This window comes from Trematomus bernacchii, unplaced genomic scaffold (genome assembly GCF_902827165.1).
Source record: "Trematomus bernacchii unplaced genomic scaffold, fTreBer1.1, whole genome shotgun sequence".
NCBI classification, from domain to species: Eukaryota; Metazoa; Chordata; class Actinopteri; order Perciformes; family Nototheniidae; genus Trematomus; species Trematomus bernacchii.
In genome coordinates, this window is record NW_022987656.1 from 7,757,101 (window position 1) to 7,901,279 (window position 144,179).

Sequence of the window (144,179 nt, forward strand, 5' to 3'; positions counted from 1 at the left end):
TAAAGTAAAACGTACATTATTGAATTGAATTGGAGTAGTATAAAGAGTCAGTAGTGATACACGTACAGTACTCATCCTGTCTTGATCTGTCTGTTCCTGCAGCTGAAGAGAGACAGGGAGCAGAAGGGCAGGAAGGCCAGAGCCAACGCAGAAGAGGAGAGCGGTGAGTTCGATGACCTGGTGTCCGCGCTGCGCTCTGGAGAAGTGTTCGATCGGGATATGTCCAAAATGAACCGCAGGAAGCAGCGGACACAGAACGTGTTGGAGAGCAGCCGGGAGAGAGTAGTGACAAGACTAAACCAGTGACCAACTTCATCTTTAAAGCTGTCAGGAAGTACACAAACATACTGAAACACTGCTGTCTATGGAACATAATCAATGTATGTAAATGTAGGCTTTTTTAAATAGTATTGGGCTACTTTTCCAATTTCCAGAATCAGGAGTCCTTTATTCCTCCTGAAGTGGGGAAGTGTACACTGTTAGAGCAAAGGGGACAATGCAAAGGCAAACATATACTTTCATATTAAACAAAAAAGCAAGCACATGTTAATACAATCATATCAATAAGAACACATCCATGTTAAAAACATTGTAGCAGAATTATAAAAAAGTTATTCAACACATAAACATGATGAGGTAGCAACGAGTAAAAGCATTAATAAATTGTAAAAAGTGTATATTGCACATGGCACAGTTATCTCTACATTTTGAGTGTTTTTATGTTATATTCAAAAGAGAAAGAGAATAGTAAGATATTTAAGTTGTATTATACCCCTTGTATATTTGCCCAAGTTTGCACACATCTGCTTTATTTGTGAATTAGAATTGGGAGGGATGAAACCCTCTTTAATGATCACACATGCAGAGCACACAGCACACACAGTGAAATGTGTTCTCTGCATTTAACCCATCCTACCAGGAGTCTAGTAGTAGGAGCAGTGGGCAGCTATTGTACAGCGCCCGGGGAGCAATGGGAGTGCCTTGCTCAAGGGCACCACGGCAGGGCAGGAGGTGAACTGGGACCCTTCGGCTCACAGTCCAAGCCCCTACTGACTGAGCCACTGCCGGAGTTCCATTAGTAATGCAAATTAACGGAGGAGGCTGTGGCTCAGTGGAGAGTGTGCTGGACTTCAAATCAGGGGGTAGCAAGTTCGAGTCCCACTGCAGTCAGCATGTCGTTGTGTCCCTGGGCAAGACACTTCACCCCAAATTGCTCCTGTGGGGATTGTCCACAGTACTGAATGTATGTAAGTCGCTTTGGATAAAAGCGTCTAACAAATGACATGTAATAATAATAATAATAATAACATGTAATAATAATCTGTTCTTAATATAAGATTTTAAACTGTTATCATTTAAGTGTTTTTCATCAGCTGTTACACACTACTCCATCATTTCTTTTAAACAACGCTTTGTAAAAATGTATACAACTATATCCTGCAATAGCTGCATTTAATAAGTTGATGTTTTGATTTTTATTCAATCATTTTGTTACCTTGGTTGGTGATTGGCTAATGGTTACACAAGCCAACATTTTTTTATGACATCACAAAGTGGCCAAAATCTGATCAGCTCATTTTCAGACAGCTTTCTATATAAATGGATCAGGACATTTAAAAGTGAGTGAATCTTTTTTCCTGAAACTTTCAGAATCTCTTTACACAGAGGGGACACATATTTATGTATAAAAGACATGAAAAAGTGGATTTTGCATAATAGGTGACCTTTAAAAAAATGTATTATCAACATTCTAATCCCAACACATGTTACATTGCATTTCAGAAAGATATCATAATAAAGTTGGAATATTGTCAGACTTATATTATAATTTAGTCAGAATATTGTAAGATGTATGTCATAATATTGTAATAATATCTTCAGAATTGTATACTTAGGTCAAAAATATTTTCAGACTTATGTCATAATGGTGTAAGACGGTTGTAAGATTGATGTCATAATGATACCTTGGCAGAACAGAACAAAGCATGGAGGTGAAAGCTGATCTCTTTTTATTTAAATGGGAAAGCCCAATACAAATATTCAGTCACTTACACCGATTAATTATTGTGAAGAATCATTTTGATTTAAATATTGATCAATTAATTGTGATTCTACTTTTGGCCATTGTCTTGCAGGATAAGAACACATGTAGCCTAGTTGCTTTTCAAACATAGCAAAATTGCAAGGAAATGTTAATTGAAATTGACACTTTTAAACATCATGGAAAGGTTTGGATATTTGAGAAGATGTGTATATTGCAATATTATAAGACCTAAACTACAGTTAAATGTTACTTGTAAAGCCCCTCCCCCGCTTACCATGACTTTTCAACACAGACCCCCCCCCCCACATAACAAATCCTATTTTAAAGTATGTTTGCTGCAAAATAATGCCAATAATGCTAATGCAATAAGAAAAAGCCAACAAAGGTTAATAATCACAACGGGGTCTGTGCCAGTGTAAGAAGCCAAGTGTGTGTGTGTGTGTGTGTGTGTGTGTGTGTGTGTGTGTGTGTGTGTGTGTGTGTGTGTGTGTGTGTGTGTGTGTGTGTGTGTGTGTATTGCGTGTGTGTAATATTAGCTATGGAAACATTGTTTGTCGCCCCTTGTGGAGGCTCTCGTGCTCGCAGAAACAAAACAAAGCTGCATTCAAGAGCCCGCCTCAGCAGGGCGGCTTGATGAGAAGACCTCTAGCTCGTAATAAAATGAATATTTTGCATCGCATGTCACAGGCTTGAGGAGACATCCGTTCGGTAGTCTTAAATCGGTCCAGTCACGGTGTACAGGGTGGGAAATGCTCCCTATTGTTCCGTTTCCCCCCCTCTGTGCGGGGACGTTACCCAGCGCCACAGATGTTTCATTAGGCAACAGTGCTGCGCGAGCTGCTGGTGCCCACTTCCTGAATTCACAGCAACAGGAGCCCACAAACATTGCAGCGAATCGTTTTTCTGTCGATAAGTAGCAGAGAAGCTCCGGTCGGAACCCCAGCACCGTCGGCTCGGTTTGAGGGGTGTCGCCGCTCCGCTGCCATGGTGGAGACTCCAGCCGGCTGTCTGTTTGAAGACATCCAGTATGAAGACATCCAAGTTGAAACGGTAAACTCACTGAGCTACAGCAGAGGGCATTAACGTTAGTTAGCTCTGCGGTGCCGAGGGGAAATGTCCCGGTACTAGCAGCTAAAATAAAACCGCGTACTGTTTGTGTTCAACACTTGAGTAACAGACAGGCAGGCAGACATGCTACTTTAACGGACTGAGCTTTAACGTGAAATACAGAGACAGGCGAACACACTTGTGAGCAGACCTATAACCATGACAGAATCCGCCTTCAAACCCCCTAAAAGCGTTTTAACAAGCAGAGCAAGGCCTCAGCCTCCAGTGCAACAGAACAGTCGAGAATGTGTTCTGGATAAACTCGGTGTTGATACTTCTTTAAGTGCAGCAGAGAAAAGGGAAAGCTTAAAGGGAAGAAACGTGAGAGCAGTTAACCCTTGCATCATGCTCACATGTTGGACCCTTATGTTCTGTTCGGTTCAAGTTAACATGGTATCGTTTATGGGTTTTAAAAGGAAACCCTAACCTATATTGTCTTTATCTCATTTCCTAGCGATATAGATTATATATCTGATCAATACTTGCAAATACTTGCAAAAAAACAGGTTTATTGCCTAGTAGGTTAACACATAGGCTACGAGGATTAGTCCTAAAATAAGATAAGATAAGTCCTTTGTTTATGATGCAAACATAAACACAGTCAAATAAGATGTATTGTAAGAAAATGACCAACAAAATACAATTATTATAAAAAACGATTTAAAGAAAACTATTATAACGTTAACATAAAGCAATATTTACATGAAATATAGATTTACCTGTACAATTTCAACACAATAAAATATGTGTGACTACGTCATCATTTATCTAAAACGATGAGACCACATTCATGCTTATCTAGGAACAAATATAAATGAAACATCTTTTTAATAATGATCATTTTGCCACTTGGTTTTCACCTTTATCGCACTATCATGAGAGGAAAATACAGGTGAAACGTCAATGGAAACACACACACCACACTTGGATGTAACAGTCTTTGGCTATGAAATACACCTCTTTAAGAATCATTTAGCATGTTTATCCTTTTTATTTTATTTTACATATTTACTAAATGAAATGAAAAAAATATCCTTATATTATTATTTTTTGTGTAAAAAAGGAAAACTGGTCAATTTGACCTAACCACACAAGGTTTAAACTCCTGATGTGGTGTAAAAAGTACTCAGGATCTTGTATCAGTATACTCAGTATTTAGTGTCTCTACTGTGACATGTCTCCATGCTTTAATGTTCAAAAAGCTCTTTATTTGTCTCATACTGTCTGTGCTGCAGCACCTCTTTTCACCCTCTGTCTGAAACCAGAGCCCAGGCTTCTCCGATTGGTTAGCTGGCCAGCTCTGTTGTGATTGGTCAACCGCTTAGAGATGTTCCGCCGCTATTACTTTAAATGTGTTGGAGCACTAGCCCATAGAAGCAAAAGTGTTACATAGTGATGACATTATGTCACATAAGTAAACAAAGGAGTCCAATGGAGGGAACACGGGGATTGTAGTCTTTGCAGACCATATACATGCACAAAAACCTATAGAACACATACTCATGTACTCCACTTGTGTCCTGAGTTCATGTTTCTTAAGTAAAAGTACAGAATATTATATTATTCAGTTTTTATCATTGGAAAATGCAAAGTTTGTCTATATGGAGCAAAATTGTTTAAAGACATCATTTTATTAATGTAAAAAGTATCTACATGAGTCAAATAAATGTAGTGGACTACAGTGTACAATATTATAAAGTAGCGGTAATGGAAATACTCAAGTAAAGTATAAGTACCCCCAAAATATACTTGAGTACAGTACTTGTGCATCCTGGGTAATATATTGTCATGTCTTTCTTCTTTTCAGGCTGTTGGCAGAGGGACATTTGGAGTGGTCTTCAAGGCCATCTGGAAAGGACAGGATGTGGCAATAAAGACCATAGAGAGTGAGAATGAGAGGAACGCTTTCCTGGTTGAGGTACGGATCCCACTGTTACAACAACACCCCACACTGTTACAACAACACCCCACACTGTTACAACAACACCCCACACTGTTACAACAACACCCCACACTGTTACAACAACACCCCACACTGTTACAACAACACCCCACACTGTTACAACAACACCCCACACTGTTACAACAACACCCCACACTGTTACAACAACACCCCACACTGTTACAACAACACCCCACACTGTTACAACAACACCCCACACTTTGAGTGAAGATGGCTGTGCTGCCCTAACAGTAAAGGCTACAAACAAAACAGTAATTGGTTGTCTCCATATAAGTCTCCACATTTGTTAACTAGAGAATATCCCGTATCTTGCTGGAGACAGATCTCAGAAGATCCCACATGAGGAATTCAGTCTTCACTCTGTTAGCTTATACAGTACAAATACACACATGCACAAACACATGCATTTTTCACCTGAGAGGTGTAGGAGTGAATTGGTAGCCATGTTTTGGCACCCGGGGGTTCAGTGTTTTTTTGTTGTTGTCCATACTGGGACTTGAATCAGTCACCTATTGGTTCTAATGCCAAGTCCCACATCATGCTCCACTGTAGATCTCATAGACAGACAGTTATTCATGTATTAATGTGTTGATGGTAATAAGTGTGTTTTGTTTGTGCACAGCTCCGCCAGCTGTCCCGGGTCAATCACCCCAACATTGTTAAGCTGTATGGCTCCTGTGACAATCCAGTGAGTAACACACACACACACACACACACACACACACACACACACACACACACACACACACACACACACACACACACACACACACACACACACACACACACACACACACACACACACACACACACACACACACACACACACACACACACACACACACACACACACACACACACACACACCACACACACACACACACACACACACACACACACACACACACACACACACACACACACACACACACACACACACACACACACACACACACACACACACACACACACTTAAGTGCTACTGCATTAGCTTCAAATTAGCCATATTATATTATTCTAATGGAAATATTGCAGTGTTGAAGAGAAGTCCCGGCCTACAAACGGTATTCTTTGGTACAAGTACTGTAGAAAAATAAAACCATGATAATTGTAATATATTTTTATATATAATGTGAATCATGTTTTTTTCCCTCTTATATTGCAAATCCTATTGCAATTTTAGTCCAAAAGAATTCCAATTAGTTATTTTTCCCAATGTGTGCAGCTAAACCACGTAAAGTACCAGCTGTGTTCTGTCAGTGGAGCAGCAGTGTTCTTATTTCATTATGAGCATGTTGGGGGTATGGTTGCATGTGGTAACAGTAGCTTAGCTCAGAGAAAGTTCCAGATGAGCCTAATTTCTGTTTCTTCCTCTCAGGTGTGTCTGGTCATGGAGTACGCAGAATGTGGCTCGCTATATAACTGTAAGTCCTATCATGTCTGTGAAATATTCTAGTTAATGTATGTACGTTGATATTGCCTCAGCTTTTCTGAAACTCACTCCCTGTTACACTGTTCCTTTCAATTATCTTCTTCCCTTCTTTTCCATTATTCCTTTTTGATATTCTAGAAAGATCCAAAATGGATTTGCTCTAAAATGACATCTTCTCCTGTAAAGTCTTTATCTGATTGTTTTCTTCCCTTTCTTTCCCTGGTGGTCCCAGTGCTGCACAGTGCCGAGCCCCAGCCCCACTACACAGCGTCCCACGCCATGAGCTGGTGTCTGCAGTGTGCTCAGGGGGTGGCCTACCTGCACTCCATGAAGCCAAAGGCCTTAATCCACCGGGACCTCAAACCACCAAAGTATGTCATTAAAGATTCAAAGATTGAAAGGTTAATTTCATATGCACAATATCTACAGTGTAGCTGTTAGAAATGAACTTTTGAAGTCCCAGGCTTCCACCAGTGTAAAACGCAACATATTTAAGAGATAAAGAATGACAGGAGTAAAATAGTGCAATAGTGCTCATTTTCTGAATAAGCTTTTGGTTAGGTGCTTGCAATAAGTGCTGTTTAGGATTAAGAGGTTTTCACTTTTTTTTTCTACAACATAAAATATGTCAGTTAGTCCCCCACTGGTGAATATCTGAAGCATTAGGTGACATAAAATCAGCGGTTGCTAACCGTGGATAAATGAGACGTCATCTCTCCAACCATTAGCCATCTTTAGCTTAGCGGTCGTGACGCTAAGTCATGCATGACGTTTGTTTTAAGCTTTTTACTTCTGTTTCTTGCAGTTGCGCTTAGCATTTTTTAAAGTGTGTTCTATACTATTATTTTTCTGCAATATTCTGAAATCCATTGGTAAAATCCCATTGCTTTTTGTCGAGGGACCCCTTGTGATGCAAACTTCCGGTTCAGCCTATACAAATACGTCAACACTGCACCACTCTATATTGGTCTGTCCCTCCATCCACATCTTTTGAATAGATTGCATGACATCTGCAGACATTCCTGGATCCAGGAGGACACCTTGTGATGTCATTGTTTGGTCCCAATAAAATGCTTTGATTTATGACCAATTGCGTGCAAAGATATCCTATGCAAACTTGAACATCAATCCCACAGTTTATTAAAAAGTGTTTTTCTCTGGTCTTTAACCCCGTCCTCTGTGCTGTTTCAGTCTGCTGCTGGTGGCTCGAGGTACCGTGCTGAAGATCTGTGACTTTGGAACAGCTTGTGATATTCAGACATACATGACCAACAATAAAGGCAGCGCAGCCTGGATGGCCCCGGAGGTGTTCGAAGGTGAGATACAAAACACTGTCACTCCCCAATGTGCTCAAATCCCTGTATCTTTAAAGAAAATTCAGATTAGAACTTGTTTCAATTGTGATGGCTTTAATCTCCTATTCGTGTAGAGCAGGGGTTTTCAAAGTGTGGGAAGGTGAGCCTCTCCTCAGAGAACATAAGAACAGCCGCGCCCCCCCTCCCAATTATTATTGCTATTATTATTATTGTTGTTGCAGGGGTATTCAATTGCATTTCAAAGAGGTCCAGTAAGATAAAATGAAGACTGTTTCTCTCCTCTTGTCTCGTCTCTGTGTGTGTGTTTGAATCTATCGTGCTGACTCACTGACTGCACCGATTTGATTGGCTGAGTAGCGTCACCTCCTTAAAACATTAAACAATAACTTTTTTAAACCTTTTTATCTTTATGTTTTAAACATATTGTATAAAACTCCCCCACTACTTGGACTATTCCTTGCACCCCTCTAGAATAAGCCCGAATGGTCTCAACCATATTGCATCAGAAACGTGCACTTGTTGTTATAACAAGATCGCAAGGACAGTGGTAGCGATCGGACAATTGAGTGTTGTTCAGTTTGTGTGTTGTGGAACATGCGTGTCCGTGCATGAAAATATACCACACACCCAATTACAATTGCATGTTCAATTCACTACCCTGGAAGTTAATAAAGTTGTTAAAGTTGGAACAGCCTGTGGACAGCCGTTCTTCCTTGCATGCCAGTCGCCGACACCTTCTTACAGAGGACAGGCAAATCTAGCTGCAGCACGACCCGTATATTTTCGCACGCCGTGTTCTCAACACATATTTTTTTTAACATTTTCAACATCGTGGATACATCCTTATATGCTCCCGGCAACACACTGAACGTCAACTTTGCCTCCTTATTACACTCACCCCTACTTTAGTGGGAACAATGAGTCTGCGTCTTTGATGCACACAGGAATAAACGCAGATCATCCTCTGGCTGCAGCCTTGACCGGCACTTGCTTTTGATCAAAGTCAATGCGGAAAACCCGCACTCAAACAGGTAGGTGGAGGTGAAGGGAATGAGCACTTTTACAGCCTTTTTGGCGAGCTGGGGGACGCGGTCTCCACAGACAGCCAAAAGTGTGCAAGTGTCACTTTACTCGTCTTTTTCTTGTTGTTTTTTTTCTCACGCTGCGCCTCCGCTGAAGCTCTCTGGCGCCCCCCAGGGGAGGCGCGCCTCACACTTTGAAAACCGCTGGTGTAGAGCACCTTAAAGGTCAATTCTGGGTGCAGTGAATTGTGAAAGTATAATGTAGGCTTTTTAGTGAACCTTCCTCGCATATACTGTACATTAAAAACGATGGAAACGAGTGCCTCTGAAGCATGTGTACGTCCCCTATAACATCGTTAACAAAGCAATTAACACAAACCAATAGTGATGGAATAAAATGTAACACGTTTTTCTTCGGTTGACCTGTAATACGCAGATTTAGTCCTAATTCAGCTTGTATGATTAGATTCAGTTCATAGGCATTACCAGCTTCATGTTGACCTGTATTTTCCTGATCATACTTGTCCTGAATGAACTCTCCCTGTGCTGTGTGTCCTCAGGCAGTAACTACAGTGAGAAGTGTGACGTGTTCAGCTGGGGCATCATCCTGTGGGAGGTCATCACACGCAAGAAGCCCTTCGATGAGATCGGCGGCTCGGCCTTCTGTATCATGTGGGCCGTCCACAGAGGTGAGCACCATCCTTACACTGTTACTTTACATTCCATTCAGCAGACGCTTTCATCCAAAGCCACTGACAATAAGTGCATTGAACCCAGCAGGACATAGCTTTCAAAAGCTTTCTTCCTGTTTTTGTGGAAAAAGGTGTGTTTGTTTTTTTGTCAGCAATATGTATTGGAGATTATGAATGTGAAGAGAAAGAATGTTATATTGTTGTATAAATAAAAATGTTCTGAGCCTGTGCCATGTGACCGTGGCACATTATGGCTCAGTTTCCTCATGACTAAGCATGTATCAAGAAAGTGTTTTAAAGCAGACTTCAGTGGGAGTTGAAAGAAATGATACAATTCGTCAGCAGGGCAGCTCTTTGACCAGTTTATTGCAGAATTTCAACAGCAGCCGGAAAATATGTATACTTTCTTCTGTTCTGATATCAATGGGGAGCTCATTCTACCATTTTAGAGCCAGGATAGCAAACAGGCATGTTTATGTTGAGGGGTACCTGGCTAAAGCTCGAAGTGAGGGAGTATCAAATGCGATTGACCGATGTAGAGCGAAGTGCACATGCTGGACTCTATGGTTTAACTGTGTCCAGGATGCAGGAAGAGCCTGATCTGTTCACAACTCGGTAGGCCTGTGTCTTGAAGTGGATTAGGGCAGCCCCCAGCAGCCAGTGAAGAGAGCAGGGGTTCAGTGTAGTGTGGGAGAACATGGGGAGGGTGAAGACCAGTCAGGCTGCTGCATTCTGAATCAGCTGTAGGGGTCGGATGGTGCTTGCATGTAGACCAGCCCGGAAGGAGTTGTAGTAGTCGAGACGTGAGATGACAAGAGCCTGGACCAGGACCTGGACCTGGACCTGGACCAGGACCTGCTGATGGAGCCAGTGTTCCTCAGCAGGGAGTTTAACATCCAGCTTACTGAGTGTCTGCTTCCTGTGACGCAGGTACGCGGCCCCCTCTGATCAAAGACCTTCCGGAGCCCATAGAGACCCTGATGACGCGCTGCTGGGACAAAGAACCCAGCCAGAGACCGTCCATGGAGGAGGTGAAGAACACCATGAGCAACCTCATGAAGGTATGTGATGTGTACAGGATTAACAAAATCATTATCTTTAGCGTGAATTATACTGTGTCATGAAGCAAACTCAGAGCTAATGAGATCTGTTGAATCAAGCAGCGATCACATCAGATTAGAGAAACACAACCTGTGAAGACAGAACTATGACGTTAAACATAACAATGGAATCTCAACAAACCATAAGCAAATCAAGAGAGCCATTAACTAAGATATGGACACAAGTAGAGATAAACACTTGTTTTGGTGGGTTCAAGTCCCATACTGGAATGTTTTGTATCATTTGACCTGAAAATATACATACAAGATGTAGAACATAACCTTTAATTAAATAAGATTCAAAGCATTCAAAGGCTTTATTTTTCATGCGCACCATAGCGTAATTTTTGCCAATTAAAATCTTAAATTGCAGGCTCCTCTAATAATGACCGTAACGAAAAGAATAAGACATACAAATAGTCAAATAGATAAGCAAGTAAGCTGCAGGAATTTGCATGTAACATCAACAAAATGTCAAATGAAATTGTAATTCTGTACATTAGCATTAATACTGTATACTGCAATAATCTATGTATATGTGGAAAGTACTTTAAACCTTGCTATAAATTAATTTTATAACAAGGAAATGATTTTAGAATTGAGTGTTCTCTTTCGATTGGGATTATGTTATCTGCTTTGCAGAGGTGGGGGACTCGAGTCACATGACTTGACTCGAGTCAGACTCGAGTCGCATATTTTTGGACTTGAGACTTGCTTGACTAACATTGATAAAAGACTTGACTTGACTTTGACTTGGTATTCATGACTTGAGACTTGACTTGACTTGAGACAGATGACTCGAAAGGACTTTACTTTTTTGTATTGTACGGAGCCTATAAAGGGCTATGAAAAAAAAAAAGATACTGTATCTCTCGTTCGCACGAGAAAGTTACCGGAGTGCCAAGTAGGAAGTGGAGCGCACAGGAGACAACCGTTTCATTGCAGACTGTAATGTTTATGTTGGGAAATGGCAGTGCATACATTATGTTAGATATATTTCGAACTCGGACTCTCATTCACTTCATGAAATTGCTACAGCACCAGGAGGCAGCGGGACGTGTAACTCCGCCTCTGAGAAGAGCAGCACCAGTGCGCAAAGAGCTGTGCCTTTTACGCCACGCCTTCACTGTGTTTACCTTCATTAGAACAGCTAAAGAGCGACGGCAGGCTGCTACGTTTGAACCACACACACCTCTACACACACACACACACACACACCTCTACACACATCGAACTGCCCGATTAATTCCCCCTATTACTCGTTTTATGAAGGAGATGTCCGGTCACTAAGGCGCATGATGTGTGTGTGTTTGTGCTCTGCTCAGCTCTGCTCTGTGTGTGTGTTCGGTGTGTTTGTGTTTGTCCGATAACGGCATTTGATTTCAAATGACCATGAACAGTAATTTACACACATCTGGCCAACTCCATATGTATATGTCGATGTTCCCAAATAAAAGAAATTAGTTTAATCTTAATGTTGCACTGTCTGCACCCAAACACACACACACACACACACACACATAGCATGCGCCCTGGTACATACACTATTCCGTTGCATTGGCTTTGATACAATATTTCTTTGTGCACAGACACAGTTAGGAAAACAATGAGACGGTGTCATATGGGAGCACCTTAGACAGACCATGGAGAAATGCTGTGACCCTGCTGAAGGGGAGCCAGGGCAGGAGGATGTAAGATATTTGTGTTGTACTCCTGTTATCACTTTAGAGCCCTTTTAGAACTAGGGTTATCATTTCAGCGCCCCACTCTCCATTGCTGTTTATGTTGAAAATAAAACGAAACTTTTCATAACCACAATATTTGAACTGATTTAAAAGCGGAAACTGGGGTTATTCATCAGAATTTCGTATGACTTGACTTGTGACTTGCTTGACCTGAGCAATGACTTGACTTGACTTGCTTGACTCTCACCACAGTGACTTGGGACTTGCTTGAGACTTGTAGGTTAAGACTTGAGACTTGCTCATGACTTGCACATGTAGGACTTACTCCCACCTCTGCTGCTTTGTGAAACTGACTTAACAGCCGGCATTTAAAGGGTCGTAATGTTATTAGCATTAGCAGTTAATTATTTAAATAAAGGAATTCAAACCTGTTAACTAACCTAAGCAGAACCAGACTAGTCTTGAGAAAATTGTTTCCATTGTGAATTAGGTCCAGCTTGTTTTAAAATGAAATCCTCCTTGTTTACGCCCTGATATAACCCACAGCTCAGTACACACAGGTTGGAATTGATATTCTCAGTTGTCACTCTGGAAAAGGAAAAGTATAACTGTGTTCTAAACGTGTTGGAACCGTTCATTCAGTGGGTTAATAGTGTGTTTGTACCAAGAATGTTTCTTCACGGATCCTTGTGAACGTGTTGTGTTCCGCAGTACTTCCCTGGCTCTGATGAACCTCTCAAACTGCTGCACCAGTCCTCAGCCAGCCGGAGCGGCTCCTCATCCGCCACCAGCACAGGTAACTTCTCCTGTCTGAGTCTGGAAATGTCTCTACTGTTTCACGTAGACCAAGGCTATGCAACTCTATTGTTGATGTGAAAGCTAAGGGCTCGGGGGCGGACATTTCACTGAGCTATTATTCTCCGGGGGAAAGACCCACTGGACCTCTCTCCGGCCTGACCACCTTCTGTTCTGCTGATTTGTGTTTACTGGGTAGCATTTTAGATTTACTCCTCAGATATAGGCCGGCCATGGAGTAGAGTGGTCTCAGTCAATGTGTTCTTGGACATGATGCCTAACCCCCACAGAGTGTGAATGTAAGTGTCCTGAGCAGATGCACCTTGCCTCTGTCTTTATATGAATGTGTGTGAATGGGTAAATGATGACTTGTATATGTAAAATCACTTCAAGGGGTTGCAAAGACATGAAAAGTGCATTATAAACTCCATTTATCATTAATATATTTACTCGCAGGATAAGAAAGATCTATGCTTGACACCATGGGGTACTTGGCTCAGGAGACCGCATGGGGATTTGAAATCAAAATGATGCTGAGTTCGGATGTAGGCATGTTGAAGTGCTGTTAGTGAAAAGGTTGTCACTCTTGCCGGACTGCTTTCCAGTTCATGAGAAACACGAGGGTCACCGGTGCAAGGAGGGTTGCTCCTGGATAGAATTTAAGTAATACTGTTACAGGTTCTCTTTGGAGGATTGTTTGTGTGCCCAATGACATGGCAGATGTAATTTTATCGGTACACTTGGTCAAAAAAACTGGAGCCGTTATTTTCCATGCTTATTTGAATGGAGTTTGGTGAAACAAACACCAGCTCACAGCGGGACTGTACCTCTGGCGAGTTGATAGAGGAAGATTTCTACAGAACAGCTGATCCAAATAACTTCATGCACTGCATTTGCACTCCCCCGTGAGATAATCAAAACTTGGAAACACACACACACACACACACACACACACACACACCCATTGTAGTGTGAAGTGTCTCCTGATCCTCCTTTGCTGTGTGCAGGCTCGTATGCTGACTACACCATGAACAGTAACCGCAGTGACGAAAACGCAGAGCACAGAAACTCAGTGGGCAGAGATGAGACCCTGAAAAGCTTCGAGGCCAAATTCCCTCTGCAGTTCAAACCCTCCAAGGTAATGAGAGCAATGAGAGCGCACACAGTGACATCACAGCATCACACTCTGTCCTTCTAATCTGAACCTTCTCCTCCCTTGCAGACGGCCACTCTGCGTTCCAGTCTGTCCAGGGTCTCCAGTGTGGACAGTCAGCCGGGACGCTCTCAAAGCCCGCCCCAGTCTACCAGCCCTGGGACTAACAGCAGCCAAACAGAGCTGAGGATGACATTTAGTCCCACAGGTAGGAAACCTCATCAGGATAACTGAAGCTGCATTCAGTCAAACACATTTCACATGTCAAACACATGTTATGGTTGAGCTGGAACCTTCAAATGGATTGGATTCTCTATACTGCGAGGCGATATTGTTTAAATAAGGTCAGAACGACTGCCCTGAACACATGCACAGTGTTGCACAGTTTTTTATATCAAAAGTGAAAGATATAATGTTCATAATGAAAACAGAGAGTTAGAGAAAATATTTAATCTGAGCTGCGGTAGAATAGTAAAAAAATCTAGTCCTATGTCTTTTCCTAACCACTTTTCCTTAAAGGAGAGGTGTCATGCTTTTCCGGTTATTAGTACACCCTGTAGCGAGTAAAACTCTAACACAGAAAATACCTCCCCAAAACGCCTCGTTGGAGATACGTCATTGTCCATTTGATTCTTCCGGGTACGGCATGATGTCATGCCGTACCCGGAACGAAATGGACCAATCCGTGGAGCCGTTACGTTACGTCTGCGGAGCCGTTACGTTAAGCCCCCGCTGATTGGTCCAAATTGACCAATCCACGGACTTCCTCACACACACATCTGTGTGCAGGGAGCAGGCAGCTCAGCTGATTTCTCCTCCCTGGCTGCAGGCTGATAACAGACAGTTGGGATCGCGGCGAAATTCTCTCTGCAGACCCATTCTCACAGCGTTTATCAACCTTTTTCTTACTCAATATCAAGCCACACTTATTGTTTTTACTTCGGCTGTGACTTTGTGTGTGCTCAGGATGAGTTTGGCTGTGTATCGCTGTGTATCGCTAACAAGGAAACAACACCTCCACGGAGCTCAGCGCGATTCACAACGTCCCGACCAATCAGAGCACACTGTGCTCACAGGGAGGGTGGGGGCTGGAGCTATTGGAGCTACAACGAGCCGTTAAAGGCAGAGAGTGAAATTCAGTGAATACACGTAGTTTACAGAGATGCTGTATGAGAAACCAATGTGAGTTTGGAAAAATGCACAATATAAATCTATTTTAGTAGACCTCAACAATGGAATTATGATCAGTGGAAATGGCCATGACACCTCTCCTTTAACCTCAGGGACAAAGTCACACTGCGCTGACACTGGGAGACGTCATTATGACGCTCCAGTGGATGATGCTGCTGTGAACTGGCTGAGGGATATACTTAAAGCACATTTACTTCCAGCGGTTCAGGAAGAAATCCCTCAGGATTATAAAAGACCCCCATCACCCCAGCCACAAACTGTTCTGTCTGCTGCCGTCTGGCAGGCGGTACCGCAGCATCCGGACTAAAACCACCAGATTCAGAGACAGTTTCATCCCACAGGCAATAAGACTGTTAAACACCTGGGGCTTCATTTATAAACAGTGCGTATGCTCAAAAGATGGCGTACGCCAGTTTCTACGCAATGTTTGCGATTTATAAAAAACAAACTTGACGGGAAAATGTGCGGCCCTCCACGCAAACTCTAACCCATGCGTATGCACTAAGCACACAAACGGGAGAGAGGAGAAACTGCGACACCGTTGGCAGAAGGAAGAATGGAGAGAAATATGTGGAAATAATACCATAAATAAAATGTTCCCTCTCATTTATCATATATGAAGAATTCATTTTCACAAATGGAGTAAAGCCAATCTTAAAATGATTAAACAAACGCCTGTTTGAGACTCCTCAGTGCACACAAAAACATAACTTGGAGAAATAAATAAATGTTATTGATCACCCCTCGATGATGTTCTCTTGTTAAGAAATGTATTCTCATAAATGATGCGGTAAACAGAAGGACAGAATTACTTTAAACTGACGCCGTTTAGCATTTTCTATAGGTTGTAGATACGAGCATGGTTTTATATACTATCATGTTTAATCGTGTTTTATGCCGTTCGCCAATAGCCTACTTGATAAGTCGCTCGTAAAACACAGCAGGTATGGAAACTAAGAACACCATATGTGGTCAATTGTACAGCTAATATAACACAACACATTGTATTTCCTTTAACTGGTGGATTATGGATATATAGTTGCTGATCGACAGCTGGAACACAAACCACCAAATACAACAAAATAATTCAGATCCAGTCGTCATGACTCCACTCCGGAGGGATTCCCCGATCATTTCTTAGTTTCTCATCAAGGGGCTCCTGTCCCCGGTACAAACACACTGCCTGAGGAAGGTTATGTGTATTTTGTTTGTCATTAACTTTTTTCAGACCACTTATTTATTTATTTTGGTGACGATCCGACCTCCATGCTGCTACTCTGGTTCAAACTGCATCCACCAAACAATATGATTTATCTCGACCTCCCCAAAATAACCTAAATCTGACACGGTGTGAGATGTCTTTTTTAGCTGTTCTGTCCTCATTTCCCTCGATCTTCTTCATGCAGTCAGTCAGTCACAATGAATGAATGAATGAATGGGCGTTTCTTTGACTATTCATAGGCAAATATGGGCGTTACGTGAAGCCCGCAAAAGCTGCGCCACATTTCGAGTTGATTGTGATTTATAAAGGGAAACCGGCGTAGGATGTGCCGTACGCAAGTCCTGCGCCGGTACGCAGTCTTTTATGAATCGTAAAATGTCGGTGCGTATTTATTTGCTTTGTCCTACGTAAGCAACCTTCCCACGCCAATCCTACGCAAGGCTTTATAAATGAGGCCCCTGAACTGTTGAAACAACATCCATAACATTCATCTGCTACTTAGTAATTATTTATCTATTTATCTAATATATCATTCCAATAGCTTGTAATATTTACTTGCACTATATATTTCTGTTTATCTGTATTATTGTGTTGCACTGTTGGAGAAGCCTGTGACCTAAGATTTTCATCGACATAACTATACTCTGTAGCTATGTTTGTATGACAAATAAAGAACCTTGAACCTTGAGATACTTCCGCCCTTATCGTGTTGTTTCATGTAGGCTTTTTAAAAAACACTGAAAAAATATGACTTCCTTTCGCGGTTTGAATAAATATTAAAAAAGGACTGCATGACTTTTTAAGCCTACAAATCTACTACTAATATCAATATTTAAACAGTTGAATACAGAAGTGTGTGTGTGTGTGTGTGTGTGTGTGTGTGTGTGTGTGTGTGTGTGTGTGTGTGTGTGTGTGTGTGTGTGTGTGTGTGTGTGTGTGTGTGTGTGTGTGTGTGTGTGTGGTGTGTGTGTGTGTGTGTGTGTGTGTGTGTGTGTGTGTGTGTGTGTGTGTGGTGTGTGTGTGTGTGTGTTGTGTGTGTGTGTGTGTGTGTGTGTGTGTGGTGTGTGTTGTGTGTGTGTGTGTGTGTGTGTGTGTGTGTGTGTGTGTGTGTGTGTGTGTGTGTGTGTGTGTGTGTGTTGTGTGTGTGTGTGTGTGTGTGTGTGTGTGTTGTGTGTGTGTGTGTGTGTGTGTGTGTGTGTGTTGTGTGTGTGTGTTGTGTGTGTGTGTGTGTGTGTGTGTGTGTGTGTGTGTGTGTGTGTGTGTGTGTGTGTGTGTGTGTGTATATAGTTCTGATAATGTTTGTTTTTTTAGCTTCAACTTTTGGGTCCTTTGACTGAATTATGAACACATCTGAAAGGTCTATTGTGTTTCTTTTTCAATGGGTTAGCATACGTTGTCTATACTCCACCAATTTATTGTAATCCAAGCCTGATTGGTAACACATATTAAAGACCTGGAATATTTTTGGGAAAACTGACATATAACTTTCCATAATCTTTGAGTCGCGTTGTATTGCCCACAATGCACCACTAAGGGGCCTCACAGTGCAGTATGTGTGTCCATGCATTCTGCTTCAAGAGCTCCTTTACATTGACAATGACTAAGTGTGTGTGTGTGTGTGTGTTCAGCTACCAATGGTTTAGACGGCTCCATCCCCCTGGCCTACCTGAAACTGGATCATCAGTTACAGGTAAGTTGAAAATACATTTAACAAAACCTTCCACTAGTCACCAAGTAGCAAAATCAGTTAGTGTTATATGGATGTTCATTGTTTAATAGAGAACTGGTGAATATGTTACATTGTGGTCAGGCTGAACTTGAAGGCATTTCACTTCCTGTTTACTCCACTTTTCTCCTCCTCTCAACATTACCACCCTTACCCCTAGATTCCACCGGGTCCGTCTGCGCCGCGTTACGGCTGCGCCGCGGTTTTGGTCCGGCCTCCTCCGGCGTCATACCCTACCAGGCGCGTTTCAGAAGCGGAGCGTCTTGCCTGCCGGCTCGCAGTTTTTGTTGATTTGGGCATATTTCCTGGACAGGCTACTTTGTACAGACAAAGTTAATAATAACTGTAATATTCCAGTTATAAACGACATGAATCAAAGATGTGTTGCTGTATTTTAGTGGTAAAAAAATGCATTCATCATCATAATTATTCTATATATATAATTTACACAGTGCCTGTAAACCGGAGGAGAACGCTGGCATTTCTCCTCCTACTTGAAAGACTACGGAGGGATAGGGTCTGCACAATTAGTTTGTGTGTGTGTGTATATATACATATATATATATATATATATATATATATGCTATATATGCTCTGAACGTTCCACTTCCTGCCTGCCCGACCTTACGTTACGGCTACGCCGCGTCAAAAATAGGATTCATCCTCATTTTAGAGGAGCCCTGCGCGAGACGCTTCTGGGACGCTTCTGGGACGCTTCTGAGCCGTAACGCGCCGCGTGTGGTGGAATAGCACCCATTGACTAGAGTGGCCGCGATCGCCGTGACCACCGCGGCGCAGCCGTAACGCGCCGCAGACGGACCCAGTGGAATCTAGGGGTTAGAATAATTTTTGTCCATGCTGCCGGATGATTTATTGATTTGGATAACTTATAAATATATACACCTTGCTCCCTTTTGCCTTCAGAACTGCCTTAATTCTTCATGGCATAGGCACAAGGTGCAGGGAACACTCCTCAGAGGTTTTGATCCACCCTCACTTTCCTCCCTCATGTTAACCAGGTCACAAAAACCGCCTTCTTCCACTTAAAGAACATTGCTCGCATCAGACCTCCCCTCTCATCGACCGCTGCTGAAACTCTGATCCATGCCTTCATAACATCCCGACTGGATTACAGAGTCCTCTATGGTTCATCTGCATACACTCTCAAAAAACTTCAATATGTCCAAAACTCCACTGCCCGTATGCTCACCTCCACCCGACGCTCCGACCACATCACGCCTATCCTCCACGTCCACTGGCTCCCCATCAAACACTGCATTGACTTCAAAATGTTACTTCTCACCTACAAAACCATCAACAACCTTGCCCCCCCCTACCTCTGTGACCTCATCCAACGACACCCCCCCAACAGTGGCCATCAGGACAAAGCTCCGGACCTGGGGCAACAGGGCCTTCGCTGCAGCCCCCCCCCCCCTCCCTCTCGAACTCCCTTCCCAGTCACATCCGAAAGGCCAACACTCTCACGTCATTCAAACAATCCCTCAAAACTCACCTTTTCAACTCCTAATCCACTAACCCCTCGCCCCTATTCCACCTAGCTTAGCACTTTTATTGTAATTGTTCTTCTTTACTTGCTTTTAAAGCGCTTTGAGCATCACAAAAAGCACTATATAAATAACATTTATTATTATTATTATTATTATTATTATTATTATATTGACATCATAGCATCACGCAGTATCTGCAGGTTTGTCGGCTGCATATCCGTGATGCAAATCTCTGGTTCCACCACATCCCAAAGGTGCCCTATAGGATGGAGATCTGGTGACTGTGGGGGCCATCTGAGTTCAGTGAACTCATTGTTATGTTCAAGAAACCAGTTGGAGATGATTTGAGCTTTGTGACATGGTGTTATCCTGCTGGAAGTAGCAGTATTCAAGAGGATATCCCTCACACCATTACACCCCCACCCCCAGCCTGAACCGTTGATACAAGGCAGGATGGATCCATGCTCTCATGTTGTATCCATGCTCTCATGTTGTTTACCACAAATCCTGACCCCACTGTTCAAATGTCCCAGCAGAAATGGAGACCCATCAGACCAGGCAACATTTTTCCAATCTTCTATTGTCCAGGTTTGGTTAGCCCGTGTGAATTGTAGCCTCAGTTTCCTGTTCGTGGCTGAAGGAGGGGCACAGTGTGGTCTTCTGCAGCTGTAGCCCCTCTGCTTCAAGGCTCCATGTGTTGTGTTCAGAGAGGGTCTTCTGCGTACCTTTGTTGTAACTAGTGTATATTTGAGTTACTGTTGCCTTTCTATCATCTTGAACCAGTCTGGCCTTTCTCCTCTGACCTCTGGCATCAACAAGTCTCCGAGAGAACGGCCGCTCACTGGATGTTTCCCTTTTTCGTACCATTCTCTGTAAACTCTAGAGATGGTTGTGTGGGAAAATCCCAGTAGATCAGCAGTTTCTGAAATACTCAGACAAGCCCGTCTGGCACCAACAACCATGCCACGTTCAAAGTCACTTAAATCACCTTTCTTCCCCATTCTGATGCTCTGTCTGAACTTCACCAGGTCGTCTTCACCACTTTTTCCTGTCTCTTATTTTGTTGTCATCTTCTATTTGTGCTTGTGAAACATCTTTGAGTGTTGTGAGAAGCGCTATAAATGTGATGTTGAAGCAGTTTTAAAAGTGTAGAATTGGAGGGTTAAGGATTTTGAGCCTAGCTTATACACTGTATTTGCTTTGTTTCTCCCATTAGCTTTTCATAGTATTCCTCACATGTAGCCCTTGTTAATGTTAGTGTTGGTGTCCCTGCTGTGGATCAGTGTGTTTACCAGCGATCTGTCCCTGTGTTTCAGCCCCTGGCTCCCTGTCCTAACTCCAAAGAGTCCATGGCGGTGTTTGAGCAGCACATCAGCATGGCTCAGGAGTATTTGAAAGTCCAGTCAGAAATCACTCAGCTCCTCCAAAAGAAGTAAGTCCACACCTGCTATTACTTGATTTCGTATATGGTATATATTTTAAACTATGATCAAATCCAACCGTCTGTGTTTCCAACATACAGTGTGTTTGGTTGATATCGTGTATGTGCTTGGGTTGTGGGATCAAAATTGAACTATGGATTAGTTCAATATTCAAATTGAACGAAGCACAAGTATTTCATAAAGGGTTAGGGTTTAAATCAATTTGTGTGGAGCTGCAGAGATATCCAGGCCTGCAAATCATGTTCCATAAACAACAAAACATATTTGCTTGGTAAAGATACACTAAAAAGGATCATACTATGATCATTCAAATATATTTTTCAATAGAAATGAGAAAAACGAGGCTAAAATGATCATTCAAATATATTTTGTCATGGTAATATCAGTCAAAAAGAATAGCTTTTTGTTTTACCAAATTGTGCAGTCCTATTAAAGGGTTGAAACAAACACTCACTATCCTTGCTGTCCAATCAATGAGTCAGCTCATTGACTGCACCAGTGAGAACATTTGTTTCGTTTATTAGAGTGAGATGAGAAAATGAAAATAAATCCAAGTACAGAGCTGGAGTCAGGATGTTGTTAGCCTAGCTTAGCATAAAGACTGGAAGCAGGGGGAAACGGTACGTAACTCTCCTCGTTGTTTTTTACGTTTCTGCTTGTGCATGGATTGATACTGATCTGTGAGGCTAGCCAGGCTAGCTGTTTCCTGCTACTTCCAGTCTTTATTCCATGCTAAGCTAAGCAGCCTTGACTTCTTATGTCACTGAGATGAAGAGGGCCAAATGAAGCAAAGAAATGTAGTTCCAAACATTTGTGTGTTGTCCTTTTTAGGCGTATGTTGTAAAAAAAAAGAATTGGTCAAAGCACCATAACTTCCATGATCTTCATTTGTCAGACACTATCGGTTGTTTCAGTGAACAGCCAAATGTTGTGTTATGTTCAATGTTGCAAGGTATTGTGGGACGACATCATCTCCTTTCCTTTCACAAAGGATGGTCCAGTGTTTCCTCAGCTAAAGGAGATTATAATGGAAGCATTCCTTTCCTATCATCTAGAGAATTCAAACAGCTCTTATCATGGCTGACACTTAGGTATTTCAGGGTCATTTCCCCTTTGTTAGGAACCTTCCTAAACCAAAGTACTTTTTAAGTTGTTAGCCTAGCTTTGCATAAAGACAGGAAGCATGGGAGACATGTAAGTAACTCCCTGTCAAGCACTTTTTCTCTCTGTGCGTTGGTTTGAAAGTCATCTTAACTAGCTAGCCAGATTCCTTATCCTTCTAGTCATCAAGCTATGCTAAGCTAAGTAGCCCTGACTTCTCATGTCACTGTTATGAAGAAGGCAAACTGAACCAAAGAAACGTATAGTTCCAAAAATGTCATAATAGTCCTTTGAGAAGTTTGCTGCGGTCCAAAGATGTGTCAAAAGCATTGTTACTTTCATGATCAGTGTTTGCCGATAACATTCAATTGTTTCCATTAACGGCCACGTTAAATGTTGCAGGTTCAAGGCATTGTGGGACGGCATTATACTCTTTCCTATCACAGAGGATGGTCCTGTGTTTCCTCAGCTAAAGGAGATTACAAAGGAAGCATTCCTCTCCTATCATAGAGATTTCAAACAGCTCTTATCATGGCTGACACTTAAGAACTTCCGGGTCATTTCCCTTTGTTAGGAACCTTCCTAAATATATAACACTATTTGATGACAATCCTTGAGTCAGGGTGTTGTTAGCCTAGCTAAGCATAAAGACTGGAATCAGGGGTAACGGTGTCTAACTCCCTGTCAAATTGTGTTTATGTGTGTGCATGTGTTAAGCTATGCTAAGCTAAGTAGCCCTTACTTCTCATGTCACTGAGATGCAGAAAGCAAGACAAACAAAGTAAGCATAATTCCAAAACTGTTGGTGTATTTATATATACAGTCTATGGTGTAGTCCTTTGAGACTTAGCACCTTCTCCAAGACAGAGTACATTGTACGCTTCATATTTCATGCAGAACTCTGTGCTGCTGCAGTCTGTACGTGTTAAGAGTGATCCAGAAATGATCCAAAGGTGACAGTCAGATTTCCTGTCAGTAACGCAGTGTTCCCTGTGTGCAGAGAGAGCCTGATGTCGGAGCTGGAGCAGGAGCAGAGGGAGCAGCAGAGCTCCTCTCGCCTCATCCAGGAGCACGGCAAGCTGCTGGAGGACAACAGCAGCCTGTCTGCCTACTGCCAGACCCTAAGGGGCAAGCTGAGCCTGGTCCAGAGCCAGAACCAGCAGCACAGCTAGGACCCGCCTCCGCTGCCGACCAATGAGAGGACTCACTCCATGAACTGAGCATACAGTAGGGACGCCCGTTAACGCATCAAAAGGATAACTGGTTACGCAGTGGGTCCAACACTGGCTCAAACAGACTTCCACTTTGGGATTTTTTTTGTTTTAAATCAGTTTCGAAAGTGCACTCCAACTTGAGAACACCAACGTCAAAGGTGTTGTCACTACAATAATTTAGTTGCACACCATTTTTTTTTTTAGGTACAATTCTGATCTTATGTTCAAAGCAAACAATTACAATCATTTCAGTTTATCTTTAAAAGAAATTCCATATTTTAGTTTTTTTAGATCATGAAATTGAAACAACATTTTTAAACACTACGTCCATGTCTGGGCCTCCGTACGTTTTATGACCATGACAAGCCATATGAAATTTGACATTTCACGTTTGTGTTTGTATTTTGATAATATGTTCAAAGCAAACATTTACAATATTTTCAGTTTGACTTTAAAATAAATATGAGCAACTTTTGTTCTTCTTAGATCATGAAATGTAAACAAAAACAAAAGAAGCCACTACATCCACGTCTGGGCCTCCGTACATCTTCTGACCATGAAATCGAATGTTAATTTTGATATTACACGTTGGTGATGGAATGCTGGGACCAAGGACACCCATATGAACTCTGAAATGGACCCAAAGGTGTCATGTGGTGGTGGGGGGGGGGTGGGACTTGCCTTGCCTTATAGCCAGTGAGTGTTATTTTTGGTGTATTTTTTTTGAGAAAAGTAACAATTTGTAAATTCTTACTTTTCTATATTCAGTTGATCACACCCGTTGTATTGTGTTTGATGAAAAAAGGAAGGGAATTGTGGGCCGTATCATTTTAAACCAATTTGACTGTGAATACAAGCCTTACCAAAGGCTTTCTGCTCCAGAGACGCGGTGCCTCGGAGCCAGAGGAGAGCTTTGTTAACGGCTGTTTGAAATGGAAATAAGTGTAGAATAATGAACCTGACACACATTTCTATGTCTGTTTAACTTTCTTTTTACACACAGTTATATTTCACGGAATTATATTAACATTATTCTGCACTGCACTTATTTGGGTGAAAGAAAGCACGTGTTTGAGTGTCACTTGGTGCTTTCACTGACCGTGGGTTACTATGGGATGGATTGGTCATTTTAATGCATTTCTTCAGACGGTGCCTAAGGATTGTTCCTGTACAGTTCATTTTTTTCATCTCAGTTTATTTTATAAAACATTTGTCCTGTGATTTTAAAAATGTACATACTGCAATATATGCTTTTAGAAAGTAAAAACAAGGTTTGTACGATTTTGTCATTTGTCATCATTTAAAATATGGATTTTACTGCAAGTTAACAAATCTTTCTTAAGGCAGATTCTTTTTCTTGTGACCAACAAAATTATTAATTTCCATTCCAACACATTGTACATGATAGGCTAAGGGGTGGAACATCCCTAGGCGGTTGACCAATCACAACAGAGCCGGCCAGCTAACCAATCAGAGCAGACTGGGCTCTGGTTTCAGACAGAGGGTGAAAAGAGGTGCTGCAGCACATTAAAGCATGGAGACATGTCACAGGAGGGACACTACATGCTGATATGAGCATAATATGTCCTCTTTGAAGATGCTTTATAACCACAGTTTAATTCAATACTTTCTCGATATAATCCACCTGTCTTCCTTCAGAGTCTTTATCTACAGAGGACAGCAGACTGACAGCTGTGAACACTAAACTGAGAATAAAGGAACGCATTGAATACATTCCATAAGGGGTCTAATGTGCAATCTCTAACTGATTAGTAGGATCTCACAGATCATTTGTTCAACATTTTACAGGAAATGTTGACACATATTAATGCTTTCATGCTCTTTTTAATATACATCCTCAAACATATATTTTAAGAAGTACAAGTGGACAAGGGTATGTTGAGAGTATTGCTTTGATTTGTGGGTAAATTGAGAAACAAATGAGGTGAAACAGTTTGTCCCAAAGCCCCTCTCACCCCTCAGCTAAAGATCACTGATGGAGCTGCAGTCCAGAGCTGCATCCATGTAAATGTGAGGCTTCAGTTGCCATAGTGATGCAGGATTTTTTTATAGATCCATGTACTACCTTCAACAACAGTTGACATGCTCTGTGCTAATTTGGTTTTACACACACACACACGGACTGACTGACTTTGAACCCATCACCCTCTGTTATGATGCAGACAGCTTTCTGGATCTGGATCACCTTCTAGCTAGAACTTGTTGTTGAATTGAAGGCACTATAGTGGCTGTATGTAGTCCAAAATAATCTGTGAGGTTTAAACAAAGGTGAAACAAAGAATACATTCGATTCACACCTTTATGACCATTTATTCTTAAAAAAAAAAAAGACAAAAATATAAAAAGTTACCTCAATATTAAGTTCTTTATATGATTGCAACTACGGTCAATGGAAATAGATCACTCCCTGGCTCACCCTCTCTCTCTCTCAAAATGGCTCTACTCACAGTATTATATTATTATGGGTTATATATACAGGTTTTATTGCTAACAAATACACATGAGCATTTTTCATCCTAGTTTGTCAATGTGGAGCCGATTTTAGTGACTTAAATAAAATACAAGGTGGATTAGTAGTTGCCTAAAGTATTGCATCATATCAGATATGCCTTACGTTTGTTCTTTATGTAAAAAGTAGTTATGAGTGTTAGATAACTGTAGTAGAGTGAAAACTATAAAATGTGCCTCTGAATTGTAGTGGTATAAAGTAGCATTTAATCAGAATCAAGTTTATTGACGTACCTGGCAATACACTTCATTCTGATTCTGATATAATTAAGTAAAGTACAATTATATATTACTTCAATAAGGTACTAAATGTACTAGTTACATTCCTTCATTGACTATCATATAGCAGTGTACACAGCATTATACAGTGTTATGTAAACTCATATTTTGTGAATGCAAACACATGTTTCTGTATGGATGTATCCTCCGAGGTGTATGTTTGCCTTTTCTTTGTCATTGCTCCCTCTCAGACTACCCATGGATCCATGGCTGAGAACATCACGTCCCCCGCTGAGCTGATCTGAGCTGCCAGAGGAGCTGTACAAATCAGTTCTGGCTATTTATAACATCTTGACATTGAGAATGTGGGCTGATCTGGATCCAGCCGCTCAGAATGAGGCCCAAGAGGTGGCTGTCTGTGGCAAACTGATAAAATGTAGCAGCTCTGCCAGCTCCCTCCGGATTACACTCCGTATTAGAAACCGTATCGTACCTTCTGTCCCGTTCGGATTGGACACAGCACACATCAAACCTTCGAATACATTTGATTTGATTTTCATTCACAGGAATTACTTGACTTGATCCCATTAATGTTTCTCTGTTTAACAGTGTGATTTCATATGATGTAAATGCCTTGTGAGTTCAGTAACTATCCCAATATGGACAACATTTATTTTTTCTTATTGCTATTAAACAGCTCAACATTGGATTTTTGGGGTGGTCAATGCAGGGGCTCAGTCGCTGCTGAGGGGTTCCAGGTTCAAATCCGTCCTGAAGTCCCTTTCAAATCTATCTCTCCAATACCGTGGTGATGGAATGAGTCCTAACACCCGGATATCGGTTAGCCTGGAAGAAAGTATGTGGTTAATATCATTTTAAGAGATTTTCCAATTTTGTGAACGTCCAAAGCTTCCACATGTCATAAAAATGGCGAACGTTAGCTGCACTTAGCTTGCGGTGGTTGCACGCCGCCATGCAGGGTGATGTAGTTCCTTTGTAGCCTAACGTTAGGCTAACAAAAGGAACGTATCATTAGCTTTTTACTTCTGGACAACAAATAACAAATCATTAAAGTTGTGTCAATAGGTTGAGGTTATCCTGCTGAACAAAACATGTAAGTATCATAAACGTGTTTATGCCACAGAGATTATTTTCTCCCAATATTTGGAAATCCAATTAAAAAATCCCATTGGCTCTTTGTTGAGGGAGCCCTTTAGATGCTTACTTCAGGGTCAATTTACAAAAATACGTCATCACTGCACAGCTATATAAGGCTAAGACTGGCCCATTATATATAAACATATTTGAACATGGTCAGTTGGGTCTTGAAATCAGTTAGTTTAGCAGCCCTTTATCATTTGGAGACGTCAGAAAGTGTCTTTAAGGGTTGAGCATGCCTTCTGTTTGTGTCTTTATGAATGAGAGCCAGATGACAAAAAGGTCTATTCATGTTTAGTGTCACGCTACATTTTTCAAATGATCATGTGCAACCCAACCCCCACACATATCTGTCAGGGGGATCAAATGTGTAAGAGTAAAGCAGTATGGAGTCAGGGCAGGGGGCTTTATCACCATAGAGCAGGGGGGCTACAGAGACGCAGAGTAGGGGGCTCCATCATAGTAGAGCAGGGGGCTAAATCACCATAAAAAACAGGGCTACATCACCGTAAAGGAGAAGGCTGCATCACCGTATAACGGGAGGGGGGGCACATCACCGTAGAGCAGGGGGGCTCGGCCGTTGTTGTGAATGAGGGCCAGCATGACGTCAGCAAGACAATGTCAACAATGCAGCTCCTAGAGGAGGAAAGGCGTTTCATCCTCACACACTCACACTCACGGGAGACCCTTCTACACACCGACTGATGCCTACGGTGCTTTAAATTCAGCTGTTTGGGCTGTCGGAGGGCTGCGGGGACACAACAATGTGGACTTATTTCTGAGGAGCTGAACGCAGACGAGCAGGGAAAACGGGTAAGTCGCTGCCAGCATAATAAGCAACCATTGAGCTTTACTACGACTGAGTGGAGCAGACTACGGGAGCCCCTTGTCAGCCTCGGATTTGCTACTACTAATCTGTCTGCTCGCGCTGGCGTCCCTCTCTTGTTTGTGTTGTAGTAACGCTGTTGTTTAGCGCTCGGTTTAAGCACGGTGTTTGTTGTTGCAGTGAGTACCTGACACCTCGGTGCTTTTCCCGCAGGTTAGCAGGGATGCTGCGGGTGTAAGCTAGGTGCCTGAGTGTGTTTCCCACAGAAACGTGTTCCTCCTCGCCTTGGTGTTACGTCGGGAAAGTAGAGCCCGAACAAAGTGCTTTGTGTCTTTGGAGGGGTTTCGCATGGCCGTTAGCTGCCTACCACGTTTTTGAAATTCATTACCTGTCGTATAGCTCACTTGGTAGAGCATATCCCCGGTTTTGGATCCGTACTGATGACCGGGGTACGAATCCCGCCCGGGACCAGTTACCGAGTGTCGTCACCTCTGCCTCCCCCTTTCTTCACTGTCACTTAACTAAAGGGACCGGATTACCCGAATAAATCATTTATTAAAAAAAACAATATTTCTCGCTGTTTCTCAGAAAGAATATTGATAGTATCCGCTGTTATGGTGCCTTGTGACAGAGAGCAGCCGTGTGTGTCATTATGACAGACCTGTTTGTTCTAGAAAGAACTTGCCAGTCTTTATAAACGTCCCTTTGTCCTTCTTAAACTATCCACATTGCACTTCTGAAATAAATCCCAATACATTGAACATAAACAGGGGCACATGTTTTGCAAGGGAGAGCCCCGGCAGGGGTTCGCGCTGCTGTCATGCTGGGGGAGGAAGGGGCTGCAGAGGGACAAAGGACCCAGCCTCCCACCCCCTTATTCCCGCCCTCTGCCGCTGAACGGCCGCTTCAGTAAACAGCCTCCTCGGGATAAAGCTTGGGATAAACAGGAATTCCTGTATGGAATATATTTGAATATGTCTACAATGAGAATCATCGTTTAGTCTCAAAACCGGCAGTACCTTTGCCCTTCACCTAGAGGAAAATTCGCAACCTTAAATGTATAATAAATGAATAACAGGTCTTGTTTTCATTGTATATGTATTAGGCCTACTTATAAACATGTTGGTATTCAATGAACACTCAACCGTTGACTCAGTTAAGATGATATATGGAGTGAGTGCCGTAGTAAACATGCCTCAGTAGTGAACAGATTAGCTCTTTGTCATCCTTCCTTCAAAGCTCTCTGCCTCTTCCATCCTCCGCCTCTGTGCTACCGGGGAACAGCAGCATCACTGTATAAGCACTGGGGTGTTTTGGGGGGTTACATACAGTTCAGCTGCTGAATGGAGCAGATGAGAGGTGACTGAGGCCAATGAAATATTTACTACTCCACTTCCACTCAGTTATGTTGAGCAGAGAGTGATATCTCTCTCCTGCTCTGATGTAGATTGCCTGCTGATTAGCCCAGTTATAATCCTAGCATGGAGATCCTTCACTGTAAATACAGGAGTATTAAAGGGACACTCAGCAATATCTCTCATAAGGCCCAGTTTACTCCAACAGTGTAATGTAACGTGTTCTTTGGAGCTTTGGCAAGTAAATAAATAATTATAATAACACAAAATACGTCATCAGTGTTATCCAAGCTTCCGACCGCAAATTCATAACAGAGAATGCACAACCGGGGGTGAGACATTCACATTGCTGGGACAAAAACACAAATGATGTTATTGTGGTGCATTATGGGAGGCATATGACACAGCATTTTGGAACCATACAAAGGACTAATTTCTTTGTCTTGTCTTAAGCCATTGCTTCTGCTGCAAAATAGAACACCTCAATAGTACTCTTGATACTGCCACTGGATGACACCAAAGTACGAAAAAATAAATAACATAATTCACATAATGGTTTTAATTTGATAAATCATCATGCATTATTAATAATGACATTGACATTACACACATTATGACATATTGTGTGTGTTTGGATGTGGATTTAGCATGATTGCCCAAAGTTTTTCCCTTTAAGGTGCAAGACTGAAACTTAAAGATGCAAGTTGGAGTTCCGAGTCACCTGCTCCGAAGGCTCTGCACCTGAAATAGGAGGCAGTATTTCACCTCTGGATCAATACAATTTCAATTTAGAGTAATTTTTTATTTTAAAAATCATACGTTAACCATTGTTTTTATTTAAAGGTGAAGTAGTTTGGCATATATTGTTGATTAAAATGGTACAGTGTTGATGTATCTTTGTCGGACGACAAAGTTAGAATCGCAAGGACTCCCTCAACAAAAAGCTATGGGATTTTTTCATTGAATTTTGGAATATGACAGAAAATAAGATATTTGGCAAACACATTTATGATACTTACATGTTTTGTTAAGGATGTGATAATCTCCACATAAGAATGCCACTTCTATAATTATTGAAGTTTACAGTAATGCAATCGCAAGAAGTCAAAAATGTTGGGCTATATAAAAACTACATCACGGTCACATGACTTCACTTCACAACTGCTAAGCTAAAGGTGGCTAATGTTTGGTGTGATGATGTTTAGTAGCCTCATTAGGTCACTCGTAGCAACCATTTTTATGACAGATTGAAGCGTTGCTAATTCATGAGTAGGTTATTAACTATATTTGATGTTGTAGAGAAAACAACATCTCTTTGTTAACCACAGACCAGACCAGACAGCTGAACAAATAAGTTGAAGAAAAACATTGCATTCGAACGGAACCATAAGTGAAAAAATGCTGATAAATGTTTTGTTTTTTAGGAGTCAATCCTGCAACACTCAATTCTAATGAATTATTGACATTGTGTATTGCATTGTATTCTAATCTGCAGGATGTTATCTTTAAACCAAATTCAAACTTTCTGTGATCTATACATTTGGCAATCAGCTGATATACATTTTTAAGAGCTGTTCCTGTTCAGAGTCACCCCAATCCTTAGAAATTATACCTCAAGTGGAATTTGTGGCCAGGTGGTTGAAGGTGACAGACTGTGGCGTTATTAAGGATCCTCCTCAGGGGACCATGAATATCTGTACCAATTGTCATGGCAACTGGCCAGTAATTGTTGAGATATCTTGTTCCTGATAAGAAGAGTCGGATGGACTGTGGTGCAGGGTGGACAGTGTTTACATATACAGTAGCAACCAGGAAATACATTTTACTCAAAGAATTGACTCATATATGCACTAATTGATCTCATTCAGAGTGTGTTTGGAGTCCTGCCTATAGCTTTGCTGAATGAAGGACAGAAATGTGTGTTCAGTGGTGTGTGTGGAGGCGTTCAGTCCCAAAATAACTGCTTTCAACCTGCTCTTCTCTTGGAGCTCATGTAGAGGTAACCAGCTTTAACTCTAATGAATCAAGAGTGGCCTGTTGGTGAACTGGCACATTAAAGGATTAGAACACACTCAAACACACCAGAGTCGCCTGTCTGCTGCTCGATACATGGGGCTGGCTCAACCCCTATGGTTATAACCTATAACTCAATTAGAATTGAGGGGAAACATTGTGTTAACAGTCAAATATATGTTTAACTTTGTTTAACGTGTTTTTTTTAATAGACAAATTAGTTACATTCAAAATACGAGGGTACAAAAATGTACAAAGGAATACTAACATTAATTGATAGTGAGATTTTAAAGTCGCTGGACCATATGCATAATATTATCATATGGGTATTATTGATATCAATAATGCATTTCAATGTCAAGGTTATTGCAAAACCCCCACCTTGATACCATCACTGGATGCTGGACTTGCTGAGTGACAGCACATTAGTATTGTCCAATATGGCTTATGTTTATTGATTTATCAATATTTTTTCAGTATATAGCACAAGGTGTCAGAAAGTATGGAAACATTTCAATCAATGTTTACCTTAGCTCTGAGTGACGTCTTACGGTCCAAAACTGAAGATATTCAGTTAACTGTGATATAAAACAGATCAAAACGCACATTATCACTTTTTTTGATAAAGCATTAAACTGTGGATTGATTATCCATTGTCGATCATCAATGTACTGGTATCCTAATTGATTACTTAAGTGATCATTTGAGTACTAGCTAGACTTAAGATTCAGATGTAACTAGCAGTAGTCATAAATAAAAATAAAAATGTGTGGAGCCATACTTCAGGTGAAGCACCATGTTGATACAGCTGTGTTAAAATGTCCGCATAACGTTGAATCAAGTACTTTTTTGGGTTATTCATTCTAACTTAGGTTAAAACGACCTGATCTTTTAAAAAAAATTCTATAAATTTTACCCCTAGCAAACATGCCACACATTCTAAGAAATCAGCTTTAGGATTCCACATTTCCACAGGGAGTCACGAAGGATTCAGGACTTTGAACCACTTAGCCGTGGTGACATGAAGTCATGTGACCGTCATGTAGTCAGTTATGGCCTAAAGTTAACTTTTGACTTCTGACCAATATATTTACTCACAATTGTGTGGTGTCAATATGTGGAGATTATCCTGCTGAACAAAACATGTAAATATCCAAACGTTTGTTTAACACAGAGCTTTTTTGTTGTTGTTGCAATATTCCAAAATCCAATGAAAAAATCCCATGTGCCAACCACTGTGTAAAGTTACATTAATCTGTCTGAAAGTGTTGGTTACATTTACAGTCATTTGAAATTGTGAATCAGCCATACCTCGCTACAGATGTTAAAAAAAGTTAAAGCTAAATAGACGTAGGCGTCCAAAATGAAATTGTATGCAACGTGTGTGAAGCAGAAATCCTGCAGCTCCACCCGCTGTGACGGACCGGTGAGCGGAGCGAAACACACTATGGCGCATTTCCATTGCAGGGCCTCACTCGGCTTAGTACGGTATAGTTAGGCTTTGTTAGGCCAGGCTCACTTTATGCTGCGTTTCCATTACAGTTTAGTAGCTGGGGCAGTAACTATAGTAACTATAGTAACTATAGTAAGTATAGTAACGCGGTAAGGGACTGCGGATGGAAATGAGCTCAAAGCTAAATCTGGCACTGTTACGCTTAACACATTTGACTGTTTTAAGTGTTCATTACTGTGCATTGTCCCTGCCAAATAAACGATTAAATAAATAAAAACGCAGTGTAGGCGGAGCCGTGACGTCATCTTCAATGTGAACCACAGAAAGCACTCAAGCTCACAGCTCCTCATATCTGTTCAGAAACTAGACAACAGTTAAACAAGTACAAACCACAGACTGTCTGTGTCATGGTGAATACAGTCGCTGCTTTATTTATGTCTGTATAGGCCGTTGTTGTGAGTGTGGACGGTCGGAGCATATACTGCGTTAGCTTAGCCAATCTCTATTTAGAAAACAAGCATTTTAAAAGGTTTTTCCCCTGCCGTCTGTCTGCAGACTTGTCAAAGCATTAATTCATGGTTTTTACTAACCGGTATCAGTATGTTGTTACTTCGGCATCATTTTGAAACGTGTATTACAATTAAATTACGGTCAAATATGTTCATTTTGTTGTAGTTGTAGCCCCCTTGCCAGCGATTCTCTCTCTCTAGTTTAGCATACTCAGCCCGAATCAGCCTGGTTGTTGGCCCGGAAAGAACCTCGATTTTATGGGGCTAGAAAAACTGTGAAATAGTACCCGCTAGCCGGCACTACGCCAGGTGGAAACGCAACCAAAAACGGGCCTCGCACGCTTAAACCGCGCTCCGCGCTGTAGTGGAAATGCGCCATAAGAGTTAGACCTAACACACTTAGCCATTTTATCTACCTCTGGAACTAGCTAAACTAGTTATGAATATATTTATTCTTCACTGTCGGGTCACTCATTACTGGATCAGTGAGCTGCATGAGATACTGACAGGCTGTCAGGAGAGAGAGAGAGAGAGAGAGAGGGAGAGAGGAAAAGAGAGCGCTTCCTCTCATTTCTCCCGTGTTATTATCCAAAGTTTATGTAAACTTGAATAATTTACTTCATTTGAATGTAATAATGATGTTGGTTGTTGTTTGTGGAAGCGCCAGTGAATGAGCCCCATTAACTGAGTTGTAAACATCACTTTAAATGGAAGATCCCCTTAGGCCCCGCCCACTCGATCGGATCGGCGATCGGTATCGGCCGATACTGATTCCGGCGATCGGCGATCGCCCCCAAAATTGGCGATCGGAGCATCCCTACCTCTTTGTCTATTTCCATCCGCACTACGTCATGTGAGGACATACTCCCCGGGGGGATGGGTGTGTGCCTGAGTCTACTCACATGTCTGCACTATGTGTCAGTATTTGCTGCATGCCCTCTATATGCACATTCGATTTATATTCATACGCACATGTGCTCAGTCAGAAGCAGTCGGTGGAGTTTCAGCAGCGCTGTGTGCCGTGCCGGTCAACGTGTCCGGGAAGATTTCAATGTCAGATTCATACTTAATTAAAAAGTAAGCTATTGCAAATAAAACCTATCAATACACTTGTGCAAAGAATACATAAATAATACACAAGCCTACACCATAACTAACATAACGCCAATCATTTCCCTCAGCTTGAGGCCTACATATTCTTAAGGCCTGCTGCTGCTGTTGTCTCAACTCATTTGATGAGAATCATCTCTAACTTTGGTCTGGTCAATTCCAGCTAACAGACACACTGGTTTCAGGATGCTCATCACTTTGTCTCAGCGGTTCCACATTCTTCTCTTTGCAGACAGATCATACAGCACAGCCTGGCAGAATCACTTACCCCTAGTTTAGTTATAACAAATAAACAAGCCTTTGTGATATTACCTTCTTCAAGAGCATTCTCGTGTCAATTTAGATTTAAAAAAGAAGAAGTCTAAAACAAAGTGTGGTCAACTCCCGACGGACACACAGCCCATGGAGGATCCTTTACAATCATGGGAATGGATTTGAGTGTAAACACTGCAATGTAGAAGATTTAAAATTACAGAAAGAAAAGAGAAAGTGGCAAAAACTAGATACAGTAGTCATCATGAATTTGAAATACCAACAATTTCAATATATTTAAAATTAAAAAGTCTTATATAAAAAAGGGTTCAATAGACGATTGGAATGGTAAATAAGAAGACAAGGGATAAAAAGGGGAAATTACCCACATGGACCTTAATTGGAAAATATTCAATGAAAAAATGTTAATATAGCATTTGGAAGATGGCCTTTGGAAATCTTTTAATGTGAAACAATGCAGGAAGTGTGTCAATATCAACGCTAGCTTTACAGCAATTCAATCACAAATCATCAAGTTGATCTTTAGTGACTGAAAAGTATTTGATAAACCTAATATAAAAAGAGGAGGCATTGCCTGTTGATGCTCTGTAAGAATTAGTCTTCTGGACAATTATTTATAATATTATTATGACTTTATCATGACTTCTGTTGGAAAGCGTTTCGTATCATTAGTATGGTGGATGTGAAGCCCTCAACAGTAATGCACAGAGGCATTGAGCGGCTGACCCTGGATCAGTGTGCAGACTGTCGTAGCTGAGAACCACCAGCAGGGAGCACATAACCTTCCTGACTGAGTGAATGAAGTGATGATCCATTGTGAGCTTCACATCACGTTAAACAGAACAGCAGTGTGAACAATGAGGGTCCTAGCTAATGCAGCTCCGCATTATCCTGCAGCAGCACAATGTATGAACCAGTGATGTCATGGCAGGGTGAGGAAGAGAGCCTCCTCTGCTGCTGGCTGTTTGTGTAAAACTGATGCATAATTCACACTCACAGCACTCACTGTGTGCGTGTGTGCGTGCGTGCGTGTGTGTGTGTGTGTGTGTGTGTGTGTGTGTGTGTGTGTGTGTGTGTGTGTGTGTGTGTGTGTGTGTGTGTGTGTGTGTGTGTGTGTGTGTGTGTGTGTGTGTGTGTGTGTGTGTGTGTGTGTGTGTGTGTGTGTGTGTGTGTGTGTGTGTGTGTGTGTGTGTGTGTGTGTGTGTGTGTGTGTGTGTGTGTGTGTGTGTGTGTGTGTGTGTGTGTGTGTGTGTGTGTGTGTGTGTGTGTGTGTGTGTGTGAAGGTGAAGGTGATGAGTACAGACTGTCCCAGGAGGCGCAGCACAGCTCGAGGGCAGACAGAGGGAACTCGACTCAGAATGTCTGATGGATCTCTCTCTCTCTCTCCCTTCCTTTCTCACAGAGTGCTGCAGGGATGACGTATTTTTGTAGGCCGAGAGTTAGCACCTCCCTGGTACCCTCGACAAAATGCCAATGGGATTTTACCATAGGCTAATGTTAGTAGTCTCATTTAGTCACTTGTTGGTTGCCATAAAAACTGAATTTGGAAATAATATATACTGTGTAAGTGTGTATATATAATATAATATTTGATTATATTGGATATATTAAAATATTTCCTTCACAAATGCCGCTTTCTCAAAATGTGTCCAGTATTTATTGTATTTTTTGACGACATGATACTATCTAAAGAATCAAAAAATGTTTGCTAAAATAAAATAGCCCTACTATTGTATGACTATTTAAGCACCTTAATTCCTGATAGATCACTTTTTAATCAATACATTTTATCTTGTTGTTTATAATGCCGTCAGTTTGATTTCAGTATACGAACATTAACGTAAGGTGCCAGTTTTGGATGTTTTGAAACTGTTGTTAAACTAAGTTTAAAATAAATACATGCGTTTTATGGCACATTGAAGCTTCAGACATTCACCAGTTGGGCACTGCTTGTGTTAACCACAGATCTTATTTCAGGCATATAACCAAAAACATGTTCAGAAAAACGTTGACTTCCCAACGAAAGTTCTAAAATGCTGACTCATCTGCAGGTTTTATGACTCATTCCTGCACCCCTCGATTGTCCTCCTTGTTTCTGTGTCTCCTTCTTCAGTTGTTTCTCCTCCGTACACTCGCTCTCTCATCATGTCTATTTTTACCCGCTGAGCTTCAGCAGTGTGTCACGCTGGAGGATGATGTGTAGTAAGTGTGAAGCAGGCTTTCTGTCCTTTGCTTTGAACCATATCTATTGAGGACCACTTGTCATGTCTACTGATTCTGAGTCATTTATTTTAGAAATATCCATTCACAAGACAAAAGTAACGATTAGAGGAAAGGACAGTATTTTGTGTATCAGCTTTCCTTATAATCATCACACACAATCACATTCATTAAGCAGCTAGGGAACCAGGTTGGAAACAACAGATTTCTCCACATTAGGATCAACGCATTCTGAATTCCACTGGTTAGGGTTTTGGGGAACGTGTGGTGCTCCATAGGAGCGCAGCGCGGTGCACGGGCTCTCGGGTACATATTTTTTGTTTAAAAACCTATTTAAAAACTCCTGTAATAAAACCAATACAAGTTTATAAAAGCCCTGCTTGGTCTGTGTTAAAAAAATTAAATGAAATAAAAAAAATGTGCAATAAAAGGGATAGAAGAGAGCAGCGGCTGAAGCACAGAGCGTATGCGGCGGGGTTAAAACCTGTACTCCTGCTCCCCCGAGGGGGTCCCCCCTGGTGGGGTGTCCGAGGCTGTGTCCCACAACATCTGGTAAAAGACCTGGTAAGTGGGTTAAAAACATCTGGCTAAAAGTACCGAGGTTGACTTTGTTTAAAATCGGCATGCAGGTAACATTAGTGTGAAAAAATAAAAGATAAATAAATACAGAAAAGTGCTTAGTAAAATAAGTGCTTTTGAAAATATGTGCTGGTAATAAAAATCACATCAACCCAAATGTTAAAATATGTAAGATATAAAACAAATATGTAAAATATAAAATACACACGGGTTAGTAGGCTCACGTTGAGGGAAAATATTTAAAAATAAAATCAAGCAAGTAAAAGTGTTTCAAACCCAGGCTGAGGTCTAGAGAGGTGGTGCAGGTGAGACATGGGACACGCCTCGGATGATGTTTAAAAATACTTTATTAAAGGGGTTATTTCAGGGTGTAAGTAATAGCTAAAATAATAATAAAATAATATAAACAATGTTTGAATAGGAAACGGGGGATTAATAATGTATAAAAAAGAATAAAAGATATAACCTCCTCATTTGGAACCTAATGAAATAAGAAACATACAATACACCGTGTTAGGGTTAGGGTTAGGTGAGTACTGTAAACATCAGTATGGACTTTCCTTGAATAAATGTGACATTTTTTTAATGTTTATTTAACATTGATTAATGTTAAACTCCTCTAAATACTCTATTTGGGGAAAGGATAATGCAGCAAACATTTCACATATTGTTTTTGCAGTGGCTTCAAATATTAAAACAATTAAAAAAGGATCCGGCCGTACATGGAATCCCAACTTCTGCTGGCTTCACACAATAATAATATTTAATATAAAGTGTGGTCTTTCTAATTGCCTTCTTCATCAGTCACCAATGTGCAGCAGCATATTCCAGAACATTTCTTCTCTTTGGAAATGAGAAAGAAAACACAGCTGCCTTTTTTTGTTCTATTGCACATTCAATATTTCATGGACCCATCTGGCCATCCTTTGCAACAGTGAAAAGTGTCACCAGCAGCACATTTGTCATGGCAGAAATATTTCTAATCCCAGTGCAGGAGATGGCGCTCCTGACATTAAAGCGCTTCATCGAGCGCCAAGCTGCCGCCGGGATTCTGTGTCTTGGAACAGATTTAGACAGCCATTGTTTAGAGTTCTGAGAAATCTTAATGAGGAGACAATCTGGCCATTAGAACAATGTTTGTATCCTCACAGTGTGGAGGATGTCACTGTAATGTTGTTTTTAATAGCATAACCAAGTGTAATTCTCAAACAATCCAAACCTATAACAGACATGTCCTTTCCCCCTCAGCCCTCTCTGCAGGGCATTGTTGACATGTCTGCTTTATCTGGTGCATAACCTTGCCACAGATCTGGCAACCCATCTGGCAGTGACTGGTGCAGACGGGGGGGGGGGGGGGAGGGGCAGATGGTGAGAGGATGGTCAGCTGTTGTAGGGAAGGCTAAGCTAAAGCTAAATCTGTTGTTTAGCTTTCGGAGGTGCTGAGGGACACAGCTGATGAGATCAAATAAATGCTGCTGTTTAGTGACATGTCAGAACTAATTCTTGTCTCCTGTGACCAGCTGTGATGATGGCCAAAGGCTCATGGGAAATGGTGTTTATTCAAGGCATCGAAAAACTGAAATATTGACGATTGGATTGTACATGACTGAACCCCATACGTGCTGTTGAGAAAGGGCTATGAATTTTTATTTATTATCCAAATTACAAATGTCAAGGTGGTTTTAGAGGAAATGGGTTAGCGTTTTACCAATTTCGCTTCCTTTGTCTGTAAATTAATATTTTTGGAATGTTTTTTTTTTTTTTTTTTTTTTTTTAAAGAGGCCTGAAATAAGGTCTGTGGTTAACTCAAGCTGGATAAATGTTGTTTTGTTCTGTGACAAACCCCACTACGGAAGGTCGGAAGATTTATCTGTCATAAAAACGGCAGTAATATAGCTCAGTTGGTAGAGTTGCAGCAAATGGGGAATCTTTGAACATTTTAGAACATTAGAAATGGCTTTTATTGGGTTAAAAATGGTTTTACTCTGGCTGCTATATAACTCAGTTGGTATAGCTTGTGACCCATGTACCGGTTCTTGTTCACTGTCACTTAAATAAAAGGCACTGGTTGCCCAAAAATAACTAAGAAGAAACTAAACGAAACGTTGATTGCTAACAAGTGTCTATAGGACTATAAACGTCATCACGTCAAACATTAGCTTAGCGGTGGTGATGTTACTTCATATGACTGTAATCTAGTTTGATTTCACCTTAGTGATTAAAATAACGCTTCAATCATTATAAAAAAGTCTTCATAACATATAAAAACATGTTAGTATCATAAACGTGTTTGCTATACGTCTATTGTGTAACATTCTGAAATCCAATGTAAATCCCAATGGCTTTTAGTTGAGTGAGCCCTTTCAATGCTATCAGCCCAAACAACAGATTAAATTATCAGCAATTCTAATACTCACTGAACCAACATCAGACTGACTCCCACCTCCCTCACAAACCATTAACTCTAAATGTTTTAATATGTGCTCAAACGATCTTACGCCTCACCTCCTGGTTCTCCTCTGGAGTATCCCCGGCCTGAGGAGGGCTGTTGGAGCAGTTAGTGGGCTGATGTAACCGTGCACGTGAAGCTGCAAAGGCTGCTGGATGTTGTGGAGGTTCCACCTGTCGGGACAGATTAGCATCCTCTCACATTCATCTGTGTCTGCTGCTGAGGGAAGACACGGCTCGGCCTTTGATGTGATGCAATTATGGTTTGTGTGCTCTGAAGGATTACAGCGGTGGAGGTGATAAACAACGAGCACTCTGTCATGCTTTGCTTCCACGTGGGTATATCAGAGCCAACACAGCACTACAGCAGCTTTATTAAAACAGGGTGAGGAGATCAAATATGTAATTGTTCTAGATTGATGTGTTTAAACACACCAAGGCAACTTATAACTGTTCAGCAGTGCTGCTCTAACACATTGCAATACATGTGTACCTATTAAAGTGGCCAGGTAGTGAATTTCAGCAATACAGTTTCTTCAATTCAATTTCTTGTATATTTCCAATTTCTTACACTGAATAAATATTTTAGCTATTAATCATGTACATTTGACTATTTCCTACAAACAAGGCATTTCATGTGCGTGTTACATCCTCGCTCGTTTCCAATGTGCCCAATCTGTAGGTGTTGCCTCAGTCTGGACCGCCCATAGTTCACTATGAAACTACATTTTATCGTTTTTTTTTGTCTTGGCAATCCTCTCAGTTATTCATCCAAATATTTGTCCCCTGGGTTTGAGCGCACAGATACAGACATAGAGACAGATAGGGACGAGCTGGAAAGACATGGCCCCCTGTGGGCCAAGAGTAGCACGTATGTCTTATTGTTGTTTTTATTTTAAGAGGAGCCATGACAAATTTGAATTGCCTCAGGAAGGCCAAGTTTGTTTCTATGAGCATGCTCAAATGGAGACCACATCTATAAAACTAGTCAAGATGACCCTACAGCCCGTGCCGACTGGGGTCCAATTCAGAACTTTTCCCAGTATATTGACTACAAAGTCTTTGAAGATTTGGCAGCATTCACCAAAAACCAAACTAGTTTTTTAGTGACCAAATAAACAGCAATGTTCAGATCAATTACTTATTTATTATTTAAATAAATGTGAATGTATTCTTGTATTAATATCACTCTATAACCATAATACGTTACATCGTTTATCTGTTAATTAAGGCATTTCATGTGCGTGTTACATCCTCGCTCAGTTTCCAATGTGCCCAATCTGTAGGTGTTGCCTCAGTCTGGACCGCCCATTGTTCACTATGAAACTACATTTTAGAGCTTTTTTTTGTTTTGGCAATCCTCTCAGTTATTCATCCAAATATTTGTCCCCTGGGTTTGGGCTTCAAGTAAAGATAAAGATTTGTATTATTCCCAACCTCTCCATGGCAAGTGGCATATGCAGTTAAAAGTTATAGGTTATAAATGTTGTCCTTTGGAAGAGCAGCTTCATGATGTTGTCTTGGTTTTTAGAAAGTATCACCAAGGTAACTACAGAGACAGCTACTAAGTGTATGTTCAAAGACAACACATTCTGCTTCTTCTCAGGTGTATCAGTATTTATTTTATTTTATTTTATTTTTTATTGAGTCAGGCACAATGAGTTACATTTATACGGTCTATATTTTTCCTTAAACTGGCAGTTTCTGCACATGGTGTCAATACCACATCCAAGGCCTCAGCGAGGTCTTTGAAAATGCTTGTCCAGTATCCTTGTAGGCGAGGACAAGACCAAAACATATGAGTCATGTTTGCTGGTGACATGTGGCATCTGTTACAGGTATCCGTGACATTAGGGTATATTTTGGAGAGTTTAGAGTTGGTGTAATAGATACGGTGGACAACTTTAAGTTGTATACGATTGAGCCTGGAACAGGACGTACTATTGTTCACTCTCGCTAATGCGCCATCCCAGACATCATCATCTATTGCTTGGACTAGTTCATCTTTCCAATCTTGTTTAATTTGACCAAGAGATGTTTCTGTGAGACGGGAGACGGAATTGTAAATTCTTGAAACCAGACCTTTTTCGGTTGTTAGAGTGTCCAGAATTGAGTCAATTATTGAATCCGGAGGGATATTTGGAAATGAAGGGTTATTTAGTTTAACCCAGTTACGGACCTGGAAGTAGCGAAATAGATGAGAGTCTGGGAGGCTACATTTGTTAGAGAGTTGGCTAAAGCTACCGAAAACATTGTTGATGTAAAGGTCCCTTACTCTGATAAGACCTAATCTATGCCACATAGAGAAGGCCCCATCAGTGTGAGGGGGGAGAAAGAGATGGTTGTTGCAAATGGGACTATGTATAGAGGATCCATGAAGTCCATGGGCCTTTCTAAATTGGGACCATATTCTTAGGGTGGAAACAACTATCGGGTTATTCGAATATTGAGTCGGCCGGCTGGGTAATGTAGATGTAAGCAAAGCCAAAATTGAGGTAGTAGGACAGGATTTGGCTTCAAGCTCACACCAACTCAATGTTGGTTCCTTAGTCCATACAATTATTTTGTGGATATTGGCTGTCCAATAGTAGTGTCTTATGTTTGGAAGCACCAATCCTCCTGTAGATCTGTGCCTTTGTAAAAGCTCTCTCCTAATTCTAGGAGTCTTCCCTTGCCATAAAAAAGAGGAGATTAGTATGTCTATTTTACGAAAAAGTGATTTGGGTAGGAAGACTGGCAGACATTGAAAGAGGTACAGGAAGCGAGGGAGCACGTTCATTTTGATACAGGCCCCGGCTCCACGAGGACAAATACGGCAAAACGCATCGGAGTAACGCAAATGCAACCGCAAAAAACCTTCCGTCCCCACGCAATATACACCGGATTGTGTCAAGCTCCACGAGACGGCTCCGTTTACATCCAAACGCTGGAAAAGCTGCAGTACATATGCCGAGCCTGTACGTGGCGCTGTAACTTCCTCCACAAAAGCAGCAACTTCCTCCACAAAAGCAGCAACTTCCTCCACAAAAGCAGCGAAGAAGAATGGTTGTCATGGCTGCACTTCTGTGTATTCTCCGCGGTGGGGGCCGACAGAACCGGGCAGAGTTTTTCGCCAGTCAATGTGTGTTAAAGTTGAAATCTTCCGGACAAAATTATAAAAGTGCCGGTCAAAGGTCTTCATTGTTATTTATTGAGCTTTAAAACAAATGAATAACGACTCTATATAATGATATATAATCATCAAATACACGGAGCCTGTCCTCTCTTTTTCCTCTCTTCTGACAGCGTCAGTGTCTGTCTCATGCAGCAGCTGATCCTGTAATGAGTGACCCGACAGTAAAAATGAACATATTTATAACTAGTTTAGGTAGTTTGAGAGGTAATTAAAATAGCTAAGGGTGATGATCTGACTTGAAGTGTGTGTTTTGCTCCCGCTGCATCACAGCGGCAGGAGCTGCGTGTCTCCGTCCTGTCAGATTAGACTTCACTCGCGTTTATGTCCATCTCGAGATAAAGATAAATAATCTGAATTCAAGGAGGAGCTCCTGTAGATGTTGCACAAAGAACTGTAGCATGGTCAGTAGCGACTGGAGCACGATAGCAACCCTGCGGGGGAGAGGCGGGGCTATGAAAACGAATGACCGTATAGGCGACTCCACGGCCCCGTTGGACCCCCCAGAGCGCTCCGTTCCCAGATCTATCCACCTTTGGACCCGTTGTCGTTTGCGGGGTCTGTTTCTACGTTTCCCTTACGGCGTCGTCGAGCTTAGAGGGCTATACGCATGAGAAATATGCGGGTTCAACCCGTTTTCGTCCTCGTGGAGCCGGGGCCACAGTTTACCCTCCCAGCGATAATTAAATGTAAATGATTGCACCTTTCCAAATCAGATTTGAGTTTGTCAATTAGTGGTGGGACGTTGTTTTTGTAAAGGTCTGAGAGTTTTCCACATATATTTACACCTAAGTACTTAAAATTACTCCTGGACATCTTAAAGGGGATGAGTCTATCGGGGATCTGGAGGGCCAGGTCATTTACAGGGAAGCACTCACTCTTGGAAAAGTTTAGCATGTACCCTGAAAAGGTTCCGAATCGGGTTAACAGATCAATTATCTGAGGAATGGTAGATATAGGGTTAGAAATGAACAATAGTAAATCGTCAGCGTATAACGAGAGTATGTGTTCTGAACCATATCTGATAATTCCTTGTTTAAAGCTGGCAGATTTAAGCGCAATTGATAGTGGTTCGATCGCCATGGCGAATAGTAACGGGCTTAAAGGGCAACCCTGGCGAGTTCCTCTACCTAGTGTAAAATATTGAGAATTCATCCTGTTAGTACTCACTGAAGCCTTGGGTGAAGAGTATAACAATGCTATCCACGACACAAATTTGGATCCGAGGCTGAACCTCTTAAGGACCTCAAATAGAAAGCCCCACTCCACCCTGTCGAACGCTTTCTCTGCATCCAATGAGACCACCACCTCTGGTGTCTCATCGGATGTAGGAGAGAGGAGGATGTTGAGAAGGCGACGGATGTTGGAGAAGGAGTGTCTGCCTTTCATAAACCCAGTTTGGTCTAATGATATGATGTTTGGCGTGACTGATTCAAGGCGTATGGCTAGTATCTTAGCTAGGATCTTATAGTCCGCATTCAAAAGGGAGATGGGGCGATAGGAGCTACATTCAGAATTTTCCTTGCCTGGTTTTAATAATACGACTACTACCGCCTCAGTGAGAGTTTGAGGCAAAGCTCCCCGGTGCAGAGAGTCCTCGGACATTCTCAAAAGGAGGGGGGTCAATTTATCAATACATTTCTTATCAAACTCAATTGGGTAGCCGTCAGGGCCCGGGGCCTTACCACTCTGAATCAGCCTGATCGAGTCAGCTATTTCACTGGGCTTTAGAGGTTGATCCAACTCACCCTCCTGAGCAGGTGTTACGGACGGAAATTCCAGATCATCCAAGAATTTTGTTCTGTCCGCATTATCGACCGGGGCTTGTGAGGCATATAGTCCTGAGTAAAAGGTTTTAAAGGTGTCATTGATCACCGATGGGATTGCTGTGAGTTCACGAGTAGGGGTCCGTATTTGTTTAATTTGTTGGGAGGCCGACTGGCTCTTAATTTGGTGCGCTAGGAGACGACCCGCCTTCTCCCCATGTTCATACTGAAATCCACGCGATCTTAAAAGCAATTTCTCAGTCTCTTGCGTTGAAAGTCAATTGTATTCCATCTGAAGATTTTGCCTTTCTTTATCTAGTTCAAGGGATGGAAATGTTGAGAGCTTGCTATCTAGTTTTGCTATTCTGCCCAAAAGTTCTAACTGTTTTTGCTTTTTCAATTTATTTTCCCTTGCAGAGTAAGAGACAATCTCTCCTCGGATCACAGCTTTTAACGTCTCCCACAGAAGAGATGGTGATATGAAATCAGACATATTGGTTGTAAGGAAATCCTCAATAGCTTTAGAGATTGTTTCACAGAATTGATCATCGTTTAACAGTGTGCAGTTCAGTCTCCAGGGGGGACGTGTCTTTTGTAGCAGTGTGAATGAGAGGTCAAGTAGTAATGGGGCATGGTCGGATATCACTACGGTTGAGTATTCTATGTTTTTGACAGCGGGAAGAAAATAGTTATCAATAAAAAAATAGTCGATTCTCGAGAATGTTTTGTGAACCAAGGAGTAGAAAGAAAACCGTTTCGCTTTGGGGTAGAGAAATCGCCATGGGTCCACACATCCTGTTTGACTCATAAATAATGAAATGGCTTTAGCCATTTTAGAGGAGGAGTCCCGTTTTGGACTAGATTTGTCTAAAAGCGGGTCCATTGTACAGTTGAGATCACCACCCAAAATCAAATGGTGGGAGTTTAGGTCAGGTAGTAATGATATCACCTTTCCCATGAATGCTTCATCATCCCAGTTGGGCGCATATAGATTGGCGAGAACAACATTGACATTGTTGAGGGAACCAGAGACTATCACAAAGCGACCTTGAGGATCCGCTATAACCTTAGTCGGGCTGAACTGTATTTTTGTATGCATCACAATAGCTGCGCCTCTTGTTCTACTACTAAAATTGGAACGAAAGGTTTGGCCAACCCATGATGCCTTTAACCTATGGTGGTCCTTGGTGGTCAGATGAGTTTCTTGTAAAAAGGCAATTTCAGTTTTAAGTTGTTTTAAGTGGGAACATATTCTGCCTCTTTTAACTGGGGCATTCATGCCCTTAACATTCCAAGAGACAAGTCTTAGACATGCTCCACCATTTCCTGTTACATTAACCATAATCAAAATGTGACCCAGAAGTATATGAAGAGGTCGCATGGGGCCTATTTAATGGAAAGCAGGAGAAAAGAACCACAAAAATACAAAAACAACAATAAACATATAGTAGGACCTAACACCCAAATTCTCCCCAAAAAATGCTCTCAAAAAGGAGAGCCAAACACATATTCCCTTTCCTAAGCTTGTTCCTGAAACGAGAACTAGCAGCAGGACTCCAACAAATATGTCACTTCCGTATGACATTAACCTATAATCTAACTAATGTTCCTGAGCAGACAGGGCTCCTATTTCTTCAATTGGTCTGACATGTAGAGTAAACAGTCTAGTGTAGTTTGTAGCCAATATAAATGTAACCGCACAAACCAGAAATGAAACAAATAATTAATTGTTCCCCCGGGACCGTGCCCCTTTAACACCGGAAGTGGCCACAGTAAACATCAACAGTGGAAATGTGCACATGCTGGATAACAACATCCATCCATACCTCACAGTGGTTCCATATCAGGATATCTAAATACAAACAGACTCGGGTTAAACATTTCAACTTCACCGTTTCCAGAGATGTCCGTTAGTGAGTGTTTATTTTCCGTGCATTCAGTCCAGAGAAAGTCCGTGTATCAGTATTTAGTGTCTCTACTGCTTTAATGTTAAAAAAGCGTGTGGGAGAGAAGGATTACACATTACAGGAAAGGGAAAACCCCAAAAAGCAAAAAAGGGACTCTTTAAGATAAACTCTGAAAAGCTAGTTCCTGACAGCTATAGGGCTACAGGTGGTGTTCCTTACACCTGTAGTGAACACTGCAGGGTCATATCTGCTTCTTTTGGTTGGATCTTACTTCTTCATTTCTATTTGGTTTGGCTGCCTTCCCAGAGTACTGCATTTGAATTTCTGCACTGTTTCCTGTGCATGACTCGCACAGCAACAGCAGCTTCTGTTTCCCTAAAACCTGACAATCATGATCCTATTAACGCTTCCCGAGCAGCCGGGGGCAAAGTGATGTCAGGAGGGAATGGAAGTGTAAGGAAAGGACGAGGAGCTCCCTGTGGATGGACAGTCCTCTGCTTCATCATCATCCCTCAAACAGGGTGCAGGACTGACTCACTGTAGTGGACATTTTGTTCACATGTATCTCCTTTTACTCTTTTGAGGTACTCTATTGGCGCATTTCCATTGCAGCGCGTAGCTCGCTTTAAGCGTGCCGTGTCGTGCCGTCCCCTTTTTTGGTTGTGCTTCCACTAGGCCTCGTTCCGGCGCGGCACGGCGCGGGGCCACTTTTTCCCCTCTTTTCTGGCCCTAGAAAATTGTGGTTCTATCGGGGCCAACAAACAGGGCTGAGTCGGGCTGAGTATGCTAAACTAGAGAGAGGAGCGCTGGCAAGAGGGCTAGAACTACAACAAGATGGACATATTTGACCGTGATTTAATTGTAATACACGTTTCAAAATGATGCCGAAGTAACAACATACTGATACCGGTTAGTAAAAACCATGAATTAATGCTTTGTCAAGTCTGCAGACAGACGGCAGGCGAAAAACCTTTTAAAATTCGTGTTTTTCTAGATGGAGATTGGCTAAGCTAACGCAGTATATGCCCCGACCGTCCACACTCACAACAACGGCCTATACAGACATAAATAAGGCAGCGACTGTATTCACCATGACACAGGCAGTCTGTGGTGTGTACTTGTTTAACTTTTGTCGAGTTTCTGAACATATATAAGGAGCTGTGAGCTCTGAGTGCTCACAGCTAACGGCTGTGTTGTGTTTCTGGATTTCTCATTGAAGATGACGTCACGGCTCCGCCTACACTGCGTTACTATAGTAACTACCCCAGTTCCTAAACTGTAATGGAAGCGCAGCATGAAGTGAGTCGGCCCTGTTAAGGCCCAACGCGGCCAAGCCGTACCGAGCCGTACCGAGTGTGGCCGAGGCCGACCGTGTAGTGGAAATGCGCCATATCAATCCCTGCTGCACTGTACAGAGGACATCCTGGGCTTTCCAGTGATATGTCATTTGTTAAGATTGCATGTGGGGAAGTCCCTCTTTCTTTTCAACCAAAATGGTTGGCTTACCAACAACAACATAGTAGGAGGAGGGGTGTGTCTTATATTGTTGATCAGTTGTTATTTTTACCATGAAAATCATATATGTTCTTGTTTATTAACATGTGAGGAACTATATAATTAGTTCTGAAAGCAATTCAATAATTAGAGTTTTGAAATAACAGCTCTTTTCTAAATGTCCATCCTAGTGGACGTCAGGACCATCTTCATGGACTTTATGACTCAATATTGTTGCAGGAGACGGAACTGAAGCAGACATTTTCTGTACCAGATAGTTCAGGGAGATTCAGATTTTGACCTCTCAGATGATGAGAGAGATGAGGGTTTCACACCTGGGATAGAAGAGGGTGAAGGAGAAGGCGGAAAAAGATGCAGGAGGCTCCATGAGTGCACAGATACAGACATAGAGACAGATAGGGACGAGCTGGAAAGACTTGGCCCTCTGTGGGCCAAGAGTAGCACGTATGTCTTATTGTTGTTTTTATTTTAAGAGGAGCCATGACAAATTTGAATTGCCTCAGGAAGGCCAAGTTTGTTTCTATGAGCATGCTCAAATGGAGACCACATCCATAAAACTAGTCAAGATGACCCTACAGCCCGTGCCGACTGGGGTCCAATTCAGAACTTTTCCCAGTATATTGACTACAAAGTCTTTGAAGATTTGGCAGCATTCACCAAAAACCAAACTAGTTTTTTAGTGACCAAATAAACAGCAATGTTCAGATCAATTACTTATTTATTATTTAAATAAATGTGAATGTATTCTTGTATTAATATCACTCTATAACCATAATACGTTACATCGTTTATCTGTTAATTAAGGCTGTCTTTTCACACTAAAATGGTCTTGACGTCCTCTACAGTGGACATACTGTAACATTTCAAATTAAACTAAATTTAAAAAAGTCTAAATTGCAAGATGATTTTTTAACCCTAAATAGGTAGGAAAAGAAAAATAAATAATTGGAAGACACTTTTTTTCCTCGGTTCCCAGGATTATGGAAACTTTGTGGGCGTCAGGCAGCCCACGTGTGTACTTTCATTTTCACACCCACACTTTTGTCTTGTGAAAGAGAGGAAATAATCCTCTGCTCAACATCCATGCCTTCATGACTCATTTGGCAACAGCACACTGCACCCTCTCAACATTTTTTCATTTATAGCTGTTTTGATGTGACACATTTGGCCTTGGACCAAATATAAACCAACAGTGTAAGTGATAAATATATATACAGTGCTGAAACATGCATTATACATAACAATGTCCCCACTCTCTCCTTCCTGGGCGGTCCGATGTTCTTCCCTCCTTCAGGCTCGGGTCCTCCACCAGAGGTCTGGGATCCTGAGGGTTCTGCGCAGTGTCTGCGTTCATCAGGGATCTGGGATGTTGTTGCTGGGATCTGCTGGAGCCCCTGTATATCATTATCTATAGTTATCTGATATCAGAATGCGACTGCAGATATTTGAACACTGAGCTAGAAGTTGTTGACAAGTTAGATGTTAGATAGCAAAGTATCTATTGGTCCCACATCCTCTTCATGAAACCCTTTTCCCTGGGGTCCCTTGTGAAGTAGCATTAGTTCCATATTCTCTGCCCCTGTTCCACAAATGTCCAAGAACGTCTAGTTCAAGTTGTGCATTTCTCTTCGCTGACACAAACCTTGTTGTCCCGGGCGACGTTCAAGCCTGTATGACCCTCGTATTTGCAGTGTTACTCATGCCTGAGGTAGGCAGATAGCAGATAGCATTAAGGGTCTTGTCTATGGCCCCCCGCTGGACTTGCAGACTTGAGCCGAAGTCAGTGGCCTTAAGATCTTCAATTCAATTGAGAGCCACAAATTGCTGCATATGCCATCTATCTTAGCCCTCGGCATCTTGGTTTATGGCCGTCAACATCTTGGTTTACATTTTAATCTTAGACGACCCAATGATACAATTAACTTTCTTTATGTCATTAGACATTTTGCATCATTTATTTTACTGTAAATTAGACCATCATTTACAAAATGGTAATTTTTCTCATAGATTTCTATGCAATAGAGCGCACAGTGACGCGTCCTGAAACCCGGAAGTAAGCTGCGCATGGGTTCCTTCGACAAAAAAGCAATGAGATTTCTCCATAGGATTTAGAAAAATAGCTGGAAATAAGGTCTGTGGTTGAGACACATTCAAGAGACGGATCACGTTTTGTTCAGTCGGATAATCTCCACATGTCTACCCTACTTTTATCATTTTCTTATCATACATCTATCGATCATAAATCTATCGATTAGACACTGTGGCACTCTATTGGATTTACAGTGGAATGCTCCCTGCTGGCCATTAGAAAGCAGGTTTAAGGCACTTCTTCTTTGTCTTCATATTTCAGACCGTGACAGTGCCACCCCCCCCCCCCCCCCCCCCCCCCCCCCCCCCCCATTGACTTAAACATTAAGCCATGTTAGTTGCTTAGTGGGAGATACATCAACAATAAAGTCTCTTTTGCTTTTTTCAAATGACGGTAGAACTTGTAGAACGTATAGAATGTAATAAAAACAGCTAAAAGTTAAAAAAAACTCAGTGTGCTTGATCGTTATGAAGGTGCAGGAATCTTCTGATTAGCATTGCAAGCTGAGCCTCAAACGGCTCATTTCAGAGTGAACAAGCAGATAATATGCTGAGATGGAATCATGCAGTGAACCATAATAAAGAAATCAGAGATGATACTATGCCTCTTAGACCAGCACCACTGTTGTTCAGTGATGCCTGGCGTATGAAGAATGGAACTAGTGGAGCCAGAAAGGTTTTTCCCCTCAGATTCTGCAGCCAGCAGCACCGCTACTCCACCAACTGACCACAGCAGAGAGACCCTGAGGTAGCCTTCTGTTCAGTTTCTAACTGTTGATACAGGGAATAAAACCCACTGAGTTCAGTTTGTCACGATGGGTTCGTACATCAATTAGGGAATACCCTGCAGTTATGGTTCATTTGTATTAAACGCCTTTGATCCCAATATATTTTGTACTATCTGCATGTTATATTCCACTTGAACAGTTCTACATAGTAAGACAATATACATCAAAAAAGGACAGCTTATTACAGCTTTGAATCTCAGTCAGAGGTTGTGCTCCGAGTCCAAAGAGATGCATCCATTCACTTATATTGTGTTTGACCATAGATGTAAGGAGAGTAGATACACACAGATCTGTATGGACTGTTAACAAATCTTTATATTTTCTAGCTCAAATGTAATTTTTGTCACTTGCAAAGTTTGCTTGGCTGCGGATTGGTTTCAGAAACATGTTTGGAAGTTGTTTATAACGTCAAATACACAATTTCCTGTTCACTGAATCGAGAATCACTTTTGAATTGAAATACAATTCCCCAAAAGATTCCCATCTCTATTAAGGGCTAATTGCAGATAATTCAAGAGAAGACATCTGTTGTGAGTCCTCTGTGTGTAAGTGTGGGCGTGTGTGTGGGTTATTAAGAGGAAATTGTAAATTGCTTTTTTCGGTTTTCGGCAATTCTTCCTATCGGTCATTTTAGAAAATGTTGGGATTAGACAAATGCCATCCTTCAATGCAATCCTTGATTTTGAACGATCATGCTGTATCAGTAATCTTGTCTGGCAATAGAAAGCCTTTGAATCTAAGACTAACTCTCCATTCCCCTAAACGTCCAAGTACTGAGAGTGCTCACAGTTACACATCTTCTCCTGATGGAAGCAGCTTAGAGCACTACATTAGTGCTGCTGGACCTATGAGCTGTGTGTGTGTGTGTGTGTGTGTGTGTGTGTGTGTGTGTGTGTGTGTGTGTGTGTGTGTGTGTGTGTGTGTGTGTGTGTGTGTGTGTGTGTGTGTGTGTGTGTGTGTGTGTGTGTGTGTGTGTGTGTGTGTGTGTGTGTGTGTGTGTGTGTGTGTGTGTGTGTGTGTGTGTGTGTGTGTGTGTGTGTGTGTGTGTGTGTGTGTGTGTGTGTGTGTGTGTGTAGGACAAAAGGTGAAGGTATTGATGGGGAGTTAGAAGGCATCAGAGCCGAAGTACCTAGGTCAGCTATTCAGCATCTATAGATTGTAACTTAATCCCTGTTTAAACACACACACACACACACACACACACACGCACGCACACACACACACACACACACACATACACACACTCACACACACACATGCATACGTTGCCCTATCCCCCCATGCTCTTATCAACACATATGTCTTTTGTTACGTACATGTTCCACGCGCCATTTCCCTAGCCCTATAGTCCATTCAGCACTCATCATCGCTCAGCGGTACAGCGGGCCACTTGCCCTTCACACACATGCACTGCAGCCCTCTGACACATGAGCACTCTGTCAGGAGAGCTGCTGCACGCCTGAGGGATGGACGGTTTCATTTTCACTAAATCCAATTCCACTTGACAATGGCAGGATGAGTTATCCAGGCTGGAAGGAGGCTGGGTTTGAGTAAACACTGTTGCCGATAACCTCAGAGGTCATTTATCAGGATTCAGTGACGGCAGTGCAAGTGAGAGCCGCTCTCCCAACAAAGGCTCATTGTTGAGAGGGGGACACTGATGTCATGGCGCTATATTTCCGGAGATCAGGAACTCCCGAGGGAGGGCCTCTGTAATGTAACGAGGATTATCTTTAGCTGTGAATTGTTTCCTGATATCCAGTTCTGCATGATTCACATCAGTTGAGAAACAAGCAGGCATCTTTCTGTAGAAGAGGATCTGCTTTCATTTCGAGTAAACATCCGTCTGCTTGGAGCTTGAGCTACGGATTCATCTGCATCTTATTTGGGAACAATAGTAAGCTGCAGGAATGAGGTCTTAAAGCCCGAAATGAGTTGGCATTTGAACACTTTCAGTCCTTGTCTCCAATGATGTTTTAGTTGTTTATTAAGTCAGATGCCTAAAATAAGATCTGAATTCAACACGAGCTTAAGAGATTTATCAAATGTGTCAGTAAACACCTTGCTTGTACATGTCTGAAGCTTTTGCGTGTCTCAAAAACGCCGGTTGATAACAAGTGGATAAACGTTATCACGCCGAACATTAGCTAACTTTAGCTTAGCGGTGGTGATGTGTAGTTAAGCATTACGCTAGTTTTTATTTTTGGCTTCAAAAATCATAAAAGTGGTGTAAATATGTGGAGATTATCCGACTAAACTAAATGTATCGTAGAACTGTTAACACGTGCTTGCCAAAGATCTGATCTTCTTCAATGTTCCAAAGTCGTATGGAGAAATCCCAGCCACACAATGAATCCCACTAACTTTGGTGATCCCCAAATGTTCCTCTGGTCAGCTTAAAGTGCTGCTTTTGAGTTACATATTTCAACAACTAACGGATGGAAGCATGATATTTGATACAGATATTCTTGATCCCAACAGGATAAATCTGATGATTCCCCATGTATGCGTCATCAACATTTCAATTTGTCCTGTCCTTTGTCCTGTTAGATAAACAAAGTGAGGATGCAGAGGAGACATGATAGAATGTACTATTTGAACGTAGTTTCAATCAAAATTTTGTTCAAATTTTCACCAGATATCCAGAAAAAATTAATGTGAGTCGCCCGCGGGGCATGTTAAAAATAGCACTAGTCCAGGGGTCTCCAACACGTCGATCGCGAGCTACCGGTAGCTCGCAAGCCCTCAATAAGTAGATCGCCAAGCAAATCCAAAATGTAAAAAATACACAAAACAAAAAAGGAAATGTAATTAAAAGAATCTACCCTATGCATAAACGAAACTTCAATCATAGCGAACTCTATCTACTTACTATAACTCTATATCTATCTAACACCCCTCCTCCCCCCACCCCCCACCCCCCACAATGAATATCGACCAATCACGTTCTTGCTTGATTTGCGGGACCAGCGTTGCAGTCGGGAAGAAAATCAATGTGGAGCGTCACCTCATCACTTCATAAGGAGTGTGACCGTGATTCTCCTTCTGGCAGAATCTACACAACACATCAGCCCCATTGAACAGCCTATCATGCCAGCCTATACAGCACATGAGGGGCAGAGTTTTACTGTGTGTGTGTTGCAACTTACATATATATTTATTGCACTTAACGCACACACATGGGCGTAATTTCCACTGGGGACAGAGGGGCAGGGCCGTCCCTCCCTACAGGCCGATCATGCAGGCTGCATGGGGCCTCACATTGCGCAGGGGGCATCGCGCAGGGGGCCTCGCGCAGGGGGTTTCGCGCACGGGGCCTCGGCTTATGAGCTCGGCTTGTGCGCAGTTCTCAGCGCAGTTCTCAGCGCAGTTCTCCGTGCATTACTATATTACAACTATATTATAATAAAATAATATAGTATTTATATTATGATTATTATTATTAGTAGAAGTAGTTTATTTGCATTAATTATATTTTAATCTTTTTGAGGCTAGTATTTGGCAGGAAATGCAGACGTATTCATACTGAACGCATACTGAACGACATACATGCACATTTACCATTTACCTCACTGTATAAAAAAGTAACTGTGTTGATAATAATAATAAACAGGAATTATATTTGCAAAGTACTTTGTTTCCAAACCATTTCTTTTCACTCCTGTCGGTTGGGGGGGGGGGGCCTCATCTCACAATGTCGCTTGGGGCCCCAAGTTGGCCAGGGACGGCCCCCCACTTTACAAATATGTTTATTATAATTTTTTAACGCAAGCCGTCATCGCCACGGAGGAGCACACAGCCTCTGTGAGCGAGCGAGACAGAGAGAGAGCAAGAGAGAGAGAGAGCTAGGGAGGGAGGGAGACAGAGAGAGAGCAAGAGAGAGAGAGAGCTAGGGAGGGAGGGAGACAGAGAGAGAGCAAGAGGGGTAGAAAGAGCACACCTTTATCTATTTAATATAGTTGTACAAAATAAAGTAATACATCTTTCCAATGTGTACTATAGGACAGTACAAAAACACAGTTTAAAAGGGGAGTGATTAGTAAAATATGCATAAATAAAAAGAAAGAATGCTAACTAGGTAACATAAGATAAGAATAAACAAGTTTAAATGATTTGTTATTGGTTGTGATCATATTCTAAAGATGTTTGGATGATTGAAAAGTATACAGCTCCCTTTCATCTGAGTGTTGAGAGCTGTATCCATCAATTCATGTTGTGCTCAAAGTGCACCAGATTGATGCATTTCACTTTTCAAAAAACATCTTCCCGGGGGAGCATGCCCCCGGACCCCCCAGAGGATGTGAGGTCCACCCCCAAATAAAGCAGGTTAAAATAATTGTATTGCATACATAAAAAATAGAGAGGAGTAAAAGTAGCTCACGACTTCTTTTATTTTTTTAAAGTAGCTCTCATCCTAAAAAAGGTTGCGACCCCTGTGACTACAGTGTTGTTACCACCTCAATTGCTTCCAACTTGTTGGATTCTTTTCCCACCATTTCATTAATGTATTTTTATACTAACTGCATTTTGTTTGTCTGAATGCAGCATTAGGAATATTTGTTAACATTTTCATAAAAACTGCTTTCATAAATGATTCAAGCTGGGGTAGTGCTTCTGTCAGCAAATAGATGTCTTCACACACACACACACACACACACACACACACACACACACACACACACACACACACACACACACACACACACACACACACACACACACACACACACACATCTAAGGTTGATCAAACCCCTGAGACACACAGACACACACACACACACACACACACACACACACACACACACACACACACACACACACACACACACATACACACAACACACACACACACATACACACACACACACACACATACACACATACACACACACACACACACACACACACACATACACACATACACACACACATACACATACACACACACACACACATACCTACACACATATACTGTATATATAAGCACTACTCAGTATACCCCACAGACACCATCAGATGAAAATAAGACATAATCAGGGCAGGGGAGAAGACAGGAGAGGGGGGGGAGGAAAGTAGGGCAGCAGAACGTTGGACTGTACCACACATACCTACACACACACACACACACACACACACACACACACACACACACACACACACACACACACACACACACACACACACACCCACCAACCCAGTGAAGCCCAGCAGGCAGAGTATAGAAACATCCAGGAGTGAATAATTCATCACAGAGCAGACCGGGCAGGGACCTTCCCCCAGAGCTGCTGCTACACACAGATATTAATTAACAAACACTAATAATTCAACAATTTCACTGTGTGTGTGTGTGTGTGTGTGTGTGTGTGTGTGTGTGTGTGTGTGTGTGTGTGTGTGTGTGTGTGTGTGTGTGTGTGTGTGTGTGTGTGTGTGTGTGTGTGTGTGTGTGTGTGTGTGTGTGTGTGTGTGTGTGTGTGTCTGTGTGTCTGTGTGTCTCAGGGGTTTGATCAACCTTAGATGTGTGTGTTTGATTGATGGTTCTGCCGGGTTGAATGTAGGCTATTGGAGCAAGTGGCACTTGGGCAGGAGGAACCTCATATGTGTGGGTGATGTTAAGGTATCGACTATAGAGCGCTGCAGGAATGGGTTCTAAACAACAATGATGAGCTAGCACTGTCACAGGTGTCATCAGTGAGTTTTTGGTTTGATTCCGGAAATACAAAATCAGGTGAATGTCTGAAGCTTCTTCGTTTCATCTAACCAAAAACACATTCAAAACATGAGACAAAGGAACACATTTCCGGGTTTTGACTCATTCCTGCACCAGTCTTTAGTTTCCATACGATCACTAAGAAGATTTACCACACTTGACTGTGCTTTATGTAGAAGCAGTTCAATGTGTCATCATTAGGGCTGTTATAATCCTAATATAATCCTCCTATGAAGTAAACACTGTGGCCTTTAGAGTTTACAGTGGTGTCACATACTGTTATATCTCGCAGGCTCCGCCCTCTACTGGACTCTATTGGTACTGCCCTCGACCTCACTATGCGAGCGTTCACCTACTGATGAATCTATAAACGTAGCCGGCCCCCGGGGGCGGGCCTACCTGAGTGCGCGCGCAGGCCCACAGTAAATAAGGCGGCCTCGCCTCCCGACCGCCATCCTTTTCTCTTCAGCGAGCAGGATAAACAACTGAGAGAGCTAAGGAGAGAGAAGAAAATTGAGAAGACTGGAAAACTCACCAGTCCTTGAGCACCGACCTTGCCCTACGTGCAACGGCCTAATCGCAGGTGCCGATCCCCACCGCCTGTGTTTCGAGCTCAGCCGTATGCTGCCGCTGGCTCTTCCTCGAGCTCCTCACTCAGGTAGGCCCGCCCCCGGGGGCCGGCTACGTTTATAGATTTCTCAGTAGGTGAACTCATAGTGAGGTCGAGGGCAGTACCCATAGACTCCAGTAGAGGGCTCCGCCTGTGCTTATATAACTAGGGTTACAATACGTAACCCATCGTTTTCAGCAGTCTAGCAACACAGAGTAAAAGTTAGCGATGTTCCTTCTCTCCAGCTGTAATTTTACACTTTGGGGATTATGGATATGAGTGAGCTGCCGTCAGCTGAAGCTCCTCGGCTCTCCTCACACGTTACAGCTCAGACTACATGATGAAACCACCGGCAATGTGTGGTTTACCAAAGCCCCTCATCTGTCTCTGAACAATTTACCCAGCGTGGTTGGGGGCGAGCAAAACACGTAGAAGCATATCTGAACACTGTGCTAATTCAAAGTGTGAAATGGGGAAATGTTTACGCAATTTCTTCAAATTATTTCTGTATTTTGTACTGGTGTAGTCAATACTGACTGCAGATCCTCTGGCTTTCACATCTCAATTACTCACACTCACAGGCTGTTACTTCAACTGTAATGCAACAAACTGGGTATCCTTTATAGACTTGAAGGAACTTCTTGCCAACTTCAATGATTTTAAAGCAACACATCTTGTTATTATAGTCAAAAGCATAGGGGGTGATAGAGCTCAGGATAGGGAAGGATAATATTTGACCAACTATTATATTTGTTTTAAACAGAAGATGTTATTATGTTGACAACAGCCGCTCTATGCACCCACTGACCAACAATAACACACAGAACAGGAGCTGAAGGGGGGGGGGGGGTGTGTGAGTACAGCAGGTGCTTATTCATTTTTACCAAAACAACAATGCTGGGCTAATGCAGGTTACTACTTGTTACATTACATTGCATTTAGCTGACGCTTTTATCCAAAGCGACTTACAATAAGTGCATTCGACCAACAAGATACAAACTTGAAGAAAACAGAATCATATAAGTACATCAGGTTTCATAGAGCCAAAACATTTCAAGTGCTACTCAACTGGCTTTAGATAAGCCAGTCCTTTGTTAGTAGATAAGTGCTTTGTTAGCAATTCTTTGTTAGTGCTTCTAGCGCTCGAAGCAGAGTCGAAAGAGATGAGTTTTCAGTCTGCGCCGGAAGATGTGTAGGCGTTCTGCTGTCCTGATGTCAATGGGGAGCTCATTCCACCATTTTGGAGCCAGGATAGCAAACCCACGTGTTTTTGCTGATGGGAACTTGGGTCCCCCTCGCAGTGCGGGTGCAGCGAGCCGTTTGGCCGATGCAGAGCGGAGTGCACGTGCTGGGGTGTACAGTTTAACCATGTCCTGGATGTAGGAAGGGCCAGATCCATTCACAGCATGGTACGCAAGTACCATTGTCTTGAAGTGGATTGTTCATTGTCATAACACAAACACAACGATTTGAGAGCAGCCAGGCTATGGAGGCACAGAAGGACCAGGAGCCCTGCCCTTTTGTTTTAAACAGGGCAGATGTATGTAAATCCTTTAAAAGGGTTAACCCACACAAGGCTCCTGGACCTGATGGTATCCCTGGCCGTGTTCTCAGGGTGTGTGCAGTTCAGCTGGCAGAGGTGTTCACAGACATCTTCAACAGGTCCCTGCTGCAGTCTGTTGTCCCCACATGTTTTAAACACTCCACCATCGTTCCTGTCCCCAAAAAGACAAAAATCACCAGCCTCAAGGACTACCGCCCAGCAGCACTCACCTCCATCATAATGAAGTGCTTTGAGCGGTTAGTCAAAACCTTCATCACCTCCTCCCTCCCTGACTCTCTGGACCCCCTGCAGTTTGCCTACAGAGCAAACAGGTCCACAGACAACGCCATAGCCCTCACCATCCACACTGCCCTCTCACACCTGGACCAGAGGAACACATATGTGAGAATGCTGTTCATTGATTACAGTTCAGCATTCAATACCATTGTGCCCTCCAAGCTGGCCATCAAGCTCAGAGACCTCGGTCTCAACAGCGCCCTCTGTGACTGGATCCTGAACTTCCTGATGGGCAGACCCCAGGCAGTGCGGGTGGGAAACATCACATCCTCAATCCTGATCCTCAACACCGGTGCCCCTCAAGGCTGCGTGCTCAGCCCTCTCCTCTACTCCCTGTTCACACACGACTGCATGGCCACACACAGCTCCAACACCATTGTGAAGTTTGCTGATGACACGACCGTCATCGGCCAGATCACAGACGGCGACGAGACGGCGTACAGAGAGGAGGTCGAAAACCTGACATCTTGGTGCCAGGATAACAACCTCCATCTCAACGTCAGCAAAACCAAGGAGCTGATTGTGGATTACAGGAAGCAGCAGGGAGAGGGACACGCCCCCATTGCCATCAATGGGACTACGGTGGAGAGAGTCAGCAGCTTCAGGTTCCTTGGGGTCCACATCACTGAGGACCTGACATGGACTCTTCACACCACCACCATCACCAAGAAAGCTCGACAGCGGCTCTTCTTCCTCCGCAGGCTGAGGAGGTTCAACATGGACTCCAGGATAGTCTGCAACTTCTACAGGTGCACCATAGAGAGGATCCTGACTGCAGGGTTCGTACGGGTGCTGGAAATCCTTGAAAATGCTTGAAATTGTACGAGGTGTTTTCAAGGTTTGAAAAGTGCTTGAATTTTGGGAATGGTGCTTGAATTTGGGATAAAGTGCTTGAAATTGTAAATGCTTTACTTCGATTTTTAGATTAAAAGAAAATAAAGAAGTCGGAGCGTGCTTAATTGCTTCGCTTTTACATAAAACAGCTCCACTCCGGCCTTCCCGCGCTATGCGCGTGACCTGCGAGTGTTTTTGTTACGTGTGTGTGACCTGGGCATTCTGATGAGAGTGATAGATGACAGTATGCCAGGAGGTTGCAGTTTCAACGAGCGTTGGCTAGCAGAAGACGAATACAAGCCATGGCTAAGACGAGGGTCAATCCCACGAGTAGCCTCCTGCAAAGTTTGCAAAAAATAACGATGCGAGAGTCTGCGCTGACGAGCCACATGAAAGGTACGCCGTAGTAGAGCATTTTAGATTAGGCTAACGTTGCATGTTACGTTTGTTTAAGCTAACGTTAGGAAGCTGAATAGCGAACTCGATGAGGGATAATAATAATTGCAGGGGACAATCATTTCAGAGGAGCGTACCTATGTTATGTGCGTTACAGTCGCCATCCTGTGGTGTTCAGAGGATGAAGCACTTACTGTTGTAATTCAACCCAGTCTCACGGCATTTCGTGTTATAGTCACGAAATATAATCTGTTGATTCGACACAGAGCGATTTTAAAAGCAATGTATTTCTACTGGTAGTATGTTTCGTGCCTAAACCAAATGTGACTTGCTCTATCGAAATCAGTCACATTGACCCGAAGACACATTAGGCACGTTCACACCAAGTACTTTGCCGTATTTAGTGCCGGCACTCAGTGCCCCGGCACTTGTTACCCCAGGGCATTTAGTACAGATCGCGTTCACACCGGAATAAATTCCCTGAGGGAAGATTACGCAAATGAGCCGCTGACGTCACTTCGTCTTCTTCTGCTTTGGGTTTACTGGCAGGCCGCAAACAACTTCACGGCGTATACTGCCACCCGGAGTCCCCGGCCGGAAGTCCCCGGAGTTGGGGACTGGCTTCAGTAGAAGCTGCTGGGACTCCCAGCAGCTTCTACTGAAGTAAAAAGTAGAAGTACTCAGATCTTGTACTTGAGTAAAAGTAGAAGTACTCGGGTCTTGTACTTGAGTAAAAGTAGAAGTACCAGAGTGTAGGAATACTCTGTTAGAGTAAAAGTCCTGCATTCAAAATGTTCCTCAAGTAAAAGTATAAAAGTATTCTCATCAAAATATAGTTAAAGTAGCGACAGTAAAAGTAGTCATTGTGCAGATTGGTCCATTTCAGAATAATATATATGATATGTTTTATAATGATTGATCATGAAAGTGTTCTCAAAGCTGGTAAAGGTGCAGCTAGTTTGAATGACTTTGTATACTGCAGGGTAGCTTGTGAATTTACTCCAGGTGGAACTAAAGTCTGATTTAACACTTGATTATATTTCACATCATTAATCCAGATCTGTGAAGTAACTAAAGGTATTAAATACATGTAGTGGAGTAAAAGTACACCATTTACGCCTGACTTATGTTTACTGCCAACCTAAAAGTACCTAAAAAATAGTAATCAATAATGTATTGAAAAGTTATTTGGCTGATTGTTTTATATTGGCTCAGCCAGGTTATATGGGATGCCCAGTCTACGTACAGATGGGTCACTCATTTTGAAATATTAAACTTAGTTTTCTTTTCTTTAATTTTTCATCCTCATGTAGAATGCTATTATGAAACACACGTTTGGTTGTTTATACTTTATAGCATAAAGAACATCTGATTTAATGTGCGGTAGGGAAATAATCATTTGAGTATAAGTATGTGTATATAAATATGTAATTTACAACAGCTGGAAAATGCTTGAAAAGCTTGAAAATGCACCTTGAAAATGCTTGAAAAGTGCTTGAATTTGACTTTGGAAAAGGTGTAAGAACCCTGTGACTGGCTGCATCACGGCCTGGTACGGCAGCTGCACCGCCCTCAATCATAAGGCTTTACAGAGGGTGGTGAAAACTGCACAGAACATCACCAGGACGGAGCTGCCATCCAGTTAGTTACCTTTACTCCCAGCGGCTCAAGAAGAAATCCCTCCGGATTATAAAAGACCCCCATCACCCCAGCCACAAACTGTTCTGTCTGCTGCCGCCTGGCAGGCGTTACCGCAGCATCCTGACTAAAACCACCAGACTCAGAGACAGTTTCATCCCACAGGCAATAAGACTGTTAAACACCTGAACTGTTGAAGCAAAATCTGTTAAACACCTGATCAGTTGAAACAACATCCCTAATATTCATCTGGCTGCTACTTAAAAATTATTTTTAAATTATTTATCGATTTACCTATATATCCTATTTCAATAACTTGCATATAGACTCTTATTGCACTATTTCACTATTTCACTTTTTTAAAACTATTTTTCTTTTTGTATTATTATTTACTATTTACTTGCACTATATTTTTTCAGTTTATCTGTGTTTTGTGTTGCTCTGTTGGAGAAGCCTGTGACACAAGATTTTCATCGGCAAAACTACACTGTAGCTATGTTCGTATGACAAATAAAGAACCTTGAACCTTGAACCTTGAACAACACATTTCTTGAATTCAGAATGAACTAACTAGATTAATACACAAAGTCTATGACAACAAACAAACAACCGCAATCTAAATCTGTGAAAGTATCTGTGGATTTACTAAATACTGTTATGACCTAAAACGATGCTAATACAGAGCCACTGACCTTGGCTCATACTTAACCCTGCTAGCTGTAGTTGCTGGAGATTATGTAATTAGCATTAGCCTGAGACGTTAAGGGACTATCGGTGTGCAAAATAGTAATGATCAATCATTTAGGGACGACTTAGCCGACCTGGTTTTAAGATTCAGATCACCTTTATGAATCCCCAAATTCAGTCTTTACTCTGTTGTTATTTTACAATTACACACATAGGCCCGAAATACACTCACATGCAAAAACAGGAACTATAGACATGCAATCATGAAGAGGTGGCAGAGTGAAAGCGGCTACCAGTGTTATGGAGCCAGGGAGAAATTGGGGTTTGGTGCCTTGCTCAAGGACACCTCGGCAGTGCGGCAGAAGGCAAACTTGCAACCGTATTTGTGCCAAAATCTGTATTTTTGGTCCGATCGGGAGCTGCTTTTTAAAGGGGCTCTACTATGCTCATTTTCAGGGTCATATCAGTATGTAGTGTCTCTACTGGGACATGTCTCCATGATTTAATGTTCAAAAAGCTCTTTATTTTTATCATACTGCCTGTGCTGCAGCACCTCTTTTCACCCTCTGTCTGAAACCAGAGCCCAGTCACGTACAATGTCTTGGAGCGCTAGCCAATAGAAGCGCAAATGTTATGTAGTGATGTCACTATTTTACGGAAGTAAACAAAGGAGTCCAATGGAGGCATTTCAGGCAGGGTGGGGTAGAGAAACTCCTTCTGAAAGGAACACAGGGATGTTAGCCTTTGCAGACCATTTACATGCACACAAACCTAACTCACTACGGGAAAGGGAAAGGGAAAGGGAAAGGGAAAACCCCCAACAAGGCATAGTAGGGCCTCTTTAAAATTCTAGAAAAGTACTGTGAATAATGAGAGTAACAGAGTTCTATTCGCTCTGGCCCTAAAGACTGAATTGAAGAATAGTTTCTATACGTTAGCTTATTTCTGTCCTCACAACTGCAGTAGGAAATGAAATACCTGGTACCAAAAACGGTTAATAGGGTTAATATTTCTATTAATAGCAGAATAGAAATAGTAATAGTGAAGTTTCTATAGCCAACAGTGTGCCTTTTCCTCCTTTCTTTAGCTGTTACTTTCAGCAGGCAGCTAAATGAACGTGCAGTGGGTAAATAGTGTTAGAGAACAATGTGCAGGCATCATGAAAAGCCAGAGAGAGCCTGCAGCGCTCCTGAAGCGGGGGGGTGGGAGATCAGCTACTGTTTTCAGATGATTGGCCCGTGGGCCACAGGGAGGAAAGCCAGAACACTGCTTCAGCAAGCTCTGCCTATTCAGAAGCCATGAGTCAGCAGAAAGCAGCGTCCTCTCTGGCTGCTGACACACACACACACACACACACACACACACACACACACACACACACACACACACACACACACACACACACACACACACACACACACACACACACACACACACACACACACACACACACACACACACACACACACACACACACACACACACACACACACACGGCTCAGGGCTGTGAGACAGACAGACTGCACGCTCAGCTGTCTGTGTTGGGGCTTATGTACTAAGGCAGTGAAATTAATCACAATGGACAGACCTGCCTGCAACCATATGAGAAGCTCCTTTCTATCTATATATGCTTTTTAATATCCATCTGTACATATATGTTTGTGTAGTCAGATAACCTTATACACATATCTTACAGTTTATCACAATTCACTACAATAACCCTGCAAAATTCCTCTTGTGTCTTTCTGCTGTTGAAATATATGTGAGGTGTTCAGGTTACCATAACATTGCTACATTTAAAGATAATTTACTATGCATTTCCAACACACTAATACTGTAGGTGTTGGACCACATTACATTATTAATGACAATTAATGCAGTTATGATAATTAATGATGTATCTATTATTTGTTAATAATACAAAATAATTATGATTGTCTTTTTTTATTTTTTATTTAATTTTTAATTTGTGGATTAATTTTGTATTAATTATTAATAATAAACAGTCCAGGAAGAGGCAGAAAACATACTGGGCTTATTTCCGACTTCACAAAACGTATATACGACTCCACAAAACTGCACTTCAAAATCATTCTTTTATTTTAATATTTTCATTTGTGTTAATGTTTCATTATTAAATAAAATGTCCATAAAAAAAAGGCAGAACTTTACACTTTAAATACTTGTTTTTAAATACCATTGAATTGAATTGTTATTGGGATATTTAACAAGGTTATTGCTTATTGCTATATGCAGTAAGTATATCCTCATGTTATGCAGACCTAATACTTTGTTCCCGCAGCTTCTTACCCTCTATTTTGTTTTGTGCAGGGTGCTAGAGGGAGTGATGTCGGCAGACGAGGAGCGGGATGGAGAGGCGGCAGCGCCCCTGTACGTGTATGAATCCAAGGTCCACTGTGCCAATGTGCTGTTGAGCCTGGAGGAGCAGCGGCGGCAGGGCATCCTGTGTGATGTCACAGTGCTGGTGGAGGGCCGGGAGGTCCGTGCTCACAGGGCCGTGCTCGCCGCCAGCAGCCGCTACTTCCTGCAGGCCCTGCTGGGGCACAATGGGACAGGAGAGGTGGAGCCCATCATTAACCTGCCAGACAAGGTAAAGGGCCACAAAGACAACACAGAACACACAGGCAGTTCCACAGGGATGGTTCTGAGGTCATTTTGAAGAGAAATGGTGACGGGACACTCAAACTTTGACTGGGAAAATAACATTTTGTAACACAGGGTCATTAGCTGTGGGCTTTCTTTAGGGTACTCATAATACACCTTTTCCTCCTTGCCCTATCAGCACATCTCCAAGGAATAACAGTTTAATATGTTCCCTGGGCAGCATTGGACATTCTGTAGGGACTTGGCTTGGGAATAAGTGCCAAATAGAGAGGTGCCTTTTCCCTTCCTGGGCACAAGGCAAGACACTACAAACCAGCAACTTACTGCATTATATAACACAGAAGGTAAAATAATCAAAGTTTTAATGAAATGGAAAAGAGAACTGGACCCAGTACAGATCCTTGGGGCACCCCACAGCTAACATCTTTGGAGCTGATCTGGCATCATCAATGCAAAGACGCTAGTCTTTTAAGTAGGCAGACAATCATTGTAGAGCAGTGCCACTGATACCCACCCATGTCTCTGCTGGGTCCAAGAGGATATTATGGTCAGTGGTATCAAATGCCCCGCTTAAACCAGTAGAACAAGAATGGATTTTTGACTAGAATCAGCTAACATAAATACAATTTAAGACACTTAAGAGTTTCAGTATTTTCTAGAAATCTAGAGTCAAACTTTACTGTGCGCTTTGTCCATGAGTGACAATTAAAATGTCCAACTCTCCATTTCTATTTCCATAAGGTATGTGTTCAGAATAGTCTTACAAGCCTGCTGTCACAGTGAAGGCTGAGGGGGTGCACATTTTCTATAGTTCTCTCCTCAAATGCCTCATATGTAAGGCATGACAGAGTTTCCGTTAGCCGGTAATTACCGGACTATGACCGGTAAAATGTGCTGAAGACCGGCAAATCTAAATCTCTCCGGTCAAAAATAATTTCCCCTTAGCGCAATACCGCATCAGTTGCGCCACTTATGTGACAGACAAGAAGAGTCAATACGCTACATGCACAGTCACTTCCTTTCTAATGTCTGACATTTAATGTGGAGAAAGAGATTTATCCTCCTGAAGGGGACATTTTGACCCCTCATGTAAACAAATGCTTAATGCTGCATAATGCTGCACTATACTTTTGCCGCCACACCCCCGTTGCCAAGCAACGATTATAGGTGTCCTTTGATACTCAGACAGTCATATCATTAGCTAGAACTAGCTAGATCTGATCGATATGGACATAAATGCGAGTGAAGTCTAATCGGACGCGAGAGAGAGAGATCAGAGAGCAGATCAGCTGCTGCTGTCGACGGAGACACGCAGCTCTGCATGATCACAGCTCCGCCCGCATTGACGAACCGGTGGGCGGAGCAAAACACACACTTCAAGTTAGACCTAACACACTTACCCCTAGATTCCTCCGGGTCCGTCTGCGGCGCCGCGGTTTTGTTCCGGCCTCCTCCGGCGTCATACCCTACCAGGCACGTTTCAGAAGCATTTCAGAAGCGGAGCGTCTTGCCTGCTGGCTCGCAGTTTTTGTTGATTTGGGCATATTTCCTGGACAGGCTACTTTGTACAGACAAAGTTAATAATAACTGTAATATTCCAGTTATAAACGACATGAATCAAAGATGTGTTGCTGTATTTTAGTGGTAAAAAAATGCATTCATCATCATAATTATTCTATATATATAATTTACACAGTGCCTGTAAACCGGAGGAGAACGCTGGCATTTCTCCTCCTACTTGAAAGACTACGGAGGGATAGGGTCTGCAAAATTAGTTTGTGTGTGTGTATATATATATATATATAAATGCTATATATATGCTCTGAACGTTCCACTTCCTGCCTGCCCGACCTCACGTTACGGCTGTGCCGCGACAAAAATAGGATTCGATCCTAATTTTAGAGGAGCCCTGCGCCGAGCTGCTTCTGGGATGCTTCTGGGACGCTTCTGGGACGCTTTTGAGCCGTAACGCGCCACGTGTGGTGGAATAGCACCCATTGACTAGAGTGGCCGCGATCGCCGCGATCGCCGTGAGCACCGCGGCGCAGCCGTAACGCGCCCGTAACGTGCCGCAGACGGACCCGGTGGAATCTAGGGGTTAGCTAGTTTATCTACCTCTGGAACATGGCAAATACAGTCGGTGTTGTATCTGTGTCTGTATCATGTTGTTGTGAGTGTGGACGGAGCAGATACAACGTTAGCTTAGCCTGATCGATCCGATCTCCATTCAGAAAACACGCATTTTAAAAGGTTTTTCGCCTGCCGTCTTGTCTGCACACTTGTCAAAGCATTAATTCATGGTTTTTACTAACCGTTATCAGTATGTTGTTACTTCGGCATCATTATGAAACGTGTATTACAATTAAATCATGGTAAACTATGTTCATTTTGTTGTAGTTGGTTTCTACCACAGTATAGAGGGAGGGAAAGATTATTATTAGTGCGAATGCTGTTCACAGCATTCCACTATAGTTCTTCAAATCTTTATTCTTCTTATTTCAACCAATACTTTGCCGTCGAATAACTTCAGCATACTTTCAGCTACATAAACCATTCAAATATCAAACTATTCAGCCTTTTCAGCACATGATGGGAAACTTTCAACTTTTTCAAAATATTTTATACTTTTTGAAATATTCAGCTTTTTAAAGGGCCCATGTCATGCTTTTCCGGTTATTACCCGTCCCCTTGTGTGTTATGAAGGTTTTTATGCATGTAAACGGTGTGCAGAGTCACAAACCCTCAAAGTACACCCTGTAGCGAGTAAAACTCTAACACAGAAAATACCTCCCCAAAACGCCTCGTTGGAGATTCGTCATTGTCCATTTGATTCTTCCATTTCGTTCCGGGTACGGCATGATGTCAAGCCGTACCCGGAACGAAATGGACCAATCCGTGGAGCCGTTACGTTACGTCCGCGGAGCCGTTACGTTAAGCCCCCGCTGATTGGTCCAAATTGACCAATCCACGGACTTCCTCACACACACATCTGTGTGCAGGGAGCAGGCAGCTCAGCTGATTTCTCCTCCCTGGCTGCAGGCTGATAACAGACAGTTGGGATCGCGGCGAAATTCTCTCTGCAGACCCATTCTCACAGCGTTTATCAACCTTTTTCTTACTCAATATCAAGCCACACTTATTGTTTTTACTCCGGCTGTGACTTTGTGTGTGCTCAGGATGAGTTTGGCTGTGTTTGGCTGTGTATCGCTAACAAGGAAACAACACCTCCACGGAGCTCAGCGCGATTCACAACGTCCCGACCAATCAGAGCACACTGTGCTCACAGGGAGGGTGGGGGCTGGAGCTATTGGAGCTACAACGAGCCGTTAAAGGCAGAAAGTGAAATTCAGTGAATACACGTAGTTTACAGAGATGCTGTATGAGAAACCAATGTGAGTTTGGAAAATTGCACAATATAAATCTATTCTAGTAGACCTCAACAATGGAATTATGATCAGTGGAAATGGCCATGACATGGGCCCTTTAAACTATTTTCTTTACATGGAACTCAATGGGAGGAACCTTCAAATCCTCTTTTAACTACACCGTGCGCCAAATGCTACTCCTTCCACATACTTTCAGCTAGAGACTTCATTCCAACTTTAAAATGATCATAAGACCTTCAGCTATAAAATATTTTTGATATCTTTTACACTTTTTGAGATATTTAACTTAGTTTGGAACTTGGTAAAGAGGCCTTCTTCAGATTTTAACATTAGTGTGTATTGAGCAGCTCGTTAAGTGCTTTGATCTCAAAACAGAGTGGAGGAGTTCTTGAAATTTGGCCAAAAAAATGTTTTAAACCTGCCATAATTCCCAAACCCTACACTCCTTGGACATCATTTTCAATGACAAACGTAGGAAAACCTCTCCTACGTTGAAAAATGTAATTAAATTAAGAAAAAATATTAAGCAAAATGCCTCTTGAGGGCATGAAAAGACAAAAACTTGTCAAAAAGTCCACCTAGCTCCCAATAGACTCCCATGTTAAAACATTTCGGAACTTTCTTCAGAACAGAGAGAAGTAAACTCTAGACAAACTGCTCCCATCTTCACATTTCACACACAAAACCCCCCAAAAAACCATATATCAGTTCATTGGGGTTCCCTGATGCTCACAGGTGGCAAAATGGTCAGATAGAATCCTCAATGCATTCTTAATGGAACTCAGTGCTGCAGCTGGTAACCGTGGTGTTGCTGGGCAGATTGAAACCTTTGATCTCTGGGCTCACACAGGTGTTATGATTATTTGTTATGATTAGGTGCTCAGCACAGAAACAAACACTGACAAATAGACTGGACTTTAACAGACTGTCTCAGCCTATTCGTTTCTGTCTGATGGAGACTTCATACTGACTTCAACATGTTCCACATATTTTAGACATTATTGGTGACGTATGGTTTTAGTCTAAAAGTTTGCAGTCAAAATATTCCGCTGCTTTCCCAAGCCTTTTTACTTTCTTTTCTCTTCTTAATACACATTCATTCACTACTACTTACATCTGATATGTAACTCCTTCAGCCTACTTTCAGCTACAGAAACCATTCAACTATTACATTATTCAGCTATTTCAGGACATTGAGGACATTGAGGACATGTTGTTGTTTATACCTTTTTTAAACCTTTTCTTTTAAATATTAAGCTTCTTCACTATTTTTCCTACTCTTCCAGTTTAACATTTCACTTTCAAGTTTTCAACAAAGTCATTGCAATGCATTTGAGCTGTAACAATTTTGATTCAAATCATTTCACTTTTCTGCATTTCTCCGCTAAGTTCAGCAACACACTGACTTGGTCTCTGTAGCTAAAAGCAGCTACAGAGACCATTCAACTAATAACATATTCAGCTTTTTCTGCATTTTCAGCTAAATTCAGCCACAACTGTTCACAGTTACAGCATTCGCACACATTTTCTGCAGGAAATGCATTTTCTAGTTATTATTTATTATCCAAAGTTACTGTACACTTTTGAATAATGTAGTTAATCTACTATAATTAGTTTGTTTAATATAGAGTTGTTATGAATTTGTTTTAAAGCTCAATAAATAACAAAGAAGACCTTTGACCGGCACTTTTCTCATTTTGTCCGGAAGATTTAAATTTTAACGGACATGTTGGCCGGCAACAAAAAAATTCTAACGGAAACTCTGAGGCATGAATATAAATGTGGTTGTGGTTACTTTGCTGCTGTTTCCATTCAGCACCGCGGCTGATCAGGGAACAGTTCCCCGTGCCCCAGATCTGTCATATTGATTAATATGTCTGTGTGACTCCACCTTACAGTGATCACTCACACAGGCCTGTTCCACTACAAACCCCCCCCCCCGTATGTCTCTCAGCATGGCTTTATTTACCACGTCCTGTCTGCTGTCCGCTCACTCCTCTACATCATTTATTTTCAGGACTGAGGACGCTGCTGTTCTCTGTCCAGAGGGAATTGTGTGTTTCATGTGCACCTGGAAATAAAGTGTCAATTTAATGAAAACAATTATCTGTGAATTTCTGCCATATTTAATTGTGTGAGATGGTCTATCATCTGAATCTAGCCTCCTAATTATGATCCCATATCAAGATTGGAGCATTTAACTTTAAAAATCTAAATGTAGGTTAAATGTGTGTATTAGCTGAACCAAACATAACATGGTAGTGAAAGCAGTGCTCTGTTTATTTAAATGTAGAAGAGCAATACAAATATGTTGTCACTTATACAAAGGAATACAAATGATAAATAAACATGATCTCAATATTGATCAATATAATGGTGATTATCATTGTGGACATAATCATGCAGGATAATATGTATTCATTCCGTACACATGTAGTTGCATTTCACTTTTCTCTTGCAAGATTGAAAGTTAATGGTCATTAGTAATGACTCTTTGAAAAAGGTGTGTATATATTGTCATATTGTAAGATGTAAATTAATTCAAGTTAGATACAAGCTAGATTTAGGCCTGAGCATTATGACCAGCCCTTGATGTCCTAACAATATGTGAGTGTGAAGTTCAGATACTTTGAAATTATTGAGGCTTGAATACAAGGTCATATTTGAAAATGTAAAATGTGTCTCATTCTCTTTTTCAAAAGTGTAGGCTAAGTTGCCTGTGAGTCTAGCATTGGACATGTGTGCTATGATTGGGGTATTACTAGAGTTTTTGAGGGTTCACACATACCTTCAAAACTCAGTATTCAGATTGAGTAAATACTGGTCAGTCCCAAATGTTTGTATCTGTAATCTGGATAACTTTCCTCCCAGATGAACACAGAGGCCACATTTATAACTAGACTGGCATGCGTTAATTCTATCAAACAAACCCGTTCCATCTACCAATAAGGTTGGCCCGTAAAATTAACCATCTGGTGATTTGCGGCCTGGGAAGGAGTCAAACTTGAGGCCTGAATTAAAATCTCAGTCTGCGATGGCCAAGTCTACACAGGACGCACAGCGGAGCAGGACTTTAGCACTGGCACTGGTTACAATGTTTACACTACTGCGCAATGCTTGTGCTGGATATAAATTAACATTGACTCACTTGAAATTGTATATTTAAGGCACTGACATCTCCACCCTTGTCTCCTCTGCAGGTGACTGCTAAAGGTTTCGCTCCGCTGCTTCAGTTTGCCTACACAGCCAAGCTGGTTATAAGTCGGGAAAACATCCATGAGGTCATCCTGTGCGCTGACTTCCTGGGTGTTCACAATTTGGAGGACTCCTGCTTTCGGTTCCTTCAAGCCCAGCTACAGAATGACAGCCAACACGCCAGCAATGGCAAGGTGGAATACGATGAAGACATCACGGCGGACGATGCAGTTTTTTCTGAAGCGATATGCTCGGATGACTCTTCAGAGAACACGCAGCAGACCAATCACGTAGCAAGCACTGCGTCCCTTCCCACTGACCGTTCTCAATGTCCTAAATACAGGAACTATCAGTACCAAATCAGTGATAACAAGCACAATGGAGAAGACCATCATGGCAGTGATTACTCCAACCATACCTCAGTAAGTCCTGTGAGCTCACAGCTCAGAGACAACAGCACTGCTTCTCAAACTCTTCTCACCCCCTCCAGGATCAAAGAAGAACCATTTGGGTTTGAGGGAGAAGGGGATGAAAGGAGTGGTAGCAACCCAGAGTTGTGTACCGAGGAGGTGCTGGAGATGGAGCTGGAGGTGGAAGGGGATCCAGTAGCAGCTGAGCACTCCCCGGGCCGAGGCTCACCTTCTTCCTGTTTGCGCTCCTACCTCCAGAGAGGCGGCTTAGATCTCAGCGGCGTGCCCAGCACAACCATCCAGCAGCTACTCACCAACAGACTGACCCTCAACCACTACAAGGATCTGGTCAAGGACAGGCAGAGGGATAAGAGGGATTATATGGGTCGAGGGGACCATAAGAATGCAGATGGCATTGGCAAGAACATGGATAGACCAGTCTCCAAAGCCTCCTCCTCACAACACGAGGGGGAGCTGGACAGAGCCAGCGTCATTTTCTCTTCAGCAGCTGGAGAGCAACAGATGTTGGCCAATTCCTACATGGACGATCATTTCAGAGAAAAGGTCTCGACCCTGATGCAGGTAGAAGCTCCTTCTTCTGGTCGGTCCCGCCTCCCCTCCAGCTGCCCTGTTCCCATCAAGACATCAGCGCACTCCCCCCCCCCCTCTGAGCCCCACACCCAAACGTCCAGCTCCCGGTCCTCCTTCTCATACCCAGAGGACGCCGGCAGCGGTAGCTCACCTTTCAACCTCCCCCAGTTTGACTTCTCCACATCCCCACACTCAGGCTCCACATCTGGACTGTCTCTCTCGCAGAGGAACCCCCACAGCGGAGAGCTGCTCTTCTCTCAGGGTTGCACCAACATCAAAAGTGAACAGGGATTTGGTGCCAGTGGTGACAACTCCAGCGACGAGTCAGGCTCTTTCTCAGAGGGAGACAGTGAGAGTGGCGCCTCCAGAGTCTCCGCCCCTGAGGTTCGTATATCCTTTTTACTTTATCACCCAAGATTCTACTTTTGTTATTGCTAAAGGTCCCATGTCATGGCCATTTCTACTGATCATAATTCCATTGGTGAGGTCTACTAGAATAGATTTATATTGTGCAATTTTCCAAAATCACATTGGTTTCTCATACAGCATCTCTGTATAGTATGTGTATTCACTCTGTCCTAAACAGCTTGTTGGAGCTCCTGCCCCCCCCCCTCCCTGTGAGCCCACTGTGCTCTGATTGGTCAGCTCGCCCACTCTGTTCTGATGAGTCTACCACTACAGCGGAACATCAGTGTTTATGTGTTACAATGGCGTTAGCAACCAGAAAATGACCAGTAAGGACAAACAGATGAGAATGCTGCGTGGGGTCTGGGTGCTGTGGTGTTGGCGGGACGTTGCACGGCTCGGGGTTCATTTCCTGCTCGCTGCGTGGGGTCTGCGAGACATCGCGAATGGACACTGAAAGGGGGGGATGCTGAGGGGGCTGCAGCACCCCCATCTGCGAGGCTCCACTAGCACCCCCCCCCCAGCGCGTCACAGTTTCGCCACTGAGAGAGTATGTGTGTGTGCGGAGCTCCAAGGACAATGGGTCCATTTTGGTATGGGCACGTCACTGTACCCAGGAAGAAAACAATGGAAAAAGAGAAATCTCCAACGAGGCGTTCTGGGGCAGCATAGACAGGTCTTTTCTGTGTTAGAGTTTTACTCGCTACAGGGTGTACTTTGAAGGTTTGTGACTCTGCAGACCGTTTACTTTACATGCATAAAACCCTTCATAACACACAAGGGGACGGGTAATAACCAGAAAAGCATGACACGGGACCTTTAAGGTATTTTTTTGCTAATCTACCCTGAAAGCACAGTGAAAGCTATTCAAATATAAGAGCCGCCAGGGACCACAAGTCACAATGGCACTGATATTCCGATCATTCCTTAAAAGCTCATGAGTCAGATTTCTCTAAACTTCTTCATGAGTAGTCTGAGAGCAAGTGGAACAGAAAACAACAAACGTTATTCAGCAGTTCTTTAACCTGTTAACAACATCTTGCAAGAAACAGCGTCTGAGGGCTTCTTAACATTTAACAAACTATGAATGTGTCATACCCACTTAACGGGTACCTGACGATGTGAACCATTTTTACCGAAACAAAACACAAGTCTAACGCCGAACCTTTGAATTAGCACTAAACGAAAGAATGCTAACGCACTTAGCACATAACTCACGGTAGAAATATTGTATACTTCATCGGATCTGCACAAACTAGATACCATATGAAAGCTGCGATTCCACAGATTCCAATGGTATATGTATCATCACTGAGCGACCAAAGCTCGCAGCAGCGAAAGCCAGCAAAGACAACACACAACTCTACTTTACGGAGCCAAATCGGCAAATAGGTCTTACCTTTGCTGTTTTCTGATCAAAAGTTGTGTTCAATGACAATAAACGCATAAAGACGCTGCTGAAGGTTAATCCAATGTCTCTGTGTCACTTTGAAATGATTACTGATAATCCATCATCATATTTATGATCAATAAGCCTAGTTTTCAGTTTTCAGAGCGTAACGTAGCTTTCGGTTTGGGCAAACTGCGTGCGCATCACTCTCACTCCTCAATGGTAATGTGTAGGTGGATTTAGGAACTTCGCCTCGATTCTATTGGCGCTAACGGTTAAAAAGAGGTGTCCATCACCAAAATCGACCAATGGGTTCCAGAGAAACGGCAAATACACCCCAAATGACCCGAGAGGTGTTTTTTTCTTTCTAAACCTCTCTAAAAAGGTAAAATGTCACTTGTTTTGCATCAATCTTGATACAGGGTACTTATTATATGTTATAGTTTGGATTCCTAAAGCTTTTAGTCTCCGATCCCATCATTCAAGGGTGGTTTTCACTATAAGTAATGGGGTTTCTTTGGACGGAAACTATATAATTGACATTGTTTTACTATGTTCAATCTGAATTTACTTTATAATAAAAACATCTATATTGATTCTGACTCTTCTACATCCAACTCACAGGTGTATCATTGCTTTGAGAAAAAAGATTATTAATTTACCCCTTTTAGAAGTGAAGATACAGATGGAGCGTCTTATTTTGGACAGTTTAAAACGCGAGGGTCGTGATTGGTTCGTGCACGTTCCGTGATGGCCGGCCGGCCCCCAGTCTGACTTGATACCGCCCCCGTGATAAATACATTTAATTATTGTGAAGCCAGCTGCAATGGATCATTGATCCACCAGGGGGTGCAGTGGGGTTCCACACTGGAGTCATGTGAAATCAACTTCTTTGTTGTTAAGATCCATATGTCACGGATAGGATCATAGTCTGTGCTAAATAAGACATGTAATCATTTACAAAACATCACCATGTTGTTATTTAACAAAATAATGTTGTTTAGTCGAAAAAAACGAACGAGCCGGCTCTCCCGATTTTTAATCCTAATTTAATCATCATCATTGATGTTTATGTTCGCCGAATTGACATGAAATCACTGACAAATATGAATATTCTGTATTCAACTTCATTGAAACGATCAGGATGGGTGTTATTTTTCCCCACAATGACCAAGTCGCTGCAAATTATCCCGTTTATTACATGGCCACATTCTCAACAAAGTTACGTAACGAAACATTCTGTATTCCTTGCTTACTTCCTTAAACCTTTTCTCCTCCTTATCTCTTTCATGACTTTTTATTTAATGCTTTATAACAGCTGGAATAGTTCGTTTAGAACAGGCACCTCACTCGCAATCTGCTCCTCCGCAACGCCTCCCACCTACCTCCGGCTGAAATTATGAATGTACAGTAAGGCATAGTAATCATAGATAACACGGCAGGGTCCGTTACAGTTTGTTTTCATCTGATTTCAAATATTTCAAATGTCTGAAGTTAATAAATACATTCTCAGTGTTCAAGTCAATAATAGTCATATAAGAAAAGTACTGATCTAATAACAGAGATTTTATAAGGACTTTTCAATGTTCGACATCGCTCATGTGAAATCAACTTCGATACAGTAAACTGGATGTTGTGGTGCCGAGAGACGGGAGTCGGAGGCGGGGTATCAAAAGTACAAGCTAAACTTTTATTTAGCATCTGAACACACTTGTAAACAACTTCATGCCTGGGAAGCGAAGACCGGCGGAAACAGCTGGTCTGGTTCACTAAAATGTCCGTGCGGAACAATACCCCAACCCATAGATCCGTGGGTGAATAATGTCAATCACCACAATGTACAGTTTGTCTGGTACTAATGTGTAGGTTACTCTGAGTGACAAGCTTACAGTTAGTGAAGTAACACTTTTTTTTTGTGAGTCACGACCTGACTGTTTCATTCTAACATAACGGCCGCTCCGAATATGACTGTTTCCACTCGGACTTCAATACAGCAACACCATTGTTTGGTTTCCATGGTAGCGTGTCTCTTTAGTAGCGTGCACTCCTTTCCTGTAAATTACAGGTCCAGCCAGGCAAAACAGTAATATGAAATATGAATGTTAGTTTTTAACTGAAATGATCAAATAAAGTCAAAATGTCACAGTGTTTACAAACATTGACCATACCGTTCACCAGCCCCAACCCATATGTTGAATATAGCCTACTCTTTGTTTAAAACTAATTGGCCATCGGAATGTGTGTGTCCCAACCCCCCCCTGTGATATCTCTTCTCCAGCAGTCTGTAGGTTTGTGTTCGCATATTTATGCTGTCGCAGTTCCTGTTCTTTCTATCGCGCATTGCCGGTATGAAAGGGTCTGTGCCGGAAATATCAAGATAACACGGCAGGGTCCGTTACAGTTTGTTTTCATCTGATTTCAAATAAACAAAGTCTTGGCTTTCAGAATATTAAACTTGTTTCGGCAAATTTAGATGATAAATACAACTATGAAGCAATCGTGAAAGTGCAAAGGGGTCTTAAACCAAGAAACTAAATCTCATTGGCTGGTGTCAATTTCTGACAACGTGATTCGTTCAGATGCGTCACGTGGTGTGCTAAAGCACTTCCTGGTTAGCTTTCCGCTAGAAATTTAAATCTGAAAATGGCAAAATAACGGAGAAAAAAACGTTCACAGAGAAGACGACAACAATTGTCACTTGCACAAAGCAAGGTTATACAAAAAACAAATGACCCCGAACATGAAATACCTTCACGGAGTGCGTCGATGCGCAAGCTATCATCCAGATAACAGGAGGGTTTAGCTAGCGTCACACTGCAATCTTTAAAGGTCGTTTTCTCAAAATGAGTTTTTTCTCCTACTCTGAGTTCGAAATGTCCACTTCAGTAGCAGTTACATACACTAAACCTTCCAGTTATATTCCTATCAATATTATGAAGGCTTTTACAGAAGGGTTTGGTCATATATAATTCATAGCCTGAATTATATAACATTTTATACCTAAAAACATGGTGAAAATTGATATTTTAGGGCTGTTGACAGTATTTTCTGATTTATGGAGTGATACAAAGAGATATCCAAAATCCCTTCTGTAAAAGCCTTAGATACTAATATAACTACAAAATGAAACAATAATTTTGATCCTGGCTTTATCCAAAGTTCAGATTTCGGTTCCTGAAATGTGTTAAAATGTGCGCATATTTCATGAGATAATGGTTCATTTGCATATTTAAACATGCTATTTCAGAAAACTTGTAATACAAAAAACAATTGCCATATTGTAAGTAATTAACTGGAGAAATTTTAGCTGATATCTTTAAGTTAAAAAAATTACCCTATTCACCTGGGGTGTCTCGCCTTAAAGCCTATTGTATACTAACTCTTCCCGTCAAGAATATGAATAGAACTTAGATAGATCACTTCTGCGAATGAATAGCTAAAAATATGTATTTCTTAATAAACTAAATAGGCCACCATTGGTAGCAGTTCTCATTATATACTTCTCAGTAACTGCTCCCCTTAAATTAAATGTATTCTGTAGATTTTGGGGATTCATTAATGCATTTATTGCCATCACCATGCTTTTTCAAGACTCTTTTAAATTCTATCATTTTATAAGGACTTTTCAATGTTCGACATCGCGTGAAACAGAGGATTAATTTCGACATTCTGTATTCCTTGCTTACTTCCTTAAACCTTTTCTCCTCCTTATCTCTTTCATGACTTTTTTTTTAATGCCGGTGTTTATTTTATTATTATATATAGTCGTTATTCATTTGTTTTAAAGCTCAATAAGGAAGATTTAAACTTTCACACACGTTGACCGGCGAAAAACTCTGCCCGGTTCCTTCGGCCCCCACCACGTTGAATAAACAGAAGGCTGCATTTTGTGGAGGAAGTACTGTATGTTGATTTTTGACATGTAAATGGCTACCTACCCCCCTCTGAGTGAATACCTGTTGTACCTGTCCGGGGCTAAGCCCATAGGACGATGCTCTGATGTCATCACCCTCGCACATTTGTCATATGTTTACAAAAAACGATGTTAACACTTTCTCGTTCTTAATATATGCTATATTTAGGGTCGATATGTGTTGAATTTACTTTAAAATAGCAGATCACTGTGATTCGGCTTAGTGAACGTGTGTCTCTTCTCCGCGGCTCCTCCGTGCAGAGAGGCCCCCCCCCCCGTTGACAATTCACGAGCGTCTAACTCTCTCCCCCGTCGCACCTTCTAACAGAACCCCCCCACATATCAAATCCCAATGTAACTGCTCTGGAGCAGAAATGAAAGAGTTTTAAAAATGTTTACGTTTTGGTAAGTTTTTAGGGAAATGTTGTAATATTGCAACGTTGGCCTTAGGTGGGAGCAGAATGTCTGTATTTCTACTCGCATTGTCTGAATAAATATATTGAACAACTAAGGGTTCATTTGCAGGATTGATTGCTTACTTAGCCCTATATCAGTATATAGCATGAATAATAATCACACATCACTCATATTTGTTATGAATAATCATTTATCATTTATTAAATAGTAAGTTGCTTTGGATAAAAGCGTCAGCTAAATGCAATTTATGAAAGCCTCACTCAGGATTTTTTTAACAAGTGTTTTTATTGCTCTTGGGGCATTAAAAACAAGATTTTAACTTTAGTTCTTTATATAATATCTGCATTTTCTCTTGTGAAAAACTAAGTCTTAGTTTGGCCATAGTTATTTAATATATAGCGCCATCTCCTGGTTAAACCCTGAAATTGGAAAATAGTGGGAGGGCTTAACATTCCCGGATACTGGTCTTTGGCAGGTCTTAGGCAGGTAACTGGTTGATAGTAGGCAGGAAGCTGTATGCTGGCGTCCGAAATAAGATGCCCCATCTGTATTGTCATTTGTTCTGGGCATGTCATTTTCGAGCCTGAGACCTGAAAAACAGGCTCAGGGCTTAAATGTAGCTTATATTAGCTTTAAAAAGAAACTGCTAGTGGATATGAGTTTATCAGATGCAGTTCTCCCAAAATGTAAATACCTATAGATTATAGATCAGTTATACTCACAGTTACCTCACTGACTTTAAGGTAACAATATATGGTGTTCACTTAAAGTTATGATGGGAACATGGATTTAAAAGATAACTGGATTCAGTGCTGGAGGCTCAGTGGCATGAAGCCACAAAGGCCTAACCCTTGAGTTAAAAAATACCCAGATCATCCGGGATCAACTTTGAGGCCCAGTGATTTCAACAAGGACTATTCAAGTTTTTAGACTGGGTAGTTGATTTAGCTTAGTTGATAAAAAAACACAGTTTTAAAGACTTCTCTTTCCCGATGTAAGTCAACGGGTGAAAGTATTTTTGGGCCCAATGATGTCACAGACTGACTTGAAGTTGTAGTGCCACCGATTGGCCACTATAGAAATATGCTTCAACACCCTGCTCACTTCCTCTGGGCTTGGATTGGAACCCTGCTAGCCAAACGTTAGCTAACTTGCTAAATTAAACAGATAACATAAAAAATGACAGGTGATGACATTTCTAACATATTCTGAGATTTTTTTTTTACAGATGTTGTCAAAAGCTTGCCCCTGTACTATAATGACAAGGTTTCCAAATCAATAGTATATTATGTTACTTAAAGGTGGGGTAGGTAAGTTTGAGAAACCGGCTCGAGATACACTTTTTGTTATATTCCATGGAATGCTCTTAACATCCCGATAGCAAAAAATCCATAAAAAAATGTAATCTGTGGAAGCCGTAATACTGTAAAAAGCACGACCAATCATTTTAGCCGGCCCGGCTAAAATAACTGGATGGCCTACCTGCCTGTCAGCCTTCCATCGGGGCACAAACTTATCTCGTGCCCTCATTGGTCATGTGCGCGTTCGTGTGTGTTGGAGGAGGGGTTCTATAAGGAAGTGGCAGATTTTCTCCGGTTGTGTATTTTCAAATTCTAGCGATCTCGAGCCGGTTTCTCAAACTTACCTACCCCACCTTTAAGTGTCAAACACCTCTATGCAATAACTTCCTCTCATGAAGCCCCATTTTAGCAGTGCATACTCCTGTGCTAGTAGTTTCAAGCATATTCTCCGTGTGATTTACAGCTGGGACTATTCTTAGACATTTTTCTCTCAGGAGAAATTACACAAACACTTCCAACACATACTCCTTTGAGTTAAAAGTTGCCATAGTGATTTCTTGGAACATGCATAATATGATAAGACACTCACACATACATACACCACAGGCTTCTAACTATATTAGATGTGAGTGGTTGTGGCCTGGGCTCTGGGTGAGTCAGTGAAAACTATCTATTCTGAACACACTGGAGGTGGGCCGTTTGGATACATCCTACAGGGATCAGACAGACAGATTAACTACATGTATTATACCTGCTGCTCACCAAATAATGTGTACTCTACTGTGGAGAGAAGCCTTTAATGTTCTGATATCTTCAACAAACCCTATCCACTGTTGGTGTTCATGGTGTGACGGTCGCTCAAGAAGCAGGTTGGCTTCTGTCAGCCTCCTTATATTAGAACGTCAAGGAGTTAGATTACTATGCACCAAATACAACCAGGCATAAAGACCTACATATCTTCACTATGTTTGAACTTTTGGTCATCATGTGATGGAATCCAACTATTGATGGATTTCACAACGTGTCCTATTGCAAGATGGTCTCTAGTTGATCGTACAGGTTGACACCTTAATACCTTTCCCAAACAATTTTTAAAACTATGAACTTTCTAACATTTATGAGGTGAGGATGTATTGCAAGAATGTTGTATTAGAATGGATTGGGTTTAGCTCAATGTGCCTAATAAAAACAATGTGTAGTGTGTGTGTGTGTGTGTGTGTGTGTGTGTGTGTGTGTGTGTGTGTGTGTGTGTGTGTGTGTGTGTGTGTGTGTGTGTGTGTGTGTGTGTGTGTGTGTGTGTGTGTGTGTGTGTGTGTGTGTGTGTGTGTGTGTGTACCCACATCATATATTACTCCTGCATGTGTGGGGTCTGTCCCACTTTTTTGCCCTGACCTACTTATCTTGGAGCACACACACACACACACACACACACACACACACACACACACACACACACACACACACACACACACACACACACACACACACACACACACACACACACACACACACACACACACACACACACACACACACACACACACACCAAGGGTGCCCTGTAGGCAGGTGGAAGGTGCCCCTTTCCACCAGCTGTTACTCCTGACCCCAGATCTGCCCTCTCCAATTAGGCCAATTGTTTTTTTCCTCATAATTTAACTATTTAGGGTGTTATTCTTCAATATTTCTAATCAAATATTTTACTGATCCTTTAACATCTACCTGAGTAATTAGATAGGAAAACTACAATTTAAATACAAATGACAGATTCCTAATTCAACCTGTATTTAAATGAACTTGCTGAGCAGAGACTGAATACCTGCTCCATGCAGATGATCTTATTCTGTTGTCCTCAACCAGAGACAACTTCTTTCGACACATCTTAAATCATTTAAATTCAAAAGACTCACCTCTGTTCAAAGCACTGGAAACCAAACAGATTGGTGCTCTTCCTGGGGTCTTGGTGTATATCTGGGAAGTAAAGACAGAGTTAATGAAAGTTAGCAAATCAAGGGTTCCATTAGAAAATGAAATGCGATTTTTCAATTACATTTCTGAATATTGCAGAAAATGAGATCTTTGGCAAATGCAGGTTTGTGATACATAGTTCTTTTCAGCAGGATCATCTCCACATATTAACAACACTTTATAATGTTGTGTCAATGCATCGACATAAGTAAGAAGCTTAGGTTATAAACAAACTACATCACCTCATGATTTCATGTCACCACCGCTAAGCTAAAGGTGGCTAATGTTCGGAGTGAGGATGTTTAATAGTCTCATTTAGTCAATTGTTAGAAACAAATGTTATGACCCAGAAAAAAGCTTCAGACATTCACGAGTGGAGTATTTACTGACATATGTTATGTCGTACGTAGAACAACACGTGCAGGTCTCTTCAGCTTGTGTTAACCACAGGCCTAAGTTTGGTGTTCCAACCAAAAAGATATTAAAAAAGCGTTGACTTAGAGACAATGGAATAGGAAGTTGTAAAGGCAAACTCATTTCTGGGTTTTAGGACTCATTCCTTCATCAATCTATGAAATAGTTAAAAAGAATGGAAGTGTATTCCATTGTACAGCAGAGAGAAAGAGAGGGATTGTTGAGGGGATTTACGACCGTCGAAGGCTCATTTTGTCATTCCAACCTTATTATGTGTCTGCTGAGAGTCCCTGAGCTATATATAGATGTCTATATAGTACAGGACAGGCTGCGCACACACACACACACACACACACACACACACACACACACACACACACACACACACACACACACACACACACACACACACACACACACACACACACACACACACACACACACACACACACACACACACACACACACACACACACACTGTCAGACTGTTCTGATGAATCACATTGAGATGTTACATGGTGCAAACACAGACTATTCATTTATCTTCACTTTAAATAAGATAATGAGAAAATGCTCATACATTTGTAATCAGTTCAGAGTGAGGAGCAGAATGTGTGTGAAACAAAGAGCTCCTCTCTCTTTGTGTCAGAGCGGCTGGGTCAGTAAGCTGCAGCACACTGACACCTAGTGAGCTCTGCAGCACACTGACACTGTGGCCCAATTCCAATCCACCCCCTACACACTACCCCTCCGTTCGCGCGGAGGGTCCGCCACATTAAGTGCTGTTCCAAACCAACGAGTGTGGAGCGGTGTGGAGGGGGAGTGGGCTATCAAGCCCTCAAACACGGTGGGTGTTTCTCAATCGCGAGTACGCTTGCTTGGTAGCACATGTCTGCCGAGCATCTTGCTTCAGAAGCGAGTCAAGAATACTTCCTGGCATTCGGAAAACAAAGGGTGGAACACGCTAGCAAGTGTGCAGGTGTGCGTCATATGAGAGGCCCCGCCTTACATCTTCCACCACAGATTTGTGGAAATTGGTCCGTGCGCAAAGCATTGTGGGGATTTTAAGACCGCGAAGTCTACTCATGTGCAGACTCGATATTTCTCCAAACGGAGTACGCCGGGCTCGGTAGATTTCCAAATATACTGGAGATTGGAACAGTACTTCGGCGGCACTCGATGACGTAGAATGCTTGAAATAGTGGCTCTGAAGCAGCTTTACTCGACATTGAGAAACACCCCGAGTCTGCAGCGGTGCTGACTGGAGACCGGTCTCTACCTGAGTCACGCTGTGTGTGTCCGTCAGGAAACACGCTGTTTACAAACAGTTCCATCAAACATCCACTGATAAACTGCGATGTTAACAACCTCATGATAACCTCATATGTTTTAACTGAGGATCATACCTGTGTTTAGTCTAGAAAAAGGTAAATGTGTGCATTTTATTATAAAGTTGTGTATATTTACAGACTGTTGCAAAAACTAAGAAGCTTATAAACATCAGGTTTAAAACTAAAAGATATTTACAAAAAAGTAACACAATTAAAGATGAGTTTTATTTGAGTTATTAATTTTATTTTTTTGTCTAAGAGATGCTGATTTGAAACCGTTGTTACATACAGTTACGGCATTTCCTGTTTCTGCCGGAGAGAGGGGAGGCCGTCCCAAAGCTTGCCGCTGTATTTACTCCCTCCATCTGACAGGAGGAAGCCTCGTTGAGCTGTGAGTGTCACTCCACGGAGTTCACTCCGTCACGGAGGGGTAGTGTGTAGGGGTAGGGTGTAGGGCGTGGTTTGGGATTGGGCCCTAGTGAGCTCTGCAGCACACTGACTCCATGAAGCTGCTCTCAGGACTGAGTGCCAGCTGATGTTTGTAGATGCTTGACACAATGAGAGACCCTGCATTGAAAATCCTACTTCAGTAAAAGAAAATACATTTTACATAAATATACTTTAATTATCAAAATCCTAACTGATTATGCAGCAGAATGACTACTGGCTTTATGGGTTTGTTATTACTGAAGCAAGTGTGAGTTATAAACTATGAATATGTATTTAAATGTATTACATCATGTATAATGCCTCTTATTCTTTCTGCATTTTATAGCAGAGACATTTATACCACTCCAGCACAATATATTATGCAACTAGTTATTGTGTTTTAAATACGGTGGTGTAAAATAATTAATGTTCTTTATTATATCACTTCCTTCACTGTTGATTATCGATCAAACAACTGTATTTAAAATGACATACATGATAATGTATTGTGGTTCTTTGCCACCAAAAGCACCATCTGCGACTAATGTTCAACTGTGCTATAGAGTGGTGCAGTGATGACACATTTTTGTAGTCAACCCAGGAGTATGCATCACGTCTGTAGGCAGCCTGCATACAAACAATACATACATACAAACACCACAAGCTCTTCCCCATGCCAACACTATTCTAGCGCCTACTGGTGTGATGCATTTTTGGAGCCTGCCACATTAAGACTGCAGGCATGTGGAATAGTATTTATTAATTCATCTCTTTGCAGAAATAAATAATAATATTTCCCATCAGTCCAACAGGTTAAGAACTTCCTAATTTCTGTTGTTTACTTTCAGTTCTTAAATCGGCTTTCAAGCCTACAGTTAGGCAGGAATTGAGCAGAAGACCGCATTGAATTGTGGGATACACAGACCAACACTTGATGCACACTTTTCCTCATTTCAAATGTACATACAGGGCTAAGTGTAATGTGTGCTGTCTTATTGTGTTACTACCTGGCTGAAGATGTGACAGTGCAGCTTGTATGTAGCCTGCGAGACAAAACCCAGGGCAAAAAAGGCCATCAAATCCACCCTGTCGATCATAAGGTGTATTAATGTTCAACCACAACATTGATTCCAGATGACTCAGATGTTGGCTCAATTGTCATCCTATAACCTTCGTATGGAGTATGCAAATAAACTATATTGATTGAGATAAAGAAAAATCATCTAAAATGAAATCAACATCTGTGGTCCTTTCATCAGGTGAAGCTGCCCTTCCCTGTGGACCAGATCACACACCTGCCTCGCAACGACTTCCAGATCCTCATCAAGATGCACAAGCTGACTTCAGAGCAGCTGGAGTTCATCCACGACATCCGCCGCCGCAGCAAGAACCGCATCGCCGCGCAGCGCTGCCGCAAGAGGAAGCTGGACTGCATCCAGAACCTGGAGGGAGAGATCCGCAAACTGGTACGGTCTACACACACACACACACACACACACACACACACACACACACACACACACACACACACACACACACACACACACACACACACACACATACACACACACACACACACACACACACACACACACACACACACACACACACACACACACACACACATGCACACACACACTTTGTTGAGACTAGGTATGCATGAAAACTTATCAAACTACAACTAATTGCTAAGGTAAGGGATCCTTTGTTGTTATGGTTACAAGAAGAACCATACACTTTACTTGTGGGAGAAAGGGATCAATGAGGTATCAGACAGGGAAGACAAACAGTGGTCTCTGTGTCAGAGCTGTGCCCTCAGCCCTCCCTGTGGAGTGATGAAGATGATAACAGGTCTCATTAGTTCTGCCTTTGCCTGTGACTGATGAGTGTCATACCTCACACAGACACTAGAGGTCGCCTGTTCAATATTAAGCAAGCATTCAGACCGCAAACAGGCCTGCTTTTAAAGAACACAACAACATTACTGTTTAAGGTTCTGGTTGTTATTTTTTGAGCAATAATACACAAAAACACAAAGAGGCTGCTGATGTCTTAGAATACTGAAGGTGTATTGAAAGGCTTGGCCAAGGAGAAACAAAAGACCAACAATTCAAGCGAAAACTAGTTTGCAGTCACATTATATGCCATCATTTTACACTCAAAACAGAGGTGTCACCTAAAGATAAAATGGACTTCACAGCTGGTCTGCCTGGTGTGACGTAGGGCTTCCTACCATAATAAAGGACCTTCTGATATCAAAATATGTATTAAGATGGCCCCATGTACTGGGGCTTGGTTCAGATGCGTAGGACCGGGGTTCGAATCCAGCATCGGACAATTTGCTGCGTGACATCTCCTCTGTCTCCCCCTTTTTACACTGACACTCCAATAAAGGCGCTGGTTGCCCAAAAAAAAATATATGTATGTATTAAGACTAATGTTGGAATATATTTTTATATATACTAAATATACTACGAAAATGACATTACAATGGTGAGACAGATTGTATCTTTTGTCACGACAATCTGGAGGTAAACAGCAGACATAATTTGTTCATATAAAACTATAATCTAACAGATGCATGTGACATGCATATATCCAGATGACTTGACATTACGTCGGTTCATCAGTGTTCTAATCACACCGTGGTAATGTTGATCCGAACACACCCTGACAGACTGTATTTGAACACAAAACTGATGCTGTGGTTTAATGGTGAGGACACACTGGGTGACAATATATAAAATGTTTTGAGGTCATATCCTCATGGTTGAATGGTTGTAAGTCGCTGTGGATATAAGCATCAGGTTAATGTACAGAAATGGAATGGAACTGAATGTCAGACTCTGATTGGCCCTGCTGTCCTGCTGACCTGCTGCTCCTGTGTCTCTCAGGTGAATGAGAAGGACAAGCTGCTGAGCGAGCGGAACCAGCTGAAGGTGTGTATGTCGGAGCTGTGGCAGAACCTGTCCTTCCTCTCGCAGCAGGTGTGCAGGGAGGTGCAGGGCACGCAGCCCCCCCCCCACGCCAGCATCGACCTCACCTCCAGCCCAGCATCGCCTTCTGACCACGGGGGCTCCTCCCGGCCCCGCTCTCCTGCGTCCAGACAAAGTAACGCCGCGTGTCTCGGTGAGGGGGGGCGGGAGGGGAGGCGGAGCCCCGAGTGTCCCCTGCTGCTGGGGCCCAATGAGGGAGTATGTAGCCCCACGGTAACAGTGGACTTCTGTCAGGAAATGACTGAGAAATGTACAACAGAGGAGCAGACCTAGAGTCTCACACTGTCTTTACCTTGATTTTTTGTTTTGTAATGGATGACACATCGTTGTCTTATCAGCAATACTGTCCAACAGGTGTATGTGGACTGGCAGCTTCCTGTCTCTCTGTCTCATCCCAACTCCACTTCCTGTCTGCTTCCCTCCCTCCCTGGTGCATCATGGGAGGTTAAACTCAGGAATTCCTCAGAATGTTCACTAATGTCCCTGTAAACACGCACTTTACTTTACAGTCCTGTCAACGCTTCATACTTACTTTGGTACATATAAACATGTGTTTTAACTGTTGAGGGTTACAGGACTTTAAAGTAAAATGTTACCAAAGGTGTGTATTTGTACAATTTTCATTGGATGACGCGGTCAGATGACTCTCATTATGCAAACTTTCTTTGGTCAAATTTCACATGGACTTCTCAGATGGACGTTTTTACACAGTTCTCTTCTGCCTTCTTTCATACGTGCGCTAAGAGACAGAAATACATTACAAAGCACTGCCCCCCCCCTCCAGGAGGAGACAGCCGCTAAAGGAGGGTCCGGATAGATTAAAGGACCACACCGTTTCTGACTACATTTACACTGACTTTTCCATAGCATGCTCCTGTGTTCCTCAGCTAGGGTTAGGGTTGAGCATAGATGATTTATTTCAATTATGCTCAGTCAACATGCAGGAATGTTGAAAATAGCTTGAGCTTGTTAGATCATTCATTTACTTCTGCGTTGGTTCTAGTCAAAGTTAAATACGCGGTTTCAAACGCTTCACTTTGCAGCTTCATGGTTTCCAAATCATTTTCACACAGTCCAAATGGTACCATTTATTTTCATTTGACTTAAGTAGTAACATCACTTTTAATGACCAAAACAGACATAATGTAGTTTTAAATTACAGCCAGGCATACAATGAAACAAATATAAAGAATAAAACAAATGTATTTAGTCCTGGTTCCTCCATTCTTTACAATATAATGACAGGAAGTGCTAAATTAAAATGATCTCAAACTTTTAAAAAGGTTGAAATGTTTACACATTGGTACACTTAACTAAAATGACCAATGAATGAAAAGAAATCCTTAAAATATAAACAGACATGATATTCAATGTAAGGATTTATTTTCTCAAGCAACTTCTTCTTTACTGCTATTATATTTATTAGGTCAAGTGAAATATAGCTAACATTAGCTCCCTGGAAAACAGAACATATTTCAAAGTTTGTAAGGAGAGAACACAGATATGCTGTGGAAATGGAAGTGGTCTAAATGTAAAGGACACCCTGGTGTGGTCTTTGAACAGCAGCTGGACGGATCATAAGTGCTCTCTTTGTTTATTTATTGTCTTAAAGTAGAATGTAGTGTCTGTACTTACGGTAATGATGTATTTAGCTGCACTGTTCTTGTATTGTACATAAGACAAATACCCCTAATGAAAGTATTTGGTTCAGTGTGTCGGTGTAACACACCTACACTTCAGACCCACACATCATATGTGAATCTGTTCAAACACAGAGCAACATGATCAATTCCCACTGACCAATCAGTGTCCCTCATGGAGTGTGAGGCTCAGAGCTCCAAACAAACACACTGGCACGGTATTGATTTAGGGAGACGCCAAATTCATCAGCGGTGAAACGTCGATGGTGGGGCACGTGGCCGGGGGAGTGCTCTCAGTGGGGGGGGGGGGTTTTGGCTGGTGCAGCGGGGTCAGTGAAACCACTTTCAGCAGGTCAAAGTACAATCTGGTTATATTTCACTGCACCAGTACGGAGGAGGTTTAGGCCAACGTGTATTGAGTTCTGACCAAAATAGATTTTGAGAGTATCGTTGGAATTATAGGAAAATAGTCAGATTTTTTTATTTAAAGCCATAGTTCTGAGATTAATTTTTGAACTCTGAGAAATAATGCCAACATTTTAAGAATAAGATCAAAATTATGAGAACAATTTTTTGAATTATTAGAAATGTCACGTTAAAGTCAGAATTATCATATTAAATAAAAGATTTCATTACACATTTTTTCGAAAATTCTGACTTTAATCTCCAAATAAAACATAAAATACTCAATATTTATTTCACATGTGGCCTTAATCCTTCTCCGTACACCAGACACTCATTATTGGCCCTTCAAAATAAGAGCTGTTATTTCCATGATGCCATACTCCTAGTTTAAAAAATAAGTAAAATATTGTATTTGAAAAATAGAACTAAACTACGTTACTCAGAATGGCAGCTCTAACAGATTAGAAAAGTCAATCTGCCTTCAGAGGAAGGTTTCCCTGCAGCCAATGATAGCCCCACAATGAGCTGTTGCTCAGAGTACACTGAAGAACACTGCTCACATTTTTATTTGATTCCTCAATGTGAACTTTATTTATTTGGACTCTTGATGTTGGGGGGGTGGGGGTTCGGGTGTAGAGGAAATTGCTTAGATGTAAATGTAGGTTGCTTCCCTTTCTTAGAGTTGATTTGTTAATGGTTGTTCATTTTTTTATTCTTCATGAAAATAAGTCTTTATTTACAAGTCTCACATGTTCTTAGTTAAGTTTAATATTTTAACTTACAAGAGGTGTGAGTATGTTTACAATTTTGTGTATGACCTTTTTGTTTTGTAAAGATATATAAGACCTGGGAATTAAGCTTGCTTAAATTGACATCATTGAATAGTGTTGTGAGAGAAAGAAGCATCTGACAGTGCAGCTACAATGTTTTGCCTTAGAGGTTAAAGAGGCCAAACTATCACGAGGGAACAGATGATTTGATTCCATGGAAACTGCATCGCAACAGTCCAGTCCCTATTTATTCATTTGTAAGCTTTCTTTTTTAACAGGAAGTCAAACCTTGTGATCATTTTATTTTTCCTTTTTCCTTTAATATTCATAAGCATTCCAGTCATGCAGAGTAATAAGTAATCAGCCCCGTTTTGTGACAAAAAGTGAATATAAATACAATAAATAAAACATCTATCAATATGAATATAGACAGAATATGTAATATAGCCATGAGAAATAATTACACAAATGTAAACAACATTTTGAGCAATGAATAATCTTAAAATCAAAACTGCTAGATGTAAAATTAACTATAATATATTGTCGTATAATAATAAAAAGAAAATGCCACTTCATTATAATCAGCTAGGTTCTGGATTTCATGACTGCATTATATATTTCTGAATATTTTCATATGATTTTTTCTGACATAAGATTTAATATTGACCACTAAGGGTCACTTTAATGTGTCACAAAGGAATATCCCTTAAATGTATTATTTTATTATTATTGAACAAATAGAAGGCAGCACTTCAAAGATGTAAAATATGAATACTGAGCATACCAGTGCTTCTTTTTTTTCTTTTTCGGTCTACCCTGTTGACTATAAATTCCAAATGTGATCTTACTGCCAACCAATAAGCACACACTTTGTCTGTAATTAATTTTCTGATGGGGTTTTAACCACACTTCACTATGGTACAAAGGTTAAGTGAAGTTATGGATAATCCATCGTAGACTTTGTTATTGTGCAGTAATGCAATGCTGAAGTTTACGATCAATTTGCACTTAAAACTGCATTAGCATGCCACAAAATGAAACATGACAGCAGTGACAGCTGTTACATTTACCAGATTAGCTAACACAGGCAAGGATTGAACCTGAACGAAATGTCCTACAATGCGGAAATCAGTTAGCATTTTAGCACTTATGGTTCCCTCGTCTTGAAGTTTTTTGAATATGTTTTTGGTAAATGCCTGAAATAAGGTCTGTGACCAACACTTGCTAAAGAGATGTTCACATTTTGTTCTACAACATAAAATATGTCAGTAAATAGCCTACTTGTGACGGTAGCTTCTATGTTAGCAGCGGTTGCTAACAAGTGACCAAATGAGACTGCTAAACGTCATTAAGCCAAACATTAGCCGCCTTTAACTTAGCGGTGGTGGTGTTAAGTCATGTGACTGTGTTGTAGTTTATTTATATCCTAACGTTAGCTTTTTACTTCTGCCGATTGCGTTGACGCTTCAAAAATCATAAAGTGGTGTTAATATCTGCAGGGCCACAGATCTTATTTTCTGCAATATTCCAAAATCCAATGTAGAAATCCAATTTACTTAAGTTGTCCCTGGACTACTCTATACATTCATGGTTGCCATAGTGAAGGTGTGGTAGGTGATGTAGAACCCCTGGTTTACACAGTATCTCTATGACTTCATATAACTCATGTCCACTAACTTGTGACTGCTACTCTGAACAGGCAATGTAACAGTTATATTAGCATTTATCTTAAGTGTCCAGCTTCCATACGTCTTTGAACGCAGCTCTTATCTTGGCACAGTTATTTATTTAAACCATGAGCAGTGGTTTTCAGGGAAGACATTTCCTTTAACTATTTTGGAATCAAATGCTTTCTTTAATCACAACACATAGTGGCAGACTAAAGGAAGTACTTATTTAATCCAATCTGTTTACAGAATCGGGGCCACTTACATCTCAGATTGTGATTTTTGAGGTTTTCTTAAACCTCTGTAGAACAGACTAAGCACTTATCTACCTGGATATTTCAGCATACCTCTTTTTATGGGTACGGACTGTATGATAGTCGTGTTGACAGTTTCTGTGGCGTTGTTTCTAACTTTTTACAGTGGTTACTTCATTGTATTTGTAGATTTTTGGTGAGCCATTTTTTACGTGTTCTTATTTTTACCTGTACCTACAACATGACTGTTATTTGCAGATTGAGCATTTTTCATTTCCTTTTTTATCTTTGAATGTTCAAAATGAGTTGTGTTTTGTTTAGATTTATTTGTAAATATTGTGCAACATGTCATGTTTTGTTAATTTGATATGAAAAGGGTTTTAAAGAGAAAAAACAGCATTTTGTCTAGGCATTTTTTCTTGAGAAATAAAACAAAAAGCATGAGAATTCTCCGGTGTGGTGTTCAATGTCTGCTCACACAGTGACCGCTGTTTTGTTAAGAAGCATTTAATGTGAATACAATATAAAGCATCATCATCTCTCATGAAATGACCGTATATAAATGACTATACACAGATACACATGACTCTAATCAAGTGTTAGAAAAAGTATTTAAAGATCATAACGTCCATGTTACACAAGTTAGTAGATCCTCTGAGGAGTTTGCTCCATGATCAGCCATTAAGATGTCCACATTAGAACACATTAGAAATAAACACAATCCTGTCCTTTTACTACCAACAAGTAGACTTTCTAAGGTGCTTCCATTCCAAATATGGTGTTCCTACGGCGCTGAGTCCGCTGTCCCATCATGGCTGACTCCACTGGCTTTGTCCCCATCATGACTCCATGCTGACGGCTGGACCACTGATAAAGTTTGCGGAACACAGCTGTGACGCCATGATGTGAGGCTCCACGCTTCACTTCTTCATGATAGAGGAGATATCCAGAAACATGCTCTGAAAGGACAAGAGGACAGGTTCAGACTGGAGCAGCAGGACGTAGAACACAGGGTGTAGCTGGTGATGGTGGAGTGTTTGAACAGATCAACAGAACATGAATGTTTCGTTAACATATGAACACAGTTAGACAAGAGAACATTACGTTCAACTGAATTGTTCGTAAAATACATGGAGATATGTTGTGTCACATTCACATTCATTTTATTTGTACATGTATTTAATCACCTCTTATAATTGATATCATTGTTTATGTATCTATGTGATGTAGTAATACTTATTTTATTTCTGATTCCTGATGTCTGTAACTACTGGGCTTCATCCAGATCAGCAGAGAGCACCTCTACACCTCTTCTGCTCTCTCTAAACACTTTCTCCTTTAACCTATGACTGTTTATGTTTATTGTTCTCGCCCCAGATGTGTTGGCTCAACCTCATAACTCTACCAGTGAGTCATGTTCCTGGTCTTTTTTCTCCCTTTTGCTTCTTTGATTATACAATATCAGCTGGTAGGGCTGCACAAATAACTTCAGTTAGTCTGACCGATATTGCAATTGCGATATGATTCATGATATTCAGTATTCTTTAATCCTAGTTCTCAATATCATTGAAAAATATATCAAATTATTATGGTGTTTTTTTTTTTAAAGGATCTATACTAAACAAATCTTTTTCTGTGGGATACAATGTATAGGGTGGGATCTGTCTTCAGCTTTACAACACTCCATTCAAAAGTGTTGACACATATTTACCCTTTAACAAATATTGTGTTTCCTGCCATTTCAATATTCCACTAGACCATATTGCAATTTTGATACAATTTGAATAACTGTGCAGCCCTATCAGCTGGTAACAACTGTTATACTCAACACAGAAATGGTGGATAAAACCCTGGTGGGGCATGAGCAGAAAACCAGAAGCCCTCTGCTCTGTAGAACTTCTCTTCTGATGTTTTGGACTACTGTTAAATGAGACACGAGACACTCTGCTCTTTACTTGCCATTGACATCCTCCGGCCTCCGGCAGGCGGCATCATGGGCATGTCCCCCTGCAGGGAGCCCAGCTCATCGGACTCCTCTGAGGAATGTAAGGACTGGCTGGTGGAGCCACTGATGGAGGACAGGCTCTCGGACGGAGGCCTGATCATGAAGCTGGTCTTCCTCGGGTTGTGGATCAGGCCCTCGCTCGCCATCGACTCCCTTCGATTGTCCTCGTCCAGGTCTCTGATGGCGCTGGGCCTAAAGGTGCTAGCGGACAGCAGAGCCTCCAGGTGGCTGGGGTGAGTCTGTTCTCCCTCACAAGGGTCCCCGAGGAGGCCTGTTACACTCCCCTCTACCATGGTTCCAGCAGAAGCCCAGGCTGGATGGTGGTCCACCATAGCCATGTGGACCTCTTGACCCTCATGGGTTTGAGGGGCTGCACAGTTCTGGCCAGACCTTGGTGGCATCCTGGGTTGGGGACAGATATAGTTGGTCTGAGTGTGTCCCACATAGGCCAGGCTGTTGTGTCTCGTGGTGTCGTGGTTGGCTTTGAGCCCACTGTTGTAGTAAGGAGGCTTCATGTCGGCCTCTGGAATCACTTTGAAGGTCTGAGTCAGGGGCCCGTTGTGAGGCGACGCATTACTCGTCACACACAGGTGCGGTAAAGACGCCTTCTTCTTGGACCTGTAAATAAAACTGTCCTCCTCCGTGTACCTCTCTCCAAACAGTGTCTGTTTGATTTTCCTGATGCCCAGGTGGGATATTTCCAGAAGGTTGAGGAAAAGTGACACACCAGCAATGGCGATCATGAAGACCATGAAGATGGTCTTCTCCGTGGGCCTGGAGATGTAACAGTCCACGCTGTTAGGGCACGGCAGCCTCTCGCACCTATAGAGGGGCTCCAGTTGGACACCATAGAGTACATACTGGCCCAGGATGAAGCACACCTCCACCATAGAGCGTGTTAGGATATGGATGATGTAGGTTCTCAGCAGAGAGCCTCTGAGAGGAGCCTTCTTCACCCTCTTCTGCTCGTCCAGCTTCCTCAGCTCCCTCTCCAGACGCCTATGTTCCTCCGAATCCAGCTCAAACTCGTCCAGGTCCTCCTTCAGCTGGGCCTTCCTGCGGTGCCGCTCCTTCTCAAGCGATCGGATGCAGTAGAGGGCATGGCCCATGTAGACCAGCGAGGGCGCCGAGACAAAGATGACCTGCAGGACCCAGAATCGGATGAGGGAGATGGGGAAGGCCCGGTCGTAGCAGACCGCCTTGCAGCCCGGCTGGTCCGTGTTGCAGACGAACTCGGACTGCTCGTCGTCCCAAACGTCCTCGGCAGCGGCCCCCAGGATCAGCATGCGGAAGATGAAGAGGATGGTGAGCCAGATCTTGCCCACGATGGTGGAATGAATGTGGACCTCTTCTAGGATGCTGCCCAGCAGGTTCCAGTCACCCATGGTCAGCTTCTCACCTCTTCACTGCCACATGTCCTCAAACTGTGGAGACAATACCAGAACACACATCAAAGCAGAGCTACTGACAAGGCTGAGGGGAAACTCTAGAGAAAAAGACGGGTTACAAGTTTTATTTTTGTGTCTTGGGCCATCAGCTCTCATGGTGTACTTGCTAAAAGGATTACTGAAATCTTGGGACATAGCAACCTCTCCTAAAACAAATCCAATGGGGCAGGACACAGAAGCAGTCAGATAATCTGACATGTAAAAAGGTGACAGTTTATCCCAATTTCCTTTGACTTCCTTTAGATGTAAAACTGTGTATGCACGACTACTATTCCTAAAGTTCATTGGTTCCAACTCAAAAGAGGACGACTGAAAGAGCTCACAAATACATTGTTTCTTTTTAAATGCTAAGTAAATAAAAAAACAGCTGTTTATTGTGAATGAAACATTAGGAATTGTTAGTTTGAATGTGCACATGGGATTTGTTGACAATAAAAAAAATGGTCATATCAACAGAATCAAAACTTTTACACTGAGAATATATTGAGATACATACTGGACCAGTGTTTAGAAGTTGATGTAGCTCCCCTTGAAACTTCCAAACATCACAACAGCAGCTCCAATGAGAGAGCAAGTGGAGTGTACGTCCAATCCGCTGGAGCCGGGCTCATGCTGATCTCTGACTGAAGGAGATAACTGTCAATCATGTGTCGCACAGCCTACGCAAAAAAGAGCCCCAGACCAAAGAGAAGCAGAAAGTCAATGTGTGGCCTGGCACTGTGACTCGATGTGTTACGTATGAACTGCCTGTAACAACTATATCCTATCAACAATGTTATGGAATAAAACACCATGGTAACAAATATCACTTTTAACGGAAATGTGGACTTTGAAGCATCAAAAGATGGCGTTTGCTGAGAATCAGTGGTTACATATTTGCGTTTTATTTGAAATAATCAAGCAAAGGTTTGATTTGCATTTAGGGTTTACATTAGACTCCAGTTTGTAGAACTGCAGCGTTTGTTTCAACATTCAAATGGAACGTTACTTCATGTCTCCAAAGATTGTCTTATTGAGATTAGGTGTGTTTGAAACTTCAACCACCATGTTTTAACATAGGATCAAGACGTTTGATCAATTCATTAGAGTACTCATACTCATGTGAAGTATGTCCTTGCAATTACCAGTGTCCAATGTCTATGCATTACGTCTGCAACACATGAGGATATAAACATTTTACACAGCTTAAAATGTAACTGCAGCCCTAAAAATAACTTACACGTTAGATGTCATGGTGGATTGACCCTTCAATGAGTGTGCAAATGAAATGCACCGAGCTTAGTGCGGTTTTCTGTCAGGTCAATAATCCAGTACCATCAATAACATTAATACTAAAAAGAATGTACAGGTGCCAATTTGAGCCATCTCAGAAACTGTTGACATGATGTTTACTGACCAATGTCTTGCATTACTTTACATCAAACGACTCTATTAATGAATTGACTTCAGCAGCACTTACATATCAGTGGTATGGGTTCCCTCTCGGCCTCCTGGTGCACGTCATCATGTTTATAATAGCATCCCAGGAATTGCGTGTGTCTGTATGGCTACCCCATGGAGGTGTTTGGTGTTCCTCTTGTCGCGGTCCCAGACTCCAGTCCACATCCCTCTGCTCTGCTGGTCTTTGTCTCCTGCGTATGCTGGCTGGGTGCTGTGAGCGCTCTCCCGTGTTACATGCAGGGTTCACAGGATGTGACCATTGATCGGCTCCTGACGGGACAATGTCCCCTACCCCCCACCGCTCTCCCATGCCAGCAGTGCCAACTCCAACCAGTGCCATCAATATCCTCTCTGACAGACAGATGTTTATGGCTGGTGTTCCTCACAGGGCCTGCACTCCACATACAAATGAAACTGAGTCAACCGGGAGGCCTCACCATTTATTTAATGTGTTTTTATAATGGAACAGATCCTTCCGGCTACTCTGCACACGGTCCAAAATGTAGATGTGTATATATATGCTATATGACTGCCTGGCCTCCATGCTATGTTGATTTAATCCAACAAAGTATGTGTAGGGACATTGTTAAAGTGTTCATGTGATCAAATAAAATAAAAATGATCTGACATTAAGATCACAAGAGGACTAGGATATTACCTTTGTGTTCCTTTGTAGGTTCAGCTGCAGCACTCAATACTTTTGTAAAACAGGTCAAATGACTAGGTGTCACTTGTAGTGATGGACCAACAGAGACTCATCCACAAATCTCCTCTCAACTCTACTCAGCATCTTTTAGTTGACTTCGTATCGGCGTCCCCCTCTAAGAGTTGTTGCTGATGGGTTCATGTTAAGATTTGAAGAAAGGGTTTTCCAACCCTAGAAAACTGAGATCGCCCACGTACATCGAGGGCCTTTCTGCAGGCCTTGTCAAAGTGTCCATGGGCAGGAGACTTAACCCCAAATTCCTCCCGTAGGCATGTCTACGGTATTCAGGTGTATGTAAGTCACTTTGGATCAAATTGTTAGCCAAATGCCATGTAATATAATGTCATGAAATAATGATCAGACATGTACTGAAGAGTAAGATGTCTTTTTACATGGAACAATCAGACACAGAACAATTCCTCTGCTTCTCTTTCCGGAGTGTACCAGAACAACTAAATACCTGGAGGTAACCTGGACCACCTGTAGTGTTTTGGACCCCTTAAAGTAGACCTGAACTCCACACGGTGACATTCGTTCAGAACCTTTCAGCACCGCCTACTATCCAGTCTCTAATTTACCTGGATTCTGCCACTAGAATAGAATAGAATAGATTGGGAGGGATGAACCCCACTGTAATGGTCACACAGCACACACAGTGACATTTGGCCTCTGCTTTTAACCCATCTTAGTACCAGGAGTCTAGTACTAGGAGCAGAGGCTAAAGCTGTGCTCTGCCAGAATGGAAATGTTAATCAGAACATGTTTTGTGCTCCTCAGAGGGGGGGCTGCGCCTTCTCATGGTTCTTCTCATGGTTTTCCCCTTGGGACTGCTCCACATGAAAACAATCAGAAAAAAGAAACCTATGGTCCCTCCACATAAACTGTCTGGAGCTGTCGCTGTGTGGCAAACAGATGTTTCAGTAAGAGATGGCATGATGGCAGCAGCTTACATCAAGCGTTGATAAAACGCTCGGCCCGGCTGCTGTGGTCCCACAAACATCTGAAGCGTTCATCCCAGGGGAACAGAATCAGGCAGCAGACCTGATGTCGGACTGGAAGTGGTGTTGGTTATCTGCTGGGAGACCTGGGTGTCACAGTGAGGCATTTGCCCCTAACTCAACACTTCTTTAGGTTAAGGCCTTTACTAGGTTAAGGAATTCTATCAGTAGAGCTGTAAGACACAGTTGTTTAGCTTAATAACTATAACTAAGAGGTTTTTACATGCAAATCTCCCTTAATACAACATTTTTTAAATGTTTTTATTTGTTTCAATTATTATATTTAATTATGGTCCGATAACCAAAACAAAAGATTTTCTGAAATATAATGTTGAAATATTTAACATGTTGTTTTTATTGACAGTTGTAGTATGAAATACGAGCCATAACAGGTTTCAATCCAATGTTAAATCACATAGTCCTTTGATCCTGTGTCAATATAAACTAATGATAGAGTGCAGAATCAAAATAGAGGCAAATCATTTTATTCTACTTTTACACTTTTACAACAAAGCCAAACTATATGTCCCTAATGCTGCATTTAATTAAGTACTATTATTTTTAACTTTTCACTCAAAGCAGAAGATTTATTCTGCAATCTCCACGCTTTGCATTGTAGATCAGTTATATTGACTTTTCCACAGTATATGAATTATCTCAGTATACCAGAATGCAGTTGTGTATGCTAATATGACAATGATGAAATACCATGTTGTCTGCAGCATATTGAATGCTGACACTATGCTGGTCAGGGAGGCCCACAGACCCCCCCCCCCCCCCCCTCAGTGCACAGAGTAAAGCAATGGTACATATTACTGGCTTGATTTGAGAGCGCTGTGCTTGGCTGCATAAAATGACCAGTTGTGCCTGCAGGGCCTTTAATTAGGTTTCCATCGCGCTCTGACAGTCAATGCAGCATTGATTTGATTTTTCCCCTCAGAAGCTGCGGCTGTGGTCGCTGAGGCCAAATGTCACCCCAGGATCATTGGATTACACAACCAGCCTCCGCTCCATCAGGACCCGCCCACACGCCTGACTGACAGCTGAGCGGCGAGGGCGGGACTTTGTCCTGTTTGTTGACAGACATCACAACTCATCCACAAGTTTGTCTTGAATCAGTGATCGCAATATAATACTCCAGGAATGAGTCCTTAACCAGGAAATGAGTTAGCATTTTAGCACCTTCGGGGTTAGGTCAATGTTTTTTAAATGAGTTTCTGGTTAGATTCTGAAAATAGGGACTGCAGATAACACAAATGTACAGATTTTCAAGTGTTGTTCTACAACATAATTGAATAAATACCCTACTGGTGAAGATTTATGTGTAAAGGTGGTTGCTAACAAGTGATTGAAAGAGAATGTATACCGTAATCAAGCCGGAAATTAGCCGCCTTTAGCTTAGCGTAAGTGATGCGCAGCCATGCTAACGTAATGTAGTTGGTGTATAGCCTAACGTTAGCTATTTACTTCTGGCCATTGCATTTCAAACTTATAAGTATAATGCACATCTTATTTTCTGCAATATTCTGAAACCCAATGGAAAAATCCCATTGGTTCTTGTTGAGGAAGCTGACCTTGGGGTCGACCTACAAACATATAGTCAGGTGTGCACATAACTTTTTGAGTGAGTTACTCAGATGAGTACCAGGAGACAGCGTTTGGTACTCACCCCACATGAAGCGTGGTGTTAATAAGTGCAGTCTTCCTCACTGTCCTCCTCAGTGTCTCCTTCACTGTCCTCTATTTACACTTCTTGCATGCTAGATGATGAAGATGATGAAGATGCACCTCCCTGTCTCTTTGTAAGCCTCCAATTTGCTTTCTCCAAAACTTGTTGCCAAAACTGTGAAGTCCTTGCATTTCCTGAGGCCAAGTTGAAGGATCAAATACTAAGAAATTATCACATGACTTGAAGTCATATCTGATTTCAGAGGTGGGAAGTAACAAAGTACACTTATTCAAGTACTGTACTTAGGTACAATTTAAGATACTTGTAGTTTACTTGAGTATTTCTATTTTATGCTACTTTGTACTTCTACTCCACTACAGTTCAGAGGTAAATCATGTACTTTTCTTCCACTACATTTATTTAATACCTTTAGTTACTTTACAGATGTGGATGAATGATGTGAAAATATAATCAAGTGTTAAATCAGACTTTAGTTCCACCTGGAGTAAATCCACAAGCTACCTTGCAGTATACAAAGTCATTCAAACTAATTTTTAAACACTTTAATGATCAATAATTATAAAACATATCATATACATTATTATGAAATGGACCAATCTGCAAAATGACTACTTTTACTGTCGCTACTTTAACTAGATTTTGATGATAATACTTTTCTAATTTTACTTGAGTAACACTTCTTCCACCTCTGTCTGATTTCAAACTCTTCCATTAACAGCCTGAGTAAGTTTGCAGCTGTGTGTTTTACTCCACTTTGTTGTAAATAAAACTGCAGCAGCTTGACCACAGAGCGTGAACGTTGTGATCAGCTGATTTTGCGCAGTTCTCCAGTGTGTGCGCGGGGCACAGAATGTGCACAGGGGAGTCTCCCACCGCAGCCAGTTGACGTAGTTTTGGTACAATTCTGTTGTACACACCGACGTTAACAGCAGCTCCGTCTGTGCACACGGCGACCAACTCTGTCGTCCAGTGATCTAAGCCTCTGCCTCCTGTGAAGCTTCACAGGTCCGTCGGTTATGTCCTGCGCGGCACGGCCAGCACCCAGTTCAATCAGTCATAGAAAGTCTGAAGATTTTAGCAGGGAGCGAAACGGCAAAGTGGCTGCTTAATGTCTTTGTTTTTTTTGGACATGTCTAATAATTTACTAGACTGAGTATTGACAAGAAACATGTGTAGGCGAAATATGTGTTTTGTTTTGATGACCTATCAGGTACGCAAAGGCGCGTTGTGACACAAGTGACGTTACGCATTTCAGATTGTTGCCGCGCATGCGTACCTGCGTACCAGTTATGTGCACCCCTGCATATAGTACATCATCACTGCAGCACTCCATGTACCTAGCAAGTAACAGTGTAATGTCACTATGAATATTTAGTATTCAATGGTACCTCATACTTGAATTATACTCATTCAGAGGGGAAATGTACTTTTTACTTCATAAGAAATTTAGATTTTATGTACCAAACTAATGCTACACTTTGTTGTTGTACATTCAATTCCCTCCTTAATGGAATGACTGTGTGTGACATCAAACCTTGATCCAACAATCTTTATTTACGTATAATGCAAAGGAATTTTACATTATTTAGACAGTTTAAAGATACAGGAAGCATGAAAACAGAGAACGGTGGAGCAATGACAACACATGGACCGAAACAAAAGGTAAGAGGCATCCACATAATAATAAATAATGTTTGGACCACATTTCACAGATAAAAGTTATTTAGCTGTTTCAATAAATGGTAATATTACGGCCAGGATTTATACGGAGCATATATAACGTTAGCTTAGCCTGATCGATCCGATCTCCATTCAGAAAACACGCATTTTAAAAGCTTTTCCCCTGCCGTCTGTCTGCAGACTTGTCAAAGCATTAATTCATGGTTTTTACTAACCGGTATCAGTATGTTGTTACTTCGGCATCAGTTAGAAACGTGTATTACAATTAAATCACGGTAAAATATGTTCATTTTGTTGTAGTTGTAGCCCCCGAGCCAGCCTTGTTTGAATGATGCGAGTAAACACAGCTGACAGCCGCGGTGAAACTCGAGCTATTAGAGCGAAGCGAATATTCGCATCGGTATAATGTGACCTTTTTTTCGTATTCCAAATGGATAATGGAAACATGACTGAATGGAATGTATCATCATCATTTACATCTGGATAAACTATGAAATGACATACTCTTGTTCTTAAAGAGCCTCAGACTATATTGTGCATAATGTTTTATGTTCTATTCATGTGTGGTCTCCAACCTTATGTAACTTGCAGTGAAGTATTATGATAAAGAACAATAGGGGTACAAAAACTTGACTAAACTATACATAAATATGAAAAACATTACATCTGCCATCCAGCTAGCAGTGAAACTCAAAGTCTTACTAAAACACATTAATGAGTGAACTTGACTCAAAAGCAACTCTAAAACTGCCACCCTCAGTTTATATCCATATGCAATTTAAAACACACATTTCTACAATAATTAAATAGTAAAAAAGTGAAACTGTCTTAATATTTATATTTGGGTGGGCACCTGTCCAATGGCCAGGGGCCCACAAATAAAGGGAAGAGGTTCCCCCAGGGAGTGGGAACCCAACCCAGCTCCATGTTACTCAATCAGAGGGGGGTGGTCTGATCCCCAGACATGTTGAAGTGTCCTTGGACCAGATACCTAACCCCATTGCTCCTGTGGGTGTGTCTACAGTAGGAAGGAACCGACTCCATGATCATCGGAGCGCCAGCTGCAGATATCCTCTGGTGGGGGGGGGTCATGGATGGCAATTGGACAGTGAGTCAAAAGCCTCCTTTTGTACTTGTATCAGTTAGTTGTATACAGTATAAATCCTTGGATCTATTTACTTATTATTTACATTAACCTTATACATTATTTATTTTCTATTTTCTACTTTTCCTGTTGAAGTTGTAGCTGGGTTTTTCAATGTTCAACCAAAGTACAGCAGTTCATCCAATCATCCATTGGTCGGTGTCAGGGCGCATCAGCTGTCTGGGTTCTCATTGGTCTTCAGCCTCTCTAGCTCCTCCTCCAGGGCGTTTATTCTCTGCAGCAGCTCCCTCTTGTCCTGCCGAGCTGAGAGCTCCGTCTGCTGCTCCACCTGCGCCACCTTCCTCTCGTACCAGCGCTCCAACTGAACCGACACCGTCTCAAAGAACCGCTGAGTCACCTGACAGGAACACAACAACACGCTTAAAGTGGTTCGAGGTTCAGGATCAAGGTGAATTCTGAATTGTTTTGCTCAGGTGACTACGTTCGAAAAAGGGATAGTTTGTCATTTTGGGAAATAATAATATATATTTTTTCTGAGAATGCAATGAAAATACTGATATCAGTTAAATGAGTCATGTACAGAGACAGGAGGCAGTTAGCCTAGCTTTGCACATCCCCCGCCCTGCTTGGGCCTTCTTGACTATTGTCCTTTTCCAAAATCACCCACTCTTTGTTAAGCAAAGTGCAGAGCTGTGCTGTTTTTCAATTTGTGTACTTCTCTACTTATATTTGCTTTTTTTGTGTGCAAAAGTGTGCCCCAATTTGAAGTATGGCAACATGCAGTGCACTATGGTTACCTGGATTGTCAAAACATGGATTGTGGAACACTGGGCAATTCTCGGCTGTGTAACGGAAGTTGCGCGTCCAGCCAAGATTCCTCAGGTAAACAAAGCACGATATTAAAAAAAGGTATACATTTGTTTGTTTTTTAGTGTTTATTAAAGGTCTCCTATTATACTATTTTTAGGCATATATTATAGGTCTCCGATATATAAATAACATGTCTATGAATAGTTTTGCTCAAAATACCAAACAGATGACCCATTGCAGCCTCATACCCCTCTATTTCAGCCCTGATAGAGAAGTGCTGATTCTGGGTCTGGCCCTTTAAATGTTTCCGAGCTGTTACTGGCCACGCCCCTTTGGAGCATGCATGAGCTCTCCTCTGTGAAGAGAGAGGTTTCTACCCAGATTCTCAGCTAAATGCTGATGTGATTAAACGCCATATTATGTTCCAAACCACATCAAGGATTATTTCTGAAACAGTATGGAGCTCAAACTCTTTCTCTCTCGCGGGTTTACCATAAGGTGAGTACCTTTTTATATTTCTGCTTCTTTACACGTACTCTCTCCAGTACAGCGTTAGCTCTGAGTGTTAGCGATGCTTGCTAATGTAAACACAGACCATATTACTTCCAAAACACGTTGCGCATTGTTTCTGATACAGCAATGTTTCTGATAGGGCTGTGGGCGTAAAGCCAGCCCACATTTGAGTAATGTCGTCATGACGCAGCAAATCTGGATCAGCTCCGTTGTTCCGCCGTTTTTAGAGATGTGGGTAAGGAGGAAAGAGAGAGGGTTTTATTTTCTGACACTTGTGAGTCTCCTTACACACCGGCGACACATATTTATGAAAAAAAACAATAAAAAGTGCATTTTGCATTATAGGGGACCTTTAAAGGACCACTTTACTGTTGTTGAAAAGAAGCCAACATTATTTGTAAGGGTTATAGGCCCCGCAGCTGTCGCAATAAGATGCTTCATAGAAAATGAGACCACATTGTTACTTTTCTACACTGTCTGCACACTTTGAATAAGAAGTGTCTCTCCAGAGTTGAGTGTGGGTTTATTATAGTAAAAGCAACGATGAATTGTACAGTGTGTGATGTACAGAATGTGAATCCTGGTGTCTGCCGTGGTGTTAAAGGATTGAAAATAAAAAGGACATTCTTTATTTTCGTTCTTTTTTTACATGTCGGCCTCCAAAGCTAAATGGAAATCAGGATTTGGAGTGTGCTTAATTGACAGGTCCAGTCTTAAACCTGTCCTGCTTGCTCTCGGGGGGGCAGTTCCTCCTCCACTCACCTCCATGGCATGCTGACTGTTCCTCTCCTGAGTGAAGGTGAGCTCAGGGGGCCGGTCGAAGAAGAACTCCAGGGTGGTGGTGCTCTCAGTGGGGACCCCCGGCCTCCTCTGCACACATAACTCTGCAAAGTGTGTGTTGTAGAGCTGGTCCTGGTGCTGGGTCAGGGGGGGGCCCGGGGTGCTGAGGCTGGACTGGCTGGTGCTGCTTGAGAAGCCCCCCCCACACATGGGCACCACTGCTGCGATGGGACTGTCCTGCCTGCCCGGCAGCTGCCACAGGGGGTCTCCAGAGGCCAGCAGGAGCCCGGAGCTGCTGCTGGCAGGTAGAGGGAACAGGGTGGTGTTCTCGTAGTCATCTGATGACAGGTAGGGGGAGAGAAATATAAATCATCCATCAGACACATGCATAACCACAGTATACCAGTGGCGAGCCGTCAGGGCCCTCTAGGCCCTCTCTGAGGGCCTAAGTTATTCAAAAAAATGTTTTAACCTGTTCTGCCCCGAGCCTGTTTTTCAGGTCTCAGGCTCGAAAATGACATTCCCAGAACAAATGACCTACAGTAACTACACTTCTAAAAGGGGGAAATTAATAATCTTTTTTCTCAAAGTAATGATAAACCTGTGAGTTGGATGTAGAAAAGTCAGAATCAATATAGATGCTTTTTATTTTAAAGAAAATTCAGATTTTACATAGTAAAAAACTGTAAATTATAGTATCCGTCCAAAAATTCTTTTTTACTTATAGTGAAAACTACCCTTGGATGATGGGTTAGTAGACTAAAAGCTGTAGGACTCCAAAGTACAACATATAATAAGTACCCTGTATCAAGATTGATGCAAAACAAGTGAGATTTGACCTTTTTAGAGAGATTAAACTCTTCTTTTTTTCTTTTTTTTTGAGGGAAGGGGGGTCAGAGGGCCTAGGTATAAAAATCACGGCTCGCCACTGCGGTATGCAAATGGTAAGCTCTCATACAGTAGCTTAGGTACTAAAGATCTGACCACCTTCTGTTCCCTCGTCTCAAAGTCAGTGTTTTTTTAAAAGTGTTTTTGGTTACATGCCTCAAATCAGTTCTCTGGTCAACACTAGGTTAAGAGACTTTCATATTTTGTTGTACAGCATAAAATACATCAGTAAATATCCCACTGGTGAATGTCGGAAGCTTCTATATGTCATAAAAACAGCGGTTGCTAACAAGTGGCTAAATGAGCAACCCAGTCTCATGGCATTTCGTGTTATAGTCACGACATTTAATCTATTGATTCGTGTTCACCAACAAGATTTTCCCCTTTTTTTCGTGTCACACAGAACGATTTTAAAAGCAATGTATTTCTATTGGTAGTGTGTTTCGTGCCTGCACCACGTCTTTTTGTCCGGTCGGGTCTTGGAAGACCGGAAGCTGTGCGGTTAATAAAAACATGTTCTTACTCAATATCAAGCCACGATTATTGTTTTTATTTTAAATCGTATAATGTCGGACTTTTTTTGCCGTCCGTGAGGAAAATAAATGGAGCTCAGAGCCTCAGAATACTGAAATTAGTATTTTTTAAATCTTTTTTTCCTTCTAATTTGTTATTCTTTTCTAAATAACACACTGTTATTTACTCAACAATAACACACAATTATCCTTGTTTTTATTTATTTGTTTAAAGGGGACCTATCATGCAAAATGCACTTTTGTACGTCTTTTATGCATGAATATGTGTCCCCGGTATTCCAGGGAACTCACCAAGTGTCAGAAAACACAACCCTCTCTCTTTTCCTCCATACCCAAATCTCTAAAAACGGGGCTGCAACGGATCTGATACAGACTGATCCAGATTTGAACATTTCTCTGACGTCAGGACGGAGGAGTTGACCTATCAGGGGAATGAGAGGTTGCCGTGGCATGGTAACAGCATGGTAACAACATGGTAACACGACGCTCGTAACTCGGCCCCCTCCTTTGCAGGGGGGCGTGGTCAGCTGCAGCGCATGCAAAGACAGGGTGGAGGACAGCAAAATAGAGTGAAATGAGGCATGGCTAAAATGCATGATCTGTTTGGTATTTTGAAAAAGAAAACGTATAAATATATCTTATATAGGTATGGCCCTACAATATATTATTCAAATATAGCATGATAGGTCCACTTTAATTCTATAATCTCTGGCTTATTTGGCGTCCGTCAGGAACTGAATTTCAAAATAAAATAACCGGAAACAGATACACACCCACTGAACTGATTACCCAAGATCCTCAGCTATGGTTTAAGCTCGGTGATTGGATTGCTTAGCCGCAATGCACGTTGGGATATGGTGTTTATGCGATATGAAATCCGAAATACATTTAAAAAATATATATATATACTTTATTCCGAGTGTGCTTGCTTTTCTCTTTGAAAGTCATCACATAACGGCATTGTAATACACGGTTCGGCTGCATTAAATATTACACATCTGCCGTAGTTATTTATTTATAGAGCCCTGATGAGAAGACCTTTGGACAAACTGGAAGAACTGCCACCGAAACTGAATACGTGACGTGGATCATAAATATATCAGCAATTAAACAACATCTTCAATTTCTCTTCACACAATACATCTCCTTGCAGTATCAATACTAATTCGGCTGACTTTTATATTTGATCCAATTGGTAGATAGGCTATATTTACACCATAACGGTGCACAGCTGATAGAAAAGGACTTGTAGTTTTTAAAGATATTACTGATTTTCTTTGAATTAAAGAATGTAAATACTGAGTTGAAAGAATAGTCAGGGGTTTTGGGTGATGGGAGACACATCTATGGATTCAGAATTTCAATAGCTTACCATTAAATGACGGATATATCTTTCTGTCTGTGATGTTTTACAAATCAGATATTAATGTGTAGAGGTAAAACATGTGAAATAATATAGCAATATCCTGTAAAATTATGTGAAAACATGAATAAAACTACACATCTTCAGATGTTATACATACATAAGTGTCCTACACTAATAATACACAGTTATTATGGCTGTGTGTACCTTGTGTGCACCGCCTAGTGGTTAAAGCACGTTATTGAATTATTTTTTTAATGTTATATTTGATGAAATAAGAGTACATACTTTCATTGGGGGAAAGTAGAAGGTCAATGATAGAAATATAGAATATAAAAAATCAAGAAGATACTGTAAGTGATCTCTACAATAAAACAGTTTAGTGCCGGATGTACAAAGATATTAATATGAGGATGTGCAAAACAGAAAAACGAATTAACCTTTATTTAAATATTAAATAATACTTTAGGTTAAGGTCTTCTTTTAAATAAGAAAAAAGCTTTGGGGGTATCTACAGATAAATATTAAGCCTGACAAAGTACTTAACGTCTAATATATTGCTTTCCTGCAATGTTAACTATGTTGAAGCCCTTATTTTAACTGATATTATACACATGAATCTTATGTATGTAGATAGTATAAGAAATGTGCAGAATATGACAGTTTAATGGTGGAGGTACACACATATTGATAGATGTCTTGTAATGCACTGTTGAGGAACCTGTGACCCAAGTTGTTCATTCATTGCATAACTTCAACGTAGTTGTGTATATGATATGTCAATAAACCTTTGAAAATCTTGAAATCTTGAAAGAGATGTGCAAAATAGCCATTATATACAGTCTTTAATTAACTAATAGTAGAGAATAACGAGTAATGAATATACTTTATAGGGATCTGCAGATAAATGTTTAGTCTTCTCAAGCACCAACTAATATCTCGCCTGATTGTTGGCACTTGACAATCACCTTCCCTGAATTTAACTCGGGTGTAACTAAAGTCTGATTTAAAGGCCCCTACACACCCACCTGAGACCAAAGAACGCGTACCGAAGGCGTCCCGACTTTTCCCGACTTTTACGTCAGCTACGTCGCCTGCGTCGGCTACACCGCCCGCCTACGAACACACCGCAAATACTTCAGTCGACGAGTGGCAATAACTGTCCTTACCAGCAGGCAGCGGTAGTGTGAACAGCCAATCAGAGTGATTGCTTGTCCCGACTTTCTCTGACCTCCCGCGGCCGATTCAACATGTTGAATCGGCGTCGGGAGGTGTGAAAAGGTGCCGTAAAGAGACGACGGTGCGGGACACACAAACCTGAGTAGGGCGCCGCGAATGCCCGACTGCCTCTGACGGCCTCTGACGGCCTCTGACTCCCAAAATCGGGCTGGTGTGTCCGGGCCTTAAGGGTTGTTTATATTTCACATCATTAATCAGAATCTGCAAAGTAACTAAAACAAATGTAGTGGAGTAAAAATACCAGGTTAACCTCTGAATTGTAGTGGAGTAGAATTACAAAGTAACAATGAGCTGTCATGTGGGTATATATTAATGCTGTCCATTATGGACACAAGCAATTTTCACCCATTTATTAATTATATGTTTTAAATTTGATAACACCAATGTGTTTAATACTGGCAACTTCTAATTGTGGGAAAAACGAAAACGTTCCCAGTAGAGACGTCCCATAGAACATTTTGCGAAACACAATAGCCAGCATGTGTAGTTCTGGGGGGGGGGGGGCTTGTCCCGTTCGAGTCCAGTTTTGGATAGTCTGCCGTGGTTTCGTTCCATTTCATAGAGCTGTTTGACGCTCGGCGTAACCTTGGCAGTGCAACATCCAATCCCAGAGCTTGAAGATTATTATTATTATTATTATATTATTATAATCACGGGGACTGTAGTCCCAAACGATATCTGAGGATTATGGGTAGTGTAGTGTCTTCGGCCATCCTAAACTCCGAAATGTTTTTCGGATTTCATATCGAAATGTCCCATATAGGCCTACGTCTGTTTCCGGTTATTTTATTTTGAAATTCAGTTCCTGACGGACGCCAAAAAAGCCCGAGATTATAGAATTAAACAAATAAATAAAAACAAGGATAATTGTGTGTTATTGTTGAGTAAATAACAGTGTGTTATTTAGAAAAGAATAACAAATTAGAAGGAAAAAAAGATTTAAAAAATACAGATTTCAGTCCGACATTATACGAGAAAAAAGTCCGACATTATACGATTTAAAATAAAAACAATAATCGTGGCTTGATAATGAGTAAGAACATGTTTTTATGAACCACACAGCTTCCGGTATTCCAAGACCCGACCGGACAAAAAGACGTGGTGCAGGCACGAAACATACTACCAATAGAAATACATTGCTTTTAAAATCGTTCTGTGTGACACGAAAAAAAGGGGAAAATCGTGTTGGTGAACACGAATCAATAGATTAAATGTTGTGACTATAACACGAAATGCTGTGAGACTGGGTTGAAATGAGACTACTTAACATCATCACGCTGAACATTAGCCGCCTTTAGCTTAGCGGTATGATTGGTAGCAATGTGACAATGATGTAATATGTTATGGCCTAATGTTATTCTTTTACTTCTGGAGATTCCACTTAAGCTTCAAAAATCATTAAAAGTACTTTATTATGTGGAGATTATACCTCTGAAGTATAGTTTAAAAATTAAAAATATTCTGCAAAAATCCAAAACCGCATTGCTTTTTGTTGTGATGATTACTTCCTGGTCGACATACAAAAAAACATCATCAATGCACCACAATTATTTATTACCATTTCTTAAAATAGCTTAAGTTGTAATGGAGAAGGCTAAGTCGATATTAAAGGGGCCCTATTCTGCTCATGTTCAGGTTCAGGTTAGTATTTAGTATCTCTCCTGTGCAGGGATGGGTATGGAGAACCGGTACTAAGTCAGTACCGGTAGCTGATTGACCGGTATCGGTATACCGTTAAGCCGCTGGACAAACGGTGCTGCTATCGGTATATGAATTACGCTACTTCCTTAGTTTAAACAATTCTGGTTGGTTGGGAACCCTCATCCCGTGTGACGTATCCGGTTTGAGTACCACTCTGATTGGCCACTGTGAATGCCACTCGTCATCTCTCTTAACAGCGCTCTTATTATTGTGAGACTCCCGGGGGCAGACCATAGGGGCAGATGCAACATCTTGCAAGAAACAGCGTCTCAAGGCTTCTTAACATTTAACAACCCATTAATGATGCATACCCACTTAACGGGAAGAAACTCAGCTAACAGACGATATTAACCATTTTAGCTACACGGAACAGAAGTCCAACACCAAGAGTCTAAATCAACACTTAGCTAAACGGGCTAACGGGGCTAACGGGGCTAACGGCTACTTTAGCACATAACTGGCAAAAGCAATCTTTTCTACGTCATGTTATCTGCACATTCCATTGGTATAAGTCTCATCACTGTACGACCAAAACTCACTGAACTAGCAGCCAGGAAAGAGCAAGAAAACAACTTCACTTTACGTAGCCATGATGATAATTATGTATACCTTTGCTGTTTTGTGATCAAAAGTTGTGTTCAAGGGCATAAAAACGGTTAATCCAATGTCTCTGTGTAACTTTAAAATGATTACTGATAATCCATCATTACAATTATAAATAATAAACGCAATAAACGGATTATAATGGTTAGGCGACCGGAGCTTCCGGTTTAGGAGGTGCGCACGCAGCGTCTCATTTTAACTGAATAATGGTCATGTTTACATGGATTTATGAACTGCCCCTAATTACCGCCCCCCTTCCATAGACACACTGTCAAACACACTCAGTCATACCTGCTTGGTATGACATTGAAAAAGTTACATTCAATAATAAATAAAAATAAATTACAATAAAATGACTGTTGTTTAATCTTCAGATCTTGTAATCATGCCTATAATTTTGAGCACCAAATTATTGAAAAGTATCGATAAGAGTATAAAAAAATACCGGTATCGATAAGCAGTATCGGTATCGGTATCGATAAAATCCTAACGATACCCATCCCTACTCCTGTGACATGTCTCCATGCTTTAATGTTCAAAAAGCTCTTTATTTTTCTCATACTGCCTGTGCTGCAGCACCTCTTTTCATCCTCCCCTCTGGAGGGAACAAAGTGATTTGAGCCTTTGCAGACCATTTACAAACCTATATAACCCACTACAGGAAAGGGAAATAGCAGAAAAGGGCCTCTTTTAGTTGTGCTACTACTACAGTCAACCTTTTTTGTGTCCACAAATTTGCGTCCAGGAGGATCCAAAATAATCTTTATTGACTGCTTTGAAGAAGCTGTTCTGAATCTCACCTGGTGACCTGTCCACTTTCATTTCAAAGTAGGTCCTGCCCGCCACCATGTCCGGCTCCGGCCCCCCCACACTGAAGGAGGATCTGGACGGCAGGATGTTAACGTAGGTAGCCAGGGACGTGCTGCTGTCTCCGGACAGCACCGACAGCAGGGGCACTGACTCCAGGTCAGCGTCTGCTGCACACTGCTCCACAGACTGGGAGGGGAGGAGGTGGTAGTACTGGCCTTTGGCTGGGAGGGGGGCGTCCATGTCCTTCAGCTGGGACACACACCACCTCTTCAGCTCGTGACTCACCGCGGCCTGCAGGAGAACATATTCTACATTCTGAGAATTCTGACTTTTATTCTGTGAAATCTGGCATCTCTCTTATAATAAAGATAACTCTCAGTCCTCAGGTGACTCTTTTTACAGTTATTTGATACATAGTTGTGTCAAACAACATTGACCTTTTATTTTATAATCAATATAAGGTTATGTAGAGTGTGTCTTCACCTTCATTTGTTTAAATCTGTTTGAAATACAATTCTATATATTATTACAGTAAACATTATGTTTTTCCATGGTACAGTATTACATTTTACATGCAGTTTTATCTTATAATATTTGACATGAACATAGTATAGATGTTGCTGCATTTTCCTTTCATTGTTGTATCAATTGCACTTTTTTCTTCTATTTTATGTTTTCTAAGTATATTGTATAGTGCATTGTTAGAACAGCCTGGGACTTGAGACTTTCTTTGCCAAAATCTACGAATTATATATTGTGGATATGACAATAAAAAACGTTGAATCTTATTCCTGCTCAGAAGGTCACAGATGTAAACATAAAATAAATGTTCCCTTCAAAGGAAGGGATCCGTCATGAACCTGTGTCATGAGGGCCTCCTCCCGGCCCTGGGCGGCTCTCTGCTCGATCCTGAACCCCGTCCTCCTCCTCTCTGCTGCGGCTCTCTGCTCACTCAGGAGGTCCAGCACCTTCATCTGCACAGGAGTAGGAACAATTGCTTGAAAAATTGCTATATTTGAATTTAAAGTAAATGTTTGTTAATGCACATGCAATCTGTATTTGAATAGTCAATATGGTCAAACAATGTAGATCTTAGTTATTGTTCTTCAGTCATATTGCCCAATAAATGTATATATTCACACAGAAATGTAGGAATTGATATCACACTTTGACCATACAAATGAACTAAAACATCAGTTTAAGAAACTGAAGGTCAAAGCAATGAATAATTAAACTCAGGTCCAGGAGAGGGGCCACATCTCGACACCCCTCTGATCACCTGCTAAGCTACTGTACAACGCATCTGGACTTGTTTCATACTCTCATCCCTTTATTTCTCTCTCCCTACATCCCTTCATCAATCCATCTCTCCGTGCCTGCATCCTTTGTCCATTCATTCCTCCCTTCCACATCCCTTTGAACCTTGATCCCTCCCCAATGACATCCCTTCATCCATTATTCATCCTTCCCTTCATATGCCTTTGACTCTTCAACCCTTCATCCCTCCCTTCCTATATTAATTCCACCTCTTCATCACTACATTCCTTCCCCCTTTTCTTCCTGTGTTCCCCTATCTCTTTCTCTTTAATCTACATGTAGTGCTCATTCTAGGTAGACTTCAGTCTGTCCTCCAGACCGGCCTGACAGACAGCATCCCTAAACAAATATTGTTTTTGCTGGTCCTTGCTAGTGAAATAGAAGTCCTGATGTGTACTCAGAGGCTGACCTGGTGTCTGTTCCTGTGGTCCATCTTGCTGAGTCTCCGGTTGACCTGCTCCTGGACGTTGAGGATGTGCAGCCTCATCTCCTCCTGAGTTTCTGTCAGCTGGCCCTCCATCTTCTCCAGCAGGGGCTTACAGTGGCACCCACTGGCCTGTGTCTGAAGACAGTGGGCACAATCAGAAGCTGCACACTCAGTAGCAGTTATATCTCTCACAGGCTCCGCCCTCTACTGGACTCTATGGGTACTGCCCTTGACCTCCCTATGCGAGCGTTCAACTACTGAGAAATCTATAAATGTAGCCAGCCCCGGGGGCGGGCCTACCTGAGTGAGCCCCCTCACGCGGGGGCTCACTCAGTCCCGCGGCCCCGGCTCAGAACCGGCAATCGCGGGTACGAACTGGCCGGCCCAGGCAGGCTCCGGCCCCACCTCAGCAGAGAGCTTCGGGGTGGGGTGCGCCGTCCTCCCGGAGCTGACTGGCGGTGCGAGGGCGAATCCCGCCTCCTCCCTCTTTAATGCAAGTATTGGGAGGCATACTTTCAATAAAAAAGATGATTGCATTTATCCCAGTCTAAATGTAATTTCTTTCCACACTTCCACATAATGTTAACTGTACTGATTCCCCACTCGCTGCCCCAGTTGTAACTCCAGTAAAGGAAGCAGCTAGTGGGCATGCGCAGGCGAGGGTAATAAACCGCAGGAAGAGCTATCAGAGCGCTCTGAGGTTACAGGGGCATTATGGCCTGCGTGTGATTGTCAGGAGGCACACGGCACTTAGCGTAAAAACTCCGGGTAATGCATTTTTCCGTTTGAGGGAGAATTGCATTATGGCGTAGCGTGCGGTGCGTTCAGGAACCTCAGTAGAAAATCGGAGACCCTTTCTGTGTCAGCCCCCCATTGGCATAACTTCCCTTCATGGGGAGTTTTGCGGCGGAGTGGGCCACCAGGGAGTACCACAGCTTCTTAGCTGTGGCCCCCCAGCTGGTTGCTCATCCCCTAACACAATGTTATGCGGAATGGAAGCACAGCTGTGTATTAACAGAGTGGATGGACAGGACGCTGAAACGGGGTTATACACTTCAGTTTTGCAGCATCCCTCCTCTGTTCAAAGGTGTAAGAGCGACAAATCTACCATCCCAGAAAGGTTTCTTTCAGCAGAGATTCAGACCCTGTTACAAAAACTAGTGGTGTCTGTTGTGCACCCCCAGCACAGAGAGAGGGGGCCTTATTCTATGTACTTCCTGGTTCCCAAGAAGACAGGAGAATTCAGACCCATCCTAGATCTCCGCAGCCTAAATCGGCACATCGCCTGCAAACAATTCCAGATGTTAACTGTAAAGCAGTTATTAGAGCTGGTGCAGCCAGGCGATTGGTTCACAACCATCGACCTGAAGGACGCTTACTTTCATGTCGAGATTGCTCCAAGGAACAGAAAGTATTTGCGTTTTGGCTTCCAGGGGGTAGCCTACGAGTACAACAGACTACCGTTCGGCTACTCCCTATCCCCACGCACATTCAGCCAATGTGTGGCGACAGCGCTTCAGCCGCTGCGCGGCCAGGGCATGAGGGTCTTCTTTTATCTGGACGACCTCATAGTCATGCCCAGGTCCAGGGAATGGGCAATGTTTCATACAGCCCAATTGATCCTACACCTAACCAAATTGGGTTTTGCGGTCAATTGGAAGAAGAGCAATCCCATACCTCACCAGCAGGTGCAGTATCTGGGGATGGTGCTCGATGCAGGCAGGCTACGCGCCACCCTGTCAGAAAGCAGACAGGCGTCCCTGCTGCGGGCAGTTCACAGACTGCGACAGGGGGCAACAGTGACAGCTTTGACTATCATGCAGACTCTGGGTTTCATGGCGGCTGCTCACTCCGTGGTGCCGCTGGGGTTGCTGCATATGCGCCGCCTGCAGAGGTGGTTTGCCGGTACGTAACCCCCCCGTTATATCTCACACAGCCCCGATGTATAAACGCCCTGTCGTCCAACAACATCGACCCACCACACCGTCCCTGACCGGCTTTTGGCTTACATCCACTGCATCCCCACTTCCTCCCATCCGGTTGTAACCGTGGAGAAGTCGGGGCCGCAACTTGGATAAGGCACACTCACACACGCTTACCTCGTGTAGAGTGTGCATGGAAAAAATTGTGCGGAGACTCCGTCTGGAGCCTACCGCGCACCATGTTCCCCAGGTCCCTCAGGAGCATGGGAAAACATAAGTGCACCACATCCCCCACACTCACACACGCTCCGTGTAGAGTGGGCATGGACAATAGTGAGGAAGGCTCCAGCCCTGTATGGGGCTGATTGCGCACCATGTCTCCCGAGTCCCTCAGGAGCATGGGAAAACACAAGTGCTTTATGTCCAGGGGGGGGGGGGGGTCAGATACCTGCTGACCCACAGCCACCCCCCCTCTCACCAGTCATGCGTTGCCTCGGCAAGCACAGACGACGAGAAGGAGCCAGACATGTCCAGGAGATAACATTTTATGAAGGGGCCTGGCGTAGACCAAGACGCCGCCGTGCATATATCTTCTACACTCACGCCGCTGAATAAGGCTGTTGACACAGCCACAGCCCGTGTAGAATGTACACGGACCCCAGTGGGGAGGGCTCTCCCCGCCCGTCCATAGGCATGTATAATGCACCCGCATAGCCATCCTGTTAGGCGCTTCTTGGAGAGAGCTTTTCCAGCCACACCATCCCCAAAGCACACAAACAGCTGTTCAGTGCGTCTAATGGCAGCCGTGCGCTCTACATAGCATGCTAGCGCACGCACTGGGCAGAGGAGGTGCAATTTAGCCGCCCTGGCCCCAATATGGGGTGGAAGATTAAAGCCACCTAACTGAATAGCCCTTGATCTGAATGAACTTCTGATACTCTTAGGAGTAAAGGAGGGGTTCGGCCCGAGTGTCGCCCCGCTACGGTCACCCCGGATCAAAAGACAACTTGGGTGTACCGACAGAGCGGTCAGCTCGGACACTCTTTTAGCTGAAGTCAAGGCAAATAGCAATGCTGTCTTCCATGACAGTGCTTTCAGGGAGGAAAGCTCCAGAGGCTCAAATGGTTCTGTGACCAGAGCCTCGAGCACCAACGGCAGGTCCCACTGCAGGACGGAGGCGTGCACTACCGGGCGCTGCCTCCTGACCCCCTGCAAAAACCGCGTCATAAGCGGCTGACTGAAGGCTGACCTGCCTCCAAATCCCTCATGGCAGGACGAAATGGCTGCTGCATACACTTTAATTGTGGAATGAGCCAGCCCCCTGTCCACCAGTATCTGTAAGTAGGTAAGAATAGAGCCCAGCGTGCACGACAGAGGCTCCAGACTCCTTCCTTCACACCATCGCCGGAATCCCGCCCACTTTGGCCTGTAACAAGCTGTGGTGGATTCTGCTCTTGCTGCTTGGATAGTCTGAATAACGTTATCAGACAGCCCCACCTGTCTCAGCCTGTCCCTCTCAGGAGCCAAGCCTGGAGAGGTTGGCCCAGAGTGGGTAACGCCCCTATTGCACCTGCTTCCTGAGACAGCGCTCCCCAGACCTGAGGAATCGCCCAGGGCTGGCCCACCATCATCTGTGTTACCCCCGCGTACCACGGCGCCAGGCGGCGATCTGGGGCCACCAGGATGATTGACAGCTGTTCCCGCCTCACCCTCTCCAGGAGGGGGGGGGATAAGGTGCAGCGGTGGAAAGGCGTAAAGCAGCTTTCTTGGCCATGGCTCGTGTGCAAATGCGGCGACCCCCAAGGGCGGGTTGTCCCACCGAGCCAGGGAGAACCACCGATTGGCGAACAGGTCCACCTCTGCTCCCCCTGAACTGAGTCCAGACCTGCTTCACCACCTCCGGGTGAAGCCTCCACTCATCTGGCAGGGGTCCGCCTCTTGACATGAGGTCGGCCCCCCCGTTCTCCCGTCCCGGGATGTGCAGGGCCCTTAGAGACAACACAATCTGTGAAACCCACAGCCACAGGTTATCTGCTGCGGTCAACCAGGCTATTGAGCGGACTCCGCCCTGCCTGTTGATGTACGCCACTGTGGTGCGGTTGTCGCCCTGTATTAAGGGTTTGAAGTGCTGTAGGACCAACATCACTGCTTGCAGCTCCAGGAGGTTGCTGTGCCGCGCCTCTGCCAGAGGCCAGCAACCACCCACAGCTCTCTCTAGGCACGTCCCCCCCATCCTGTCACTGAAGCGTCTGTGAAGACTGTGATATAGGAGGTCACTTGCCCCAGTGGAGCTCCCCTCCGCAGATTCTCTGGGGACCCCCAGAATCGGAGGTTGCTCTCTACTGAGGGGGGGGATGGTCACCAGACGTCGTTTGTGTCTTGAGATCTAAACGAAGGCCGGTAACCCACATCTGCATGTGACGTGCATGCAGCAGTCCGAGTGGCACTACGGAGTGAGCAGCGGTCATGAGACCCAAAGTCTGCATGATGATCAAAGCTGTCACCGTCGCCCCCTGACGCAGCCTGCAGACTGCAGGGATGCCTGTCTGCTTCCTGTCAGGGTGGCACGTAGTCTGCCTACATCGAGCATCACCCCCAGATATTCTACCTGCTGGTGAGGTATGGGGGAGCTCTTCTTCCAATTGACCGCAACTTCTTTTTCAACCCAACTTGGTTAGGTGTAGGATCAATTGGGCTGTGTGAAACATTGCCCATTCCCTGGACCTGGCCATGACTATGAGGTCGTCGAGATAAAAGAACACCCTCATGCCATGGTCCCGCAGCGGTTGCAGCGCCGTGGCTGAACGTGCGTGGGGATAGGGAGAAGCCGAACGGCAGTCTGTTGTACTCGTAGGCTACCCCCTGGAAGGCAAAACGCAAATACTTTCTGTGTTTTGGAGCAATTTCGCCATGAAAGTAAGCGTTCTTCAGGTCGATGGTTGTGAACCAATCGCCTAGCTGCACCAGTCCCAGTAACTGTTACATAGTTAACATATGGAACTTCTTGCATGCAATGTGCTGGTTCAGGCATTGAAGAGACAGAATGGGCCTGAATTCTCCTGTCTTCTTGGGAACCAGGAGGTACAGGGAATAGTGCCCCTTCTCTCTGACTTGAGAGTGCACATGCCGAGAGGAAACCTATCTCCTCCTGGGATGACAGATTTGCCTCTCTCATGCCTCTGAACGGAGGAGGGATGCTGCAAACTGTTCTTCTGCGGAGGTCCCTGAACGCACCGCGGCCATCACGGGGGCCGCGCCTCATAATGGGTGTCCAATTAACATCGTATGAAAACGGCCTTGCCGATCTCAACGAGACATTATGGGAAAATGTGGAATTGTGGAGAGAGATGACTCTTACTCTGGGATAAATGCAATCGTTTTTACTAAATGCATTTTTCACACACACATCACTCTAGAACTAGGGTTACTATATACGTAACCCACCGTTCGTGCAACAGGGCCTCTTTTCGACTTTCTGTTGAAAGGAAACCTATCTCCTCCCAGGATGATAGATTTGCCTCTCTATTGCCCCTGAATGGAGGAGGGACGCTGCAAAGCTGGAGTGAGTAACCCAGTCTCAGTGTCCTGCCCCTCTACTCTGTCAGTACACAGCTGGGCTTCCATTCCCCACAAAACTGTGTTCAGGGGACATGCCAGCAGCTGTGGAGCCACGGCTAAGAAGCCGTAGCACTCTCTGGTGGCCTACTCCGCTGCCAAACCTTCCATAAAAGGGAGTTTTGGCATGGGGGCTGACACAGAAAAAGGGCCGATTTTCTACTGAAGTTCTTGAACGCACCGCGGCAGCTCCCGTGGGGCCGCGGCTCTGTCACATGCCGTCTCTTTGAAACGGACATTATGGTGAAAAGTGGAAATGTGGAGAGAGATGACTCTTACTCTGGGATAAATGCAATCGTTTTCACTGAATGCATTTCTCACACACACATCACTCTCTTGAACCCGCACAGTGCTTTGACAGCACTACGGTTTATTCCACTCACGTGCACGTGCCCACCTGCTGGCTCCAATACTGGAGTTTACAGAGGGGGCGGGGAGTGTGGGACAGTGTTCTTTCCTCTGGGGATGAGCAAGAAGCAGCCTACTCCTCACCCACGTGACCAAGGAGCTCGATCCAAAGAGCCCTTCCGTAAACACGGGGGCTCCCAGGAGATCAACACGGTCCTTTTTGGAAAGTGCCATGCGGCGTGATCCAGGCGCGCCGGATTCATTTTAGAAGTGGGGGGGCCAAAAAAGTGCGTGTGTATGGCCCAATCCCAAACCACGCCCTACACCCTACCCCTACACACTCTATGGAGCTAATTTCCTGCCATAACTCCACAAACAAACTAAACAGGTTTTACAAATGCCTTATGATTCACTAACAAACACAATGTGGTTTGCAAATACAAAACACCATCTACAAACTAATGAATTTAGTTTTGCAAAGAAAAAACGTATCTATCAAACAAACACATAACATTTTTCTAATAAATCATGTTTCAGAGACAAATTCAGCATAGGTTTTACAAGTACACAACTTTTTTTTACAAGTGCACAAATTTGTTTTACAACTACAACACTTTGTTTTACAACTACAAAACTTTTTTTTACAAGTACAAAACTTTTTCTTCTCACGGCGGAATATTACTGCCAAAAGTCACGTGACTGGAATATTACTGCCAAAAGTGACTTTTGGCAGTAATATTCCGCCGTGGTTGTGCTTGTCACTACCCGATCCGTCCACCTGCCCGATCGGTACTGCGCATGTGCGAGATGGTCCACCATATTGGACAACTACATACGGCAACTCTAATAGGACACTTGACACAGTGGCTTTTGGCAAAGCAGAAAAAGAACTGATAGAGATGAGTTATTGTTATTACAACAACGTGACTTCACTATTATTTAACAACTCTTTTTATTGGGTTCTTTTATTTGGGGTTAAGTACATTGTTAGAATAAGTGAGACATGGATTTAACTTATGTTAGACAGCTATCATACTGAATAAATATTTACTGTGAATGTATGCAAAAATGTATGGCATATAGCTGTCTAACAGAAGTTAAATCCATTTCTCACTTATTCTGACAATGTACTTAACCCCAAATAAAAGAACCCAATAAAAATAGTTGTTAAATAATAGTGAAGTCACGTTGTAATAACAATAACTCATCTCTCTCGGTTTTTTGAGTTTTCTTTGTGTGCTTTGCCAAAAGCCACTGTGTCAAGTGTCCTAGTTGGGTTGCCGTACGGAGTTGTGCAATATGGCGGACCATCTCGCACATGCGCAGTACAGATCGGGCAGGTGGACGGATCGGGTAGTGACAGTGCTCATACACACTCACACATGCTCACTCACACATGCTCCACGGCAGCAGGGGGCGCTACTGAGTCCATTGGGAAGGCGGGAGGTTGAGCAGAGCATGGAACAGCCCTTGCCAGCCTGATGACAGCGGTGTTTCTAGCGATCCAGCATCTGAATTTAGCGATCACAACGAAAACAGCCAAGACACATATTGAGCCCAGAAAATGAATGTTCTTAGGGCTGTAAATATAATAAGCCTTTGTCTAAAATAGACAACATTGTAACTAAGGAGATTTAAACTATACAGCGATTCTGCACTCGGTCAATCAGCTGCTCTTCATTTTCTTTCCTGCTATATTCAATGAGTGATACAAATATTTTTTACCATACGTTCTGAATAAAACTGATACTGTTGGACTCGGTACTAGTTGACTGCTACCAGAAATAAAAGGAAGTACTTTACTGTGTACTTTGTGAGTAATCCTCTGTCAGAGTCCCCTCCATAGTACATAATGCATGTTTTTTGCTATCTTTGATGAATGATAAAAGGGTCATTCCAGAATTGGAGGACAATTTAGATACCAACATTTTTGAAAAATGAACCTTTCATTTGATTATTTTTTGTTATGTATTTAGGAAAAACAGATAATAAACCATAAAAAAAAGTGATTTGCCCAGCTAAGGCATCAAATGTATATTTTCCAATGAAGAATTAACCCTGTTACTCTAATTATAGTAACAGGGTTGCAAGTAACAGGGTTGAAAATCAATGCTAATTTTAGCTTTTACCTCAGGAATTAATGCTAGCTGCACAATGTAATGCTATTGTCAAGGAATGGACACACTTTATATTATATTTATATTTATATATATTTAACAAAAGAAAGATACATTTGAAATTAATTTGTTTTTGTTTCATAATTTGAGTAACAGGGTTGCGTTTGTATGAGTGCCACACTCCTTCAAGAGTGACAAGATTGGAAATATATTACAAATAAAAGAGAGGACTTAGTTTTGGTCTACCCATGGTAGTAGCACATGGCTTGCTGATGTCCTTTCCACTGTGTCATGCGACAAACAGTTTTTTCACTTCCTCTGCCAAGCTAAAAAGGTTTCGGTAACATGGTTGCGCGCATGTTGAGGGACACACCTTCTGTGCAAAATTACTGTTATTTAAAATGTGTTTATGATTTAACAAATTGATTTTACCATTACAAGACACATATATCAATAGAATAATACCAAAAAAGTAAATAAAAACCCTATTTTAAATGTTATAGTTGACATGCAAGTTGGTCACCAAGAAGCTGGGACAAGAGAAAAGGGCAATTTTAGGGGGTGTTCGAGAGCTATTTGATATTTTAAATAATATTTTGAAACCACTTTTTCTACAACTTTATATGCATCTTGTCTCAAGACAAGTATATTTAACACAACAAGTGCATGTCTTAGCTTTTTGGGCATGGATTATTAGATTTTTTATATGGGGGACATGAAATGTCCTCCAATTCTGGAATGACCCAAAAATAAAATGTTACCATTAGTTCTTAATGAAATTGATACGGTTTGACTTTGTATTAGTAAGCCTACTACTAACAATACATTGAAGTACTTTTACTGTGTATTTTTTTGAGAAATACTCTGTCAAAGTCCCCTCCTGAGAACAAAATCAAGCCACTTCTTCTAAGTTTGATGAGGGAAAAAAATATTTTTTGGGTGATTTAATGGGTGATGTAACATTAATGACAGACATAATATGAGGTCCTTGGCACTCTAGAGGGGTCATTTTGTGATCATGGGGCATCACCCTTACAGCATCAGGACAATATCATATGGAGTCAGATACTGGAAGTGGGCTGGAGGCGTTAACTGGGACTGATGGAAGGATGAGGCTGATGAGACTGAAGAATCTGCGAGGAACGAACTAGCGGCAGAGGAATAATTATATATTAAAAGACAGCAGCATCATAAGACGGCAACCATGTGACAGAGTGTGTTACTTTGCTGAAGGATATTTGTGACCAGCTATCCATTCCAGGCCAGACTCTAAAGACTTTCCAAGGTGTGAAAATGCTGCTGCCGGAGGACTGACTGGAAGTATTGCTGATATCATGTCTACCATCCTCTTAAAATACTCTGTCCAACAATATCAGTCTCAGGAAGAAATGTTTTTTAACGCTTATCAAAAGAAAAACATGCATTCTTGTACTCAGGAGGGGACATTGACAGAGGATTACTGGAAAAGTACACAATAAGTACTTCATAGTACTTGTGGGGGTAGTTTCAGTAGTACTGAGTCCAACAGGATCAATCTCACGAAGAACTAATGGCAACAAAAAAGAATTCCCTCATCAAACTTAGCAGAAGTGGCTTGATTTTGTTCACAGGAGGGGACTTTGACAGAGTATTTCTCAAAAAATACACAGTAAAAGTACTTCAATGTATTGTTAGTAGTAGGCTTACTAATACAAAGTCAAACCGTATCAATTTCATTAAGAACTAATGGTAACATTTTATTTTTATCATTCATCAAAGATAGCAAAAAACATGCATTATGTACTATGGAGGGGACTCTGACAGAGGATTACTCACAAAGTACACAGTAAAGTACTTCATTTTATTTCTGGTTGCAGTCAACTAGTACCAAGTCCAACAGTGTCAGTTTTATTAAGAACTTGTGGTAAAAAATATTTGTATCACTCATTGAATATAGCAGGAATAAAAATGAAAAGCAGCTGATTGACCGAGTGCAGAATCGCTGTATACAGGGGCGGACTGGGACAACAAATCAGCCCGGGACTCTCGACCGGCCCACTTCGGTACCGCCGGCCCACCTCGGTACCGCAAGTAAGCGGCCCACCTCGGTGGTGCCGCAAGTAAATACCGCGAGGAAATTGTCGACGGGGGGGAAGGGGGGGTGAGCAGTGACTTATCCGACCGGCCCACTTCAGTACCGGCCCATCGGGATTCGTCCCGAACGTCCCCTGGCTGTATATATAGTTTAAATCTCTTTAGTTACAATGTTGTCCATTTTAGACAAAGGCTTATTATATTTACAGCCCCTAATAACATTTATTTTCTGGGCTCAATATGTGTCTTGGCTGTTTTCGTTGTGATCGCTAAATTCACCTTGTTTATAATATTATCACTATAACACCTGTCATCAGACTGGCAAGAGCTGTTCCATGCTCTGCTCAACCTCCCGTCTTCCCAATGGACTCAGTAGCGCCCCCTGCTGCCGTGTAGCATGTGTGAGTGAGTATGTGTGACTGTGTATGAGCCAGCCACGGCGGAATATTACTGCCAAAAGTCTCAGTCACGTGACTTTTGGCAGTAATATTCCGCCGTGAGAAGAAAAAGTTTTGTACTTGTAAAAAAAAGTTTTGTAGTTGTAAAACAAAGTGTTGTAGTTGTAAAACAAATTTGTGCAACAAAAAGTTGTGTACTTGTAAAACCTAAGCTGAATTAGTCTCTGAAACATGATTTATTAGAATAATGTTATGTGTTTGTTTGATAGATACGTTTTTTCTTTGCAAAACTAAATTCATTAGTTTGTAGATGGTGTTTTGTATTTGCAAACCACATTGTGTTTGTTAGTGAATCATAAGGCATTTGTAAAACCTGTTTAGTTTGTTTGTGGAGTTATGGCAGGAAATTAGCTCCATAACACTCCCCCTCCGTGACGGAGTGAACTCCGTGGAGTGACACATGAGGCTCCCTCCTGTCAGATGGAGGGAGTAGATACAGCGGCAAGCTTTGGGACAAACTCCCCTCTCTCCGGCAGAAACAGGAAATGCCGTAACTGTATCAACGGTATCAAATCAGCATCTCTTTGACAAAAAATGTAAATTAATAACTAAAATAAAACTCCAAACATCTTTAATTGTGTTACTTTTTTGTAAAGCTCTTTTAGTTTTAAACCTGATGTTTATAAGTTTCTTAGTTTTTGCAACAGTCTGTAAATATACACAACTTTATAATAAAATGCACACATTTACCTTTTTCTAGACTAAACACAGGTAGATCCTCAGTTAAAAAAATATGAGGTTATCATGAGGTTGTTAACATCGCAGTTTATCAGTGGATGTTTGCTGGAAGCACAATAACTGCATGTTTTGCATTGCTTTTACATTTCAGTTAATATAATGGTGAGAGACTCCCGATACATTAGATTTATAAGTTCATTAATTGTCTCATGATGCATATTTCCCGGTGAGCATGAAGCTTTTCAGAGTGGGGTTTTTCTCAGCTACGAGTTCTTTTGGAAATTGCTCTCCTTATCCGCATGCCCCCCTCATTGCTAGGCCCTGTCGGGTTAGAAACTGCAGACAGCGCAGTTGCTCCATCATTCTATCTCTTCTTTTTTCCTGCTCAATACGCTGTTGTTTGACAAGCTGTATGTTGACTGGTGTTTGATTGGAGAAAGCGCACTTTTTTTTAATACACTCTCTGTGGAAATGAGACTTTTTGTGGCTGTCCAGGAGGCTTGGGCACTTTTTCCAGTTATTAACTCCGGTATTAACAAAGCTATCATCTCCACATTTTGAGAAAGTTACAAGCCGTTTGACAGCAGCAAATCTGCATATTTCACAGAAGGCCCGTTTAGTGGTTTTGCAAAGAATGAACCACTCTCTGTTTTTGTACCATTCTGCGTTGAAGTACCTTTCTCTTTGCCCAAATAATCTAGCGGTCAGTTAGCTGCAGCTTTACCCGTCTCAATGTCCCGACAACAAACCTCCATGCAGTCGGAACCAGCCTGTTTCGGTTCAACGACGGCGGTGGCGGCGGTTTTGACAGTCTCTGCGGCTGCAGAGCTGCTGCTTTTGGGTTCATCTGGCTTCGCTGGTTCTATGATTGATGAAGGTTGTTAGAAATTAAAATTCAATGTTTTATGGCATGATTTAGTCTAAAACATACCGTCAGTTTAAAAGCAGTCAGATGAAGAACTTATTACTTTTAGTATTGTGTTCACACCTTAAATGGTGTGAAAGGAGGGATTGTTAGAAATTAAAATCAATGTTAAACAGCATAATTCAGTCTAAAACATATCGTCAGTTTAAAGCTGTTTTATTGTGGAAAAGCCCGGAAGTTCTCAGGAAATCAATGCCAAGCTTTTATTCTGAAAAATCCTTTATCCGGTTAGCTTGTGACTAAATGTTGCGTTTTCTGAATGTAAAGTGAAAATGACTTGGAGTGTTACACACAAACGTACGGACTTTAACACTACATCGATAGACGTTAAGATATTATTACTGCTGAATATTAAATGAAGGTCTAGTCGATCGTAGTGTTTACAGATACGTGAGAAGCTATGACGTCAGAGGGAATTTCCGTAAAATAAGAACTGTGCCGGAGCGGAACCACTAGGACTTCTAAACTAAGTATTACAGCTGTTTATAAGGTATTAAATAGAAAGTCATGACAGAGATAATGAGGAGAAAATGCTTAAGGAAGTAGGCAGAGAATATCAATGTCGAAATCATCTGTGCTCTCGCGATATTGAACCGGCAAATGAGTAGGGGGCCACCCACTATTTGCACAGCGGGGGACAACGAGACGTGGATAAAAAGGCAGGACGAAAGATAACGCGGTCTCTTCCCTTCGCTGCAGCCTCCCTCAAGACAACACCGGCTTTGTCTCTCCATTCACCATGCTTGTTCTTTAACCACGTTACTTAATTAAACTACCCATTTGAACCTTTTCAGGGACTCCATTAGTCTCGTTATTTTAAGTTTCTTTCCTGGGAGCGAGAAGATCACAAATTATCAACATTTGGCTGACCCAGACGTGTGATATCAACACTGGGAGAGAAATCGCTAGTTTCGACGGAGATTCCGCCAACCAAAAGACACACAAAGGGCCCATACACAAACGGTAAGGAGAAGCCAGTTATATCAAATTCTTCAATAGCTTATATAGAACCATTTAGATTTGTGTGTTTTGCGGCGAGCAGGACATCCTGAGAACAGCTGTTAATTTAATGTTAAATATAAATTTAAACCAAACCACGTGGCGTTGTTTTACAGCAAGCAGGGTGAGTCTATTTTCCTTTCTTTGATTCATTAACCAACTGCATGTTTTTTTAAACCAACTGCATGATTATAATGTGTGTGTTTTCCAAGCCGGATATATTAATGTGCTTTTAAGCCGGTATTTATATAATCTTTTTTTTTAAAAAAATAATTAAAAAAATAAATAAAAATAAAATAAAATTAATAAAAAATAAATAAATAGATCCCAGATATTGTTCGGATGACATAGGATATTTGTTATCAGGAGCGAAGGTACTATTCAGTAGATTAGTGATTCATCTTTGATACATTTAAGGACTATATCCAACTACTTATTATATTGTGTTTGACGACTTATAGATGGACTCTTGTCGTTTTGTATATTCTCAAGACAGATGGTATCTTCTTGACAGAGAAATAGATGGTATCTTTTCTCGTTATTAGCAAGTTAAAGATGGAATCTTCTTGTTAAAGAGAGTTGATGGCATCGTCTCGTTTTTAGTCTCAAGATCAGATGGAATCGTCTTGTTTCATTGTCCCAAATAAGTGAGATGGTCTCTTGTTTAATTGGTGATAAGAGTCTGTGGAAGTCTGAAGTATACTCTTTAATCATTGCGTGTGCATTACGGAAAGAAATGCGGCATTCGTGCGTTAGATAGACGATATTCTTTTAATAGTGTTTGACTGGCTTCCCATTTGGTCGCATAATAGCGTGAGAGTTGCCCAGACGACCATAGGCTAAATAGTTTTGATGGTCTCTAACTATTTTGTATTAACTTGTTTAAATTGTATAGCATATTGAGAGTGTCGTGCTGTTATACTGCTCTGAAGTTTAGCCTGGAATGAGGTCTCCTTGTTGAGATCAACACCTCCAGGATTTCAACGCATCAGAGACAGCCATTCTTCTTGCAAAAAACTCTTTGTTCTGCAGGTCAGCATTTGAAATCAGTTGCCATCTTGTTTTGACCTCATGTTGACAAACAATGACATGGCAGTCGCCATTCTGTGAAATGCTAATTCAGAGGACCAGTTGTTGTCTTTTTGAAATCCATTCAGTTTCACTCACATGAGGCTAATTCAATATTCATGACCTCCATAGTGTGTAGAAAAAATCATTCTTCTTGAGTCAAAGTTGGAATTAGATATTCCATTTTGCTGAATCAGGTTATCTATACCGTTGGAGTTTGGTTTTTGAAGAAAAAGATTATTGTATTTTCTAAAAAGCTCAAATCTGATTTTTGAAATATTAGTCCTTGCAAAGGAGTTTTACCTGCTTATGCTTATACTGTGCGATGTGGTTTGGCTGTTTTATGCTTTGTCGATTAATCCTACAAATTGTGTGTGCTGATGGCTGTTTTATGCTTTGTCCATTAATCCTAAAAATTGTGATTGCAAGTGTATTCGCTGGTTTAAGTTTGACTGTTTAATCATAAAGTGAATTTCTTTCCCATATCAAAAGTAGTTTTTAAGAAAATAAGCTTCTTGTTAAAAAGAAGTCCGTTTCTAGAAAAATTTAAAAGGGGGGGAAACAAAGCTGAAAAATTACAACAGCGCACTCTGCTGGTTGTACAGAATTGTGCACAAGAAATAGGGGTAAAAGGACAAACGTATAAATACAACACCAATTGATTATAATTATGCTAAGGTTTACTTTCAAGTATTATAGATGAACGCGTACTTCATCACACATAGATAGAATCACAGGTGGTTCCTGATATTAAGATAAGAAACCTTACATAAGTCTTTCAACCTAGACTGTAGAATACCTAAACACCACACAATTGAAGTAAAAACATAGTTTATGACATTAGCATAATTTCATGCACTTTGGAATACACTATACACAGTAAAGCCAGATTTTTACGAGATTTCTATTTGCATATTTCAAAGCCAAGCCACTGTACAAGGTTTAAAAAAAAAAAAAAAATATAAAAAAAAAAAATTATTATTAAAAAAAAAAAAAACACTTTTTTGCATATTTTTATATTTCTTTATTAATCTTAAAAAAAAAAAAAAAAAAAAATCCCAGATATTGAAGTTAGGTTCGGATGACATAGGATATTTGTTATCAGGAGCGAAGGTACTATTCAGAAGATTAGTGATTCACCTTTGATACATTTAATAACTATATCCAACTACTTAAGCAATATGTCGCCAAAATACACTAAGTTAGGAGCACCCGCAGAGCCAGGGTCAACTGCAGACATCAAGGCAAAGGTACATGTCAGATCAGATGCCACAACACATGCATCAGACAGACAAAAGAACTGGAAACAGATACAGGAATTGTTTGATCAATGGCAAACAAGAGGGTTGATTCCACCAGATGATCAACCTGGACCAACAAAAGCCCATAGAAGAGCAGTACTCGACTATGAACAGGAACAATGCCTACAACAGCTAAATGTATGGAGGGAAGCTGAACAAAGGTTTATAAGAGTTACAAGTCTAATACTCCATCTGGAATATGCCAGCCTATTGACAGACAGCATAAATGTGGTCCAAGTAGCAGACCTACCAGTGAGGGAAGACATAGCAGAAAAAACTAAAGACGCTCAAGTTATCCAAACTCCAAAGCTGTATCTAAGCCTGGCCGAAGTCCCTCCTCCCTCCCCAAATGTTGGATTTATAGAAGCATTGCAGTTCAATGGAGTCTCCACGGACAAAAGTGTCAAAGAATTGGAGTATGAAGTAAGAGTGCTAACCAGCAAATCCAAACAGCTGATGGAAGAGAACATACGATTAGAAGAAATCACAGAAGAAAGACGACGAGAAAGACAAACACAAAAGACAGAGCGGGAAGCGCTACAGATAAGACTTTTGAAGATGCAAGTAGCTGAGAAAGACATTGAGGCTTGTAGGAAGAAGACGAGGAGAAGGGAGGAGAAGCTTTCAGAGATAGCCATAGAACCAGAGAAGGCAGGGCGAACACCTCTAACAGTTCAAACTCAGGAAGAACCAGAGAATCAAATGCAGAACCAACAAAGCGGAGGAGGAAGTTTCAGAGGAAGACGTTTCCAGAATGGTGGCTGCTACACATGTGGTCAGACGTCACATTGGTCCAATGCATGTCCCACACAACTCCAGCAACAGCAAGCACCTGTGTATCTTCCTACCCAAGTACAGCCACAAGCACCACAGTATCTTCAACAGCAAACACCTGCATATCTGCCTACCCAAGTACAGCCGCAAGCACAGGTATACCCTCCCATACAACGAAGGGGCAGAGGAGGAGGACGTTTTCAATCAACAGCAAGAGGTTCCCAAAGTGAAGGATGCTTCAAATGTGGTCAGCTGACACATTGGTCCAGAGAGTGTCCGCAGAACATTGCACCAAACAACGGCCCTCCACAAAGTTACCCAAGGGGAGGTTTCCATGACTATAACAGAGGCAGGGGGTCTCAGGGATGGCAAAGAGGAATAGTATTTCCAAACATGAATGTGTTGAATGTTATTTAATAATAGTGAGTAGCATATTGCATTTAAATATAAATCATCCACAGATTAGTATAAGAAGATTAAAACATAGTAGAAAATTTAGCAGACTATTTTTGTAATTATGAGAAGGAAAGAGATTACGAGTGATGTTGTTCCCCCACACAGAAAACTATTGTGCCCACACAGCTAGTGAGGTCAAGAAAATGGGTTTACGCCCAGAAGATGAAAGCCTAGTCCTCGCCCAAGACGGAGGGTCCTTACCAAGTCCTCCTGTTTAAATTGACTGCAGTTCAAGGGGCAGTACAGGCTACACCTGATGTGCAGCTGCTAAGACCAAAAAACAGAAACTCGATTCTGCTGTGGTGAAGTCTGGCTACAAAGGGAGGTGTTTCAATAAGATCGCTTGTCTCAAACCAGTGAAGAAGTCAACAAGAACCCAGCAGAACTAGAGAGTGACTGTTATGCCCCTTTCACACCAACGCAACTCCGGTTCAAGCTCCGTGCTAGAGCTTTTCTGGTTCAGAACCGGTTCTTCGGTTTAGCGCCGGCTCTTTTCACACCGCTCAGAGCCCGACTGGTGCTGCCGCTGCTGCGTCATGACGTCACAGTTTACGTCGCTGAGTTTCTCCCCAACGCCGGAGCTCACCTCACAATAACAACGGGCCGGGGACTGCGTTGCTTTTAATCATACGAAGCCAGATTAAATTAAATAACGACTTCTCCAACCTTATACTTTTCTCCAGAGTGCCGTGGTTCATTGTTTATTAATGTGTTTCAGCGGCATTTACCGACCGCTGCAGTGCTGGCCGGCTGCTCTTCCACGAGTGTATTCTCCCGTTAGCTCCGGGTTAGCTCACACGGCTCTAAAGTATTCACTGTCTGACTGTCACACAAGCAGCTGATACATATCCCCAGTTCCCCTTAAGTGAATGTGTGTCAGTCTGAATTGACGCTGTTTGGTGTCAGTCTGAATTGACGCTGTTTGGCATCACAACGCTGTTATGAAAGTTTCTCTGGTATAACATGGGTGATGTTAGCATAGCAACCGAAGCTAAACTGACTACTTGCTAAGCAGTTTTCTACAGGCACTTTTTACCGACGTATTTTTCATTATGATTCTACTTGTGATAGTCGGACATGACAACCTGTGCAGCCCATGTATTGATTCCATCCGATAGCTGCTATAATAACAAACAAAACGTCTGCCTGCTCTCCACAATGATCAATAACAGCGAACGGATGGTCAAAGTAAGGTACAAATAAACAGAATCACACGAAGCCTGGTTAGTGTTGCCTGACTTTATAAAGTGTGTTTTTTTTAACAAGTGTGTGGTTGCGTTCTAGTCACTTTGCTCAGCACTACTGCTTGTTACAACTTTTATTTGCCGTACTCGCCTTAAGTGTTAGCTCAGGTTAATCTCGCCCCCCTCCGACGTAAGCGTGACGTATGCGGTTCTTGCTTCTAGACGGACAACTTTTTGGTGCTCGAAACGAACCGGATTCCGGAGCTATGACGCTGCTCCGCTGCGGTGTGAACAGGAAAACCCGGTGCTTTTCAAGCACCAGCACCGAACCGGCCCTGAAACACCGTTGGTGTGAAAGGGGTATTAGCGGGAGAACAGTGACAGAGTGACAGAAACTGGCACAACATTTACCAGCCACCATAGATAGACCCCGTCAGAAGACCGGGGCTGTGTTTAAAGGGGAACTTCATTTATTAAGTTGAGGTATATATGGAGTCAGATTACATTCTCTCATAAACACATTTTTATAATAGGTCTGAAGTTTCTGATTTAAGGCATGAGCTGCCAACTAAATAACATAACACTGAGCTTGGATGAAGAAGTTGTAGGGTTTTTTTTTTTTTACAACAGTTTCAAGAATCAGTCTTCATTTATTTATGTTCAAGTGAATTTGTTGATTTATAAAGTAGTGCATAAAGCAATATCTATTTTTAAGTGAGGGACATCAGCCCTTCATGTTCTTCTGCGTGCAACCCTCTGTGAGAGTAGTTCGTATTTCCCACTAGTTTAAAGACATATTATTCTGTCATGATTTGTTTGTTTAACAGTGTCAGCCAATCTCTAATACTAGAGCTATTAAGACGTATTAGCAACACCAGTGTGGTTTTTTCGCAGCAACACTGATACATAGTACCATGACAAAAGCCATTATTGAACCAACAAGAAGTAAACTACATTTTTGTACTAATGACAGATTTTTAGTCAAGGTGCATTTATACCATTGGAAGACGATACATCACACAACATCTTTGTACGCCTTGTGGGTACACAGAGGATTTATATGTGTTTGCTACGACGTTATGGGTTTTCCATGTCCTATTCATAATAGAGTAATCATTGCGATATTAATTGAGCATGTTATGCTCAAAGGAGGGAAGGTCATGATTAGTCAGATAATGGATTTCGGTAACGTTGTAGTTGATAAATACTAACATGCTGTCAACAATAGGTCGCATAACAACAAAAGGTATACCAAAGCTTGGGCCTCCTCCAAGGAGGGAGTGGTCCAGTTTTAGATATTAGACAAATAGAAGTGGATGAATATGTCAGAGCTTTGAGTAATATTTTCCAAGTTTTTGTCTACACAGGCTAGGAAAGACTGCACAGATACCAGACGAGACATCAGAAGAGACTCCTGTTCGGCCAGGTGATTGGGTAAGGGTGAAAGTTCCCAAAACACAGTGGGCTGATCCCCGGTGGTCGGAACCGTGACAAGTTGTAAAGAACTTCCCACGCGCTCCGGTTTAAAGGTAAAGAAAAAGGAGCAAATTGACACCACCTCACACATTGTCACCCTTCACTGGCAACTTCCAGAGAAGTTATTGGAAGCTAGGACTGATTTGGCAGAGCTGGAACAAAAACAATAAATAGAAATACGATTAAGATCAACAGCTCAAGAGACGAATTGTCTTTAGATTTTTATAGATTGTACACTAAAGTGAAAACCTATTTTGTTTTTTCACCTGAAAAAGAGTCCAACGTTTTGTTTCCATTTTCGTATACGTTATTTTTGTACTCATTTACATTTTATAACTGACACAACCATGGATAAAATGTCAAGAACAAAGCCAAAGCAATTATGGGGTCCCCTAGGGATAAGAGTCAGAATAGCATTGTTGATTGTGCTCATTACACTTGGCACCTTTCTGGTTGGATGGGGAGTACGATATCATGAAAGACATGGATCCATTAGTTCACTCGTAGAAAATGCCCACATCACTAACAAAACACCAGCTGTGTTTCAGAGACTTTCACTTATCCCCAGAGCCAAAAGATCAGTTGAGCAACAAGAGGAGGAGTTAGAAATACTCGTTCCCAAAGATGAGGAGGTTACAATCAAGATCATTCACCCCCCCTATATGCAGTTCTTGTATCAAATGATGAGATGGGTTTAAGTGATCGGAATATTTAAGTGATGGGAATTTACAATTTAGGGGAATCTCCAAATACACTGGATCCATGTTTTAGTCTGTACCAGAAACACCCCCGTTAAGACTATGGACAACCGACTGGTGACCTGAGCAAAATTATTGAAAAGTTATTACAGTATAAACAGGGTACTAACCCACGAGGACAACTGTATGTACAAACTCTATGAACAAAATTCCCCAACAGATTGTGGCGACTGCACAGATGTATCCAGTCACAAAAGTTACTATTGTTCTAAGTAATAGTGAGATTTAACATATTGGAGAATATATGGAGACGTCCTTTTATAGTGTGAAACATGTGGTGCTTGAAACATGTAAGTATTTCAATTTATAGAAGAAAATGGTTTCCTGAAAGAGTTATTTGGAGTAGATGTGTTACAGTGGGAGAAAAAACAATGTTTAGAGATATAGTACATTTATTAGTAGACATTAATTGTGTTTAGATGGCATTTAACATTTAAAACAGATAGTATGATTAGAAGATAGAGTGGAGAAGGTTAGATTTACTTTACCTCAGTGTGTTAGAATTTCTATAGGTAATGCGTCCCGAGACCTGGACTCTCTCTCTCTCTCTGCCTGTCAGACTGCTACGACCCCTATCAGACAAAAGACCTCACTACAGGAGACTCCTCCTCCTCCTCCATCGAACAGACAGAGAACCAGAGCTGAACCAACAACGACAAGACTGCATCCAGAACCTTCTCCACCTGCGGCATCCAGAACCAGAACAGCATGCTGACATAAAGAGGCATACTCTCATCAGTCCCTAACCCAGGACATGAAGTTCCAAGCTGAGCCACGAGATTTGGCACAAGAGCAGAGTGTGGGACATGAAAGCAGAATACGCCCTCCATACAACAGCGAAGAGACTGTAAAGAAGGAGATGAAATGCAAAGCAGTTGGGCCACTGAAAAGAGTACCAGCGAAAGGATTTAAGAGCTGATGGACTGAGGAGAAGACGGAACCAGAGGAGTTGGCATGGTCTAACAGAATGTGAGGGGGTCGTGGCTTGAGACAACAAGAGGAGGAGAAAAGGAAAACGGGAGTGAGTGAGTTTATACATAAACACACTTATTCACAAACAAACTTGAATTGACTTGATAAATACGTAAAGACAAAAAGATTTATTAGCCATGAATTAATAAATTGGTAAATTAAAATAGTAATAAAGAGGAAACTGTTAAAGTAAAATGAGGAAATAATCCTAAAACACACTGAGGGTACTGTGAGATAAAGGGGTAGACATGATGGAAATATTCACCACACTTTACACTTTAAGCAGTGAGTGTTGTGGAACTTAGGAGTAGAACATATTTTTCAATCTTTCCATCATGTAAACGAATTATTCCCTAAAAGATTTTATTCATGGGTGAATTTGGTAGAGATCTAATGTGTTACAATATTGATCTACAGCTAAAGGGATAGTTTTAGTGACCACTCTATAAGAACAGACAAATCTGTGTTAGTTGGACAATGTTAAAGGGAGAGCTAATACCAAGCCAAATATAGTATCCCAATCTAAAGTATTGTTTTCGCCATTGTAGCATAGTTATTACCATAGGAGAACTGTTAAGGTGGAAATAACATTTGTTTGTCCAAGATGTAGAGTTTTAAAGGACACTGGGCAAAGAGCGATTGCAAATTTAATTTTGGAAAAAGCAATATAATTGGGAGTAATACATGCGGGGCCTTGGATCACTCATTGCAATGATGCATATTTTTGACAACCCATATCGTTTAGAGAGAAGGGGTCACTCAACCCACCCAGCAGTTGTTTTAAATCTTACTTGTAGCTTCACAGGGAGCGCACGGCACCAAATGATGAGTTTAAAAGACAAGCGCCACCACCTCCTGATGGTCATCCATTTAATCAGGGATGACCTGAAATTTAGAGATGTTATTTAAAGTAGAAACATATCCGCCATAAGTGAAAATTCCTAAATTGAACTACAAACCATGGATGAAATAACTACTGTTTTTAAAATCCTTGATAGAGGAGGGAGTAACTGTTACATGCTCGGACACCCAAGGTTCCACACACTGTTAAAGGGGTTAGCATAGTTCTTTAAACAGACTAGAATTGAAGATAAATTAGTGAAATGAGTTATTGATATTCCACCGGTTTTCACACCATTTAAGGAACTTTATCACTGCATTAGAACGGACCACCAAAAGGTACTGAAGTAGGAACCATAAGTGATGAAATTCTCCAATTGTTGTAACTGACCAAAATCTTCTCCCAGAAATGACTGTCTGAAATGCCGTATCCCAGAGTAGATGTTTGATGGTATCATGGAACTAAACCCTTGTATGCAGTCTTGCTACAGGATTAGACTGGGACCTGTGCACTTGTACAGCCAGTGATGTTTTATATGCAGTACCAATGACAGTGGGGCAGTTAATTAACATGGCGAAACGCCCCAAAACCAGTAGGGCTAAGAGACCAGTCAAAGGAGGGAGTTTAGGCTCGACAGTGTACAAGGATAGCATAGGGGTGCCCAGGGGAGTGCTAGATGTTGGAGTTGCATTCCATGTACCCGCACCCTAACGTACCGATTGATCACCACGGCCTTTTCTAGAGAACATATTACTTTCATACTTTAAAAAGTATGAAAGGGGGGAGGGTACATTTCTCATAAGGGAACAGTTTCAATTGCTAGCAGAACAAGACGACTCAACCCATATACAGATATTGATGAAAATGAAGACAGTGTGTAAATGATGTTAAATGATATGGATGATAAATGATGAGATTGTTCAAAGAATGTCCAAATCATGTGATATTTCAAATGATGAAATATATTTCAAATGATGAAATCATTAGAATGAAGAACCAGCTACAAAGTGGTATTACTTTGCACTATTCAAAAAAGGTTTCTAACTTTTATGTTTTATACTGTTATTAGTGATGTGATTTTTAAATAGTATGTTTTTATACTTTGTAAAACAAGTGCCTTAACACTGAATGTGGTATGGGAACGGTTTCTGTGAAAGGAGGGAGTAAGAAATGTTCTAATACCACAAGTTGCTGCTATTTTAAAAAGTGATATTGAATGTTAAAACTAAAAGTTATGCACAAGGGAAAACTTTTACACCAGAAGACCAACCAATGTATTGTTTGTATTTTTGATGACGGTTATTTGAACCATTCCATTTTGATAGTATGTTTTTGATATGAGTTATGTACTATGCAAAGTTCAGATGAAGAACTCATTGATTTCAGTATTGTGTTCACACCTTAAAAGGTGTGAAAGGAGGGATTGTTAGAAATTAAAATTCAATGTTTTATGGCATGATTTAGTCTAAAACATACCGTCAGTTTAAAAGCAGTCAGATGAAGAACTTATTACTTTTAGTATTGTGTTCACACCTTAAATGGTGTGAAAGGAGGGATTGTTAGAAATTAAAATCAATGTTAAACAGCATAATTCAGTCTAAAACATATCGTCAGTTTAAAGCTGTTTTATTGTGGAAAAGCCCGGAAGTTCTCAGGAAATCAATGCCAAGCTTTTATTCTGAAAAATCCTTTATCCGGTTAGCTTGTGACTAAATGTTGCGTTTTCTGAATGTAAAGTGAAAATGACTTGGAGTGTTACACACAAACGTACGGACTTTAACACTACATCGATAGACGTTAAGATATTATTACTGCTGAATATTAAATGAAGGTCTAGTCGATCGTAGTGTTTACAGATACGTGAGAAGCTATGACGTCAGAGGGAATTTCCGTAAAATAAGAACTGTGCCGGAGCGGAACCACTAGGACTTCTAAACTAAGTATTACAGCTGTTTATAAGGTATTAAATAGAAAGTCATGACAGAGATAATGAGGAGAAAATGCTTAAGGAAGTAGGCAGAGAATATCAATGTCGAAATCATCTGTGCTCTCGCGATATTGAACCGGCAAATGAGTAGGGGGCCACCCACTATTTGCACAGCGGGGGACAACGAGACGTGGATAAAAAGGCAGGACGAAAGATAACGCGGTCTCTTCCCTTCGCTGCAGCCTCCCTCAAGACAACACCGGCTTTGTCTCTCCATTCACCATGCTTGTTCTTTAACCACGTTACTTAATTAAACTACCCATTTGAACCTTTTCAGGGACTCCATTAGTCTCGTTATTTTAAGTTTCTTTCCTGGGAGCGAGAAGATCACAAATTATCAACAAGGTCCAGGCTCCGTTGATGTGGATGTCAGGGATGTGACCTTCCAGTTGTTAAATTTAAGTTTAGATTGACTGTATTTAGTTTTCTTCTGCGCTGGTTCTTCTGACGTGTTTGCAAGTGTATATATTCTTTCTATCTAGGTTAACGGCTGACACACACAGAACAACGTAACAAATAAACTAAACAACGTAACGATTTAACAAATCTAAGCTTTTTTATTGGTTGTAATTTACATGGATACATTTGAATGGTGTGACAATGTCCTATTTGATTGGGTTAAAATGTACATATTCTTCCTGTTATGTCTGCCTGCTTTATTTTACCTAATGCAAAGTGACCTGCTCCATCGAAATCAGTCGCATTGACCCGAAGACACATTTTGAGTTGTATACACCAGTGGTTCCCAAACGGTGTGCCGCGGCACACTGGTGTGCCGTGAGGCAAGTCCGGGTGTGCCGTGGGATTTTGTGACAACCATACGTTATTATTGCAATATACAACTACACAAAAATAATTATTTTTAATTTACTATATCAGTACTTTGTATGCACTCATTTCATAATACAGAGGCAAACTCTATACCTAAAAACAATTCTTTAAAAAAAAATCCTCACAGAACCCCATATTTCGCTGTTAACGCAGTTGCAGGTAACTAATAACTATTTAAAAGAGAACAGTCTGACCTGGAATATGTGCGTCAGTCTTTGCACAGATTGTGCGGCAAGCATGACGGGGAGAGTGAAAGGATTTATTGCTAAGGTGAGAGCACAAAACCCACATATCGTGACAAACCACTGCATTTTGCATAGAGAGGCATTAGTTTCCAAAACCATGCCCCCGGAGTTGACTGAGGTGCTGAATCAGGCTGTGCAGATGGTGAATTACATCAAATCAAGGCCCCTGAAATCTCGCCTCTTCTCCCAGCTGTGCGCCGAGATGGGAGCCGACCACCAAAGCCTGATCCTCCACAATTTTTAATTTTGTGACCTGTCTGGTTTAAATGAGTGTGTTGCTGCTTTGATGAAGCCTAATTTGATAAAGTTTCAAATTCATTTCTGAAATATTTCGTTAATAAATATTTCATGAGTAATATAGTTGTCTTTGTCACATTTTATTTGGCATTAGTAAATAATTATGCACATTTACAGATATTTTTACATGATATGAGTGATAACACGTGTTATACGGGCTATTTTGCACAATAGGTGTGCCTTGAGATTTTTACTTGTCCTTTGGTGTGCCTTGGGCACAAAAAGTTTGGGAACCACTGGTATACACTGTTGGAAAGAGGAGATTCATAGCTTTCTAATGATATCAGGATTGTTGTTGTAGGCTACTCCAAATATTAAGCAAAATATGTCACATTATATAATGACTGGTACAGAGTCATCATTTTGAGAAAAAGGCCTTTAAAGTTTCCTCTTCTCTGGATCGATCTGATTGATTATTAGCGGAGCAAATGATCAAAATAGTACGAAGGGAAGATAGGGGAAGCCCGCGAGTGTGTGTGTGTATATACGTGTGTGTGTTTGTGTATTTTTGCGTTTGTGTGTATTGTGTTTGTTTCCCGGGGAAAACACTCACGAGAAACACCGGCTGTTGTTATGCCTGCTGTGACGTCAAGTTACTCCGTTCTCCGCTTGTAATTATGCCGTTACAAGCTTCAAAGTTGTATTTATCATCTGAATTTGCCGAAACAAGTTTAATATTCTGAAAGCCAAGACCTTGTTTATTTGAAATCAGATAAAAACAAACTGTAACGGACCCTGCCGTGTTATCTATGATTACTATACGCCTTACATTCATAATTTCAGCAGAGGGAGGGGAAGCGGCGCTGTGGAACAGCAGAGTGGCGAGTGAGAGCTGTCATCTTCCCTTTACAAGCTTAAAAAATGCCTGTAGCTAATGAGATTGAATATAACAATCAAACATAACAAAATATACACAGCTAGATCAGATCGCGTTTTAGATGCGACTTTAGAGTAGAGGGGAATTATTGAAACGGGATTTGTACAGTGTTCCACGGCATCCGCCGCTGCGAAAATGTGGGGCAGGGCTGAAAAGTGGGGGGGCCAATGGCCCCCTGGCCCCCCCGCTTCCGGCACCCTTGGCGTGATCGCTCACCGGGATATCACACGGCAGACAACGGCGGCGGCCACGATCAAGCTACAAATAATCGCTCTGATCTGGCGAGGTGGGGGCATCTCCAGCAATGAGCGAGATGCCCAACACACCCGTGTTTATTTGCAGTCGCCCTGTCATGCGGTAGCGTGGCAGAGCTCTTTTCAGCTCCCTGCCCAGCCTGCTGCCCGCTGGGAGTAGCTGCGCTCTGCCGCCATGGTCATCACCTAGGGCGGTGGACCTCCATGGACCGAACCCGGAAGTGCCCGACAACAGCAAACGGAGCCATCCGCCTGGCCGAGCTTCCAGTAACGGTGAGTCCTTTTTTCGTTTCTTCTAATCTTCTAATCTTCGTACGTTTAACTCTTCGGTTGTCAGCTCGTCTGAAGAGAAAAAGGATAGTGGGGCGGCGGGTGTAGCCGCCTTATATACTGTGGGCCTGCGCGCGCATTCAGGTAGGCTCGCCCCGATTGGCCGGCTACGTTTACGTAAATTCAGTAGGTGAAAGCACGCACAGCATGATAGAGAGTAGTACCCATAGAGTCCAGTAGAGGGCGGAGCCTGTGTGAGATATAACCTGTGGTTATGGGATGGGCCTCAGAGATTGTGTTGTCTCTGAGAGCCCTCCATATCCCGGGACTGGAGAACGGGGGGGCCGACCTCATGTCAAGAGGCGGGCCCCTGCCAGACGAGTGGGTGCTTCACCCGGAGGTGGTGAAGAAGATCTGGGCCCGGTTCGGGAGAGCTGAGGTGGACCTGTTCGCCAACCGACGAAACAGCCACTGTACTCTGTGGTTTTCCATGGCTCGGCGGAACAACCCGCCCTTGGGGGTGGACGCGTTTGCACACGAGCCATGGCCAAGAAAGCTGCTCTATGCCTTTCCACCGCTGCGCCTCATTCTCCCCCTCCTGGAGAGGGTGAGACGAGAACACCTCTCAGTCATCCTAGTGGCCCCAGACCGCCGCGTGGCACCGTGGTTCGCGGAGGTGACACAGATGATGGTGGGCCAGCCCTGGGCAGTTCCTCAGGTCTGGGGGGGACGATGTCTCAGGGGGCTGGTGCAATAGGGGCGTTACCCTCTCTGGGCCAACCTCTCCAGGCTTGGCTCATGAGAGGGACAGGCTGAGACAGGGGGGATTGTCTGATGATGTTATCCAGACTATCCAGGCAGCGAGAGCAGGATCCACCTGGGCTGTGGGTCAGTAGATATCTGACCCCCCCCCCCTGGACATATTGCACTTATGTTTCCCATGCTCCTTAGGGACCCGAGAAACATGAGGCGCAGTGAGCCTCATGCAGGGCTGCCTAAAGGGCAGGCAGGGGGAGCCGTCCTCACTATTTTTCCCATGCACACCCTTCGCGAGGCAAGCGTGTCTGGGTGTGCTCTATCAGCCAAGTAAACTGTGGCCCCGACTCCTCCACGGTCATAACCGAGGGAGGAGAGGTTGCGGTGCAGTTGCTGTTAACCAATACTAGGGGGCCCTGTCTGTCCTATGCTGCTCGCTGAAGAGGGTGTAGGATGACGATCGGGAGGCGAGGCCGCCTTATATACTGTGGGCCTGCGCGCACACTCAGGTAGGCCCGCCCCCGGGGCCGGCTACGTTTATAGATTTCTCAGTAGGTGAACACTCGCATAGTGAGGTCAAGGGCATTACCCATAGAGTCCAGTAGAGGGCTCCGCCTGTGCTTATATAACTAGGGTTACAATACGTAACCCATCGTTATGATCCCGCAGAATATCCTCTTTATAGCAGATGTGCTCAACACAGCTCAACATGTTCAGTTTTAGCACCAGTTCTGCTACCTAGACAGTTGTTTAGGTCCCTCTCAGTACTCTGGGAACTTCTGATTTGAGGTTTGGTCATCAGTTACCTGTTTGATGTTGCCATCCTTGTCACGGTACAGTGTGTAAAGCTGATAGACTTTTCCATTCTGAACAAAATCTTCAGCCTCGTCCCAGAGCAGATTCTTCTTGGGGTTATTCTCACTTTTCTTAACTTCATTTTCATTTACAGCCTGTAGAGGAGGAAAAGTCCCAGACTGTTAGTTAAGATTGCAAAGTGTGGTCATAAGCTCTGCTAAGTGCAAGTCTCATTTGTTTAATGCAAAGATGTTGTGACACCAGAGTAAACTTATTCAGCTGTGTGTTATCTTTTAACAAAACGTGTCTGTTTTCAACTGCTAAAACAAGGAAGCCATGGAATCAGCCCATGGCTTGCTCATTCTTACAAATGAATAGAGTAGCCACTTATTTATTGTATTTCTTGATATATGATTTAGTGGTTTCATACATATTCCGGATATTATGTCTGTGTTTAATACTACAAAGCACTTATTGTATCATAGTACAGACACTTCCATCCTCTAAGCTTATACGCATTTTAGCAAAATAACAGAGTATTTGTGTCTGAATATTTTGAGAAACAAAGGCTGTGGTGTTATGATGAAGGCATTATTTAATAGAATATCATTATTATTCTTCGTAATAGAAACTGCAAGCCCTATAGTCTGTTATTCACCCATCTGATTTAACCATTGTCTACACACATATTCATTTCACCACCTCCGCCTACGTATCTAATGTCTATATGCAAACCCTTGTGTTTAGGAACACCAGGATAGAAGAAGAAGAAGAAGAAGAAGAAGAAGAAGAAGAAGAAGAAGAAGAAGAAGAAGAAGAAGAAGAAGAAGAAGAAGAAGAAGAAGAAGAAGAAGAAGAAGAAGAAGAAGAAGAAGAAGAAGAAAAAGAAGAAGAAGAAGAATTCAGTTTTCACTCTGGCTTGTATTTTTTTGTTTAATACACACACAGTATACAGGTAGGTGCACACATGCACATGCAAATACACACAC

At 42.1% G+C, this 144,179-nt stretch overlaps 5 protein-coding genes across 5 annotated transcripts in view; 3 read left to right on the top strand and 2 right to left on the bottom strand.

Annotated features, from left to right (window-relative positions):
* The window catches only part of daam1a (dishevelled associated activator of morphogenesis 1a), a 21,589-nt gene extending 20,230 nt beyond the window's left edge, over positions 1-1,359 (top strand). The window contains 1 exon segment of the mRNA XM_034135237.1: positions 103-1,359. Within this exon segment, the coding sequence (XP_033991128.1) occupies positions 103-306 (204 nt within the window). The 3' untranslated portion in view covers positions 307-1,359.
* Positions 1,360-2,694: 1,335 nt separating this feature from the next.
* Positions 2,695-24,994, top strand: LOC117486741 (mitogen-activated protein kinase kinase kinase 7-like). The gene is made up of 14 exons (XM_034135273.1): positions 2,695-3,094; positions 4,959-5,069; positions 5,737-5,802; positions 6,493-6,538; positions 6,779-6,917; positions 7,738-7,862; positions 9,445-9,573; positions 10,507-10,637; positions 13,073-13,157; positions 14,164-14,294; positions 14,379-14,517; positions 18,351-18,412; positions 21,273-21,388; positions 23,500-24,994. The coding sequence occupies exons 1-14, from the start codon at positions 3,029-3,031 to the stop codon at positions 23,669-23,671; spliced, it is 1,518 nt and encodes a 505-aa protein (XP_033991164.1). The 5' UTR covers positions 2,695-3,028; the 3' UTR covers positions 23,672-24,994.
* Positions 24,995-28,358: 3,364 nt separating this feature from the next.
* Positions 28,359-88,685, top strand: bach2a (BTB and CNC homology 1, basic leucine zipper transcription factor 2a). Its single transcript, XM_034135287.1, has 5 exons — positions 28,359-28,432; positions 65,685-65,964; positions 72,565-73,944; positions 86,385-86,591; positions 88,020-88,685. The coding sequence occupies exons 2-5, from the start codon at positions 65,701-65,703 to the stop codon at positions 88,392-88,394; spliced, it is 2,226 nt and encodes a 741-aa protein (XP_033991178.1). The 5' UTR covers positions 28,359-28,432; positions 65,685-65,700; the 3' UTR covers positions 88,395-88,685.
* A 6,095-nt stretch (positions 88,686-94,780) lies between these two features.
* cx52.7 (connexin 52.7) lies at positions 94,781-96,247 on the bottom strand. The gene has a single exon (XM_034135172.1). The coding sequence runs from the start codon at positions 96,245-96,247 to the stop codon at positions 94,781-94,783; it is 1,467 nt and encodes a 488-aa protein (XP_033991063.1).
* Positions 96,248-104,140: 7,893 nt separating this feature from the next.
* ankrd6a (ankyrin repeat domain 6a) overlaps positions 104,141-144,179 on the bottom strand; it is a 46,369-nt gene continuing 6,330 nt past the window's right edge. The window contains exons 9-14 of the mRNA XM_034135173.1: positions 143,202-143,345; positions 114,896-115,048; positions 114,030-114,143; positions 113,160-113,460; positions 106,015-106,370; positions 104,141-104,326 (exon numbers count right to left, since the gene is read on the bottom strand). Coding sequence (XP_033991064.1) covers positions 104,141-104,326; positions 106,015-106,370; positions 113,160-113,460; positions 114,030-114,143; positions 114,896-115,048; positions 143,202-143,345 — 1,254 coding nt within the window. The remainder of the gene's footprint in view (positions 104,327-106,014; positions 106,371-113,159; positions 113,461-114,029; positions 114,144-114,895; positions 115,049-143,201; positions 143,346-144,179) is intronic.

Bases quoted from the DNA above. Each gene is read 5' to 3' on its own strand.
- bach2a (XM_034135287.1), top strand. From the start codon at position 65,701: ATGTCGGCAGACGAGGAGCGGGATGGAGAGGCGGCAGCGCCCCTGTAC. The intron at 73,945-86,384 runs GTTCGTATATCC...TCCTTTCATCAG, and splicing joins CCAGAGTCTCCGCCCCTGAG to GTGAAGCTGCCCTTCCCTGT. The intron at 86,592-88,019 runs GTACGGTCTACA...TGTGTCTCTCAG, and splicing joins AGGGAGAGATCCGCAAACTG to GTGAATGAGAAGGACAAGCT.
- cx52.7 (XM_034135172.1), bottom strand. From the start codon at position 96,247: ATGGGTGACTGGAACCTGCTGGGCAGCATCCTAGAAGAGGTCCACATT.
- LOC117486741 (XM_034135273.1), top strand. From the start codon at position 3,029: ATGGTGGAGACTCCAGCCGGCTGTCTGTTTGAAGACATCCAGTATGAA. The intron at 10,638-13,072 runs GTATGTGATGTG...TGTGTTCCGCAG, and splicing joins CCATGAGCAACCTCATGAAG to TACTTCCCTGGCTCTGATGA. The intron at 14,295-14,378 runs GTAATGAGAGCA...CCTCCCTTGCAG, and splicing joins TGCAGTTCAAACCCTCCAAG to ACGGCCACTCTGCGTTCCAG.